The sequence below is a fragment of the Coregonus clupeaformis genome, chromosome 25, assembly GCF_020615455.1.
Source record: "Coregonus clupeaformis isolate EN_2021a chromosome 25, ASM2061545v1, whole genome shotgun sequence".
NCBI classification, from domain to species: domain Eukaryota; kingdom Metazoa; phylum Chordata; class Actinopteri; order Salmoniformes; family Salmonidae; genus Coregonus; species Coregonus clupeaformis.
The window spans coordinates 23,644,743-23,766,888 of NC_059216.1; the positions used below are offsets into that span (position 1 = coordinate 23,644,743).

Genomic DNA, 122,146 nt, shown 5'->3' on the forward strand with positions numbered 1-122,146 from the left:
ACTTAAGTACTTTACATCACTGATTTTAATGCACTTTTATGACTCAAATAAAAGTCTTCAACTATAAGGTGTTATTTTTAGCTCTCCTAGCTGTGCAGTTGAGGAAGCAAGCAGACTTGTAGTTGTTTTATTTGGAACACAGCACTGCATCCCTGCCTTTACACAATTACTGTTGTTGTTTATGCATTCCAAAAACGGCCCATTATAAATCGCAATCTCGTCAGTTGGGCATAATTTGAAAGCGTGTTCTATTGCCAACATGGTAGCTGCGTTACAAAATATGATTGTACAGTGTTAGGCTTTCACAAGGCAATTCAGAGGAGCAGATCATAATTTTGGTGTGCTTAGAATAGTCACGAATAGAGTCACGTCTTCACCGCCAAATGTCTTCACAATACCACAAACATAGGATCATTCTGTTCATAACAACACATGGTATGACGCCATGCATAAACATTGACATAGTGATCATAAACGTTGACACTGTATATTACATTAGTTTTATGATATGGAAATGTGAAGTGAACATTTGGACCAACTGGTGTTTGGCTTGCTTGTATCAAAGCATTTATTATATCCTCAACGTCTCATCCTCTTTATTTAGAGTGGTGTAAAGTAACTGGGTAAAAATACTTTGAAGTACTGCTTTTTTGGGGGTATAAGGAATTTGAGTATGAGAATGTATTACTTTTTCCACCACTGTACTTAAGTACATTTAAAACCAAATACTTTTAGACTTTTACTCAAGTAGTAGAGTACTAGGGTGTAACTAGCCTGCTGTGGTAACCACCCCCCCAGTAATTCACATTAAGACCACAAGATGTCACCAGATTATTTTCCCAACACTTTTCCTGACTGCCACTGCTCTTGCTCAACAAAAAATTTCCTCTGTGTGTAGAAAATTATATTCCAATGAAGTTAGATCTATAATTGTTTTTTAAATATGCAGGTAGGAAAGCATTAAGATAAATAATCCACTTGTTTAGAGATAAAATTGTAGATCATTTTTGAGTAAAGTAGTAATATGTTGGATGAGTGTGTTGGGGGCAACTCGCCCCCCCCCTTACTAGGGGGTAACTGGCCCATGGGGGCTAGTTACCCCTTTATGGTTATGAATGTGTTTCTACCTGTCATTTAGACAATAACTAGCCCAGTTACTCTGGTATTTTTTTTTTTTTAAACACTCATTTTCTAAATACAACATTTCATGATATAACAAAAAAAGTGTAAACTGTAGCCATTTATTTTCTCCAAATGTTGCTTTTTTGTGTCAGTAATTACACATTTTTCTTAGAGAGGCTAGTTACCCCCTAGTACCCTATTTTACTGGGTGACTTTCACTTTTACTTAAGTCGTTTTCTATTAAGGTATCATACTTTTACTAAAGTATGACAATTGGGTACTTTTTCTACCACTGTTTTACAGCATTTCCCTTACTCAGACAACAAATAATTAGCTAAAGTTGCCCAATTAGCGGAAGGGATGGGGGCAGCTTCTTTCCGGCCGCGGTTTTCAAGTTCAGAACCGCTGTCAGTCTAAACCAATACTAAGCTGTGGAGCGGAGACCTTGAGCTCTGACGTCATGTATAGCATGTTACTTTACAGCCACTGTGTTCCAATTTAGGCGCTTATCAGTGTCCAAATCTACTATTTTGAACCCGTATCCGGGTACGAGTGTAAAGAGCTACCTGTAACTATGAGATACCACATGGCACTATGTCTTGTCTCTCGCCAACAGACTAAACACGCCCAAAGAGATTTAGAGAATACCGCGTCCTGAGGACCAAAGCGGGAACATGATCCTGAATAGCCTGCCAATCGCTGTGTCATGGAAGGATAATTACCACCGTCATCCCCACCATTAAAGAGGAGAAGAACAGACAAGGAAAAATACTGATTGAATAAAGGCTGCTGTTAGCTGCAGCCATATTGATATAGCATGCAGTGAAAGGTATGCTGCTTGTTAGTGGGCAGACATTTGTGGCGTAAATGCTCATAGAGATGATTCTCCATAATGTGGAACTGTCATCTCCTCCAGTTTGGCTGGCACAATTAAATGTCCTATTAAGGACAGAGATGAGGAGCCATGGGGGAGGCATAAGCCATCACAGACAACTACATCTGTCAGTCAAAAATATATTTCCCTCAATTAACACAATTAATTATTTATAGTCCATTGACACATAAAACTGTCAATATATCAAAGTTAAATGTATTCTCTTTAAATGTGTCTTTGTATGATTGAATTTCTGAGTATCATATTATTTAGCATTGCACAGTTGTTACAATTCTCCAGCATTCCGATGTAGGATTTCAGTTTTCACTGAGTAGTCTATTTTGACTGCTCTCTGACTGCCTATGTGTGTTATGTTATCCAATAGGACACATGCTGTGCCATGGGGGGACACAGCTGTCGGATATTATATGACACTGTGTTTCAATAACCTGGCCTAGTAGTGAAAAACAGACCATAAGGGCACTTTTAGCTGTACTAAAGCTCAGTGCAGTGGGCACACACCGTCACCCTCCACCAAATTTCACACCAACCTCCATTGCTAAACATCAACACTGCTCTGTATCATGCCATGGTTTCTAAAACACACACACACACACACAGTTTCAGTCCAACTGTCCCACACTTCACACACTTGCTGTCTGTTTCAGTACAATACTCACACTGAAAAATAGGGATGGGTAATAAAGAATCGAAGGACCATGAATGTTAGAAGAAACCTTAGGTGTTGGCTTAAGGCAGGTAGTAACCACTACAGAATGTCCGGTCAGAACAAGGATGATGCGGATGTCCAGGTTGGAGAAGATGGATAACTTTATTTACTATTATGTATTGATTTATTTTTCACTCTTTATGCGGTGCGCACTGCACAGAACACCAGAAGGATTATTACTGAATTATCACAGTGAATTATTCTCATGTTTGTTTATGTGTCAATTAATCCCATAAGGGATGGGATGCCAACTGGCTATTTGACACAAAAATAAAATGTAATTCATTAATTAGTTAATTCATTCACACATCTGACCACCCCTGGAATCCAATACAGTACAGATATTAACTTGTGGTTCTGAAAAGCTGAAATAAATAAACTTAGGCTGTAGCACTGATAAGAATGACATCCCACTGGGCACAAACTGGTTAAATCAACATTGTTTCAACATAATTTGTCAACGTATTGTGACGTGGTATCTATGTGGAAAATACATTGGATTTGAAAAAAGTAATCAAACTTGTTTTAAGGGTAAAATTCCAACCACAGGATTATGTCATAGACAAACATATGTTGAATTTGTACCTTTGAAACATTAGATATTCAACGTAATATCCACTATAAGAATACAAAAAAACAATAGGCAAGGCAACACATCCTACTTGAGAGTTGATATACAGTATCTACAACTACCCCTTCAGTCTCCCATCCAGGGTTTTAACCAAGCCAAGCGCTGCTTCGCTTTGATATTTGTCACTGACTATTACCAATGTGCTATCGTGAGAATGATTGTTGAGAAATCTCCAGTTAATAGATTCACTGTTGCTATCGAAATCATTCCAAAGGAGGGTAGGTTCAACAGAGAAAATTAAATGTAACCATACTTTATCAAGCATATATCATCAATGATCCTTTTCAGGCCTATATAGCATTTGGGAAGTCATCAACAGCTATTGTTTAAATTCAGCCCAGGATTCAACTAAAAATAGACAATGAATATAGGCCTAGGGTTTCCAGCTTTGGTTGATTTCAAATGGAATCTTCAAGTTAATAATAAATGTTGAATTCACGTCTCCATCTCAACCTAAAATAGAAGTTAAAGAATAGGATTAAGCCAGTGGCTATCTAAGCAGTAGATACATCTCTTTCAAATGTTGATATTTGGTTGTGTTGTCAACCAAACACAATTCAATATTACTTTTGTAAGACAGCCTTAACATTAGGCTATTTACTGTCTTACAAACTAATGTAACAGTAGTTATTCCACCTTAAAATGAGTAACACATCCATGGCCACATTTAGAAATTACTGTAACAATAAATGTATTCTTATGTAATCATAGAAAGCGTGGATGTTCAGGGTCGCAGGACTGTGAAAATGTTCACAATTGCTATAATAATCTGCACAGAATCTCAAACGGCATTGATCACTTGCACCATGTACTTTAATGTCATGTCAATTTACTGCAATCCAGGTCATTTGGTTGTGCTATTAGATCAAGCACAGTGATAACACATTAAGGGTTATATTCAATCAGATCCGCTTTAAGCCGACATCCGCATAGCGGTTGTTTTGGCGGTGTCGGGGGTGGAACTGCATTAGAGCTGTCAAATCTACAAGCAGCACATAACTAAAGGGACATTGCCATTGGCTGCACAGAGTCGCATTAAGTGAAATCCCATGCAGCCTTGTTTACAAGTTCGAACACTGCAATGTGAGATGTAATCTACACCTCGATTAGGTTGATAGAAATCCTCATTCTTTTGTTTAATGATTTTCTATTTGAGTGTCATTATTTCTATATATAGCCTACACTTTCTTTCTGAACTTCTAAAGCGAGTGGTTTCATGACAATGATCAAAAGCAGCTGCTCACCGATTTTGTGATGAGTGTGATAGAAGGAGTCAGGCGCAGGAGGGTAATCACCGAATGCAGAGTTTATTCACCGAATGCAGAGTTTATTCCGTCATACACAAATAGCGCTGGATAGCGACAAACTAAACAGGCACAGGGGAAAATCTACCCTGGCAATAACAAGGTATGAGTAGCTCCACCGAGCTACACTACTCTCAAAATTAAACAATCACCCACAAGGACAAAGGGGGCAGAGGGAAAACTTATACACGGACTAATGAGGGGATAAGAACCAGGTGTGTGTGACTGACAAGACAAGACAAATAGAATGATGAATAATGGAGCGGCAGTGGCAGTGGCAGTGGCTAGTAAGCCGGTGACGACGAACGCCGAAGCCTGCCCGAACAAGGAGGGGAAGCAGCCTCGGCGGAAGTCATGACAGATTTGACAGCTCCAACGCAGTTACACCTTCAACACTGCCACAACATCAACTATGCGGGTGTCGGCTATCGGCGAGTAAATCAAATAAAAAAATCACATTTTATTGGACCGGGTGGTAGCCGGCTAGTAACAGTGACTAAAATCAGGGTACTGGGCGGAGGCCGGCTAGTGGTTGATATTTAACAGTCTGATGGCCTGGAGATAGAAGCTGTTTTTCAGTCTCTCGGTCCCAGCTTTGATGCACCTGTACTGTCTCCGACTTGTAGATGGTAGCGGGGTGAACAGGCCGTGGCTCGGATGACTGAGGTCCTTGATGATCTTCTTGGCCTTCCTGTGACACTGGGTGCTGTAGATGTCCTGGAGGGCAGGCAGTGTGCCCCCGGTGATGCGTTGGGCTGACAACACCACCCTCTGGAGAGCCCTGCGGGTGCGGATGGTGCAGTTTCCGTACCAGGCGGTGATGCAGCCCGACAGAGACAGGATGCTCTCAATGGTGCATCTGTAAAAGAGGGTCTTAAAGGCTCTGCATGGTCAATCCGACATCTGCTGTGGCCGTACAGCATTCACTGCGATGCGGCCTCCGCAGAAGTCAGTGCATTCATACTTCTTGCGCTTCGGGGAGCTGTTGGGGACCTGTCATGTCAATAAAACCTCAGAACAGCAAATGTATTGTGACCATAGGAGGAAGAGTAGTAGGAGGGATAACATGAAATCCAGGTCATGTGCTCCTTTGGCTGTGGTCGGGAGAGGTTGTGTTTTCTCTAGCAGGAGGTAAGCTTGGCTTCTTATATGGTGTTGAGTAAAGCTTAAACCATGTATTTAGATCGTAGGTAGGTAGTTGTAGTTAGGTATTGTAGGTAGTTTATTTAGGTAGTTATTTAGGTAGTTATTGTAGGTTTCCGTAGGTAATTATTGTAGGTAAGTATTGTTTACGGCGGAGCCCGGCGGAGCCCGGCGAAGCACGAGGCTAGCTAGCTAGCGGGTAGCTACTGGTAACGTTTAGCAACGGTGGAGAGTTGTTTCCAATGTTATTTCACGCTTAAGAGTACCTGTAATTAAGCCAGCTAGCTACCTACCATTCAGCCGTTTTTCTAACCTCATTATCTGAGCCATCAACGTTAGGTAGTTAGTAGCTACTGTACTTAATTACACCTACTGATTGCAGAAGACAAATGTTAGCTGGCGTCGGGTAAGTTTGGCGTTATACATAGCTTGGGCTTTGTCGAGTAAGGCTTAATTATGTATTTAGATTGTAGTTAGGTATTGTAGATAGGCCGCGTACGAAGCTAGCTAGCTAGCCGTTTTTTTCAAACAAAGTCAACACAGTAGCCATTGTTAGCTAGCCAACACGACCAGCTAACTGTACTGCAGTAGCTAAATACAATATATTTGTGCTAGCTAGCCAACGTTTAATTTTTGCTGCGTTATGAAAGGAACTAGACACGGACACGAATTATCTGTTTAGTGTGTTAACACACTATTGGTAGTTTGTTGTAACCAAGTATTGGTGCTAAACTGTGTGTTATTGGATGCTAGCATGCTAGTTAGCTATGGCGTCATAGTTAGGCATCGTGGGCTGTTGTGGGTAGTTATTGTAGGTTAGCATTGTTTTCGGCGGTGCCGGTGTAGCACCAAGCTAGCTAGCTAGCCGTTTTTCAAACAAAGTCAACACAGTAGCCATTGCTAGCTAGCCAACACGACCAGCTAACTGTACTGTAGTAGCTAAATACAATATACTTGTGCTAGCTAGCCAACGTTTAATTATTGCTGCGTTACGAAAGGAACTAGACACGGACACGAATTATCTGTTTAGTGTGTTAACACACTATTGGTAGTTTGTTGTAACCAAGTATTGGTGCTAAACTGTGTGTTATTGGATGCTAGCATGCTAGTTAGCTATGGTGTCATAGTTAGGCATCGTGGGCTGTTGTGGGTAGTTATTGTAGGTTAGCATTGTTTTCGGCGGTGCCGGGTGTAGCACGAAGCTAGCTAGCTAGCCGTTTTTCGAACTGAGTCAACACAGTAGCCATTGTGTGCTGTACTGTGGCAGCTAAATACAATTTATTTGTGCTAGCTAGCCAACGTTTAATTATTGCTGCGTTATGAAAGGAACTAGACACGGACACGAATTATCTGTTTAGTGTGTTAACACACTATTGGTGGTTTGTTGTGACCAAGTGTTGGTGCTAAACTGTGTGTTATTGGATGCTAGCATGCTAGTTAGCTATGGTGTCATAGTTAGCTAGCTGAATAAAGTGGGTTGAGTCTATTCCTTGAAACATTGAACCGCTGTGGTTCACAACAATTCTGATTTCTAAAGGTGGAAGTTGGGAGAGTTTTTGTTCGGGTGGTTCAGTGAAACAATTATAGTTTCTGAGGTGGAAGTTTTGGTGAGGGAGGCCCTGCTCTCTCCTCTCCCAGATGTTTAGTTCATTTCATTCCGATCTCCTCTGCATTATTGTAGCCATTTGCTACAGCCTGTCAACTATGCCTCTGCCTATCCCTGTTCTCTCCTCTCTGCACAGGCTACACAAACGCCTCACACCGCGTGGCTGCTGCCTCTCTAACCTGGTGGTCCCTGCACGCACCCCACACCTGGAGTTCCAGGTCTCAGGCAGCCTCTGGAACTGCCGTTCTGCTGCCAACAAAGCTGACTTCATCCCAGCCTATGCTAACCTCCAGTCCCTCGACTTCCTGGCGCTGACGGAAACATGGATTACCACTGAAAACACTGCTACTCCTACTGCTCTCTCCTCGTCTGACCATGTGTTCTCGCATACCCCGAGAGCATCTGGTCAGAGGGGTGGTGGCACAGGAATCCTCATCTCTCCCAAGTGGACATTCTCAATTTTTCCCCTAACCCATCTGTCTATCTCCTCATTTGAATTCCATGCTGTCACAGTCACTAGCCCATTTAAGCTTAATATCCTTGTCATCTATCGCCCTCCAGGTTCCCTTGGAGAGTTCATCAATGAGCTTGACGCCTTGATAAGTTCCTTTCCTGAGGATGGCTCACCCTCACAGTTTTGGGGGATTTCAACCTCCCTACGTCCACATTTGACTCATTTCTCTCTGCCTCCTTCTTTCCACTCCTCTCCTCTTTTGACCTCACCCTCTCACCGTCCCCCCTACTCACAAGGCAGGCAATACGCTTGACCTCATCTTTACTAGATGCTGCTCTTCTACTAATCTCACTGCAACTCCCCTCCATGTCTCCGACCACTACTTTGTTTCCTTTTCTCTCTCGCTCTCCTCCAACACTACTCACTCTGCCCCTACACAGATGGTAATGCGCCGCCGCAACCTTTGCTCTCTCTCTCCCACTACTCTCTCCTCTTCCATCCTATCATCTCTTCCCTCTGCTCAATCCTTCTCCCTCCAATCTCCTGATTCTGCCTCCTCAACCCTCCTCTCCTCCCTTTCTGCATCCTTTGACTCTCTGTGTCCCCTATCCTCCCCGGCCGGCTCGGTCCTCCCCCTCCAGCTCCGTGGCTTGATGACTCATTGCGAGCTCACAGAACAGAGCTCCGGGCAGCGGAGCGGAAATGGAAGAAAACTAAACTCCCTGCCGACCTGGCATCTTTTCACTCCCTCCTCTCTACATTTTCTTCATCCGTTTCTGCTGCTAAGGCCACTTTCTACCACTCTAAATTCCAAGCATCTGCCTCTAACCCTAGGAAGCTCTTTGCCACATTTTCCTCCCTGCTGAATCCTCCCCCCCCCCCTTCTTTCTCCCCTCTCTCTCCAGATAAAATCCTGCGACTTGTGACTGCAGGCCGCCCAACAACCTGCCCGCTTGACCCCATCCCCTCCTCTCTTCTCCAGACCATCTCCGGTGACCTTCTCCCCTACCTCACCTCGCTGATCAACTCATCCTTGACCGCTGGCCATGTCCCTTCCGTCTTCAAGAGAGCGAGAGTTGCACCCCTTCTCAAAAAACCAACACTCGATCCCACTGATGTCAACAACTACAGACCAGTATCCCTTCTTTCTTTTCTTTCCAAAACTATTGAGCGTGCCGTCTTTAGCCAACTCTCTTGCTATCTCTCTCAGAATGACCTTCTTGATCCAAACCAGTCAGGTTTCAGGACTGGTCATTCAACTGAGACTGCTCTTCTCTGTGTCACGGAGGCTCTCCGCACTGCTAAAGCTAACTCTCTCTCCTCTGCTCTTGTCCTTCTAGACCTGTCTGCTGCCTTTGATACTGTGAACCATCAGATCCTCCTCTCCACCCTCTCCGAGCTGGGCATCTCCGGCGCGGCTCACTCCTGGATTGCGTCCTACCTGACCGGTCGCTCCTACCAAGTGGCGTGGCGAGAAGCTGTCTCCGCACCACGTGCTCTCACCACTGGTGTCCCCCAGGGCTCAGTTCTAGGCCCTCTCCTATTCTCCCTATACACCAAGTCACTTGGCTCTGTCATATCCTCACATGGCCTCTCCTATCATTGCTACGCTGACGATACACAACTAATCTTCTCCTTTCCCCCTTCTGATAACCAGGTGGCGAATCGCATCTCTGCATGTCTGGCAGACATATCAGTATGGATGACGGATCACCACCTCAAGCTGAACCCTGGCAAGACGGAGCTGCTCTTCCTCCCGGGGAAGGACTGCCCGTTCCATGATCTCGCCATCACGGTTGACAACTCCGTTGTGTCCTCCTCCCAGAGTGCGAAGAGCCTTGGCGTGACCCTGGACAACACCCTGTCGTTCTCCGCTAACATCAAGGCGGTGACCCGATCCTGCAGGTTCATGCTCTACAACATTCGGAGAGTACGACCCTGCCTTACACAGGAAGCGGCACAGGTCCTAATCCAGGCACTTGTCATCTCCCGTCTGGATTACTGCAACTCGCTGTTGGCTGGCCTCCCTGCCTGTGCCATTAAACCCCTACAACTCATCCAGAATGCCGCAGCCCGTCTGGTGTTCAACCTTCCCAAGTTCTCTCCGTCACCCCCCTCCTCCGCACACTCCACTGGCTTCCAGTTGAAGCTCGCATCCGTTACAAGACCATGGTGCTTGCCTATGGAGCAGTGAGGGGAACGGCACCTCCGTACCTTCGGGCTCTGATCAGTCCCTACACCCAAACGAGGGCATTGCGTTCATCCACCTCTGGCCTGCTGGCTCCCCTTCCTCTGCGGAAGCATAGTTCCCGCTCAGCCCAGTCAAAACTGTTCGCTGCTCTGGCACCCCAATGGTGGAACAAGCTCCCTCACGACGCCAGGACAGCGGAGTCACTCACCACCTTCCGGAGACATTTGAAACCCCACCTCTTTAAGGAATACCTGGGATAGGATAAAGTAATCCTTCTACCCACCCCCCACAAAAAAAAAAAAAAAAGTGTAAAGTGGTTTTCCCACTGGCTATAGGGTGAATGCACCAATTTGTAAGTCGCTCTGGATAAGAGCGTCTGCTAAATGACGTAAATGTGCCCTTGAGCAAGGCACTTAACCCTAATTGCTCCTGTAAGTCGCTCTGGATAAGAGCGTCTGCTAAATGACTAAAATGTAAATGTAAAATGAAATGCTCATCAGGATGGTGAAAGCACGTTTCTGACATCTGCCCTGCTCGGGTTCTGGCTAGGTGGAATACAGCTATGACCGGAAGTGACCTCTTCGTGGCAGGTTAGGAGATCTTACGCAGCAGGTTAGGACAATTAACTTGGCAGGTTAGGAGAATTAGGTTAAGGTTAGGAAAAGGGTTAGGGTTAGCTAAAATGCTCTCCTAACTTGCTACGAAAAGTAACTTCCGGTCGTAGCTGTACTCTATCTAGTCACAACCCCTCAAGAGGGACAAACAGTAATATTGCCACTTTTTTCTTGTTTTTCAAGTGAAGCTCTTTAGGGAATATGCGAGCACGTCTAGCTGAGTTCTGCTAGAAGCAAACCGAACCTATGTATGCTGACACCTTTAAGTAAATACTAAATAGCTGACTGAAGCTGCCCATTTTCACACACGACACAGACACATTAACATAGTCTTGAACTGTGTTGTAAACTGTCTCCAGACCTCAACAACCTGTCCAGTAGTGTAGTGGTGCCTGTAGAAGGGGGTATACACTAATTTCCCCAACGGCCCACCCGGCGAAGGAATGGTGCCCTATGTGAAGACTTCTATTGCAAACAGTGACATACCCTCTGAATGACCTAAAATTATGAATCCCATATTGGTCTTTCACAGTCAGTCACAGGTTTCTGATGTAGATTTTTTTCAGGTTTTCACTGTCAATGTCACACTTTTTAAATCTAAAAACAACTAAACCGGATGTTCTAAGTCCACAACAATGCTAAAACCACATCAGGAGACCACTTTTAAGGTCTGGGAAAAATCGAAGAAATTTGCATTTTTTAGTGTAGTTACCTAGCACTGTTGTTTGGTTAGCAGTGTTTCTGTAATGCACATGAGCTGGAGTTTGCAAATTAAATTAGAATATGGCGACCAGAGTATGGGCGAGTGGGTATGTCGAAAGGAAAGTAGTGGACGTGTGGAAAGGAGTGGGTGTGTCGAAAGGAAAGTAGTGGGCGAGTGGAAAATAGTGGGTGTGTCGAAAGGAAAGTAGTGGGCGTGTGGAAAGGAGTGGGTGTGTCGAAAGCGCTCTGCTATTGTGATGCGTGATTTGAAGGAGTCAGGCGCAGGAGGGTAAATCACAGTAGCTAGCTAGCATTGTTGAATGCTCCTGGACCCGTGCCACGACTCCAGGCATGCGCTCCTCTCCTGCTGACTCCATAGCGGGTGGGTGATTCTGTGATGCTTGATTTGAAGGAGTCAGGCGCAGGAGGGTAAATCACAGTATACAGAGTTTATTCCGTAATCCATCGTAACCAGTCCAGTGCGCAAAACAGGCACATGGGGAAAATACCCCGGCAATACAAAATACTGAGCTCAACCAAGCTACTAATCCTCACAATGAACAATCACCCACAAGGACAAGGGGGCAGAGGGAACACTTAAACACGTACTAATGAGGGGAATATGAACCAGGTGTGTATAATTAACAAGACAAATGGAATGATGAGATATGGAGCGGCAGTGGCTAGAAGACCGGTGACGACGAAAACCGAAGCCTGCCCGAACAAGGAGGGGAGTCAGCTTCGGAGGAAGTCGTGACAGCTATAGGTTAGACGGTTTTGACTGAGCAGTGTTTTTTTCCTTCCGTTTCTTACCACGCATCTACCTTGCCTTGAGAGATTAGACTTCTGTTTTGAAGCCAGAGGATGAGTCTGAGTTGTATTTCACTGTTAGTTTTACACAAAAATTGTAAATGTTCAGTTATAAAACGGATGATTGTTTATTTTTTATTAAAAGTATTGATGATGGGTGTTCTCTTGCTTCGTGCGTTGTATGCGTGTGCTTACTGTGACTTTCACCCTGATATTGGCTACTCGGTAGCAACTTCCCACGCCCTTGCAGGACAGTAGTGCTTGGCAAGCGGGAGCGAAGGGAACTGTGTCCCGGAGTTGTTGCCTTTCATGCCCTCCCCACTGAGTAGTAGACTGTATGTAGGCCCTATGTATCAAGGTGACATCTAGATGGTTATCAATATTAGTTATTTATTGTACAGGCTGCTATCCTACTTGAAATAAAATGATGTGAGGGAAAAAATTTGCCATGTTAGCTACTGCTGGTGACATGACCGTGATACCCATTAGGAAGAACCCTCAAGTCAGCATGGATGTCGATACAACACCGGTGCACTGGTCACCAGGTTATCGACTCGTCGTGCAGCCCAATCAGCCACACAAAACGGTCTTGAGTGGCAACAAATCTGCCCAATTAGCTGATTCGCTTTCCACACACCCACTCGCCCATACTCCAGTCACCATATTGGGCTGCAGCTACCCATACTTGAAACAAATGGCCACTGGATTTATGTAAATAATAATGATATCATTCTGCCAGGTAGGCATAGGCTACTTTGTAGCTAGTTAACATTTAACTGAGAATGTTTTGGGGAAAGCCTTTCCATCTACCAGAATACGGTTAGGCCTATCATTAGCATTGCGATATGATTCCTGTTCCTTAATTGTTTGAAACCTGGACATTTTAATCCCACCATGGAAGATGGAGGCAATTATTTAAAAAGACTTCCTCATATGCGCTCTCCTGTTCTATTGGTTTTCAAATCAACTTTATTTCATTGTCTAGCAGCCAAAGCTATTATCCTAGTCATATTAACAACCCATGGTAGTTGTTGCATCTTTAGATCTCCCCTCTTTCTAAATTTATCTCTGTCCATGAAACCGCTCGCATGTGCAGTGCGCATTTTAGAACAGTGTTTTCCTGCAAATCACATTTTGGAAGATTTTTAAGCTAAACATTCTGATCTGATCCATCAGCCTTATTTTTATTTTTTTTAATGACAGAGCGAAAACAGGTTTTAGACATGTTTTCAAATTATTTATTTTTTATATAAAACAGAAATACCTTATTTACATAAGTATTCAGACCCTTTGCTATGAGACTCAAAATTGAGCTCAGGTGCATCCTGTTTCCATTGATCATCCTTGAGATGTTTCTACAACTTGATTGGAGTCCATCTGTGGTAAATTCAATTGATTGGACATGATTTGGAAAGGCACACACCTGTCTATATAAGGTCCCACAGTTGATAGTGCATGTCAGAGCAAAAACCAAGCCATGAGGTCGAAGGAATTGTCCGTAGAGCTTCGAGACAGGATTGTGTCGAGGCACAGAACTGGGGAAGGGTACAAAAAAAATTCTGCAGCATTGAAGGTCCCCAAGAACACAGTGGCCTCCATCATTCTTAAATGGAAGAAGTTTGGAACCACTAAGACTTTTCCTAGAGCTGGCTGCCTGGCCAAACTGAGCAATCGGGGGAGAAGGGCCTTGGTCAGGGAGGTGACCAAGAACCCGATGATCACTCTGTCAGAGCTCCAGAGTTCCTCTATGGAGATGGGATAACCTTCCAGAAGGACAACCATCTCTGCAACACTCCAGCAATCAGGCCTTTATGGTAGAGTGGCCAGACGGAAGCCACTCCTCAGTAAAAGGCACATGACAGCTCGCTTGGAGTTTGCCAAAAGGCACCTAAAGGACTCTCAGACCATGAGAAACAAGATTCTCTGGTCTGATGAAACCAAGATTGAACTCTTTGGCCTGAATGCCAAGCGTCACATCTGGAGGAAACCTGGCACCATTCCTACGGTGAAGGATGGTGGTGGCAGCATCATGCTGTGGGGATGTTTTTCAGCGGCAGGGACTAGTCAGGATCGAGGGAACGATGAATGGGGCAAAGTACAGAGGGATCCTTGATGAAAACCTGCTCCAGCACGCTCAGGACCTCAGACTGGTGCGAAGGTTCACCTTCCAACAGGACAATGACCCTAAGCACACAGCCAAGACAACCCAGGAGTGGCTTCTCTGAATGTCCTTGAGTGGCCCAGCCAGAGCCCAGACTTGAACCCGATCGAACATCTCTGGAGATACCTGAAAATAGCTGTGCAGCGACGCTCCCCATCCAACCTGACAGAGCTGGAGAGGATCTGCAGAGAGGAATGGGAGAAACTCCCCAAATACAGGTGTGCCAAGCTTGTAGCATCATACCCAATAAGACTCAAGGCTGTAATCACTGCCAAAGGTGCTTCAACAAAGTACTGAGTAAAGGGTCTTTTTTATTATACATTTGTAAAAAGTTCTAAAAACCTGTTTTTGCTTGCTTTGTCATTATGGAGTATTGTGTGTAGATTGATGAGGGGGATATAAACAAAAAAATCCATTTTAGAATAAGGCTGTAATGTAACAAAATGTGAAAAAAAAGTCAAGGGGTCTAAATACTTTCCGAATACATTGTGGCGATTAAGAAGTGAGTATACACAATGCCCACAAAAAAAGTGGGTATAGGCTTATACCTGCATATACCCTCCACAACACCACTGAACCTGTCCATAAAAAATGCTTCATTTTAGAACCAGAGATAACAATATAGGACGGTCCACAGCAAGTCACCTGGAGTTACATTAGGGTTCCATCTTGTGGATATATTTTCCAACGCTCAATTCTCACGTGGACAATTACATTTACATTTACATTTTAGTCATTTAGCAGACGCTCTTATCCAGAGCGACTTACAGTTAGTGAGTGCATACATTTTCATACTGGTCCCCCGTGGGAATCGAACCCACAACCCTGGCATTGCAAGCGCCATGCTCTACCAACTGAGCTACACGGGACTATTACATTGAATGTACAAAACATTAGGAACACCTGCTCTTGCCATAACATACTATTGATGTAATTTGTAAATCCACTTCAATCAGTGTAGATGAAGGGGAGGAGACGGGTTAAAGAATGATTTTTTAGATATGGATTGTGTATGTGTGGCATTCAGAGGGTGAATGGGCAAGACAAAAGATTTAAGTGCCTTAGACCGGGGGTATGGTAGGTAGTAGGCACACGGGTTTGAGCAGAATCGCCAACTCTCACGCACTGGCCGTGAGACACGCATTTGACCCTCTTCTCACTCGCCACACCTCTTATATCTCACGCATTGAGAAGTACTACTTTATTTTCGAATTAGTTCATTGTATAGTCAGTGGGTTAACTTTTCAACTGTGCTCCAAATCGTTTTGAAATGGGAGTATCTGCGCCTTCAATTCAACATCACGAGCGGAACCTCTATCATTGTCCTGTCCTGCCACAGCACTGTGAACCGCGGCACATTGAAGCATATGATTGGTCTAGTTATGTAAGGAGTCAAGGGTATTGGATGCGCATTTTAAAGAAACGCCCCTCAAGACTAGAGTCGAGCTAAATGGAGAGAGAGGACGTTCTCTGTTGAGTTTATAAATCTGTAAAAAAAAAGAGCAGTAGGGTAGCGCTGTTTTATGTACAATGTTGTTTCCTCGTTTGGCATTTAGGCTGTGACAACGAAAAGGCAGCAGACGTAGGCCTACAGTATGTTTTAGTAGGGATGTTTGGTAGGATGACCTGATTTGTAACTATGAAAATAATTTTGTCAAACAGATTGTGAACCCAAAACTGTGCTTGTCAGCAAGAACACTACTGTTATTCCCCACACTTATTTTATTATTCCACTTCTTCACAATTGTGCCAGTGTAAATACATATTTGAAATCTAATATGCATACTTTTGTCTTTGAAAATGAATAATGTTAGGCAATGTATTGTTGCAGCCATTTATGCCAAGTTTTGAATAAGTCATAAAAATAAGCATGGGATATTAAATGCTCCAGGCCTCAAATATAATGTGACATTTTAGTATTGTGCACATGCTAGGCAGAGATGGTAGGGGGACTCAACTCATAAACACATAATGTTTTGTCTATGTAGAGTAAGAGGATGGCAAGGATCTTCAACTAGTAGGCATAAACCACCTGAAAATTAATTGTTATAATAAGTACATTTTGTTGTTATAAAACCCAGCACTTAGGAATTATAGATCAGGGGTGGCCAACCCTCCTGGAGAGGAAGCAGGATTTTCTTCCAGCCCTATTTTAAAGAGATAGTTCACCCAAATTACTAAATGTTTGTGTCCTTACCTTGAAAGCAGTCTATGGACAAGGAGAATGCAGTCTATGATTTGGTTACCCACTGCCATCAACTATTAATATGAGTATTTCCTTTGCAGAACCTTGGTGTAGTGGTAACACTCCCAGGCACGTGTTGCATACAACTTTCACCTGAGAACAGGAACCAATCCCTGCTTCCAACCTTCCCACTGTTTCTCCCATTTTCCTGTCTCCCCATCTCATTTCATTACTGTCTGAATGAAATGTCAAACCACCTAAAAAATATGTTTAAATATTAGCATACTTTAAATTGAATTCCCAAAAAATCTCAAAGTATTAGTCGTCAACCTTTGAGTGTTAATTTAATGTCCAAAGCATCCTGGATACACCTATTTTTTGAATTTTCCACTCTGGTCATAGGCCTAAGGCCATGTCGAAATACTGTATGTAGAATTGCAGGGAATTAGCTTTAAAACAGTAAAATGTTCCTGGGGGTTGTGCCAGGGGGCAACGAAATTAAGATAGAAAATCACACTCCAATGCTTTCTTTCTACAAAAGTTGGCAGCCCTGGGTTTGAGTGTGTCAAGAACTGCAACGCTGCTGGGTTTTTCACGCTCAACAGTTTCCAATGTGTATCAAGAATGGTCTACCACCCAAAGGACACCCAGCCAACTTGACACAACTGTGAGAAGCATTGGAGTCAACATGAGCCAGCATCCCTGTGTAATGCTTTCGACACCTTGTAGAGTCCATGGCCCCACAAATTGAGGCTGTTCTGAGGACAAAATGGGGTGCAGCTCAATATTAGGAAGGGGTTCCTAATGTTTTCTACACTCAGGCCATATTAATATGTCATGTCAACAATTTCCTTAGCCTACAATCCTGGTTGACATTCTATTGAGTCCAATCCGATTTGATTTGAATTGATTTTTTTTTTTGGAATGTTAATCCTGTGTTAACATTCTCAAAATCTATAATAGGCTATTCTACTGATATAATTCCATGATAAAAACTAAAAGCTTTAGTGCAACAATCTTGTATTGCAGATCTATCTTCCCAGCACACAACACAGGCCTAAATTGTTGCATTGACAGCACGGATTGATTATTGCCGCGCAAAGAATAATTATATTTTATTTTGTCTCGGGAAATGGGCTTTGAATAGGCATCGGTAGGGCTTATCTTCTGTCCCGTACAGACTGTAACGGTATAGTTGTGGAAACCAATGACTGGGCTAATGAATAGAGCTGAATTACCCTACAGTCTCCCGGGGAGACGGACAAGTAAACAATAGAGAGCTGAGTCTACAAAAGCAGTAGTGATTGGGGGCACATCCGCACTCTGTTCTAAAATTCATACAATTTGTCTTTGCAAAGTTAGAATGGATACGAAAGGCAACAAACGCGCAACTTCAGCAGGCTACCGATTGCCAGACCGACCTAACGTCGCTTTGATATCACAGTCCTCCGTCTCTGTGTACAAACTTCCGCCGGACAGGACTCGAACCCCCGGCGGCGGAGAGAGTCCTTGGCAGACCCCCTTGTCTCGCGACCCAGTCAAACAGGATCAAGTGTGGCGCGAGTTCGTGCGCGCAGAGAGGAATGGAGTGAAAGAATGGTAATGGCTGCTTTTAGAATGCACAGCATGAATTATTTCCCTCCTTATCGTTTTTTACCTGTCTATCTTTAGTGCACATTTCATACAGGTAGCCCAATCTGAATCCGAAATCTTCACTGTTGTTTAATAGGAATTTAATTCCAATTCATGATACAGCCTATCTTTTCCATTTATTCTTGAAGAAATAAACATATAAATGCTGACAATGTTATTTGGTACCCAATGAAATGTAGGCCTATCATTAGGGAGGTAGGCCTGAGGCCCATGACACAACTGCGTTTTAGGAGTATAGACCAATGACTGTATATGAATGGACAACGCCATCGATCACGTGACACCATTTCATTCCTTTGTGAAGACTCAATAGCGCATTGAAGCCAAATCTGCTAACCTTATGTCTAACCTTAAATTGAGACCAAAAAAGCACATTTTTGTTTTGTTGAATTTTTACGATTCAGGCAATTTTGACTTTGTGGCTGTGCTATCTAGTGGAAACCCCCAAATAAAGTAGGTTAAAATGGTGTCTCATGGAGACATAACATGGTCATATAACATGTGCAGACTATTCCAGGAAGTGATGTTGCAGGCTAGCTCAGTGCTGCACCCTCTCATTGAGTAACTCAATTTGAAGGCTGACCTGGGTACTGCAGGCTGCCATTGGCAACTATATAAATTATCCTTATAACTTCTTCTGGGTGCGATTTTAAAATAATCGGTTCAAGGACATACATCTGGTGTATTAGAAGGAATTATTGGTACTATGATTGTCTTCGGAATTTTTATTTATTTACACGAAGATTGACATTATTCCATCCACTATAATGGTGGATCCTGTTTTCTGCTAACAATGCCTGCAGTACCGCGGTCGGCCTTGAGCTTCCGTGGTTTCAATGAAAGGGGGCAGTCGTGGTATAGGCAACCAAATAGGCCTACAATCATATAATTGTGTTTTGATCAACAGGCAGAAGAATTGGAGTTTTCTCAAGAACTATGATCAGCTGGTAAATAATTTGCCAATTTATTATCTTGTTAAATAGTCCACTGTTTTCTTTTAACACAATCTCTTGTTGATATCAATGCTGCATGATCCTGATCTGAAGTTGGTATGACCCTAAACGTTGTGCCCACTTGTCCACACAGGGTAACCACAGAGCAGAGAGACCTTTACCAAACTATGTGCCAGTGTTTTCTGACCATCTCCCCAACACCACCAACCAGATGTTTGGGAGTCGTGTGTGCACACCACTGGGTAGGGAGCTGATGAGAATGGATAAGCTGTTAATTGGAAGCTATAGCAAGTGCAAGCAGGGTCCAGATATGCAGCCTTGCTAGCATCAGCAGGAAATAAGACTCATCCAAGAATGCCCACTATCAATCTCGCCTTCCAAAAGAGTGCATATCAGTTCCGTTTTAAAGGTGTAGCTCATGTTCATGTAGCTAGTGATGGCTAATATGTTCCTTGAATTGAGGTTTTACTCATTCTTTGGATGCTTGCTTTACATTAGCAGCAACATTTTCAAGAAATCAATTGTAACTAATAACTGCTCATGTGTTTGACCAGTGAAGAGTTTACAAATTGCCAATAGATGTAGTCTAGACTCTACGTAGCTCAGAAAATGATGCCATTTTTGCTACATTTCTGTTATATTTCTCAATAAAGAAGTACTGTATATTGTACTATGGATATTATTGTGTGAACTAACTGAAGCATAGCCTATTCAATGATACACAAAAAAGTGAATAATTTCAAGCTCATGGGAACTCGTTCAGTTGAAGTTGACCTCAGAATTTATCATAGCGAGTCATTGGCATTTGCCATATGTTGTGTAGATCATCCAGCTATGTGCCTCAACCACAAAATAATGCATAGGCAATATTAATAATGAAATTAGATGGTGCTATTTTCCCCATTTATTTGAAATTAAGGCATAATGATGAACACATCAAAGCTATATGAACATGATGAAATGACGGAGAGAGGGATATGCTTGAGTCTTTTAATTACAGTTGAAGTCGGAAGTTTACATACACTTAGGTTGGAGTCATTAAAACTAGTTTTTCAACCACTCCACAAATTTCTTGTTAACAAACTATCGTTTTGGCAAAATGACAAGTAATTTTTCCAACAATTGTTTACAGACAGATTATTTCACTTATAATTCACTGTATCACAATTCCAGTGGGTCAGACGTTTACATACACTAAGTTGACTGTGCCTTTAAACAGCTTGGAAAATTCCAGAAAACGATGTCATGGCTTTAGAAGCTTCTGATAGGCTAATTGACATCATTTGAGTCAATTGGAGGTGTACCTGTAGATGTATTTCAAGGCCTACCTTCAAACTCAGTGTAGACCTAAACTAATTGTAGACCTCCACAAGTCTGGTTCATCCTTGGGAATAATTTCCAAACGCCTGAAGGTACCACGTTCATCTGTACAAACAATAGTATGCAAGTATAAACACCATGGGACCACGCAGCCGTCATACCGCTCAGGAAGGAGACGCATTCTGTCTCCTAGAGATGAACGTACTTTGGTGCTAAAAGTGCAAATCAATGCCAGAACAACAGCAAAGGACCTTGTGAAGATGCTGGAGGAAACAGGTACAAATGTATCTATATCCACAGTAAAACTAGTACTATATCGACATAACCTGAAAGGCCGCTCAGCAAGGAAGAAGCCACTGCTCCAAAACCGCCATAAAAAAGCCAGACTACAGTTTGCAACTGCACATGGGGACAAAGATCGTACTTTTTGGAGAAATGTCCTCTGGTCTGATTAAACAAAAATAGAACTGTTTGGCCATAATGACCATTGTTATGTTTGGCCGAAAAAGGGATCAGCTTGCAAGCCGAAGAACACCATCCCAACCGTGAAGCACGGGGGTGGCAGCGTCATTCTGTGGGGGTGCTTTGCTGCAGGAGGGACTGGTGCACTTCACAAAATAGATGGCGTCATGAGGAAGGAAAATTATGTGGATATATTGAAGCAACATCTCAAGACATCAGTCAGGAAGTTAAAGCTTGGTCGCAAATGGGTCTTCCAAATGGACAATGACCCCAAGCATACTTCCAAAGTTGTGGCAAAATGGCTTAAGGACAACAAAGTCAAGGTATTGGAGTGGCCATCACAAAGCCCTGACCTCAATCCAATAGAACATTTGTGGGCAGAACTGAAAAAGCGTGTGCGAGCAAGGAGGCCTACAAACCTGACTCAGTTACACCAGCTCTGTCAGGAGGAATGGGTCAAAATTCACCTAACTTATTGTGGGAAGCTTGTGGAAGGCTACCCAAAACGTTTGACCCAAGTTAAACAATTTAAAGGCAATGCTACCAAATACTAATTGAGTGTATGTAAACTTCTGACCCACTGGGAATGTGATGAAAGAAATAAAAGCTGAAATAAATAATTCTCTCTACTATTATTCTGACATTTCACATTCTTAAAATAAAGTGGTTATCCTAACTGACCTAAAACAGGGAATTATTACAAGGATTAAATGTCAGGAATTGTGAAAAACTGAGTTTAAATGAATTTGGCTAAGGTATATGTAAACTTCCGATTTCAACTGTAAGAACGCCTTCGACTATCGGCAAATAATATTTTTCTTTGCTAAATATTTTTCTTATTCTTTGAAAATGCAGAAAAATCCCCTTATAAAGAAATCCACTCTGGGAAAATTGCCTGTGGGAGAAAAATACAAAAAGTTAACATCACTGTTACTTCAGCCATATGCTACTGTAAAGTAAAGGCATAGTTAATGAAATTGATACATTTAGGAAGGATTGTTCAGAATCATACCTCAATAGGATAGAATGCCAAGGGCAAGATTCTGCCAGCTATGTTGAGCAGACTCAAATGGCACAGCCATAGGCGCCATGAGGGTGGAGTGTGAGGGAGGGAGCAGTCCAGGTCCCTGGCTTGGACGCTTTGTGGTGGTCCCATCAGGGTAGAGCATCCTGGGATAATTGTCCCATAGACCTACTGTTAGTGGCGAAAATGTTAGCAGGAGATCACCACAGAGAGCAGTGATTGGCTGGTACACTCTTGGAGTTAAACCTAATGTAGTCTAAAGCAATATTCACCTGCTTTCATGGAGTAAGGATTCACACCTTTGGGGAGACTGCCAGAGTTCCATAGATCCATTAATTCCCATCGGGGGAGGTGGTGGCACAGGCTTTTGCTGTAAAACACATCAACGTATTTTACAATTCTTAGTAACATTCTCATAGTTGAAATACAATGCTCATTCACTGCTTTAAATTTAAGTGAATTTAAGTGTATACCTCAGCCTTGGGCTCAGTTTTGTCAACCCATCTGTGCATGGTTGGATCCCAGACAATCTGAGGAAGAAAATAATAACACTGTGAATCAAGCCACAGAGAAAAAGATTAATTCACAAGTGTCTCTCTATAGAATATAAATAACAGGTTCTTTACCGATTTGTCTTTATCCTCGGGTAGATGATCCTCCTTCGGATTAACCTCTTTTCCCCTCCAGAAGACCCAGCTGAGCCAGCCACCATTGTTTGGTGTGTTCTTAGCAGCAGGGGTCTCAGGCTCAGCCACTGGCCGGCTGCCAGTCTGGCTTTGAGGGTTGGCCTCGGAGTGTTCTGGCTTGGTGATGGACATCATAGCAGGATGCACAACATGTCTACTCCGGACATCTGTAATAAGTGGGAGTCAGGCCACTCTGCTCATGTCACCATATAGAACAATCACTAGCTGACAGGCAGGAGTGTCTCGCTCTGATACTCTCAACCAGACTGCCGGCAGTCACAAAGATTCTTAGAGCTTAACCTGTTTTATATAGCTAGAGGACGCATGAAAATATAACAGCCATACACTCACATGAGTAGCAGGCATTTGATCTATCACAACTAATTCTCACACTCTTACAATGGCAATTTCATTTCTTATAAGATAAGGCTTAAATTACCTCTTCTCTTGGAATAGAAATCTACAAGTGACGTATACACTCCACCATCCCATTCCCACTTTCGTCCCACCATGGGGACGATGGATGGTGGTTGTGGACGATTGTCTCCGTTCTTCACATGGACGCAGGCTTTCGGGAGGATCCCTTCCCTCTGTGCAGAGACGCTGGTCTTTGGGAAGACCCCCCCCCCCCCCTCCATGCAGTGATGGATGTTGAGATTGTCTCCCTCTGTGCAGCAATGTTGGCTTCTGGGATGAAGTATAGAGCACATACAGTCATTCAAGAAAAATCGACCACTTGCAATCTATAATGTAATTGACACCGATCCATCCCAAACATACACACTCATTTGTATGTGTACTGATACTATACATACACAATTACATTAATGTTACTATCATCATTAAAATAATCCCCATTTCAATCATCATCCTCACCATAACATCATGATTACAGACTTATTCAACAGTATCTAAGACTCATCTGACACTACCTGAGAGATAGCAGTATGCAACTCAATAAACTGCCCCTGCATGTTATTCAACTGCCCCTGCAGGTGTTTCATCGACTGCTTTACATTGTTCAGCAGGACCTGAATCTTAGCCCTAGAGGAAATCAGGTGGTTCAACAGACTGAGATGAAGAGAGAGGCTTCATGCCCATTTGACCATCTTTAGGATTCTTTCTCAAATAATACCAATCTAATTAGGAATTCCCTTTGTGCAGATGTTACTATTGTTATTTAGTAAGCCCTTACCTTGTCAGGTGCCGAGGGGATGACGGGATGTCTCCCTGCTCCAGTGAGCTCTGCTGGCATGTCTTGCTTACTGTTGGAGGAACGCGAGACAGATTAGAGGACAAAGACTTATGGTTGTTCAGCAATAAAACATTCAGCACACCATGACTGTTGAACAGTAAAACTGAAGTTAAACCTTACTCCATTGTTAGTCATTCACAGGGGACACATCCATTTCCATTGGCCATATAGGAGATTCCCGTAATTGTTAATGGCATATGGGGGATGGTCCAACCCTGGTAAAATAATAACAACAGCTAGGGTTTACTCTCTCACTTTCAGATAAAGTAATACAATCATGAGACCCGTCAGAAGTGCAGTGCTTACCTCCATGAAAATATTGGCCTCTGTTATTTTGGGCAACATTGTCACAATTTTGCCCACTATTTCCAGCTTGTGATGCACCGTCCTTAATGAAACAATCAAGTCAATATTTTGTTATACATTTCAGAGAAAGAACATGACATGACCAATTCTACATGAGACAGTGTTTCCAGATATTGCAATCTCAGGGGTCCTCATGAGTTAAGTAAAGAATTTGATGTCTGAGTACTCACAGAAAAGGTATGCATGATTCTAGATGAAGGCAGTCCTTTATGTGATGAGCATCCTATCTGGGTCAGCAATGGAATGATTGATACACAAGCCTTCAGACTACTTTATGTCTTGGGCCTTGATGATGAAACATATAAATATAATTACTATTGTGATGCATAATTGCCATGGCAATTTTGAATGTTCAGTCAATGAGCATTATGGGTAAAGGAAGTCAAATTCATGGAGTGACTGGCCAATGCGGATGTTAGACTATGAAACCCTGAGCTATATGCCAGGATGAGCCAAATAGATTATGCGTAAACGCATTGCATGCTGTGCCTGCATAAATGTCCATCCCTGCTGTGCTAGGCCAGTCAGGCCACCGGTCCAGGTCAGAATATTTGGTTGCAATTTTGGTAAACTCAAGTTCACTTAATTGATTAATTGCTAAAGAGACACGCTCAGTAAAGTGAAATCTGTTACACTGATGATATCAAATCAAACCCCACAGAACTACAATGATTCTAGAATGAACTAGATTCAATTTCTATGGCAAACCCTAACTTAGAATGAAAAGTCACAATCATATTTTGGCCACTCTGCATCACAATTTACAGTCAGTAAACAGGGTTTAACGAGGTCTTATTAGGCTAAATGTGGGAAGACAGGCCTATCATGTATTTTCTTTCTATCACATGTTCCATATGAAATGTCCTGCACCACTGAAACTACTGTATAGCCTACAGTCCTATGAGGATATGTCCGATGCAAGAATCATGGCACAGGAAAACAAACATAAACTCTACCTCAAATGATTAAAATATTTAAAATTTTTTGCACAAATGTCCTAATGTTTTATTTATTTTATATATATATATATATATATATATATATTTATATATATATATATATATATATTTATATATATATATATATATATATATATATATATATATTTTACAAAGTTTCAATTTAAAGCCACAATCTACAATATTCCTATAATCTAAAGAAATAAATATTTGTTTTGATGCGCGCGAAATCAACAACGGGAGTCAGCCTCAACAGTCTTCTGCTGGAGCTAACCGGGTAGGTTTGAATTTGTTTACAGAAAAGTTGAAGCTGAATGTATGCTCCTAATATCTGCACATTACCCTGTTAGGTTCTATTAATGTGTAATTGTTTTTTGATTGATGTATTGCATGCATGGTGTGTTAATTGTATGCTAGAAATCAAATGAATTATATGTGATGATACATAGCCTAATTGCAACGCCGGCGGATACAGTTTAGCCGACACAACATAATGCATAAATTAGTTACATTGTATTTAGCAAACCCATGACATGTAATACACTTCCTGCCAGGGCCGGTCCTTGCCGTTCTGCTGCCCTAGGGAGACAAAAAAATTGCTGCCCCCAGCAAAACGACAATAGTCCCAGTAAGCAAAATAACGTTGAAAAGACGTCGAAAATACGTATTTTCTAGACATCGAAGTTAGGTTCAATTTAGGTGCTGAATGAAAGGTGAAAATATGTATTTTAGTGTAGCCGGCGCGGTCTGCTCGTTGCCGACTACTGTGTTGTGTTCCGGTGCACTGAAGACAAGACACTGGCGTACTTGAAGGCACTTTATTGTGTATAACTCTCTCAATCTGTTCAACATCAAGGAGAGAAAATGTTCAAAACTCTACCCTCGACCAGAATCCGCCTCTCTCAGTCGAGTAGAATGCAGACTCAGTATAATCACATTCAAAAATCCAAGGAATAAAATACAACATAATTGGAAAATAAAACATCGCATCTGGTGTATATCTTATGTATGTGTCATATTGCATGTTATCTCTGCCAAAAACTCTGAGCTTTTAGCCTTTACATTAATACTGTGCAACATGACATAAACCATCTTTCAAATAGGTAATACATACAGTAATATGCACGAAGCAACATGTAATCCTTCACATTTGAGCTTTTCAGTGCCATTAAACACTAATCAATACATGAAAACATTTTAAATGAACACATATTTTTAACCTGATATAGGGAATACATACCTGTTCAACATCAAGGAGAGAAAATGTTCAAAACTCTACCCTCGACCAGAATCCGCCTAACATAAAAAAAAAAAACTGAAACGTGGGCTTCAACACAAGAGGATAGAATGACAATCGCTAACTTACAGCTAAACAAAACACGAGGTTAGCTAAGTTAGCAATTTCTCAAACTCTCAAAAATAGCTAAATTCACGACACAGCTTGATTAAATATATGTACACTCATCATATAATATACATACAAGTTACTATGTGCACTGAAACGTTTTAGTTTTAACAGGTATATCAAGTTTATATCACGCCGAAGTGAACACATACCTCTCTCAGTCGAGTAGAATGCAGACTGAGAAAAGCATGAGACAACTCCGCATATAACCAAACCAACACTCTAGAGGGCGCACTTACACAACTAACTCTCCCAATATCTGTAAACTACACGAAATGCTGAACAATACAATATTTTAGTGAAATCAACTCACAAAATAAAATAAAAAATAGAAAATGAACGGTTGCAAAAATCTGTAATTCTTTGACCTGTTACATTAGCAAAACTAAAATAGTCCCAGTAAGCAAAATGACGTTGAAAAGACGTTGTCACGCCCTGGCTCTAGGGACTCTTAAGTTGAGCCAGGGTGTGTAGAGTTTATGTTTTGTGCTTGTTGTGTCTAGTCTAGTTTTTGTATATCTATGTTGGCCAGAGTGGTTCTCAATCAGAGGCAACGAGTATCAGCTGTTGCTGGTTGTCTCTGATTGGGAACCATATTTAGTCAGGTGGTTTTCCCACAGTGTTTGTGAGATCTTGTTCCGTGTTGGTTTGTGTTTTGCACCTGTGGACGTCACGTATCGATTTGTTCGTGTATCATTTAATAAATAAGTATGTTCACCTTCCACGCTGCGCCTTGGTCCTCTATATCCGACGATCGTGACAGACGTCTAAAATACATATTACATAATAGGTTTAATTTAGGTGCTGAATGAAAGGTGAAAATACAGTGCTCAAAAAAATAAAGGGAACACTTAAACAACACATCCTAGATCTGAATGAATGAAATAATCTTATTAAATACTTTTTTCTTTACATAGTTGAATGTGCTGACAACAAAATCACACAAAAAATATCAATGGAAATCAAATTTATCAACCCATGGAGGTCTGGATTTGGAGTCACCCTCAAAATTAAAGTGGAAAACCACACTACAGGCTGATCCAGCTTTGATGTAATGTCCTTAATGTCAAAATGAGGCTCAGTAGTGTGTGTGGCCTCCACGTGCCTGTATGACCTCCCTACAACGCCTGGGCATGCTCCTTCCTGATGAGGTGGCGGATGGTCTCCTGAGGGATCTCCTCCCAGACCTGGACTAAAGCATCCGCCAACTCCTGGACAGTCTGTGGTGCAACGTGGCGTTGGTGGATGGAGCGAGACATGATGTCCCAGATGTGCTCAATTGGATTCAGGTCTGGGGAACTGGCGGGCCAGTCCATAGCATCAATGCCTTCCTCTTGCAGGAACTGCTGACACACTCCAGCCACATGAGGTCTAGCATTGTCTTGCATTAGGAGGAACCCAGGGCCAACCGCACCAGCATATGGTCTCACAAGGGGTCTGAGGATCTCATCTCGGTACCTAATGGCAGTCAGGCTACCTCTGGCGAGTACATGGAGGGCTGTGCGGCCCCCCAAAGAAATGCCACCCCACACCATGACTGACCCACCGCCAAACCGGTCATGCTGGAGGATGTTGCAGGCAGCAGCACGTTCTCCACGGCGTCTCCAGACTCTGTCACGTCTGTCACATGTGCTCAGTGTGAACCTGCTTTCATCTGTGAAGAGCACAGGGCGCCAGTGGCGAATTTGCCAATCTTGGTGTTCTCTGGCAAATGCCAAACGTCCTGCACGGTGTTGGGCTGTAAGCACAACCCCCCACCTGTGGACGTCGGGCCCTCATACCACCCTCATGGAGTCTGTTTCTGACCGTTTGAGCAGACACATGCACATTTGTGGCCTGCTGGAGGTCATTTTGCAGGGCTCTGGCAGTGCTCCTCCTGCTCCTCCTTGCACAAAGGCGGAGGTAGCGGTCCTGCTGCTGGGTTGTTACCCTCCTACGGCCTCCTCCACATCTCCTGATGTACTGGCCTGTCTCCTGGTAGCGCCTCCATGCTCTGGACACTACGCTGACAGACACAGCAAACCTTCTTGCCACAGCTCGCATTGATGTGCCATCCTGGATGAGCTGCACTACCTGAGCCACTTGTGTGGGTTGTAGACTCCGTCTCATGCTACCACTAGAGTGAAAGCACCGCCAGCATTCAAAAGTGACCAAAACATCAGCCAGGAAGCATAGGAACTGAGAAGTGGTCTGTGGTCACCACCTGCAGAACCACTTCTTTATTGGGGGTGTCTTGCTAATTGCCTATAATTTCCACCTGTTGTCTATTCCATTTGCACAACAGCATGTGAAATTTATTGTCAATCAGTGTTGTTTCCTAAGTGGACAGTTTGATTTCACAGAAGTGTGATTGACTTGGAGTTACATTGTGTTGTTTAAGTGTTCCCTTTATTTTTTTGAGCAGTGTATGTATTTTCTGAATGTTGAAAACAGGTTCATTTTCGGTTCTGAATGAAAGTTGAAAATACATATTTTCTGGACGTTGAAATCATGTTCATTTTTTGTTCTGAATGAAAGTTGAAAATGTCATTTATAGACATCTATGTTTGGTTCAGATTTGGTCCGGAACGGACCAAAAACCAAAGTCCGTGGACGTGGAAATCATGGCCGCTACAGACTGCACAAAAGAAAATGCCCAGTCTGGACAGAACCAAAAAAAGACATCCAAAAGGCATCAGCATCGGTCTATGCTTACTGAGGCATAACCTACACTGTCGCCTGAAATTGAAACGTATGAATGCCCATCCATGTAGTAGGCCCACCGTTTGTAAAACAGGCCGTTGCATTGGTTTTATTAGTCCTAATTCCTGTGACTAATCAATTTGACTATTTAAGCTCTGAATATCAGCTACCCAACTTTATCAAGAGTTATCCTGAGCCTATTTGCAATGTGCTTATGTAATGGGTTGAAAACAAAGTCACTAAGAACAGACACCCCTTTATTATATATATATATATATATATATTTAAACCAATTTGTTTATGTATTTGTCTTAATTAATCTAAATTGTATACTCTACATGCTTTAGCATTAGTAGTCCATCAGGCCAATAGATGGCACTGTTGCACTTTGGTAGTAGGAGAAACAGCAAGTTGAAAAATGTATGCACTCACTAACTGTAAGTCGCTCTGGATAAGAGCGTCTGCTAAATGACTAAAATGTAAATGTAAGTTCTGGACAAGCGCGCGCACCATTCTTCAGAATAAAGAAAGTGCCAGAACTTTGCAGACGTAAACTTGTGTCCGTTCTTTTTACTATTACAGTTATGTAACAGAACTTCCAAACGTTCTAATATCGAAAGAATATGTAATAACATGCTATTTAACAAATTTGTCAAGGTATTATCACGTTAGGAAAGGTTTGGCGTTGTTTTTGTGTCGAACTGAGTGAGAGAAGAACGTGATTTACAATAAGTGAGAGTATATGTTAGCTTGATGCTAGCTGAGGTAAAAACGATTTACAAATCACAGAGACTATGTTTACTGAATAGCTTACTTGTACTGGATTTTGTCTAGGAGATTTTATAAAGAATCCATTTGTTAGGGATTTCTGAGTTCATTTTACATGTTATTGATTTTGTGTAAAATTGTGCTCACGAGCTGGTAAACTGGCCGCCCACGCTCAGTTGTGGACTTTTAGTGCAGACAGTGCGGGTGCATGAGAGAGAGACGATTTTAAAGAGGTGCTACTATCTTAAAGCTGAATGTATTGTTGTCAGTTTTCTAAATTGGTAGCGGTATATAGAAAAACATTCAGTTATTTTGGACTTCATATATATAAGTGTTTCTATTGTATGAATGTCAAATACATTTTGGTTTTCATGTGAAATCATACAGTAAGACAAGGTTATTTGTGGAACATTCTGCTTTACGTAAAGTGCATTTATGTTGTGTAATTTAAAGTGTGCACTTGTTTGATGTGAATGTTTTTTAAAGTACGAACAAGAAAATAGACAATTGAACAAGAGAAAAAAAAATTCTTCAGAATAAAGAAAGCGCCAGAACTGTGCAGACGTAAACTTGTGTCCGTTCTTTTTACTATTACAGGCCACCTCAGCTACAGACTGAGGCCGGTAACACTTAAATAGCGGGAAATGCAGTATTTTCTTTTTCACTATGATCTGTTCGTAAAAAATCAATAGATACAAATTTGAAACCACTGATCATGACAATTTAGTCCACGGGATGAAACTCCTGGACAGTGGTTGTGAGTAGTAGCCTAATTGTCCATTTCATATTGTCCATTTTACTTTGACCTGTCCTGCTTTTAGGATATGTTGTTTGTTAACATGTCAGCGCATTTTCTATTTAATTGGGCGCCATTTAGGTTAGGCTATTTGATTGGAGAAACCTGCATAATGTAAAAAGTTTCCATCTCATTACGTTGTCATACATTTTATCTCCAGCCTGTAGGCTACAGAAAAGGCCACATACTCTTTCTACCATATCCTATCTGCTACATGATTTATGTTAGATGGTTTTTTTAACGGAATGTTCGTGGAGCGCTGCAGCGATGCGTCTCTCCAACAGCACCCTGGAGAGGCGCGCAAGATAAATATTTTGATTCCCTGGATTTGGCAAAGTCGGCACTTCTTATCACAGGGCGGCATCAGTGCTCACCTAAAAAGCCCATATGCCACTGGTTGAGAGAAATTGTCATTGTTTTGGGGAAGAATTATGTGAGGTTTTACATGTTGTTGGAGGTGCGTCTTGGTCAGTTTAGCTCAGAAAATGCCCACTCGTAAATCTGCCGCCACTTGCGGGCGCCTAATTCTGCCTAATGAGCGGGCCGGCCCTGCTTCCTAATTCTGTGGTTGACTCAAGTAAGATGAAAGTAAATACACCTTCCTCTGAAGTTCACACAAGAATGACACCAAACCATTCAATCATGATGACATGCACCATGTTGCAGTGTTGCTCTGAAATATCATTGTTGCAGGGCAAGTATTTATCAGATTAGGTTCAGCATCAGATTAAGGACAGCCCAGGGAATTAGACCTCATCCACCCAGATGGCAGTCTGGCAATTTTTTGTGACAAAAACATCAGTGTGTGTTTGCTTGTTCTAATGGACATGGAAAGGTCTATCTCTGTGAGAAAATAAATATAAAGCTGTGAAGAATATCAGTTTATCATCCTCCACGCTCAGTGGATCCTGACACTGGGCCAGAAATACACTAGTCCTAGGTAAGGAAGGAGTGATACAGCATGGGAAGGTAAAGGTCATTTACATCGAAAAGGACCCATGAGCACTAACATGTGAAGTTCATAGGAGCATATCAAATTGGGTGTCAAATCAAAGCTAAGACTATATTTTTGTGTAATGTAGGCATAGATACATTTTTCTAACATTTTCCATCTTAAATATTAAGCATAAGCAATGGCTTTGATTTATGGATAAACAGATGCAAAAGAGGTCTTAGAAAACATCTACCAGAAAAAGTATTGAAAGGTATCAGAAATACATCAAAACACAATAATGTTGATGTAAATACCCCTGTTAACTAATATCAACAAGTATATATTTAGTTTTGGAGAAATTGTTTACCTTCTGTAAGTTTAAGAAATATTGCCTTGTTCCGTTACCCACATATCTGTAAGATATATTCTAATTTCTCTCACTCATGAGGAGGAAGGATAATGAAAATTCACAGAAGTAACAAGTAATGGTAGATCTACCAATTAGTTATAGTGATTTTACTGATATCAATTTGTTTATGAATTATTAAGTGATTAAAACTTGTAATTCCGTTACCAAATTGGTAACGGAATTACCAAAAAATCTGTAATGGAATGCCTGCAACTGACTTGACTACAATGGGAAATCATAATAGTCACAAACCACAGTTGGGTCACATGTTACTGCCCTTCCTTCCACCGGCATACTATTATGTTCAGCTCATAGGCCTAACTGTTTTCTTTCACTTTCAGTTGTCTGGTGGTCAAAGCAAGAGTATTAAAACAGTCTTAGTCTGGACAACCCCTCCCTCTCTCTCTCTCTTTGCCTCTCTCTCACTCTCCATGTAATGTTACTTCTCCCAGCTCTTACTGACACATACCCATGAGCCCCCTCTATTTCCATTTACTGTAACCAGCATCCTCACCCAATGAGCACCGGCTGACACTGAACGTCTATGGACGTTGAAAAGTAGTTGAAATTTGTTCAGTCCACTCTGGCCTTAATGTTAACGTCCACATGCGGACCGGACTGGACCAAATCTGAACCTATCATAGTTTCACAAATTTGGATAGCACAGTACAGTACAGTACAGTGAGTACAGTACAATAATATACAGTATAGTATTTTTTCATGTGAAACAAACAAGAAATAAGACAAAAAAACGGAAAACTTGAGCGTGCATAACTATTCACCCCCCCAAAGTCAATACTTTGTAGTGCCTCCTTTTGCAGCAATTACAGCTGCAAGTCTCTTGGGGTATGTCTCTATAAGCTTGGAACATCTAGCCACTGGGATTGTTGCCCATTCTTCAAGGCAAAACTGCTCCAGCTCCTTGAAGTTGGATGGGTTCCGCTGGTGTACAGCAATCTTTAAGTCATCAATTCTGAGCAGTTTCCCAGTCCCTGCCGATGAAAAACATCCCCACAGCATGATGATGCCGCCACCATGCTTCACTGTGGGGATGGTGTTCCCAGGGTGATGAGAGTTGTTGGGTTTGCGCCAGACATAGCGTTTTCCTTGATGGCCAAAAAGCTCAAATTTTTGTCTCATCTGACCAGAGTACCTTCTTCCATATGTTTGGGGAGTCTCCCACATCCCTTTTGGCGAAGACCAAATGTGTTTGCTTATTTTTTTCTTTAAGCAATGGCTTTTTTTTATGGCGGTTTTGGAGCAGTGGCTTCTTCCTTGCTGAGCGGCCTTTCAGGTTATTTCGATATAGGACTCGTTTTACTGTGGATATAGATAATTTTGTACCTGTTTCCTCCAGCATCTTCACAAGGTCCTTTGCTGTTGTTCTGGGATTCCTGAGCGGTATGACGGCTGCGTGGTCCCATGGTGTTTATACTTGCATACTATTGTTTGTAAAGATGAATGTGGTACCTTCCGGCATTTGGAAATTGCTCCCAAGGATGAACCAGACTTGTGGAGGTCTACCATTTTTTTTCTGAGATCTTGGCTCACTTTTTTTGATTTTCCCATGAAGCCAAGCAAAGAGGCACTGAGTTTGAAGGTAGGCCTTGAAAAACATCCATAGGTACAGTGAGGGAAAAAAGTATTTGATCCCCTGCTGATTTTGTACGTTTGCCCACTGACAAAAACATGATTAGTCTATAATTTTAATGGGAGGTTTATTTGAACAGTGAGAGACAGAATAACAACAAAAAAATCCAGAAAAACGCATGTCAAAAATGTTATAAATTGATTTGCATTTTAATGAGGGAAATAAGTATTTGACTCCTCTGCAAAACATGACTTAATACTTGGTGGCAAAACCCTTGTTGGCAAAAACACCCCCAAAGCATAATTTTTCCACCTCCATGTTTGACGGTGGGGATGGTGTTCTTGGAGTCATAGGCAGCATTCCTCCTCCTCCAAACACGGCGAGTTGAGTTGATGGCAAAGAGCTCGATTTTGGTCTCATCTGACCACAACACTTTCACCCAGTTCTCCTCTGAATCATTCAGATGTTAATTGGCAAACTTCAGACGGGCCTGTATATGTGCTTTCTTGACCAGGGGGACCTTGCGGGCGCTGCAGGATTTCAGTCCTTCACGGCGTAGTGTGTTACCAATTATATTCTTGGTGACCATGGTCCCAGCTGCCTTGAGATCATTGACAAGATCCTCCTGTGTAGTTCTGGGCTGATTCCTCACCGTTCTCATGATCATTGCAACTCCACAAGGTGAGATCTTGCATGGAGCCCCAGGCCGAGGGAGATTGACAGTTCTTTTGTTTTTCTTCCATTTGCGAATAATCGCACCAACTGTTGTCACGTTCTCACCAAGCTGCTTGGCGATGGTCTTGTAGCCCATTCCAGCCTTGTGTAGGTCTACAATCTTGTCCCTGACATCCTTGGAGAGTTCTTTGGTCTTGGCCATGGTGGAGAGTTTGGATTCTGATTCATTGATTGCTTCTGTACCTATCATAGATGTATGTTTCACAAGTTTGGATAGCACAGTACAGTACAGTACTGTACAGTGAGTAGAGTACAGTACAATAATATACAGTAGAGTACACTACAATACAGTAGTACAGTACAATGCAGTACAGTAAAGAAAAGTAGTGTTTAGTACAGTAGAGTACAATATATATTTGTTCTGGACCATAGTCTGATTGGATCCTGAACAATTAAGCTATCGTATGAAAACACCCTATCCAAGCTCGTTATATGATACCGTCCATGATCAGTTCAAGTCTGACTGAACATTCCATCACCAGGTTTCACCTGCATGCTTCTATGGCTTACTCACTTGCATTTCCTAGGTACATTGGCTTGCAAAAGTATTCACCCCCCTTGGCATTTTTCCTATTTTGTTGCCTTACAATCTGGAATTAAAATTGATTTTTTTGGGGTTTGTATCATTGGATTTACATAACATGCCTACTACCACTTTGAAGATGCAAAATATTTTTTCATGTGAAACAAACAAGAAATAAGACAAAAAAACTGAAAACTTGAGCGTGCATAACTATTCACCCCCCAAAGTCAATACTTTGTAGAGCCACCTTTTGCAGCAATTACAGCTGCAAGTCTCTTGGGGTATGTCTCTATAAGCTTGGCACATCTAGCCACTGGGATTTTTGCCCATTCTTCAAGGCAAAACTGCTCCAGCTCCTTCAAGTTGGATGGGTTCCGCTGGTGTACAGCAATCTTTAAGTCATACCACAGATTCTCAATTGGATTGAGGTCTGGGCTTTGACTAGGCCATTCCAAGACATTTAAATGTTTCCTCTTAAACCACTCAAGTGTTGCTTTAGCAGTATGCTTAGGGTCATTGTCCTGCTGGAAGGTGAACCTCCGTCCCAGTCTCAAATCTCTGGAAGACTGAAACAGGTTTTCCTCAAGAATTTCCCTTTATTTAGCGCCATCCATCATTCCTCCAATTCTGAGCAGTTTCCCGGTCCCTGCCGATGAAAAACATCCCCACAGCATGATGATGCCGCCACCATGCTTCACTGTGGGGATGGTGTTCTTGGGGTGATGAGAGGTGTTGGGTTTGCGCCAGACATAGCGTTTTCCTTGATGGCCAAAAAGTTCAATTTTAGTCTCTTCTGACCAGAGTACCTTCTTCCATATGTTTGGGGAGTTTCCCACATGCCTTTTGGCGAACAGAAAACGTGTTCGCTTGTTTTTTTCTTTAAGCAATGGCTTTTTTTCTGGCCACTCTTCCATAAAGCCCAGCTCTGTTGAGTGGTCCTATGGACAGATACTCCAATCTCCACTGTGGAGCTTTGCAGCTCCTTCAGGGTTATCTTTGGTCTCTTGGCAGGTTTGTTGTGGTGCCATATTCTTTCCATTTTTTAATCATGGATTTAAATGGTGCTCCGTGGGATGTTCAAAGTTTCTGATATTTTTTTATAACCCAACCCTGATCAGTACTTCTCCACAACTTTGTCCCTGACCTGTTTGGAGAGCTCCTTGGTCTTCATGTTGCCGCTTGCTTGGTGGTGCCCCTTGCTTAGCTGTGTTGCAGACTCTGGGGCCTTTTAGAACAGGTGTATATATACTGAGATCATGTGACACTTAAATAAAGTCCACCTGTGTGCAATCTAACTACTTATGTGACTTCTGAAGGTAATTGGTTGCACCAGATCTTATTTAGGGGTTTCATAGAAAAGGGGGTGAATACATATGCACGCACCACTTTTCCGTTATTTATTGTTTATAATTTTTTGAAACAAGTTATTTTTTAAATTTCACTTCTCCAATTTGGCCTATTTTGTGTATGTCCATTACATGAATTCCAAATAAAAATCAATTTAAATTACAGGTTGTAATGCAACAAAATGGGAAAAACGCCAACGGGGATGAAAACTTTTGCAAGGCACTGTACCTTATTTACATAAGTATTCAGACCCTTTGCTATGAGACTCGAAATTGAGCTAAGGTGCATCCTGTTACCATTAAGCATCCTTGAGACATTTCTACAACTTGATTGGAGTCCACCTGTGGTAAATTCAGTTGATTGGACATGATTTGGAAAGGCACACACCTGTCTATATAAAGTTGACAGTGCATGTCAGAACAGAAACCAAGCCATGAGGTTGAAGGAATTGTCCATAGAGCTCCGAGACAGAATTGTGTCGAGGCACAGATCTGGGGAAGGGTACCAAAAAATGTCTGCAGCATTGAATGTCCCAAAGAACACGGTGGCCTCCATCATTCTTAAATGGAAGAAATTTGGAACCACCAAGACTCTTCCTAGAGCTGGCTGCCCGGCCAAACTGAGCAATCGGGGGAGAAGGGCCTTGGTCAGGGAGGTGACCAAGAACCCGATGGGCACTCTGGCAGAGCTCCAGAGTTCCTCTGTGGAGATGGGAGATCCTTCCAGAAGGACAACCATCTCTGCAGCACTCCACCAATCAGACCTTTATGGTAGAGTGGCCAGACAGAAGCTTGGAGTTTGCCAAAAGGCACCTAAAGAATCTCAGAAACAACATTCTCTGGTCTGATGAAACCATGATTGAACTCTTTGGCCTGAATACCAAGCGTCACATCTGGAGGAAACCTGGCACCATCCCTACGGTGAAGCATGGTGGTGGCAGCATGCTGTGGGGATGTTTTTCAGCGGCAGGGACTGGGAGACTAGTCAGGGTCGAGGGAAAGGTTAACGGAGCAAAGTACAGAGAGATCCTTGATGAAAACCTGCTCCAGAGCGCTCAGACTGGGGTGAAGGTTCACCTTCCAACAGGACAATGAGCCAAAGCACACAGCCAAGACAATGCAGGAGTGGCTTCGGGACAAGTCTCTGAATGTCTTCGAGTGGCCCAGCCAGAGCCCGGACTTGAACCTGATCGAACATCTCTGGAGAGACCTGAAAATAGCTGTGGAGCAACGCTCCCCATCCAACCTGACAGAGCTTGAAAGGATCTGCAGAGAAGAATGGGAGAAACTTCTAGCGTCATATCCAAGAAGACTCGAGGCTGTATTCTCTGCCAAAGGTGCTTCAACAAAGTACTGTGTAAAAGGTCTGAATACTTATGTAAATGTCATATTTGTTTTTTATTTTTATTTTTTATTCTGTTTTTGCTTTGTCATTATGGGGTATTGTGTGTAGATTGATGAGGAAAAAAACAAATGTAATCAATTTTAGAATAAGGCTGTAACGTAACAAAATGTGGAAAAAGTCTAGAGGTCTGAATACTTTCCGCGTGAACATTTTGGACGATAGGTAACAGACCCTTGACATGGCTTGATCAGGTTTGTGGGAGGCTGGCAACTACTCACTGTGCAGAAGTGGATCATTGACTTGGCCATGGTAAGTAGAAGACTGAGGAGAGATGTGAGAAAGAGCAGTAGGTTATTCAGACAGTCAGATGTCTTGTCCACAATGCCAGAAAGCTTATTGGGTAATTAATGAAATGATGAACAGCTTGCAAAGGACTATTATTAGAATCACATTGGTCAAATTGTTTCCACAGCCAAATATAATTAGTGTCTCTGAATGATTGAGAGCATTCATCCAATGCATTAATTCCAGGCATTGCACCAGTCAATGATGAAATAACATTGGTCTTCAGACATTATGATATAAGTTATCTTAATCAATTGCCTACCCTTCCTAACCTTTCCACCTCTTTCAGAGCCTGTGCACCTTCATCAGTGCTGGCAGTAAGTTTGCCCAGCCCCAATGCCTGTGGCAGTCCAAGGACCCAGGCCAGGTTAGCGCCCTCTCCTGGGGTATGGCCACCTACACATGTTTTGGTGAGTGAACCACCAGAACCAGATACACACTGGGCAACCATAGTGATGAAGATATAGTACGGATTGTGATATGTGTTAACAGTCTATTTCAGCAAGGATTTACACCACCAGTCTGACTACAGTAGACATGCAGGGTAAGTCTGTCCTGATATCTACATGCTATACACTACCGTTCAAAAGTTTGGGGTCACTTAGAAATGTCCTTGTTTTCGAAAGAAAATAAAAAAAATTGTCCATTAAAACAACATAAAATTGATCAGAAATACAGTGTAGACATTGTTAATGTTGTAAATGGCTATTGTAGTTTTAAAACGGCTTATTTTTAATGGAATATCTACATAGGCGTACAGAGGCCCATTATCAGCAACCATCAGTCCTGTGTTCCAATGGCACGTTGTGTTTGCTAATCCAAGTTTATCATTTTAAAAGGCTAATTGATCATTAGAAAACCCTTTTGCAATTATGTTAGCACAGCTGAAAACTGTTGTGCTGATTAAAGGAGTAATAACACTGGCCTTCTTGAGACTAGTTGAGTATCTGGAGCATCAGCAATTGTGGGTTCGATTACAGGATCAAAATGACCAGAAACAAAGAACTTTCTTCTGAAACTCGTCAGCCTATTCTTGTTCTGAGAAATGAAGGCTATTCCATGCAAGAAATTGCCAAGAAAATGAAGATCTCGTACAACGCTGTGTACTACTCCCTTCACAGAACAGCGCAAACTGGCTCTAACCAGAATAGAAAGAGGAGTGGGAGGCTCCGGTGCACAACTGAGCAAGAGGACAAATACATTAGAGTGTCTAGTTTGAGAAACAGACGCCTCACAGGTCCTCAACTGGCAGCTTCATTAAATAGTACCCGCAAAACACCAGTCTCAACGTCAACAGTGAAGAGGTGACTCTGGGATGCTGACCTTCTAGGCAGAGTTACGAAAACAAGGACATTTCTAAGTGACTCCAAACTTTTGAACGGTAGTATGTTTATGTGCATGCATTTAGCTCAGTCCCAAACCACTGCATTCATCAGGAGTCTACTGGATTTACATCATGGAATGAAATTGTCTGTGCTATTGCATGTAATTAAATAGTGTGGATTGCTGCACATGCGTTTCTGAAGTCTCTGTTCTGTCTCTCTGTGTCCACAGTTCTGGTATGATTTATTGTCATGACACTGCTGAATTCATGGGTGCTGGTTACGGTCTCTACTACAGGAGAGGGGCAAGAGAAGTGCTAAAGAAGCAAGATTGAGTCTACTACAGTCACAAACAATCCTGACAAATACAGTTGATTCTACCTTTGCTCTGTCAAACTGGACAATAGCCTGCACTTCGTCTTTCAGGTTTTTACTGGACATTGAGGCTTATTTCAACATTTCACCCAAACGTTAGGCTGAGAACTGGACAGTGCTAGTGACAAACGGACAGGTGGCAACCCAATTATCATACTGAAAAAGGAATGGGTGCTGTACTCCCATTTTCCAAAACAGTTCTGTTCTTGATGCAGTTTTTTTTTTTTTTTTTTTTTTTTTTTTTTTTTTACCTTTATTTAACCAGGTAAGCCAGTTGAGAACAAGTTCTCATTTACAACTGCGACCTGGCCAAGATAAAGCAAAGCAGTGCGATAAAAACAACAACACAGAGTTACATATGGGGTAAAACAAAACATACAGTCAAAAATACAACAGAAAAAAATATATACAGTGTGTGCAAATGTAGCAAGTTATGGAGGTAAGGCAATAAATAGGCTATAGTGCAAAATAATTACAATTAGTATTAATGTGCAAATAGAGATACTGGGGTGCAAATGAGCAAAATAAATAACAATATGGGGATGAGGTAGTTGGGTGGGCTAATTTCAGATGGGCTGTGTACAGGTGCAGTGATCGGTAAGGTGCTCTGACAACTGATGCTTAAAGTTAGTGAGGGAGATAAGAGTCTCCAGCTTCAGAGATTTTTGCAATTCGTTCCAGTCATTGGTAGCAGAGAACTGGAAGGAATGGCGGCCAAAGGAGGTGTTGGCTTTGGGGATGACCAGTGAGATATACCTGCTGGAGCGCATACTACGGGTGGGTGTTGCTATGGTGACCAATGAGCTAAGATAAGGCAGGGATTTGCCTAGCAGTGATTTATAGATGGCCTGGAGCCAGTGGGTTTGGCGACGAATATGTAGTGAGGACCAGCCAACAAGAGCGTACAGGTCACAGTGGTGGGTAGTATATGGGGCTTTGGTGACAAAACGGATGGCACTGTGATAGACTACATCCAATTTGCTGAGTAGAATGTTGGAGGCTATTTTGTAAATGACATCGCCGAAGTCAAGGATCGGTAGGATAGTCAGTTTTACGAGGGCATGTTTGGCAGCATGAGTGAAGGAGGTTTTGTTGCGAAATAGGAAGCCAATTCTAGATTTAACTTTGGATTGGAGATTCTTAATGTGAGTCTGGAAGGAGAGTTTACAGTCTAACCAGACACCTAGGTATTTGTAGTTGTCCACATACTCTAGGTCAGACTCGTCGAGAGTAGTGATTCTAGTCGGGTGGGCGGGTGCCAGCAGCGTTCGATTGAAGAGCATGCATTTAGTTTTACTAGTGTTTAAGAGCAGTTGGAGGCTACTGAAGTAGTGTTTTATGGCATTGAAGCTTGTTTGGAGGTTTGTTAACACAGTGTCCAATGAAGGGCCAGATGTATACAAAATGGTGTCGTCTGCGTAGAGGTGGATCTGAGAGTCACCAGCAGCAAGAGCGACATCATTGATATACACAGAGAAAAGAGTCGGCCCGAGAATTGAACCCTGTGGCACCCCCATAGAGACTGCCATAGGTCCAGACAACAGGCCCTCCGATTCTACACATTGAACTCTATCTGAGAAGTAGTTGGTGAACCAGGCGAGGCAGTCATTTGAGAAACCAAGGCTATTTAGTCTGCCAATAAGAATGCGGTGGTTGACAGAGTCGAAAGCCTTGGCCAGGTCGATGAAGACGGCTGCACAGTACTGTCTATTATCGTTCGCGGTTATAATATCGTTTAGGACCTTGAGCGTGGCTGAGGTGCACCCATGACCAGCTCGGAAACCGGATTGCATAGCGGAGAAGGTACGGTGGGATTCGAAATGGTCGGTGATCTGTTTGTTAACTTGGCTTTCAAAAACTTTCGAAAGGCAGGGCAGGATGGATATAGGTCTGTAACAGTTTGGATCTAGAGTGTCACCCCCTTTGAAGAGGGGGATGACCGCGGCAGCTTTCCAATCTCTGGGGATCTCAGACGTTACGAAAGAGAGGTTGAACAGGCTAGTAATAGGGGTTGCGACAATATCGGAGGCTAGTTTTAGAAAGAAAGGGTCCAGATTGTCTAGCCCAGATGATTTGTAGGGGTCCAGATTTTGCAGCTCTTTCAGAACATCAGCTGTCTGTCTGAATTTGTGTGAAGGAGAAGTGGGGGGGGCATGGGCAACTTGCAGCGAAGGGTGCAGAGCTGGTGGCCGGGGTAGTGGTATCCAGGTGGAAAGCATGGCCAGCCGTAGCAAAATGCTTGTTGAAATTCTCCATTATTGTAGATTTATCGGTGGTGATAGTGTTTCCTAGCCTCAGTGCAGTGGGCAGCTGGGAGGAGGTGCTCTTGGACTTTACAGTGTCCCAAAACTTTTTGGAGTTAGTGCTACAGGATGCAAATTTTTTATTTGATGCTAATGCAGTACGCCACAGGATGTTTTTGTGCTGGTCAAGGGCAGTCAAGTCTGAGGAGAACCAGGGGCTATATCTGTTCTTAGTTCTGTATTTTTTGAATGGTGCATGTTTATTTAAGATTGAGAGGAAATTACTTTTAAAAGAACAACCAGGCATCCGCTACTGACGGAATGAGATCTATATCCATCCAGGATACCTGGGCCAGGTCAATTAGGAAGGCCTGCTGGCTAAAGTGTTTTAGGGAGCGTTTGACAGTGATGAGGGGTGGTCGTATGACTGCGGACCCGTTACGGACGCAGGCAATAAGGCAGTGATCGCTGAGATCCTGGTTGAAGACAGCAGAGGTGTATTTAGAGGGTAAATTAGTCAGGATGATATCTATGAGGGTACCCATGTTTACGGATTTAGGGTTGTACCTGGTAGGTTCGTTGATAATTTGTGTGAGATTGAGGGCATCTAGTTTGGATTGTAGGATGGCCGGGGTGTTAAGCATATCCCAATTTAAGTCACCAAGCAGTACGAACTCTGAGGATAATTGGGGGGCAATCAATTCACATATGGTATCCAGGGCACAGCTGGGGGCTGAGGGGGGTCTGTAGCAAGCGGCAACAGTGAGAGACTTATTTCTGGAAAGGTGGATTTTTAGAAGTAGAAGCTCAAACTGTTTGGGCACAGACCTGGATAGTATGATAGAGCTCTGCAGGCTCTCTCTACAGTAGATTGCAACTCCACCCCCTTTGGCAGTTCTATCTAGACGGAAAATGTTGTAGTTGGTGATGGAAATTTCAGAATTTTTGGTGGCCTTCCTAAGCCAGGATTCAGAAACTGCTAGAACATCAGGGTTGGCGGAGTGTGCTAACGCAGTGAATAACTCAAACTTAGGAAGTAGACTTCTGATGTTAACGTGCAGAAAACCAAGGCTTTTACGGTTACAGAAGTCAACAAATGATAGCTCCTGGGGAGTAGGAGTGATACTGGGGGCTGCAGGGCCTGGGTTAGCCTCTACATCACCAGAGGAACAGAGGAGGACTAGAATAAGGATACGGCTAAAGGCTTTAAGAACTGGTCTTCTAGTGCGTTGGGTACAGAGAATAAAGGGGGCAGATTTCCGGGCGTTGTAGAAAAGATTCAGGGCATTATGTACAGACAACGATATGGAAGGATATGAGTACAGTGGAGGTAAACCTAAGCGTTGGGTAACAATGAAAGAGATAGCATCACTGGAGGCACCGATTGAGCCGGTCTCGTCGTGTATGGGGGGTGGAACAAAGGAACTATTTGAGGCAGTTTGAGAGGGACTTGGGGTTCTACAGTGAAATTGTATAATAAGAACTAACCCAAACAGCAATAGGCAAGGCATATTGACATGGGAGAGAGGCATAACGCAATCACAGGTGTTATTAGAGAGAGCTAAGACAACAACTGGTAATGGCGATAAAGTTTGGGCTGAGGATAAACAGAATAAACAGGACAGGGTACCGTGTAAAGGAACAGTCCAGCAGGCATCAGCTGTGCAGCTGAGTGATCATAAGGTCCAGTTTAGAGCAATATGTGAGTCCGAGAGCAGTTCAAATTGGTGCTTCAGCACAGCGAGCAGGAAGCACGGTTGTAGTTTGCGTGTGTTAGCGGGCCGGGGCTAGCAGATGGATCTTCGTGGTCGTCGCAACGGGAAGCCTGTTGAAACCACAGACGATTACGTCGGCAGACCAGTCGTGATGGATCGGCAGGGCTCCATGTCGACTCTAGGAGGTCCCGTCCGGTTGACAGAGAGGTAGATAGCCGGGAGATGTGCTTGACTCAAGGCTAGCTCAAGGCTGATTAGCCAACAACAACGTTCATATGGTTGCAGCTAGCTAGTTGCGATTATCCAGTCCAGTGATTCAGTGATTCCGGCAGAAAATCCGATAGGTTCTGGGTCGATAACTCGCTGTGCAGACAGTGCAGACTGGCCGATAATAGTCCAGACTAGAGCTGGCTGGTAGGTAGTGCAGGCCACGGACAATGGAGAAAAAGCCGCTAATAGCAAGTAGCTAGTTAGCTGGTTAGCTGGCTACTCCCGTCCGGTAGACAGAGGTAGATAGCCGGGGCTAGCTCAAGGCTCAAGGCTAACTGGCGCTACGGGAGCAGTGGTGATTAGCCTACAGCAACATCCATTCGGTTGCGGCTAGCTAGAACCGGTGATAAGGTCCAGTGATTCAGTTATTCCGGCAGAAAATCCAATGTTCTGGGTGAAAACCGCTAACGGTGGCTAATAGCAAGTAGCTAGTTAGCTGGCTGGCTAGTTTCAACTGGAGATTCTAGATAAAGGTGAGTAAATAATAGAATCCGTTCCACATTGAGTGAGGCGGGTTGCAGGAAAGTATATTTAGTAGAAGGATGAAAAGTGTGATAGGGAAATATATACGTAAAATAAAAAAATAAAAAAACTGGCTATTTGCATGGACACACAAGAGAACACGACCGCACTGCTACGCTATCTTGGAACTTTATCCAAGATAAGCCACATACTTGTTAAAAACATTCCATTTGACTTTGTATCTTTGATAACAGGTCAATTTGGTGCAAACTATTTTAGAGCTTTTGCCACTGTCAATTTCTTTCCCGAAGATCTGAATCAATAAACCAACCACCCTTTAAAAAGATTGTGGCCTCTACTTGTATATGCTGGTATCACAAGACTGGTGCAAATCACTTGAACGTTGACATGTTATGTGGTTATAGAAAATACAGCATACACCTCACAATGAGATAAACCAGAAGGCACATACATTTCTTTATTGTTGAACAGGTTATCATGAACTTTACTGTAGCAATATCAAACATGCAGTCTGGATGATGCGCCTTTAAATACAAAGTGGACAAGGCAGTATAAATAATACAATGTGCACTGTATGTCGTCATGTAAAATATATACTGTGTATATTTATATATATATGTATAAAACGTGCTTTTCAGAAGCTTCTTGGATAAAGGAGAGCACTCAAAGCACACCATCACTCTCCACCTGTAATATGAGCCAGATACACACAACGTGCCAAAAGAGGAGTTCTTTACAAAAATCTGAGAAAAACATTCAAAAAGCTTCTATTGCATGTTACTGTTCAATACTTTCAGCTTGTGAATACATTTGCAGAAACTTTTCCTTCTTTTTTTAAACAAAAATAAGTAAACTTTCGATTTTTCCCCTCTTGTTCACGGGAATAAAAAAAATAAAAAAATACACATTCTTACTACGGGTGCATTTACCAATGGAAAGGCATGTAGTCAACAGCACTTTGAGGCCTTAGGGGCAAAACGCAAAACACATGCAACATCACACAGAAGATTTCGAAGATGGTGGAGGTGTCCTCATCAAGTAGATTTTGAATAGAAAATAAAACAGTATCATTTCTAAGTCATACAATGCTCGTGTTTCATCTCTGGTTTGCCCAGATGTACATTCAAACAATGAAGGAGTCAAGCTATGATATTAATGCTGCATAATGGTGCACCATTGCATTCAGCTGGTGCAGTAAACATTTCCCTCTAATAATTGTCATGCTGCGTGGTAAGTACATTAAGGCAATGCCAGGGTGAAGTGCTATAAGGTCAGTGTTAGCATCTGAACTTCAGCTCTATCCACCTACCAGTTTACCATATTATTCTCCTCTTGTGGGCGTAGTGTTCTGCACTAGATACTTATGATGGCTTGTAATCGTAAACTGTATTATTAAAATGTCTTTGCCTTGCCCACGAGCATTCAGGTTGGCAGAGCACCTCAAACATCTTATCTATTGATCTCTGCTTTCCAATGAGGATTTCTGGTTAAGTGTTGTCAAGGTAAGTGCTTCAGCCCTCTCTGCTCTCACATGCCGTTTGGCGTAATTGAGGCTGCTGTTCTGTGTTGAGTGAACATCGGGATACACAAAGCCCAAAGCCAAACCCCTTCCCATGGCCTTGACATCCAACCGCCCCTCTCCTTAAGGAACCTGGAGAGAAGTTGCTCTTCATATGCACACAGACGACAGGTAGGTGTGTTGGCACATCGTTCACGGGAGACTAGCAGTTGAAGTGACTGGACATAACTGATAATTCGACACAAGTCCAAAGACTATAGGATTATCAAGGTGGAAATGGGAAGAGAAGTCTTCTGGAAGAGTGAAGTGGAATCAAAGTTGTGCAAATAGGAAATGCCAAGTGGAACATTGTTTGTTATCAGTCTTTTGATTGCGTGTTAGGAGGAAACACCCACCACCTCGATCCAGAACCACATTCCCAAGTAAGGTTAACTGGAGAAAGAGAAAAAGAGGAACAGTATTAGTTTCTCCATAGTTTCTCCAAACCAACCCACAGCTCCGCGACATTGCCTGCACCACAGCATGCATCACCCCACATAGCATGCAGCTGTCACACATACAACCACCCAGAGCCATACAACTTTGCACAATGGATTGCATATTTTATTGCAAAACGTCAAAAGTCTTTGTAAATAAACGTACAAAACATCCTTATTATAACACTTTCTCTTTTACATTAAAATGACTAGTCAAACTGAAATACACAAAAGAGGTAAGTCATGATTTGTGTCGATGGCCACTTTTGGAGTCTTCTCGTCGCATCCTGGGGGCGTGTGATCTAGGGGGACTGAGGTCAGAGGGCAAAGGTCACACAGGGTTCAGGAGGAGGCTGTAGGGTTCCTGGAAACCTAAAAGCGTTTGTAAAAATCTTATTTCCTGACATATACAACTACGGAGACTACAAGAGAACACATGCACATTTATTTTCTCAAATTCAGGTACACAAACCACCTCTTGGGCATGGCTCAAGAAAGCCAGGCAATAGATTAAAGAAATATAGAAATAAACAATATTCAGAAGGGAATATCCGAGTCCTATTCCAATACAACCAAACTCACTGCACAACACGCCTTACCAGGGATTTACCCAGGCTTTTACCCTATCTGCTCATCAGAAATCAAATGCATCATCGATATCATGTAATGCCCAATGTCAGTCCTATAGGCCAATGTCGAGCAATCTGAAAGAGGGAAGTGGTAATGAGCATGGCCCTTAAGCACAGAGTACTAGTCACATTCTTTTCACATCTAAGTATTTGATAGGTGTAAGGTTAGCCTTTTTCCCAACCACCAGAGCCCTAGCTTTACTGTCTACGTCTGGCAAGTGGTCTTACCTGCTCTTGCTGGGGGGCAGCTGTCTGCTGGGCCGTCTCATGGACTGGCTGGACTGGACCTTCATGGAGGCACGTGGCGAGGAGCGGGCAAAGTGCTCAGGGGCCGGTGGCTTCTTGGGGATCTTCTTGACCAGACGTCCCACCCACTTCTGCTGTTCCTCCTGAGACACGGCCAGCAGCAGCAGGTTCTTGGCCGTGGACACGTCATAGTTCACTGCAGTGGGACAAAGGGAAGGGTTTGTATTGTGTTTAAGAACAAAATAACTGTGCAAACATAGAAAACAGCGGTGCACACCTCAACTCCTAACCATCCCTTGATATGTCCCTGACAATGTCTTTATATGCGTCTATGTAACCCTGCTCTGCTATAAGCAACGACACCACACCCCCCACACCCCTACCTCTGCAGGGCGCGATGATCTCCTCCTTCTTGTCCATGTGGTCCTTGTGGCACTTGATGTGGCAGCGCCTGCACTCCAGGGCGGGCGGAGGCTTAAACATGTTCCACAGGGGCTTGGTGCACGCCTCACAGTTGGTGGGGAAGTGGTAGAGCGTAGGGATGAACTCGTGGCCCTTGTGGCAGATGTAGCTGGACTTCTCTCCACTGACCAGCTCCACTGGGAACTCAGGCTCCTTCTTACACTCACCCTCATTGGCATATAGAATCTGAGGAGAGAAGGAAAAGGTCATCATGGTCATTGTCAATCATCATTATCATCATCAACATTATGAACTAGCCCCATCACATGAATCGTTAAATAAATGCATGAATAAAGAGCCATGACAAGCAAGGGACCTGGAATATCCTGGGAATCTCTTTGGCGTCAGCACGGTAAACATCAGTTTGAGTGACAGGCCGCACGTGGAAGAGTTTACTGAAAAGAGAAGAAAAGGAAGAGAACAAAAACATTTTTTATGTTGAAGGTAAAAAACATTAACTACAGTTATTGAATGAAATTTTGAATTAATTCAATTCTATTTTCATGTCAAATCACCAGTCGGCAACCCATCCCTTAGGGGATTAATTGACACATAAACAAACATTACAATAATTCACTGTGATAATTCAGTGATAATTCTTCTTCCGGTGTTCTTTGCAGTGTCCATCGCATAAAGAGTGAAAAAATGTAAGATAAAAGTCAATACATAATAGTAAATAAGGTTATCCAAACAATAATTATATCCCTAGAGCAGTAAAAAATGTACATACATACATAAAGTTGAAGTTGGAAGTTTACATCCACTTAGGTTGGAGTCATTAAAACTTGTTTTTCAACCAATCCACAAATTTCTTGTTAATAAACTATAGTTTTGGCAAGTCGGTTAGGACATCTACTTTGTGCATGACACAAGTAATTTTTTCCAACAATTGTTTACAGACAGATTATTTCACTTATACAGTGGGGGGAAAAAGTATTTAGTCAGCCACCAATTGTGCAAGTTCTCCCACTTACGAAGATGAGAGAGGCCTGTAATTTTCATCATAGGTACACGTCAACTATGACAGACAAATTGAGATTTTTTTTCTTCAGAAAATCACATTGTAGGATTTTTTATTAATTTATTTGCAAATTATGGTGGAAAATAAGTATTTGGTCACCTACAAACAAGCAAGATTTCTGGCTCTCACAGACCTGTAACTTCTTCTTTAAGAGGCTCCTCTGTTCTCCACTCGTTACCTGTATTAATGGCACCTGTTTGAACTTGTTATCAGTATAAAAGACACCTGTCCACAACCTCAAACAGTCACACTCCAAACTCCACTATGGCCAAGACCAAAGAGCTGTCAAAGGACACCAGAAACCGAATTGTAGACCTGTACCAGGCTGGGAAGACTGAATCTGCAATAGGTAAGCAGCTTGGTTTGAAGAAATCAACTGTGGGAGCAATTATTAGGAAATGGAAGACATACAAGACCACTGATAATCTCCCTCGATCTGGGGCTCCACGCAAGATCTCACCCCGTGGGGTCAAAATGATCACAAGAACGGTGAGCAAAAATCCCAGAACCACACGGGGGGACCTAGTGAATGACCTGCAGAGAGCTGGGACCAAAGTAACAAAGCCTACCATCAGTAACACACTACGCCGCCAGGGACTCAAATCCTGCAGTGAAAAGACGTGTCCCCCTGCTTAAGCCAGTACATGTCCAGGCCCGTCTGAAGTTTGCTAGAGTGCATTTGGATGATCCAGAAGAGGATTGGGAGAATGTCATATGGTCAGATGAAACCAAAATAGAACTTTTTGGTAAAAACTCAACTCGTCGTGTTTGGAGGACAAAGAATGCTGAGTTGCATCCAAAGAACACCATACCTACTGTGAAGCATGGGGGTGGAAACATCATGCTTTGGGGCTGTTTTTCTGCAAAGGGACCAGGACGACTGATCCGTGTAAAGGAAAGAATGAATGGGGCCATGTATCGTGAGATTTTGAGTGAAAACCTCCTTCCATCAGCAAGGGCATTGAAGATGAAACGTGGCTGGGTCTTTCAGCATGACAATGATCCCAAACACACCGCCCGGGCAATGAAGGAGTGGCTTCGTAAGAAGCATTTCAAGGTCCTGGAGTGGCCTAGCCAGTCTCCAGATCTCAACCCCATAGAAAATCTTTGGAGGGAGTTGAAAGTCTGTGTTGCCCAGCGACAGCCCCAAAACATTACTGCTCTAGAGGAGATCTGCATGGAGGAATGGGCCAAAATACCAGCAACAGTGTGTGAAAACCTTGTGAAGACTTACAGAAAACGTTTGACCTGTATCATTGCCAACAAAGGGTATATAACAAAGTATTGAGAAACTTTTGTTATTGACCAAATACTTATTTTCCACCATAATTTGCAAATAAATTCATTAAAAATCCTACAATGTGATTTTCTGGATATTTTTTTCTCATTTTGTCTGTCATAGTTGACGTGTACCTATGATGAAAATTACAGGCCTCTCTCATCTTTTTAAGTGGGAGAACTTGCACAATTGGTGGCTGACTAAATACTTTTTTCCCCACTGTAATTCACTGTATCACAATTCCAGTGGGTCAGAGGTTTACATACACTAAGTTGACTGCACCTTTAAACAGCTTGGAAAATTCCAGAAAATGATGTCATGGCTTTAGAAGCTTCTGATAGGCTAATTGACATAATTTGAGTCAATTGGAGGTGTACCTGTAGATGTATTTCAAGGCCTACCTTCAAACTCAGTGCCTCTTTGCTTGACATCATGGGAAAATCTAAAGAAATCAGCCAAGACCTCAGAAAAATAATTGTAGACCTCCACAAGTCTGGTTCATCCTTGGGAGCAATTTCAAAACGCCTGAAGGTACCACGTTCATCTGTACAAACAATAGTATGCAAGTATAAACACCATGGGACCACGCAGCCGTCATACCTAGAGATTAACGTACTTTGTTGCGAAAAGTGCAAATCAATCCCAGAACAACAGCAAAGGACCTTGTGAAGATGCTGGATAAAAAACAGGTACAAAAGTATCTATATCCACAGTAAAACGAGTCCTATATCGACATAACCTGAAAGGCCGCTCAGCAAGGAAGAAGCCACTGCTCCAAAACCGGCATAAAAAAGACAGACTACGGTTTGCAACTGCACATTGGGACAAAGATCGTACTTTTTGGAGAAATGTCCTCTGGTCTGATTAAACAAAAATAGAACTGTTTGGCCATAATGACCATCGTTATGTTTGGAGGAAAAAGGGGGAAGCTTGCAAGCCAAAGAACACCATCACAACCGTGAAGCACGAGGGTGGCAGCATCATGCTGTGGGGGTGCTTTGCTGCAGGAGGGACTGGTGCACTTCACAAAATAGATGGCATCATGAGGAAGGAAAATGATGTGGATATATTGAAGCAACATCTCAAGACATCAGTCAGGAAGTTAAAGCTTGGTTGCAAATGGGTCTTCCAAATGGACAATGACCCCAAGCATCCTTCCAAAGTTGTGGCAAAATGGCTTAAGGACAACAAAGTCAAGGTATTGGAGTGGCAATCACAAAGCCCTGACATCAATCCTATAGAACATTTGTGGGCAGAACTGAAAAAGCGTGTGTGAGCAAGGAGGCCTACAAACCTGACTCAGTTACACCAGCTCTGTCAGGAGGAATGGGTCAAAATTCACCCAACTTATTGTGGGAAGCTTGTGGAAGGCTACCCGAAACGTTTGACCCAAGTTAAACAATTTAAAGGCAATGCTACCAAATACTAATTGAGTGTATGTAAACTTCTGACCCACTGGAAATGTGATAAAATAAATAAAAGCTGAAATAAATCATTCTCTCTGCTGTTATTCTGACATTTCACATTCTTAAAATAAAGTGGTAATCCTAACTGACCTAAAACAGGGAATTTTTCCTAGGATTAAATGTCAGGAATTGTGAAAAACTGAGTTTAAATGTATTTGGCTAAGGTGTATGTAAACTTTTGACTTCAACTGTACATACAGTACCAGCCAAAAATTTGGACACACCTACTCATTCAAGGTTTTTTTTTTTTTTTTTACTATTAATAGTGAAGATACCCAACTATGAAATAACACATATGGAATCATGTAGTAACCAAAAAAAGTGTTAAACAAATCGAAAGATATGTTATATTTGAGATTCTTCAAATAGCCACCCTTTGCCTTGATGACAGCTTTGCACACTCTTGGCATTCTCTCAACCAGCTTCATGAGTAAGTCACCTGGAATGTATTTCAATTAACAGGTGTGCCTTTAAAAAAAAGTTAATTTGTGGAATTTCTTTCCTTCTTAATGCGTTTGAGCTAATCAGTTGTGTTGTGACAAGGTAGGGGTGGTATACAGAAGATAGCCATATTTGGTAAAAGACTAAGTCCATATTATGGCAAGAACAGCTCAAATAAGCAAAGAGAAACGACAGTCCACATTACTTTAAGACATGAAGGTCAGTCAATACGGAATATGTCAAGAACTTTGAAAGTTTCTTCAAGTGCAGTCGCAAAAACCATCAAGCGCTATGATGAAACTGGCTCTCATGAGGACCGCCACAGGAAAGGAAGACCCAGAGTTACCTCTGCTGCAGAGGATAAGTTCATTATTGTTACCAGCCTCAGAAATTGCAGCCCAAATAAATGCTTCACAAAGTTCAAGTAACAGACACATCTCAACATCAACTTTCAGAGGAGACTGCGTGAATCAGGCCTTCATGGTCAAATTGCTGCAAAGAAACCACTACTAAAGGACACCAATAAGAAGAAGAGACCTGCTTGGGCCAAAAAACACGAGCAATGGACCAGTGGAAATTTGTCCTTTGGTCTGGAGTCCAAATTGGAGGTTTTTGGTTCCAACCTCCGTGTCTTTGTGAGACGTGGTGTGGGTGAACGGATGATCTCCGCATGTGTATTTCCCACCGTAAAGCATGAAGGAGGAGGTGTTATGGTGTGGGGGTGCTTTGCTGGTGACACTGTCTGTGATTTATTTAGAATTAACTAGCATGGCTACCACAGCATTCTGCAGAGATATGTCATCCCATCTGGTTTGGGCTTAGTGGGACTATAATTTGTTTCTCAACAGGACAATGACCCAACACACCTCCAGGCTGTGTAAGGGCTATTTTACCAAGAAGGAGAGTGATGAGTGCTGCATCAGATGACCTGGCCTCCACAATCCCCCGACCTCAAGCCAATTGAGATGGTTTGGGATGACCGCAAAGTGAAGGAAAAGCAGCCAACAAGTGCTCAGCATTTGTGGGAACTCCTTCAAGACTGTTGGAAAAGCATTCCAGGTGGAGCTGGTTGAGAGAATGCAAAGAGTGTGCAAAGCTGTCATCAAGGCAAAGGGTGGTTATTTGAAGAATCTGAAATATAAAATATATTTTGATTTGTTTAACACTTGTTTGGTTACTACATGATTCCATATGTGTTATTTCATAGTTTTGATGTCTTCACTATTATTCTACAATGTAGAACATAGTACAAATACAGAAAAACCCTGGAATGTGTAGGTGTGTCCAACGTTTTGACTGGTTACACATACATACACACACACACACACACACACACACACACACACACACACACACACACACACACACACACACACACACACACACACACACACACACATACATACACACATACATACATACATACCGTGAGGGAAAAATGTATTTCATCCCCTGCTGATTTTGTACGTTTGCCCACTGACAAAGAAATGATCAGTCTATAATAAAACGAAGAAACACTAAAGAACTGTCAATCTCCCTTGGCCTGGGGCTCCATGCAAGATCTCACCTCGTGGAGTTGCAATGATCATGAGAACGGTGAGGAATCAGCCCAGAACTACACGGGAGTATCTTGTCACCAAGAAAACAATTGGTAACACACTACGCCGTATAGGACTGAAATCCTGCAGCGCCCGTAAGGTCCACCTGCTCAAGAAAGCACATATACAGTCCCGTCTGAAGTTTGCCAATGAACATCTGAATGATTCAGAGGAGAACTGGGTGAAAGTGTTGTGGTCAGATGAGACCAAAATCGATCTCTTTGGCATCAACTCAACTCGCCGTGTTTGGAGGAGGATGAATGCTGCCCATGACCCCAATAACACCATCCCCACCGTCAAACATGGAGGTGGAAACATTTTGCTTTGGGGGTGTTTTTCTGCTAAAGGGATAGGACAACTTCACTGCATCAAAGGGACGATGGACGGGGCCATGTACCGTCAAATCTTGGGTGAGAACCTCCTTCCCTCAGCCAGGGCATTGAAAATGGGTTGTGGATGGGTATTCCAGCATGACAATGACCCAAAACACACGGCCAAGGCAACAAAGGAGTGGCTCAAGAAGAAGCACATTAAGGTCCTGGAGTGGCCTAGCCAGTCTCCAGACCTTAATCCCATAGAAAATCTGTGGAGGGAGCTGAAGGTTCGAGTTGCCAAACGTCAGGCTCGAAACCTTAATGACTTGGAGAAGATCTGCAAAGAGGAGTGGAACAAAATCCCTCCTGAGATGTGTGCAAACCTTGTGGCCAACTACAAGAAACGTCTGACCTCTGATTGCCAACAAGGGTTTTTCCACCAAGTGGCAATTGTGTTGTTCGTGTAAAGTCAAATACTTATTTCCCTCATTAAAATGCAAATCAATTTATAACATTTTTGACATGCGTTTTTCAGGATTTTTTTGTTGTTATTCTGTCTCTCACTGTTCAAATAAACCTACCTAATTATAGACTGATCATGTCTTTGTCAGTGGGCAAACGTACAAAATCAGCAGGGGATCAAATACTTTTTTCCCTCACTGTACATAACATATACAGATAAATAAATACAGAAAAATGAAACAGAAGGCATTTGAAGCCAGTCTGGCATAAAGAGAAGGTTCATGTGGGAGACAAGCCTCTACACAATCTATATACACACGTGCCATTTACCACACAGAAGCTAAATATCTTTATAATTTAATTATAGGTAGCCCTTTTTCTTTTATTCCAGGCTTTATCTAAATATTCCGCAAACGGAAGTACACAATGGACAAAAAACATTTTGTCCATAGTGTACATTCACTCAGGGACATAATGCCAGGGTATATCTGGTGTGCTTTCTGGAATAAGAGCAAGTGTATATCTGTATTAGCATGATGCTTTGAATTGAATTAAGAAGAGCAGGTAGATAGTCGTTACTCACTCAATATCCAGCACCATGTAGGGGTTGGATAGCTCTTTGTCCTGTTCGCTGTTATAGAACAGAATCTTCTTGCTGCTCACAACTACATACTAAAAAGAGACAAGAAACAATACCTTTAACTGTAGAACACCAACAATATTAACTACAGAATGTTTGATCAGTAAAGCCAGGTTGTAAATCTTTTCTTCACCTTTCTCTCCCATCCAAACTTCTTGGTGTTGTTCCTCACAGGCAGCGAGAGCCATCCCGCTAGTCTCATTTCTAAGAGAGAGAAAGAGGGGTGAAACATTAAAACAGCAGGGCAATGTTGTGACAGATCTACATGCTTCACAGTTTGTACATATTCCCAGGAAACATAGCATTTTCTATTTCAATCCACAAAATAATGTAAACGGTAGATGCATCAAATGATCGCAGCACTCTGCACACATTATAGATGGACTCAACCTCAAAAACATAAGGTTTAATGGTTTATGTTTCTGCTCCAGAGAGGTTATCCTTCATGATGGACAAAATATCAATCAAATCAAATTAATCAATAAATGTATAAATCACGCAAATCATCAGAGTAATCAGTAGCCTATTATAGTGAGTCTGTACTCATACTGGCAACTGGACAACACAAGTCAAAAACAATCAGATGCCAAAGACAAAAGGAAAGATAGGTGGCACTCCAGGACAAGACAGTCCAAGTCACCAAAAATAACCAAAAGTCAATATAAAACATACATACGAGGTACAAGGCTATGTGAACAGGACTGCATGTACATAGTGTTTGAACACACATAAATGGGTCCTCCTTACCTGCGTAGGCATCGTCCGTGTCAAAGTCTGGTCCACTGCTGAGGCTGGCTGATTCTAGGGAGGAGACGTTGGCGGAGCTGAGGAGGTTATGTAGCTGCTCTATGTCACTGTCCTTACTGTCCAGGGCCATCTGCAGCTCGATGCGTACCTGACTCTCATCTGCTATTTGCTATTTGACACAAACAGGGGCAAAGGAAACATACATTTGAAATGTCTGTATATTGTTAGTTTGAAGCCCCTGTTAACTTTGTTGATCTCTCTTGGTGTGACTGACCACCTGAATGTCGTTAATCTCCCTCTAGTAATAAATAATGGTGCTGTACAGGTGGTTGTGTGATGGTTAGTATAAGGTTGTGGTTATGTTGTGGTTTGACTGACCGCCTGCATGTCGTTGATCTCTCTTTGGTACTTGATGATGGTGGAGTTGAGTTTCTCCTTCTCCGACCTCAGCTCCAGCTGCAGCTTCCTGTTCTCCTTCTCCTTCCTCCGCACATCAGTGTCGTTGCCGCGCCGACTGCCTGCTGCACGTACCTCCTTCCTGTTCATGATCTCCGCCAGCTTGTTCACAGCCTGAGACACACACAAGACAATAAATATTCATGATGAGCATAAAAACAATAGACAAAAACAAGTGTCTTCAACACGATTTCCTTGCTACGCAACATTGTAAAGCTAGGAAGAAATTATATTAAATCAGCCTACCTGGGTCTTTAGTGTTCTCTCTGACTGGAGCTGCTTCTCAAACGTGAGCTTCATCTGGCTCATATGCTGCTCGTCATCCTTGGACGTTTGCAGCTCTGAACACATCACAAATAGAAGAATAGAATGTTAAAATCTAATGTTGAACAGAAATAGTTATTAGGCTTTTTACCAACCACATACACATGCACACGTACACAGGCTGGAGGCAGAAACTTACCTTCAAGTGTCTCCTTGAGTTTGTTGTTGAGCTCCTCCTTCTCATTGGCTAAGTTGGCCACATCGCTAGTGAGGGTTCGGTTGGCCTCCTCCAGCTGGGCAGGAAAGAGCAGACAAAAAGTGAGACAAATCCAATTTGATAGTATTCAGCTGCAGCAAGCATTCTCAGGGCCCAGCAGGTGTCACCTCAGAGTCAGACTCACAGATCTATTGGTTACAATACTCAATTCCGTTGTTGTTCACTCCTGGTCCTAGCTATAGTCCCAGCCCAATACTAGCTGATTAAGCGTATCAAGTTCTTGATGATTATTCGATCAGTTGAATTCTGTGTTTTCTAAAGCACTAAGCTAGGACAAAAGCCCATGCCCAATGCAGCCCCCGCGGCCCTCCAGAAACAGAAGAACAAGAGCTGACTAACCGAGCCAATGGTAATGTCCTTCTCGACCAGCTCCTGCTTGTGGCGGGCCATCATCTCCTTGAGCTCCAGCTCCTTCATAATTTTCTCCTTCTCCAGGTCTGAGTACTGCTCCTCAGCGATGGAGCGAGCCAGCTGCTCCGAGTCTGCCTTGGTCAGTGTGATCTCCAGCTGCGCCGCCAGGGAGTCCCTGAGGGGTCACAGGTCAAGCATGTCACATTATGTAGCATTGAACATGGGTGTTGGTTGTGTTATTTTTTGTGTTGTTCGTGTAAATAAATCAATAACGATGTATATTACAAGAACTCCGTAAGGAGGAAGAAAGCTTGAACCAGACCCTAAAGAAGCCCATCCTCTTCTGGATCTCTGGGCAGATGTTTATAAGTTAGCAGGACTGGAGTTGTAGACTAGAGTGTCAGTAAACAGTGCAGGGCCAGGCCACTTCCTTGTACTCACCTCTCCTCTTGTAACTCCTGAAGTGATTGCTGCATATCCTTGTAGAGCTTGCTCTTCTCTTCGCATTCCTCCTTCAACTCCCGCACCTGGGTCTTATACAGCGTCTGGGCAACACAAAAATATGAGCAATCACAAATTCAATGCAATAAAGTATACACAGGGTCCAAGTTATCTCAAGTTAGGATTCCTCGCTCAAAGACGATCAAATGAAGTGTTATAGCTGCAGCAGACTTACCGAAAAATACTGCTCAGCCTCTAGCTGGTCCTGAAGTTCCTTCATTTGGCCGTCCGAGTCCTGCCTTTCTCTGTGGACACAAACGCAAATTAATCCTTTCAGTTTATTGTTTTATTGTGTTGACATTTTCTCTCAGCATTATTATTTGCAAAAAATTAAAAAGTAAAACATAAAACAAGGAGAAAAATATGCTGACTTACTTGCGTAGCTCCTGGTTTTGTTTCTCCAGGCTGCGTTTGATTTCCAGCAGGTGGTTAGCCTCCTGTTTCAGCTGCTTCTCGGAGGTCTTCAGGGTGTTGAGCTGCTGGTTCTGGACCTTCAGGTCATTCTGGGTCAGACTGCGCTTCTGGGTCTCCTGCTCGATCTTCAGAGTCAGGTTCTTCACCTCCTCGGTGAGCCTCTCCTTGTGCCTGCGGAGCTCGTCCAGTTTCTGTAGGGACTGCTTGTAGTCACAATCCAGCATGCTGCTGTGTTTCTCCAGCTCCAACATCCTGTTCTCCACACGCAGCTTGGACGCCCTCTCCTCCTGCAGCTTCTGCTCCATGTCTGGGGGAAGGGGAGAGAGGGAGAAGAGTGATTTAATTATTTGGATTTGACCCTGCTGACCACAGTCTAGTTTATTTACCGAAGACTGATTCCTGTTCTTTGTCATACCTGATAACTCAGGAAGGGCCTTACCCTTCATGGCCTCAGACTTGGCACCCTCGATCGACTCGATCTTGCTCTTGTCTGCGAGCCGTGCCTTGGTGGCTTTGTGCGACGCCTCCTCCTGCTCCAGCCCCTGCTGCAACACCTTCAGCTTGTACGTCATGTCTATCTCCTTGTTGTTCTTCTCCTACGGGAGAGTAGAAGAGAGAGACAAGGTTAGAAAGTGAGAGTGCATAAAATAGAGAGAGTAAGAGTATAAGAAAGTGTGGAAGTTTACCTTCTCCAGGTCAGTGAGTTTCTCCTGTAGTTGTCTCTTCTCTGATTCTGCTTTGGATAGGGCCTGTCTCACCTGCCGAACCTCATCCTCCAGCCCTGAGATTCGCCCTACAGAGACAAAGAAATGTCACCAAAGGCTAAATCATGAATAAACACACAGTCTCTCGCACACAAACACAATCCCCACTCACCCTGCATGTCTGCAATGGTCTCGGAGCCCTGGCTGTGCTCTCTCCTCTCAGCCTCTAGTGCTGCCTGCAGCCCGATACACTCCTTCTCCAGAGTGAGTTTGGAGCGCTCCAGCAGGCAGCACTTGTCCTGCAGCTCTCTGCCCCCGGCCTCCAGAGCCTGCAGCTGCTTGCCTGCCTCCGTCTGGGCCTTCCTTAGCCGCGTAGCCGCCTCCTGCTCCGCACGCAGCAGAGCATTGGCCTCGTCCAGCTGGAGAAATATGGACAACACGTCACTTACACACACTTTAGTAATGTGCATTCCAATCACAAATATAAACACATGCACATAAACACACAGGCTAGCACTTAAACACAGTTATTTTATAAAAAACAAACACACACCTGTCTTTGTAAGTGAATGTTCTTCTCGTTGGATATGTGCGAGTTCTGATTTCTTTTCTTCATATCGTCCAGCTGGTCTCGTAGGCTGTTGACTGCAGATCACATCACAAGTTAGATATGAAAGTATACTGTGTGTGTGTGTGTGTGTGTGTGTGTGTGTGTGTGTGTGTGTGTTCAGCCAGCGGTCTCACCCTCGTTCTCCAGGCAGCGTTTCCGGTCGGCCTCGCTTTCTGCCTTGCGGTGGCTCTCCACGGTCTTGTGCTGCAGTAGAGCCTTCTCTCTCTCCAGCTGCCTTAGACTCGACTCCAGAGCCTTCCTGCTACTCATCTGTCAATGCACCGCCACAAAGGTCAGTGTTGGAAGGGCACAACTAATTATTTATTGGTTTAAATTTTTATCAGTTATGTGCTATAGTTGTATGCTATATTGCTACTGTAGCGCCAAAGTTCTCACCTCTTCATCAAGTTCTTTGGAGATTTTCTCCAGACGACTGGTGGAGGTTCTACAGGAAGAGAACAGAGCAGTGGATGTCACTATTCTCAGCGCCGCATATCACAAACAACATGACTAACTCACATAGCAAGTAGTAGTAGAAGGTGTATTGTGTGTGTATGAGGCCAGGGCATGCCGTGTCTACCTGCACTTGTGCTCCAGCTCATCTTTGGTCTGCATCTCATTATTGAGCTGCTCTTCCAGCTGGTGGAGTTTCTTCTGTAGCTTGGCCGACTTGAGGAAGAGGGGAAGGAGGAGGCGTCGCAACTGTTACAATACACTTCACCTGGATTCTGCTCTAAAACTATAGTGTATCATTTTTCCACAATTTAACCTTGTTTTTTCAAAGCCATAAACAAGTGAAATCAATACCGAAGAGCTATGATTAAAGAGAAAGAGAACGCTTAACATCACAATATCCTGCAACAGATAAGAAATCCATTTAACTCGCTCGGCAAAACAATTTCAGTCAGCACAAAAGTCAATGAGCTGACAGCTTTCACGGGATTAGCTTGTTGTTTAGCTACTGAAGCAAAGCCTCGTAAGTGTTTCAGTATCGCTAAGAACCTGACAAATTATTGTGTACAACTCTTGAGCCAAACAAAGGAATTATATTGTTATGACCTGTTATGACATTGTTATTTTAGCGTTGCGTTAGATTCATATGCACAAAATATAATTACATAACTTACAGTGCCTTGCAAAAGTATTCATCCCCCTTGGTGTTTTTCCTATTTTGTTTGCATTACAACTTGTAATTTAAATGGATTTTCATTTGGATTTCATGTAATGAACATACACAAAATAGTCCAAATTGGTGAAGTGAGATGAAAAAAAAAACTTGTTTAAAAAAATTTACAATTAAAAATAACGGAAAAGTGGTGTGTGCATCTGTATTCACCCAATTTGCTATAAAGCCCCTAAATAAGATCTGGTGAAACCAATTAACTTCAGAAGTCACATAATTAGTTAAATAAAGTCCACCTGTGTGCAATCTAAGTGTCACATGATCTGTCACATGATCTCAGTATATATACACCTGTTCTGAAAGACCCCAGAGTCTTCAACAAAGTTGTGGAGAAGTACAGATCAGGGTTGGGTTATAAAAAAATATAGAACTTTGAACATCCCACAGAGCACCATTAAATCCATGATTAAAAAATGGAAAGAATATGGCACCACAACAAACCTGCCAAGAGAGGGCCGCCCAACAAAACTCACAGACCAGGCAAGGAGGGCATTAATCAGAGAGGCAACAAAGAGACCAAAGATAACCCTGAAGGAGATGCAAAGCTCCACAGAGGAGATTGGAATATCTGTCCATAGGAACACTTTAAGCCGTACACTCCACAGAGTTGGGCTTCACGGAAGAGTGGCCAGAAAAAAGCCATTGCTTAAAGAAAAAAACTAAGTAAACACGTTTGGTGTTCGCCAAAAGCCATTTGGGAGACTCCTCAAACATATGGTAGAAGGTACTCTGGTCAGATGACACTAAAATTGAGCTTTTTGGCCATCAAGGAAAACGCTATGTCTGGCGTAAACCCAACACCTCTCATCACCCCGAGAACACCATCCCCACAGTGAAGCATGGTGGTAGCAGCTTCATGCTGTGGGGATGTTTTTAATCGGCAGAGACTGGGAAACTGCTCAGAATTGAAGGAATAATGGATGGCGCTAAATACAGGGAAATTCTTGAGGAAAACCTGTTTCAGTCTCCCAGAGATTTGAGACTGGGACGGAGGTTCACCTTCCAGCAAGACATTGACCCTAAGCATACTCATAAAGCAACACTTGAGTGGTTTAAGGGGAAACATTTAGTCAAAGCCCAGACCTCAATCCAATTCACAATCTGTGGTATGACTTAAAGATTGCTGTACACCAGCAGAACCCATCCAACTTGAAGGAGCTGGAGCAGTTTTGCCTTTAAGAATGGGCAAAACTCCCAGTGGCTAGATGTGCCAAGCTTATAGAGACATACCCCAAGAGACGTGCAGCTGTAATTGCTGCAAAAGATGGCTCTACAAAGTATTTTCTGTTTTTTTTTGGTCTTATTTCTTGTACGTTTCACACACAAAACATATTTTGCATCTTCAAATTGGTAGGCATGTTGTGTAAATCAAATGGTACAAATCTCCCAAAATCAATTTTAGGTTGTAAGGCAACAAAATAGGAAAAATGCCAAGGGGGGTGAATACTTTCGCAAGCCACTGTACCTAGGAAATGCAAGTGAGTAAGCCATGGAAGCATGCAGGTGAAACCTGGTGATGGAATGTTCAGTCAGACTTGAACTGATCATGGACGGTATCATATAACGGGCTTGGACAGAACAAATATATACTGTACTCTACTGTACTAAACACTACTTTTCTTTACTGTACTGTACTACTGTATTGGTTCTCTGATATTATGAGTGAGATATCTCATGTGGGGGATTCGCTAGGATCGCCTACTCTCGGATGAACATATCAAAAGCGTCTGTTGGAGACAGACAAGTAGAGTGGCGAATGAGGTGAGCCCCTCACCTTCCTTAAAAGGAGCCACTATCCCATTTAATGAGATATGTCCCAAGAACAGTGCCCAATAGGTCAACTCCTCCGTAGGAGAGGCAGTGTTTCCTATGGAAAAATGTATAGCAGAGGGGGGACCCATCACCCATTCAACTCTGTTTTGAGGGTCCAGGGACCCACCCTGGACAATTTCTATGTATAAAGGATGGAGAAGCTCCATTCTGGTGACTTTTTAAAAGGACATTAAACTCCAAAATGAATGAAAATAAAATTATGCTGACACCATCTAAAATAGAATTTCCACCTCCAGAAATGAGCCCAATAACATATTGGTAAAATTATTTGCTAAAAATATTTGTACATATTGGACCATGCATATAGCTTATGCATGGTTCATATTATCAGGTATGCTATTAGCAATAACAATTATCACTTGTAGCCCAGCTGAAACAGCATAGTGGCTTTAAATAAATAGGCTGAAGCATGGGGTTGTCTATCTGCATTTACCCTATTGGGCTAATCATTAGCCAGATCCCAAATGTGATATTTAACTAGTTAGCATCCTATTAATAAATGTTGTGTCCCCCCCAAAAAATCTATATAATATAGGCCTACCTGTTAGGGTAACCCGCCACCCCCCCCCCCCAACACTTTCCCTGGTTGCCATTACTGTTGCTCAAATAAAAATGTGATCTGTCTCATCACAATTTTTTTAATCACTCCCCCCAAATAATTGAGGTAGGGTGATGTTTTACCTCAAGTTACCCTACAATTGACCCGTGTTACATTTAGCCCCACTCTCCCCTATGCACTCACATGCTTAACCATGCTGCAAAAAAAACAAAAAAAATACAGGTTTAAAATGGTACAGTTCATTAATATTTAGAAGTTGAGAAATAAATAAAGTAGGAATAGAAAGACGATTGCAAGAATTGTTGTGCTGCTTGTCAAAATGCTAGTTTCCCATAGGCTCCAAGGTGCACACTTCAAGGTGTGCCAATGGGAAAAAGTTGACCCGGGCCAAAGATGGATGTGCGCATTAACCTGAAAAACCCCTGGGCAGACTGCGGGCGCGAATTGTGGAACGCTAAGGGCAGTAGTAAAGAGAAAGATGGAGGAATATTACACCTCCATGCTTTTCAGCGGCTAGTAGATTCTGTGAAAGGATCTTAAGCACAATAGACACTTCCCCCGGACCAGCTAAAGGCTTAGAGACTGGGCGTAAGCGACATGCCACCCTTAGAGACTGCACAACAGTTACGGATAAACTGTATCACTGTCGGGGCCTTGGCAGGTCAAGAAAGCGGCTAAAGGACCTTAACAACGATTAACCTTCTCTCCGTCCAAAAAATGCAAGGAGCGTAGGACCATGGAAAATAGAGTGTAGGAATGAACAACTTGTTTAGTCACACCACTTCTGCAAGAAAAAAGCAACAACTGTAAAACAGAGCATATATAAGGGTCTGGGACTCTTTTTCAAGGGTCGCGGTCCTGTCTCTTTTGTTTAGTTTTACTGCTGCGAAACTTGGAGAGGGGAAGGAGTAGTAAACGTTAAACCTGAAGAGCGAAAGTAAGGCAGAGAGCAGTAGGCCTTGCACACTATCCTCCTAAGACGCCCTAGGTTGTCCGGCCCTTCTTATCTCCCTTAGGAGGGTTAGAGAGGCAAATCTTTGTTGCGGCTGCAGCGTAAGACTGCTTCTTTACAGGTTTGGCCTGGTTCAGGGGCCTAGTCTGAGTCTTGGCAGACTGCTGCGTCACCAGGGACCTCAGTCCCCCAAGGACAGCTTGTTACCCCCTACTAGCAGTGAGGCTGGGGCGAGATGCAGGAACCAACGGGCTGCCACGGGCTTCGCCTTCATTCTTGTGCATGTCACACTTCTGCCACATGGCGGCAACAGCAGGCCCGAACAACTCCTTGGGTGTCACTGGGGCATCCAGTAGGTCTTTAGTAACACGATACGAGGGGCTGAGTTGGTCAGCCAGTGACGGCTCCACCGTGAAGTTAGCTAGTTAGCAGTAAACGTGGCCGTGGCTAGCTCAGTGCTAGCTGAAGGCAACCGTGTGGGGGCAGAGTTAGCCTTCAGATAGTGTGCTCCTGCGACTGAAGGAAGTGAAGCAACCTACCAACGGAGACAGAAGTAGAAAAGTAATTTCTACACAAAACTAAAACCTTCCGGTCAGTACTCAACCTCTCGAGACCTACGCTCAGCAGCGATATCCTTCACGGTTCACTTGTGAGCGGTTAAGCAGGAAAACTGGCATCCAGTCGATCTGAGCACTAGTGAGTAATGTTAATGCTCTTCGTGATGAAGAGAAGCGAGAATAATCAGAGGGTGGGGGAGTGGCTCCTTTTAAGGAACGTGAGGGGCTCACCTCATTCACCACTCTACCTGTGTCTCCAACAGACGCTTTTGATTGGTTCTTCCGAGAGTAGGTGATCCTAGCGAATCCTTCACATGTGATATCAAAACAAATAATTGAAAGAGAACTAAAGGTATAGGACAGGCAGTAGGTACCCACCTCTCCTTTCAAGGCTGTTGAGTTCACGGTCACAACTGTAGAGTTATTCACACCGCTTAGTAACCTGGAGGAAACACATTGGTGTTTGATGAAGAACTAACAGCTCATACACATACACACATGAATACTTCTTAACATAATCAAAGCTTGTGTGAAACTTAGCCATCCACTACACAGGAGTTACTAAGTTAAAAATACTGTCCATGATGAGGAAGGATTGTAATAGTAAGACATGAAGCCTTACTGGTCCTCCTTGAAGTATGTGAAGCCGACGAAAGGAAGCTGGTTTCCCACAAAGGCCTTAGGAGTAGGGAAGGTCTCCACGTCACCCTTGTCATCTTCTATCTCATCAAAGTTGCTAGTGTCAATGTCACTGCTCAACTCTGGAACCACAGGAGCCGCCGCTAAACAGTATAATGAGAGGGGAGGTGGGAGGGAGAGAAATAAATAAATATTGATATTATTTATGTAATTTCTAGGTAACCATATGTAATATGTTTTCTATTGTACAGAATTATCAAATTTGTATGCTCAAATAAATAAATAAAATGTACTTGGCTGTACGGCAGAGACACCTACTGTTTCTGATGCTGTCGAAGTTCCACTGGTCATTCTTGAAAAAGGGGTGTCGTTTGATCTCCTCCACCCCATTGCGTCCCAGTCGCACCTCCCTAAACACCAAATAAAGGGCCATAGACTTACAGTGAGGGAAAAAAGTATTTGATCCCCTGCTGATTTTGTACGTTTGCCCACTGACAAAGAAATGTTCAGTCTATAATTTTAATGGTAGGTTTATTTGAACAGTGAGAGACAGAATAACAACAAAAAAATCCAGAAGAACGCATGTCAAAAATGTTATAAATTGATTTGCATTTTAATGAGGGATGTAAGTATTTGACCCCTCTGCAAAACATGACTTAGTACTTGGTGGCAAAACCCTTGTTGGCAATCAGAGGTCAGACGTTTCTTGTAGTTGGCCACCAGGTTTGCACACATCTCAGGAGGGATTTTGTCCCACTCCTCTTTGCAGATCTTCTCCAAGTCATTAAGGTTTCGAGGCTGACGTTTGGCAACTCGAACCTTCAGCTCCCTCCACAGATTTTCTATGGGATTAAGGTCTGGAGACTGGCTAGGCCACTCCAGGACCTTAATGTGCTTCTTCTTGAGCCACTCCTTTGTTGCCTTGGCCGTGTGTTTTGGGTCATTGTCATGCTGGAATACCCATCCACAACCCATTTTCAATGCCCTGGCTGAGGGAAGGAGGTTCTCACCCAAGATTTGACGGTACATGGCCCCGTCCATCGTCCCTTTGATGCAGTGAAGTTGTCCTGTCCCCTTAGCAGAAAAACACCCCCAAAGCATAATGTTTCCACCTCCATGTTTGACGGTGGGAATGGTGTTCTTGGGGTCATAGGCAGCATTCCTCCTCCTCCAAACACGGCAAGTTGAGTTGATGCCAAAGAGTTCGATTTTGGTCTCATCTGACCACAACACTTTCACCCAGTTCTCCTCTGAATCATTCAGATGTTCATTGGCAAACTTCAAACGGGCCTGTATATGTGCTTACTTGAGCAGGGGGACCTTGCGGGCGCTGCAGGATTTCAGTCCTTCACGGCGTAGTGTGTTACAAATTGTTTTCTAGGTTACTATGGTCCCAGCTGCCTTGAGATCATTGACAAGATCCTCCCGTGTAGTTCTGGGCTGATTCCTCACCGTTCTCATGATCATTGCAACTCCAAGAGGTGAGATCTTGCATGGAGCCCCAGGCCGAGGGAGATTGACAGTTCTTTTGTGTTTCTTCCATTTGCGAATAATCGCACCAACTGTTGTCACCTTCTCACCAAGCTGCTTGGCGATGGTCTTGTAGCCCATTCCAGCCTTATGTAGGTCTACAATCTTGTCCCTGACATCCTTGGAGAGCTCTTTGGTCTTGGCCATGGTGGAGAGTTTGGAATCTGATTGATTGATTGCTTCTGTGGACAGGTGTCTTTTATACAGGTAACACACTGAGATTAGGAGCACTCCCTTTAAGAGTGTGCTCCTAATCTCAGCTCGTTACCTGTATAAAAAACACCTGGGAGCCAGAAATCTTTCTGATTGAGAGGGGGTCAAATACTTATTTCCGTCATTAAAATGCAAATCAATTTATAACATTTTTTACATGCCTTTTTCTGGATTTTTTTGTTGTTATTCTGTCTCTCACTGTTCAAATAAACCTACCATTACAATTATAGACTGATCAAATAAAATAAAATAAAATTTTATTGGTCACATGCGCCGAATACAACAGGTGCAGACGTTACAGTGAAATGCTTACTTACAGCCCTTAACCAACAGTGCATTTATTTTAAACAAAAAAAGTAAGAATAAAACAACAACAAAAAAAAGTGTTGAGAAAAAAAGAGCAGAAGTAAAATAAAGTGACAGTAGGGAGGCTATATATACAGGGGAGTACCGTTGCAGAGTCAATGTGCGGGGGCACCGGCTAGTTGAGGTAGTTGAGGTAATATGTACATGTGGGTAGAGTTAAAGTGACTATGCATAAATACTTAACAGAGTAGCAGCAGCGTAAAAAGGATGGGGTGGGGGGGCAGTGCAAATAGTCCGGGTAGCCATGATTAGCTGTTCAGGAGTCTTATGGCTTGGGGGTAGAAGCTGTTGAGAAGTCTTTTGGACCTAGACTTGGCACTCCGGTACCGCTTGCCGTCGGTAGCAGAGAGAACAGTCTATGACTAGGGTGGCTGGAGTCTTTGACAATTTTGAGGGCCTTCCTCTGACACCGCCTGGTATAGAGGTCCTGGATGGCAGGAAGCTTTGCCCCAGTGATGTACTGGGCCGTACGCACTACCCTCTGTAGTGCCTTGCGGTCAGAGGCCAAGCAGTTGCCATACCAGGCGGTGATGCAACCAGTCAGGATGCTCTCGATGGTGCAGCTGTAGAATTTTTTTGAGGATCTGAGGACCCATGCCAAATCTTTTTAGTCTCCTGAGGGGGAATAGGCTTTGTCGTGCCCTCTTCACGACTGTCTTGGTGTGTTTGGACCATGATAGTTCGTTGGTGATGTGGACACCAAGGAACTTGAAGCTCTCAACCTGTTCCACTACAGCCCCGTCAATGAGAATGGGGGCGTGCTCAGTCCTCTTTTTTTTCCTGTAGTCCACAATCATCTCCTTTGTCTTGGTCACGTTGAGGGAGAGGTTGTTGTCCTGGCACCACACGGCCAGATCTCTGACCTCCTCCCTATAGGCTGTCTCATCGTTGTCGGTGATCAGGCCTACCACTGTTGTGTCGTCGGCAAACTTAATGATGGTGTTGGAGTCGTGCCTGGCCATGCAGTCATAGGTGAACAGAGAGTACAGGAGGGGACTGAGTACGCACCCCTGAGGGGCCCCCATGTTGAGGATCAGTGTGGCAGATGTGTTGTTACCTACCCTTACCACCTGGGGGCGGCCCGTCAGGAAGTCCAGGATCCAGTTGCAGAGGGAGGTGTTTAGTCCCAGGATCCTTAGCTTAGTGATGAGCTTAGAGGGCACTATGGTGTTGAATGCTGAGCTGTGGTCAATGAATAGCATTCTCACGTAGGTGTTCCTCTTGTCCAGGTGGGAAAGGGCAGTGTGGAGTGCGATAGAGATTGCATCATCTGTGGATCTGTTGGGGCGGTATGCAAATTGGAGTGGGTCTAGGGTTTCTGGGATTATGCTGTTGATGTGAGCCATGACCAGTCTTTCAAAGCACTTCATGGCTACAGACGTCAGTGCTACGGGTCGGTAGTCATTTAGGCAGGTTATCTTAGAGTTCTTGGGCACGGGGACTATGGTGGTCTGCTTGAAACATGTTGGTATTACAGACTCAGTCAGGGACATGTTGAAAATGTCAGTGAAGACACTTGCCAGTTGGTCAGCACATGCTCGGAGTACACGTCCTGGTAATCCGTCTGGCCCTGCGGCCTTGTGAATGTTGACCTGCTTAAAAGTCTTACTCACATCGGCTACGGAGAGCGTGATCACATAGTCATCCGGAACAGCTGGTGCTCTCATGCATGCTTCAGTGTTGCTTGCCTCGAGCGAGCATAGAAGTGGTTTAGCTCGTCTGGTAGGCTTGTGTCACTGGGCAGCTCGCGGCTGTGCTTCCCTTTGTAGTCTGTAATAGTTTTCGAGCCCTGCCACATCCGGACGAGCATCAGAGCCAGTGTAGTATGATTCAATCTTAGACCTGTATTGACTCTTTGCCTGTTTGATGGTTCGTCGGAGGTCATAGCGGGATTTCTTATAAGCGTCCGGGTTAGAGTCCCGTTCCTTGAAAGCGGCAGCTCTACCCTTTAGCTCAGTGCGGATGTTTCCTGTAATCCATGGCTTCTGGTTGGGGTATGTACGTACAGTCACTGTGGGGACGACATCATCGATGCACTTATTGATGAAGCCAGTGACTGATGTGGTGTACTCCTCAATGCTGTCTGAAGAATCCCGGAACATGTTCCAGTCTGTGCTAGCAAAACAGTCCTGTAGCTTAGCATCTGCGTCATCTGACCACTTTTTTTATTAACCGAATCACTGGTGCTTCCTGCTTCAGTTTTTGCTTATAAGCAGGAATCAGGAGGATAGAGTTATGGTCAGATTTGCCAAATGGAGGGCGAGGGAGAGCTTTGTATGCGTCTCTGTGTGTGGAGTAAAGGTGGTCTAGAGTTTTTTTCCCTCTGGTTGCACATTTAACATGCTGGTAGAAATTAGGTAGAACGGATTTAAGTTTCCCTGCATTAAAGTCCCCGGCCACTAGGAGCGCTGCATCTGGATGAGCGTTTTCCTGTTGATTAATGGCCTTGTACAACTCATTCAGTGCAATCTTAATGCCAGCATTGGTTTGTGGTGGTAAATAGACAGCTATGAAAAATATAGATGAAAACTCTCTTGGTAAATAGTGTGGTCTACAGCTTATCATAAGATACTCTACCTCAGGCGAGCAAAACCTCGAGACTTCCTTAGTATTTGATTTTGTGCACCAGCTGTTGTTTACAAATATACACAGACCGCCACCCCTTGTCTTACCAGAGTCAGACGTTCTGTCCTGCCGATGTAGCGTATAGCCTGCTAGCTGAATGTTATCATTGTTGTCGTTCAGCCACGACTCCGTGAAACATAAGATATTACAGTTTTTAATGTCCCGTTGGTAGGATAACCGTAATCTTAAATCGTCCATTTTATTCTCAAAAGCTTGAACGTTGGCTAATAGGATTGATGGAAGAGGCAGTTTACTCGCTCGCCGTCGGATCCTTACAAGGCACCGGATCTGCGTCCGCGATATCTCCGTCTCTTCCTCACGCGAATGACGGGGATCTGGGCCTTGTCGGGTGTCTGTATGATATCCTTCGCGGCCGCCTCGTTGAAGAAAAAATCTTCGTCCAATGCGAGGTGAGTAATCGCTGTCCTGATATCCAGAAGCTCTTTTTGGTTATAAGAGACGATGGCAGAAACATTATGTACAAAATAAATTACAAATAACGCGGAAAAACACACATAATAGTACAATTGGTTAGAGGGCTGTAAAACAGCAGCCATCTTCTCCGGCGCTGTTCAACATCAAATTTCCTTGTCAGTGGGCAAACGTACAAAATCAGCAGGGGATCAAATACTTTTTTCCCTCACTGTATGTTAGTGGTCAGGGAGAAAGCTGGGATAGTTCAGCCTGAATATAGTCTGGACAACTACAAAAATTACATTGCAAACTGTAACTTTAAGTTTAAATCTGTAACTGTGGTTAATTTTTTTTTTTAAATAATTGTTACCTGTCTGTCAGGAAGGCACAGATTAGGTTTTTGGCATCTTTGGAGATCTCTACGTCATCTGGAAAGTTGAGGGAATTCTTGTGGTCCATGATCTTGCTGTATGTTCCAACAAGGGAGTCGGCATAGAATGGTGTGTCACCTAATGGGAACATAGCACAGAAATAGTTACAATATGTTTACTTATAAGCAATTTGCTTACAAGTTCTCCAATATCTTTTTATAGGCAGACTTGATTATCTCAGTTCTAGATAAACCATCCAGTAAAAGGCTTTCCTTCAGTTAGTGTAAACTAAGATTCTGAGTCATTATTTTTGTGACAAACAAAGAGCGGGAACATGAACACCAAGGTGTTAGACAACACCAACTCACCGACTAGCATCTCGAAGATGAAGACACCTACAGACCACCAGTCACACTCCCGTCCGTAGTAACCATCTCCACCCTGCGACTTTAGAACCTCAGGAGAGATGTAGTCTGGAGTGCCAACCGCTGTGTCACAGTGCACCATCCCAGTCTGTAACCAGTCAATCCTTCAGTTAGATACACTTTCTCAAGCAAATCAAGTATGAATCCTCAAGTATATACAGTTCAGTTTTAATAAGCGCTTATCAGATAAGTGTTAACTTAAAGCACAGCGAGACACAAGATATTCCGCTGGAAGTATTGTGAGTAATGCTCTCTTTAGCACACTGCACAGCTGGAACAAGGGGAAAATGTTATCCTCACAGAGTCCATCTTCATGCAGGTTCCGAAGTCGGCCAGTTTGAGGTGTCCGTGGCGGTCCAGGAGCATGTTGTCAGGCTTGACGTCGCGGTGGATGAAGCCCAGGGAGTGGATGGCATCCAATGCCATGACCACCTCGGCCGTGTAGAACCTGGCCCACTTCTCAGGCACATCGTAAGTACTGGTGAGGTTCACCAGGTCCCCTCCAGGCATGTATTCCATCACCATGTACAGGTAGCGGTCGTCTTGGAAGGCACAGCACAACTAGACATAGACCAGAAAGCAAAGACAATACAAGTTACAGGGTTATCTTCCATCAAACTATTCTGGTTTGATATGGTTTGTGCAGATTGTTTTAAAATATGTTTTTGTCTTGTCTTGTTATGCAATATATTATACACTCAGTAGCCAGTTTATTAAGTACACCAACCCGTTCACGAAATTGGTTTGCTCCTACAGACAGTGAGTCACGTGGCATGCTATATAAAGCAGGCAGACAGGCAACAAGGTATTAAGTTACTGTTCGATTTAACGTGGGCAAAACGAGTGACCTATGCGACTTAGTGTGGTATAATCGTCGGTGTCAGGCGCGCCGGTTCCAGTATCTCATAAACGGCCGGCCTCCTGGGCTTTTTACGCACGACAGTGTCTAGGGTTTACAGAGAAAGGTGCGACAAACAAAAAACATCCAGACAGTGGCAGTCCTGTGGGCAAAAACAGCAAGTTCATGAGAAGTCGCAGAACAACAGTGGTGTGCAGAACGGCATCTCGGAACACACAACTCATCGGTCCTTGTCATGGATGGGCTATTGCAGCAGACGACCACACCGGGTTCCACTCCTATCAGCTAAAAACAAGAAGAAGCAGCTCCAGTGGGCACGCGATCACCAACACTGGACAACTAAGGAGTGGAAAAACATTTCCTGATCCGACGAATCCCGGTTGAGTGTATAGGTGTGTGTGTCATGTCTTACTTGTACGACCCAGGGACTGTTGGCGAAGGCCATAATATCCCTCTCCTCCCAGAAGAAGGCTGAGTCGGAGCGTTTGATCATCTCAAACTTGCTCAGCAGCTTCATGGCGTACACTTTCTGAGAGGCTTTGTGTCGAACCTGGGGAAAACAAAGGAATTAAAGAGACAGAAAGAGAGATGGAAAAAGAGACAGAGGGAGAGTCAAAACTAAGTGGTGTACTGAATACGCAGGTGCTTAACATCTCGATGAAATACAAAAGTAAATAAATCTCACCAGCTGAACCTCCCCAAAGGCCCCTCTGCCGATCACTTTCACCCTGTCAAAGTCTTCAGACTTCATCTGAAACTCCCGTATGTGCCCCATCACCTTCTCATCTGCGTGGAGAAGAGATGATTCAGCCATCCACACACACATTCACAATTACTATTATCAAACATACTTACATCTGTTTAAAAAGGTTTCTACGTTTTTGTTTTTCCGTAGGGCAGGGTAGTCTAGATCTAGAACGAAGGCATTGATAGAATCCTGAAATAGAGAAAGAAAACTCATTCATTGGAAAAGATAAACCAACATAAAACATGCAATCAAGCAAAGTGAATGTGGGAGTGTTACTTTTGGGGTGCAATTAGACTTTTTACCCAAAACAATGAGGACATTTAAGTGCCACAAAAATTGGGTATAACATATGTGTCCATTTCAATTCATTTAATTCAGGAATTGGGCATAGAATATGATCTAATAAAAAATGCCATAACTTTGAAGTGAAATCGATATAACTCATAACAAGCATAAAACGCAGAGCAAGTAGGGCAGTGGACTTGTCAGCTGTCATTCTCTGACACCAACAAGTTATATCGATTTGTGCCAAGAATAACATTACAACCATTATAACATTAATCTTCATATGTGCCAAGAATAACATTACAACCATTATAACATTCATCTTCATATGTGCCAAGAATAACATTACAACAGACCTTCCTATAACCTTTCAGATCCTATGTGTGTCTCTCCCCGCACCCCTTCTACATAAGTCAGCGTACACTGTACAGCTTGATGCCAGCTGTTTCATCATCTCCACTCCACTTCCCAATAAAGGACGTACCTCACACAGAACTACTATTTGAGGAGAAAAAGCACACAGACATGCTTTCTGACACAAACAGACACACGTTCACGCTCACACACACACACAGCTCATCTCCCCTTAGAGCTCAGCAATACAGGAAATGATCCACCCCGCCCAGCACTCAGAAGATAATTTCACTGTGTCATAAAGCCGGTCCCTCAGTGTGCAAGTCATTTCCTCTGTAGAGAGAGACAAATCTACGCAGCCCGCCTATCCCTACTCAATGGGCAGTGAGTAAAAGAGTTAAGCTAAACTTTATAAATAGTGGACTGTAGAAGTTGTGAACTATTTACCTGCCATTTATTTAGAAATATCACTGTAAAATGGCTGATTGGTCATTACCACACACTTCATTTTGGTTTCTTTGGGTTCACTGGAAAAAAAGCATGCGTAATGTACAATTACAAAAAGCACCTGCATTTGTGTTGATGCCTGTGAAGTAGCCTACAGGTACCAGGAAGACCTGTTACTTCACAGACGTCAACATAAGATTAGATTATTACCACATATTTTCCTATGAAATACCTTCCCATAAATACCTTTTGAAACAACACTGTAAGATAAAGTCTCATCCTTCCTGGGGAAAAAAGCAACCTACTTCCCAGAGCATCTTCTCAGGTACAGAGCAGAACCCTGACTGCTCACACAACATGTCAATCATGCATTACTGGACAGCCATTGGACAAGAGCCATCCATGCCCCTCCCCCATGGCAAAAACAACAATAAATACTTTGAGTCTGAATGTTCATTCCATGCGTGTTTGTGGGCAACACCCTGGGAGATTAAGAACCCTTCTTTCAGACTTCCCTGTATGCCTGTGTGTGTGTGTGTCAAGTGGGCCAGTGTGTGCCTGTCTGTGTGTGTGTGTGTGTCTGCCCATGTGTCCTACAGTTATTGGGGGCTGGGGGGATGGAAACTATACACACAGAGCTGCAGGGCATTAGAAAAAATGCCATGAAAATTACACACAGAGGAATAGGGTAGAAACAAAAATAGGACCCTAACGTAAACACCCAGCACTTCCCTAAATCTAAATCTAGGACCATCGTACACGCGAGTAACATACTGAATTCCTTCATTTCCACACATCTTTACAACTCCTAGAGATAGTGTCTTGGAAACTACAGAGCCATAGATAAGTCTATCTATCAATCATTTTATGAATAGGTATGAACTCATCAGACAGGGATGCTAAACCAGGGACACTGACCGACCCACTGCTGCTATCTTATCAGTTCTCCATTATCTGTCTGAACTATATCTGAAGTACAGTGAAAAAACGCTGCTCGCAAGTACACTGCAAACCTGCCAATGTACTGGTTGCATTGCAACGTCTTAGAAACATGATTCAGTGGGAGACGCAGTGAGGCCAAAGTTGATAACAGCCAACACAAGTCAATCTCTACTAAAATACAACACAATCAATTGTATCATCTAACAAAATGTAAGCACACCAGCTTGTAGAAGAATACAATATATTCATGTCAAGCTTGAAAATGGTGGAAGGAGAAGCTGAGAGAAATGGATGAAAATAAATACTACAAAAAACAATAGTTTGTTGGCAGCAGTTGCACACTAGCAAGCAATAGTCTGTCCAAGTTTTAATTTCATTAGGGGATAGTGGGGTAAGTTGAGCCATTTTTTACATTCAGCATCACTCCGTCAAGGGAAATAACTGTCACACCCTGATCTGTTTCACCTGTCTTTGTGATTGTCTCCACCCCCCTCCAGGTGTCGCCCATCTTCCCCATTATCCCCAGTGTATTTATACCTGTGTTCTCTGTTTGTTTTGTTTCGTCAAGCCTACCAGTGGTTTCCCCCCCTTGCTCAAGTTCCTGTTTTCTAGTTTTTACCATTCTGCCTGCCCTGAGCCTGCCGTTCTGTACCTTGTCACACCACCCTGGATTATTGACCTCTGCCTGCCGTTCTGTACCTTTTGGACTCTGATCTGGATTACTGACCTCTGCCTGCCCTTGACCTGTTGTTTGCCTGCCCCGTTTTGTTACTTCGACACTGTCTGCATCTGGGTCTTCTCCTGAAACGTGATAATATCCATACGCACAAAAAGCTTATTTCTCTAAAATGTTGTGCACAGATTTGTTTACATCCCTGTTAGTGAGCATTTCCCCTTTGCCAAGATAATCCATCCAACTGACAGGTGTGGCATATCAAGAAGCTGATTAAACGGCATGATCATTACACAGGTGCACCTTGTGCTGGGGACAATAAAAGGCCACTTTAAAATGTGCAGTTGTGTCACACAACACAATGCCACAGATGTCTCAAGTTGAGGGAGCGTGCATTGGCATGCTGACTGCAGGAATGTCCACCAGAGCTGTTGCCAGATAATTGAATGTTCAGTTCTCTACCACGTCGCTTTGGAGAATTTGGCAGTATGTCCAACCGGCCTCACAACCGCAGACCACGAGTAATCATGCCAGCCCAGGACTTCCACATCCGGCTTCTTCACCTGCGGGATTGTCTGAAACCAGCCACCTGGACAGCTGATAAAACGGTGGGTTTGCACAACTGAAGAAATTCGGCACAAACTGTCAGAAAGTCTCAGGGAAGCTAATCTGCGTGCTCATTGTCCTAACCGGGGTCTTGACCTGACTGCAGTTCGACGTCGTAACAGACTTCAGTGGGCAAATGCTCACCTTCGATGGCCACTGGCATGCTGGAGAAGTGTGCACTTCACAGATTAATCCCGGTTTCAACTGTACCGGGCAGATGGCGTCATGTGGGTGAGCGGTTTGCTGATGTTAACGTTGTGAACAGAGTGCCCCATGGTGGAGGTGGGTTTATGGTATGGGCAGACATAAGCTACGGACAATGGACACAATAGTGGTCCTCTGTAGCTCAGCTGGTAGAGCACAGCGCTTGTAACGCCAAGGTAGTGGGTTCGATCCCCGGGACCACCCATACACAAAAATGTATGCACGCATGACTAAGTCGCTTTGGATAAAAGCGTCTGCTAAATGGCATATTATTATTATTATTGTATTTCATCCGCCGCCATCACCTCATGTTTCAGAAATATGATATGATAATGCACGGCCCCATGTCGCAAGGATCTGTACACAATTCCTGGAAGCTGAAAATGTCCCAGTTCTTCCGTGGCCTGCATACTCACCAGACATGTCACCCATTGAGCATGTTTGGGATGCTCTGGATCGACGTGTAAAACAGCAGGTTCCAGTTCCCATCAATATCCAGCAACTTCGCACAGCCATTGAAAAGGAGTGGGACAACATTCCACAGGCCACAATCAACAGCCTGATCAACTCTATGCAAACGAGAAGTGTTTCGCTGCATGAGGCAAATTATGGTCACACCAGATACTGACTGGTTTTCTGATCCACACCCCTACCATTTTTTAAAGGTATCTGTGACCAACAGACGCATATCTGTATTCCCAGTCATGTGAAATCCATAGATTAGGGCATAATTTATTTATTTTAATTGACAGATTTCCTTCTATGAACTGTAACTCGCTAAAATCTTTTAAATTGTTGCATGTTGCTTTTATTTATTTTCAGTGTATTACCAGTTACCATTACCTTTTTAAAACCATGTCTATCTTTATTGCCCAAACAATTCAACAATCACAATCGCTTATTTCTCTTTTAATCATATTTTAACACAGGCTTAACACCTTACAAAAACTTTGTACTTAAAAATGTAAAAACTTCACATAGGCCAAGCCCTGTTGTTACCTCATATCCCAGCAATAATGCCTTGCATTAAGCCTGGGAAGAAAACACTTCAATTTGCTCAATTTGACATTGGCTCAACTTACCCAAAGGCAAACATTTTGACAATATTAGCCCACACACCTATAAGGATGCACTTCCATGCTAGGTTTAGGACCTCATATTGAAGCTTAGAGACCCCAACTGATGTGTATAACACAAATTCCTTTGACTTGGTGAAAATCAGTTTATTGGACCTAACTTACTTACCACTTTTTCCATGTGGTTTATTCCTTCACTAAATAATTGGTCAAATGATTAATTTTGTGTATGGTTTTCTAGAAACAAGATTGGCATAACTTACCCCACTCTCCCCTATCGGTATTTTCTTTGTGTGACTTCCCTGTCACAAGGAAAGGCAAAAAATCATTGAAGGGAAAAAAGTTTCATTTTCTGATTCAACTAGTTTATTATTATTTACATTTTAGTCATTTAGCAGACGCTCTTATCCAGAGCGACTTACAGGAGCAATTAGGGTTAAGTGCCTTGCTCAAGGGCACATCGACAGATCTTTCACCTAGTCGGCTCGGGGATTAGAACCAGCGACCTTTCGGTTACTGGCACAACGCTCTTAACCACTAAGCTACCTGCCGCCCCCGCATTATGAGTATTGCAGTTTATTATTATGATCTATTTCATATGAAACCTTTATTTATTCAGGCATATTAATTGAGAACAAATTCTCATTAGTTAAACCAATAGCAACAGACCTGACTCCAACAGCGAACCTCCTCTCCATTTCCCAAACCCTCCTCCCTATCTCCGATCCCATCTCCAGGCATGCGAAACAGAAAACAACAGCCTTTGGACTTTAAAAGGCTTGAGTAAAAAGCTAATGTTTTGATCAAATTCCAGACGTTTAAAAATAGTTGCTTGGAGAAGTGGAGCCAGAGCCCATGCGAAGTGAGGGGTATGCCAGGCAGAGCCCATAACTCCAAAATACTCGAACAGCCAGAGTCTCACAAATGGCAAGATCCCCATGTCGTACTGTGACCCATGGAGGGAAACAGACGAGCACCACGTCTGTGTTTTGTCTAACTGCTGATGGATGATGGATGTCTTGCCTGATATGTTGAACAGATGTGCTGGACGTCAGATAAATGGAACATGAGCAAAATGAACCCATAGATGTGTTTTGGACTTATTCATCAAGTATATTATGTATTTTTCCATAGGTGATTTAACTAAGGATAATAATGTACATAGCGTTGGTGTGATGATGGCTCACTGCTTTGTATGAAGGAGTGTGTATGTGTTTATGGGAGCGTGTGCATGCACAGCATTTCTGTGTCTATGTGGGAAGCTGTCTCTGCCCAGGAGGTGGTCATGAAGAGGTGATGCTTGAAGTCAGATGGATAGAACAGTAAACGAGTAGGCCGAACGCATCTCCAAAGTCCCTTCTCCTCCCATCGCTGACATGTTGTCATGCATAAAAATAGAGTTCCCCCCCACACACACACAGTAATACATGATATCACATTCACAGAATTCTCCCACACAGGTCTGTTAGCAGTGCTAAGTGAGGTGTTTCACCACCAAATGAAATCATGCTTGCTTTAGCTAGAGACCTAGGTGCTTCCGAACCAAACACTGTTGGCATTTTCCACTATGAGTAGCCAGCATTCATTCAGAATGAAGCACGGAGATCCACCTGTAAAGGACTAAGTCTACTGGGCCATTGCATTTCAAATCTGACAGATGGACTGAAGGACTGAAACTTTAGCTACACCGAACAAGGCAAAAACATTTATCCAAGTCTAACTTCTTCCAGTCGTAAGCTTAGCCCCTTGGCCTACGATTACAGCATACACTTCCTCTACATTTGCATGACCAGTGCAAACTAGCTAACATTCTTACAACATTCTGCATTCTGCCCAGGAGCTGGGACTTCCGCGGCTAACGGAGAGAATGGAGGAGGAGGAATAGGGGAGGAGAGGGAGAGGCTGTCTCAAGAGAGGAGGTGTGCAGGGTTGTTTTGCACAACTTGGCCCTGGCCACCATCACACCGCCATATATGGCAGTGTTTCTCCCCACTGGCACATCGCACCCAGTGCTGCTAGTGAGCAGAGCGGTCACATTTAGAGACAAATCGGACAGAAAATATGCCTCCTCCGAGTCAGAGCACAGTTGGAGCAGAGCAGAAGTTCCATGGAAGACTGAATTTCCCCCACGACTGGAGACAGAGAAACAGAGACAGAGACAGAGACAGAGACAGAGACAGAGAGAGAGAGAGAGAGACAGAGAGAGAGAGAGAGAGAGTCTGAGTGTGCAAAGAAACTGTAGGCAAAGAAGAAGAAGAAGGGAACAGGACAGAGAAAGGGGGAGAGGAGAGTCAAAAGAGAAATGAATGTGGAAACAAATGCAAGTGCAGAGATTAAACCTGGTCCTCAGATCATGAGAAGTGGATGAATATTTTACGCCACTTACAGGCAATTGCAGAAGTTTAACTTCATTTTAGCGATCTGCTGGGGTAAGAGCCTCCAACTTCTGTGCTTTGCAACGGCTTCACTGCGTTGTCGGCCCCAGGATAACACTCTACCATTAATCTTGGACAAAGTACACAAACGTCAACACATCAATTCAAACAATGTTTCTCCTATCCGCAGAAACATCCTTATTATCAGTCAGTAAAGTCATCCTCTTGTTAGCACTAACCATAACATGGCGCTACAGCAGAGAGAAGGGAGAATGGCAGTCTGCTACTAAACATTTACCCAATCAATTATCCAAATCTATTCTCAACACCCAAACAAAGCCCATTGATGATAATACTCCTCCAGATGGCACCGCCTATGCCAGCCAATGCTAAACTCAGACCATACAAAAGTACAGATCCAGAAATCAACGGTGCCATTCTCATGAGTGTGGTTCCATTCAAATTAACCCACAGATATAAATAATCAAAACAGGCAGGCAACTAATACTAACACAGAGTTAGTGGCACTGGCAGTGTTAATGAATACATACAAACAGTATATGGACTTTCTAGGGCATCCATATGTTTTGACAAGAATTAGATGAAACTTCCAATAGTGCCTGACTCACAGCACCAGAGAGCAGTTTGATAGACTAGAGTAACCAATGCACTTTGACACATTTCATTGAGATGTTATGAGGGTTCAGCTTGATGTCAATCGTTTTTTAGTCTCTCTCGGCAGACTCAGAGTGCTCCACAGCGACTGTGAGAAGAGACTAATCATTTATATAATTCCATCATTTGCAAGTTGTCACTCACAGTGGAAGCTGGAAATTGAAGCTGTGTCGAGTCTGGCTGTCACATTTGAGACTTGTGAGAATTGAAAAAAATAGTTGTATGTCATATCAGGACAATTCCATGGTAATGGAACTGCGCTGAGACTCAAGATTTTTCACTTAAAATGTATGCCAAACAAAAACCATTGATTTCAAAGATTAACAAACCATTACCAAACTCTATGCACGTGTACTATTTTTAAAAATGTACACTTAACATTTTACAAAAACATTTACAGGAAGAACAGGCAGATGCAAAGTTTGGCAACAGAATTTCAGTAAAATCTCCCTCAGTTTGTGTCCGTCCTTTTTTCCAAAACTCTTAAATATCTGCTCCGAATTAAGATTAAACTATGTCTGCAGAAAGAATGGGGTGTCAGGTATGACATGACACATTGACTTTGAAAAAATCTATTTTGGTTATTAAACTACAGTAAGTGAAGTGGATTTACACCCAGTAACGGAATTGCAAGAAAAACATGACCAACGGAAAAACAAGACCAAATCTGAACCAATCATACACGTCTACAGTGGGGCAAACAAGTATTTAGTCAGCCACCAATTGTGCAAGTTATCCCACTTAAAAAGATGAGAGAGGCCTGTAATTTTCATCATAGGTACACGTCAACTATGACAGACAAATTGAGAAAAAAAATTCCAGAAAATCACATTGTAGGACTTTTAATGAATTTATTTGCAAATTATGGTGGAAAATAAGTATTTGGTCACCTACAAACAAGCAAGATTTCTGGCTCTCACAGACCTGTAACTTCTTCTTTAAGAGGCTCCTCTGTCCTCCACTCGTTACCTGTATTAATGGCACCTGTTTGAACTTGTTATCAGTATAAAAGACACCTGTCCACAACCTCAAACAGTCACACTCCAAACTCCACTATGGCCAAGACCAAAGAGCTGTCAAAGGACACCAGAAACAAAATTGTAGACCTGCACCAGGCTGGGAAGACTGAATCTGCAATAGGTAAGCAGCTTGGTTTGACGAAATCAACTGTGGGAGCAATTATTAGGAAATGGAAGACATACATGACCACTGATAATCTCCCTCGATCTGGGGCTCCACGCAAGATCTCACCCCGTGGGGTCAAAATGATCACAAGAACGGTGAGCAAAAATCCCAGAACCACACGGGGGGACCTAGTGAATGACCTGCAGAGAGCTGGGACCAAAGTAACAAAGCCTACCATCAGTAACACACTACGCCGCCAGGGACTCAAATCCTGCAGTGCCAGACGTGTCCCCCCTGCTTAAGCCAGTACATGTCCAGGCCCGTCTGAAGTTTGCTAGAGTGCATTTGGATGATCCAGAAGAGGATTGGGAGAATGTCATATGGTCAGATGAAACCAAAATATAACTTTTTGGTAAAAACTCAACTCGTCGTGTTTGGAGGACAAAGAATGCTGAGTTGCATCCAAAGAACACCATACCTACTGTGAAGCATGGGGGTGGAAACATCATGCTTTGGGGCTGTTTTTCTGCAAAGGGACCAGGACGACTGATCCGTGTAAAGGAAAGAATGAATGGGGCCATGTATCATGAGATTTTGAGTGAAAACCTCCTTCCATCAGCAAGGGCATTGAAGATGAAACGTGGCTGGGTCTTTCAGCATGACAATGATCCCAAACACACCTCCCGGGCAACGAAGGAGTGGCTTCGTAAGAAGCATTTCAAGGTCCTGGAGTGGCCTAGCCAGTCTCCAGATCTCAACCCCATAGAAAATCTTTGGAGGGAGTTGAAAGTCCGTGTTGCCCAGCGACAGCCCCAAAACATCACTGCTCTAGAGGAGATCTGCATGGAGGAATGGGCCAAAATACCAGCAACAGTGTGTGAAAACCTTGAAGACTTACAGAACATGTTTGACCTGTGCCTCAGTGCCAACAAAGGGTATATAACAAAGTATTGAGAAACTTTTGTTTTTGACCAAATACTTATTTTCCACCATAATTTGCAAATAAATTCATTTAAAATCCTACAATGTGATTTTCTGGATTTTTTTCCCTCATTTTGTCTGTCATAGTTGACGTGTACCTATGATGATAATTACAGGCCTCTCATCTTTTTAAGTGGGAGAACTTGCACAATTGGTGGCTGACTAAATACTTTTTTTCCCCACTGTATGTTTCACAAGTTTGGACATCAAAGTACAGCTCAGTAGAGTACAGTACAGCACAGAACAGTAGAGTACAGTCAAGTACAGTATAGTACAGTATTTTTATTTAACCTCTATTTAAACTAGGCAAGTCAGTTAAGAACAAATTCTTATTTACAATGACGGACGACCCCCAGCCTCCCCTAACTCGGACGACGCTGGGCCAATTGTGCGCCACCCTATGGGACTCCCGATCATTGCCGGTTGTTATACAGCCCGGGATTGAAACAGGGTCTGTAGTGACACCTCTAGCACTGAGATGCAGTGCCTTAGACCGCTGCAGCACTCGGGAGTACATTATAGTGTACTCAACTCTAGGTGTGCGCTACTGTGTACTGTATTATATGCTTCTTCTCTTTACTGTACTGAACTCTACATTACTGAACTATACTCTGCTTTTCTTTCCTGTACTGAACTCCACTGTACTGAACTATACTCTTCTTTTATTTACTGTAGTGCGCTGTCCAAACTTGTAGCCAATTCAATAACAGAAATTCTATTACTAATATTTCAGAAATTACTTAATAACTCAAACAAAATTGATATCAGTAAAAACACTAATTGATAGGTCTATCTTTACTTGTTACTTCTGTGAACTTGTATTATCCTCCCTCCTCATGAGGGAGAGAAATTAGAAAATATCTTAAAGGTATGTGGGTTTTTGGTAATGGAATTTCAAGGCACAAGGCAATGTTTTTCTTTTTTTTTAACTTACAGAAGGCAGAATAATTTCTCCCAAACTAAATATTTGTTGATATTAGTTGGCAGGGGTCTTCACTTCAACATTATTGTGTTTTGATGTATTACTAATACCTTTCAATACTTTTTCTGGATGTTTTCTAAGACCCGGTTTCCATCTGTTTGACAAGAAATCAAAGCCTTTGCTTATTCCTAATTTTTAGGATGGCAAATGCTTGACAAATGTATATATACACATTTTAATAATACTTTTTCTTTACTCTTAGCTTTCATTTGACATGTTCCAACGAACTTCACATGTTGGTGCTCATGGGTCCTTTTACATGGAAATGACCATCAGCTGTCTATTCTGGCTGCAATAATGACACCAATGGTTATCTAACAATTATGTATACAGTGGGTATCATAAGTATTCACCCCCCCTGGATTTGTTCACATTTTGTTGTGTTACAAAATGGAATTGAAATAGATCTAATTGTGATTTTTTTGTCAATGATCTACACAAAATACTCCATAATGTTTACAAATTAATACAAATTCAATAACTAAAATATAGTCATTGCATAAGTATTCACCCCCTTTGTTTAGGCAAGCCTAAATTAGTTCAGGAGTAAAATGTGGCTTTAAAAAAAATCACAAAATAATGGACTCACTGTGTGAAATAATAGGGATTGACATTATCTTTTAATGACTACCATTTCCTCTGTCCCCCCTCAGTCAGGTATTGAGTTTCAATCACATATTCAACTACAAAGACCAGGGAGATTTTTGAAAGCCTTAAAGAAGGCCAGTGATTATTAGATGGGTAACAATAACAAATCAGACATTGAATATATCTTTAAGCATGGTCAAGTTAATAATTATACTGTGGATGATGTATTAAACCAGCCAGACACATCAAAGATACAGTCGTCCTTCTGAAATGAGCTGCAGGACAGGAAGGAAACTGCTGAGGGATGTCACCATGAGGCCAATGGTGATTTTAAAACAGCTACAGAGTTCATTGGCTGTGATGGGAGAAAACTGAAGATGGATGAACATTGTAGTTACTCCACAATAATGACCTAAATGACAGTGAAAATAACAATATACAGTGGGGAAAAAAAGTATTTAGTCAGCCACCAATTGTGCAAGTTCTCCAACTTAAAAAGATGAGAGAGGCCTGTAATTTTCATCATAGGTACACGTCAACTATGACAGACAAATCGATAATTTTTTTTCCAGAAAATCAATTGTAGGATTTTTTATGAATTTATTTGCAAATTATGGTGGAAAATAAGTATTTGGTCACCTACAAACAAGCAAGATTTCTGGCTCTCACAGACCTGTAACTTCTTCTTTAAGAGGCTCCTCTGTCCTCCACTCGTTACCTGTATTAATGGCACCTGTTTGAACTTGTTATCAGTATAAAAGACACCTGTCCACAACCTCAAACAGTCACACTCCAAACTCCACTATGGCCAAGACCAAAGAGCTGTCAAAGGACACCAGAAACAAAATTGTAGACCTGCACCAGGCTGGGAAGACTGAATCTGCAATAGGTAAGCAGCTTGTTTTGAAGAAATCAACTGTGGGAGCAATTATTAGGAAATGGAAGACATACAAGACCACTGATAATCTCCCTCGATCTGGGGCTCCACGCAAGATCTCACCCCGTGGGGTCAAAATGATCACAAGAACGGTGAGCAAAAATCCCAGAACCACACGGGGGGACCTAGTGAATGACCTGCAGAGAGCTGGGACCAAAGTAACAAAGCCTACCATCAGTAACACACTACGCCGCCAGGGACTCAAATCCTGCAGTGCCAGACGTGTCCCCCTGCTTAAGCCAGTACATGTCCAGGCCCGTCTGAAGTTTGCTAGAGTGCATTTGGATGATCCAGAAGAGGATTGGGAGAATGTCATATGGTCAGATGAAACCAAAATAGAACTTTTTTGGTAAAAACTCAACTCGTTGTGTTTGGAGGACAAAGAATGCTGAGTTGCATCCAAAGAACACCATACCTACTGTGAAGCATGGGGGTGGAAACATCATGCTTTGGGGCTGTTTTTCTGCAAAGGGACCAGGACGACTGATCCGTGTAAAGGAAAGAATGAATGGGGCCATGTATTGTGAGATTTTGAGTGAAAACCTCCTTCCATCAGCAAGGGCATTGAAGATGAAACGTGGCTGGGTCTTTCAGCATGACAATGATCCCAAACACACCGCCCGGGCAACGAAGGAGTGGCTTCGTAAGAAGCATTTCAAGGTCCTGGAGTGGCCTAGCCAGTCTCCAGATCTCAACCCAATAGAAAATCTTTGGAGGGAGTTGAAAGTCTGTGTTGCCCAGCGACAGCCCCAAAACATCACTGCTCTAGAGGAGATCTGCATGGAGGAATGGGCCAAAATACCAGCAACAGTGTGTGAAAACCTTGTGAAGACTTAAAGAAAACGTTTGACCTGTGTCATTGCCAACAAAGGGTATATAACAAAGTATTGAGAAACTTTTGTTATTGACCAAATACTTATTTTCCACCATAATTTGCAAATAAATTCATTAAAAATCCTACAATGTGATTTTCTGGATTTTTTTTCTCATTTTGTCTGTCATAGTTGACGTGTACCTATGATGAAAATTACAGGCCTCTCTCATCTTTTTAAGTGGGAGAACTTGCACAATTGGTGGCTGACTAAATACTTTTTTTCCCCACTGTAAATATACAGAATATATATTCCAAAACATGCATCCTGTATGCAACAAGGCACTACATTTATACTGCAAGAAAACACAGCAAAGGAATACACTTTTTGACCTAAATTCAAAGCGTTATGTATGGGGCAAATCCAACACAACACATCACTGAGTAACTGCCTCCTTATTTTCAAGCATGGTGGTGGCTGCATCATGGTATGGGTATGCTTGACATCGGCAAAGACCGGGGAGTTTTTCAGGACAAAAAGAAACGGGATGGAGCTAAGCACAGGCAAAATCCTAGAGGAAAGCCTGCTTCAGTCTGCTTTACACCAGACACAGGGAGAGGAATTCACCTATCAGCAGGAAAATAACCTACAACAGAAGGCCAAATCTACACCGGAGTTGCTTACCAAGAAGACAGTGAATGATCCTGAGTGGCCAAGTTAAAGTTTTGACTGAAGTCTGCTTGAAAATCTATGGCAAGAGTTGAAAATTGCTTTCTAGCCATGACCCCCAACAACTTGACAGCGCTTGAAGAATTTTGAAAAGAATAAGGTACAAATATTGCGCTATCCAGGTGTGCAAAGCTCTTGAAAGACTTACCCAAGAAGAATCACAGCTGTAATTGCTTCCAAAGGTGTTTCAAATATGTATTGATTCGGGGGGTGTTTCATTTTTTATATTTAAACAAAAACTGACATTTTGACATAGAGTATTTTGTGTAGATCGTTGACCAAAAAAAGAAACAATTAAATCAATTTTAATCCCAATTTGTAACACAATAAAATGTGAAGAAATCCAAGGTAGGTGAATACTTATGATAGCCACTGTAGGTGCATATACCCAGCAACAAACAAATGAAACAATCATATAAATGTTCCTTTGACAACAATGAAACAGAATAGATATGTTACTGGTGTGAATATGGCTTTGAAACTCAAATCAAATATTCATTTTGAGCCAGTGCGAGAGAGGAGAGGTGCAGTTAGATAAAGAGAAAAGTGAAAGGGGAAAGTGCAGCAATTCAGAGGGACTTTGAGCCCCATATATAGCTCCAACTATTTACTCAATGAGGTCATTTCCTTGAGGACAGTGAAAAGGCTGCAATCAAGTGTGCATAGTTAGGCCTATCTCAAGAAATGCCCTCTCTTTAATGCTGCTAGCCCCAAGCAGCCGTTATGGCGTTCAGGTTTCATGTTTTAATGTCACGTGCACAAGTACAGTGGCTGATGCTGGAGACTGAAAACAGTTACCCAGTCAGCACGGGTGCTCTGCCAAATAAAGGGGATCAGTGGGGCTGGCGCCTGGGGAAAAATATTGCCATCAGTGATGTTTTGCTTCAAGCCTCCATGATACAGTATAATGTATCTAAGCTGATACAGAGCACTCCTGAAATTAAAAGGGTGTGCCCTGGGATTATATTAGATAGCAGTATAGGAGAAGGAGCATCAGAATACAGGAATGTTACTTTACTACACAGTTTTGCTGGTGAAAGTGACTATCAACTGAGCTGACGTTGCAAAATATGACAACTGGGCAGGAATTTTCACACTAGCCAGCAATGTACTCAGCTCATGAAATATCTCAAGCACAATTTTTATTGAAATAGTACAAATATATAGCTAATCAAAGTTCAAAATGTCATTTGAACACTATAAAACACTAAGTGCATTCCATCCAATAAAGAAAAATAAGTAACATTAATGGATCAATTTGAAAGTGCCAGAGGGAGAGGAGAAAACCAGCCAACACTGCAGATCAGATCCTGTTGACCGGCCTGAGTTACACACCCCTGAACATGTAGTGAACACACCCCACTCTTTCAGCTGCCTGTTTAAAGCAGGCCATCTGATCCAGTTCACATTCTGAGATGGCAGAATGAATGCCATCTCATTCCTGAAGCTTTCCAGGATACCTAAGTCAGCATGCTGCAGTACCAGACAGGTCAGCAATAGTTGTCCCAAACTACAGTCTACACACTCCTCCTGATATGAGTTCCCTCCTATCCTTCCTAATTGGATAAAGCGCACACTCCATTTAGTTGAATCACAATTCACTATTACCAATTCAAATACATTCTATTTAATTGCTTTGAAACACTGCATTCTTCAGTCTATTACACACATTAAACACATTCAAGTCAAGAGTCCTTCAGTCATTCATAAGATTCACACTGCTCAGTTGTGTAGTGAAACCTTGGCGGTTAACTGACAGATCCCAGGCTGCATTCCACTGAGTGTAGGCCTAATTTCAAGTGGTAGTCAGTCCTACACTGCATCAGATCACATCAGGGATGGCCCTGGGATAAGAAATCCCCTTTGAAGAGCAGCTTGACATTCCTGAAACACCCCAGGGACATGGAGCTAAACAAGGGACATGTTTTCGGCCTATTCTCTATTTTAGACTATTATCTCATATGTACCTAGTGCAAAATAAGAAGCGTACAGGAAGAAAAACGTTTACAGGAAGTAAGGATATAAAAAGGGCCAGGCATTGTTCTGCTGAGGCAACAAGTGCCTTATCCAGGATAATTATACATAAGCAGCTGTTATAGGTGTTAATGGATGTCGATGACTAAGTATGTGTGTGTGTGTGTTCATAATTTACCATTAGGCAATGTTTTTAAAGTGAACAATGGAGGGTATATCGGGAGAGGTCTGAATGTGAGAGCATGTAGAAACAGGTCTGACTGCATTAATGCAATGCCTGATGCTTGCCTCTGTGCCTTCTTCATAGCAGGCAATAACAGAAAGCGAGAGGAGGCCAAAAGTGTCTTGGGAGGATATTGCCTGTTCAATCCTACGCACTCTTCCCACTCAACTTCAGTCTAGAACAGTCATCAAGCTTTGATATCTATCTCCTACTCATTCCCAGGAAATAAACACTTTTCAGCTGAGGATTCAGTCACTGCATATAAACTATATCCATTATGCACTTTTAACAGATGGATTCTTAATTCAACTGGCACTGAAGAAGTTTCAGAAACTGCTTGACATTTTGAATAGTGTCTGAGGGAGCTTCACCAGGAAACACTTCAAATCCTAAATGTGTAAATCATGAGTGTTTATGATCTTGGTGTGGCTATTTCAGTCTATTAGGCTATCACAATAGTTTTATGCAGAATGTTTTCAGGCCCTTAAACAGATGACAGTCCTCTCGACATTCCACAGCAGTGAGTAGGCCGGTTCTGGGTAAACGCTCCTAAATAATTCACTTATTATCCTTTTAAACAGTTGGCTTGGGGTGAGAACCCAGTCCTCTCTTTGGCAGTTACTACAACGTATCTGTTTGTAGACAAGCGCGTGTGTAACATGCCATTGGTACCCGTCTGGTGCCAAGCAGGACAGTGTGGCGCATATCCCATACAAGTCAGTGGGCCAATCCCTTGCCAGGCGGGAGATCGCTCAAGGATTTGACCGGAAGAAACGTTTCCATAGAAGTAGCCTAATCTACAGGGATATGCACATTTTCCACTAATCCGCATAATCTTCAAACATATTTAATGCAGTTAGCCTACAGCTATAGCTGTGTTGTCTTCTGCATCAGACGCCCTCATATGTCACTAGAAAACATATGGTTAATCTATTTTCAACCCTTATACCCTTACATAGGCCTATGTTCCCTGGAATCCCGACGTTGAATTGCATTGAATTCTACGTCAGGCAGAAATGAACGTTTAACAAAAAGTACAAGCATATAATCATTATATTTTAGCATTATGTTGTCACCTATAATAGCATCATATGTAGCCTATGCTGCGACAATGTGAAGCCTATATGCTAATATTCCTGATTCAATCTAAAATATAGTGCAACAGGCCTATACTTTCTCAAGTAAATGTTGACCTGAATCATGAAAGGCTTGGTGGTGAGGAAGTTAGCTAAACCTTACCCAACACCGTGCAGCCAGCGAATGATAGGATTTGGCTACAATGCCGACATCTGCAACATCAATATTGATACATATATTGGTTAAATGGCGTTAGAAGTCTACTGCTACGATGTATCATGTTGGTTGCTTCAAAGTGCGCGAAGGGAAAACAGAATGAGCCCTATTAATAATTAATAAAATATTAGCAGACTTACGAGTAAACTTTCCAAGTTTATCGCAGATCTTGGATCTTTGATCATGGCCTCCAGCTTTTTCAACCGGTTTTCCATCCTTCTCTCTGCACCAAGTGACATTTTAGCGATTGATTAATGCCCGTTTCTTTTACATATAAGACGAGCCTTATGAGAACTGTTTGAGTTTACATGGGGAAAAGTCTTTTTGTTCTTGGGCAATGGCCGTGGCCTAGCAGCCTCCGACTCGCCTCCTTCTATAATCGCCTCGGAATTGCAGTGTCCACAGTGTAGAAAAAAAGTATAATCCACCGTAAACAGAGAAGCGCAGCTCCGCCAACTAGTCCGGTGATTTAGTTGAACGCAAATCAATATACAAATTTATAGTACCATATTCCATATGACTGTTCTCTGTGATCCACACGGCGATTAAGTTAGAATTTTAAGAAGATTCAGCAACAGGGCGTTTTCTTTGCCCCCCCTCCCCTTCTCTTTTTAGGCGCTCCGAAGTGCTTTGCTTAAATTTCAAAAATGTGTTTCCAAAACAGTCGGAAGTGTTTCAAATCCAACATTTGAAACACTCAAATGACATGGATTTTGTAATTGCATCACTGTCACAGGCAAATTGACAGAGTATGACGTTCTCCAAAATAGCTTGAGCGATGAACAGTTTAAAATCGTTCTATAATCAGCTCTTCTATGCACTACAGAACTATTTCGGTATTTATCCCTGCATGCCGAAAAACGAAGGGTTGTCGGAATGTCTAAATGCAGTTAGCCACGGTGGATTCCTCGTACATACTCCACTTCCAGAGCTAGGTCTCTCCTCCCGCCTCTGACATCAACATGCAGACACAGCCGCCTCATTTACCCATAAGCCGTCTCTGTCTCCTCAAATCTAGCTGCTATTCAATGTGGGAAGCTGCACCATGATGAAAAACAGAGGTATGTGATGACTACTCTCCTAAAGTTTTACAAATACATTCTTCACACTCAGTAAAGATTAATCTGATTGACACATTCTTTCCACTATTTAACAGCACATAGCCCCCCCCCCCCCATCTCTTGATATTGTTATGATAGTAACGTTTTTATGGCTGTGTGCAATGATCATGAAGGTGTGCAACAAGTAGGCTACTTCCAGATGATATCATAGCTGCAAGTTAATAGATGTCAGAATATTAGTTATTGGATTTGGCTTTGGATAAAAGCGTCTGCTAAATGGCATATTATTATTATTATTATTAAATATAACATCTGGCCTCCCTGCAGCGCCATCCCACTTCTGACACCAGTGTAGCGATTTGGGGGGCTAGCCCGACTGGGACTTGAACAGGCGTCCCTCCAACTGTCCCTGCGACTATCAATCGAACACATTACAACAAGACGTTTGAACCGCTTGACGGGTTGTCAGGTGTTGTACTAGGGTAGCTACAATTCTATGTGTAATTGGTCAGCATCACACTAGTAGACATACTGTAGGCCTACACATACTACAATGTGCTGTTGCTTATGGTCGTCCATCCATGTCGATGATGATATTGCTCCCAGTAATTATAATCTATGTGTGGTGTTTTTTTTGGTGCATTGCGTTTATGCCAATGCATGTAGCTGTGCAGGCCGATGTGAAACCCCCATGGTTTGCTACAGGAGGGGCTGATGGATTTAGCAATGGGAAGGGGGAGCCTTGCTGGTGGGCTATTAGGGTGGGTAGTGCACAGTGAGGAAAGAGCCATAGGATGGCGCAATAAACCAGCAGATGGCACCTACTGTACATACCTGCAGTACAGTATCAATATGACACTGTGGTTGCACCAGTCTCTATGCTGTATAGGCTGGTGCAGACTTTTTGCTGATTGCCACCACAAGTGTTCTGTGATGCACAGTGAATGAATATTTTAGTGTTTATGCTCCAAGGTGAGAGAAGGAATGAATGTGTGTGTGTGTGTGAGTGTCTGCGGTTAAATGGATATTGACAAAGATGAAACAGGTTGGTGTGTGCCTCTATTTATTAGTCTCCATAAGCAATTCACTGAATAAAGCAAATACTGTTACAGCACAAAATGATTATTTTCAAAGCAATCTAGGCAACAAGTTATAGTAACAACTTCATAATAAAAAGACAACAGTTATATCAATTTCTTGCAGTTTTCTTCACTTTAATTAAATAATACTATAAAATGTACACAAAGGTTGAGAATTCACCACTAGATAAAACATAGAAGGGGAAGGAGGATGTTTGGGACAAGTACGAGTTGTTGGTGCTGTAGGAATAAGGGTCCTTTAGCAAAATGTGAGGGTTGGGTTTATACAAGTCACAGAAAAGCTGATCATCTACACATCAACACTAGCAACATAACAAATTAGTTTTTTGTCCATTTTATTTTGTACAAAGTGGGGAGTCTTACAAGCGAGCATCATCATCTGCACTGTAGAGTACACAAGTGAGAGTTAAGGCAGATTTTCTGTTCACGTTTGAAAAGTGACATGAGAAATGTCATGTTTTTGTTTAGTTTAGTATTTCTACTCTCTATCAAGATCTTGAATAGGAAGTTGTCATTGCATATCTTAGGCTGTTGACCTAGCCTGTTTTATTCCATTAAATGGGTGCTGGATTTTCGCTTTTATTCCTCATCTCTCCCCGATGAAATAGACAGATGAAGTTATTTCCACTTCATTCCTGTAAGTAACATTTGCAAGACTGACGATGCTGACACTGGAGGGGTGAATTGGCCTTTCGGTCACAACGATGAAGGCGATAGTAAGGTGTGTGTGGTGTTGTCGGTGTGTTAGTGTGAGGAGGACTATGCGTCAGGGCCACTATGCGTCAAATGTCTGTGGAAGAGCTGGAAGGCGGCTCTGCTTGAAAAAATCATAATTGTGAGTATTTTCAGTTCCACTGTGTTGGCAGCAAAGAATATCTACCCTGACACCTAGTGGCAATTCTTAGCTTCACACAGTTATTTTTTACTGAGATGCCCCCAGTCCAACAGACAACGACAGCAATGGTCTGTCGGCTGAGATCAGTTGAACACACGCATGCACACACAGACCCACACACACATTTCTGCTGTCAGACAGAAGCCCGACCTGTTTCATTGTCTCAGTTTCAACTGTCTTCCACAAATTTCAAGAACCGCAGACACTAAAAGTTTCCAGTTTCAAGGCTATATTTGTCCAAGTATCTCTGGTTCGCGTTACATATGGTGGTGAGGTCAAGTAAAAGTGAATGAATGAATGGAAATTATTCCTCATTATCTCTGTTTCTTATGTGATCTCTAATTCTGGTTGAAATCATTGAGGATTAGTCAATGCAAAAGTGAATTGTTTGTAAATTAACTGCTACTCTTTGAGTGTGCAGTAGGATGACTGCAAAAGGCTAGGTTGCCGAGTCTAGAAATGTATTTATTTAAGATATATATATATATAAAATGTAAGACTGGAAATTCAAGGAAATAATTACTGTGACACAGAATCCTAGTCTTGGCACGGGACAGGCGAAGCCTAAATGCCTGACTATCAACACGCGGCAGATTGTGTTGCAGTGCTTACTCTGAGTCAACAGTCTCTAATCGGAACATTGGTCTCTGGTTCCACCTGCTTGGCATACACAGACACTGGCAAACACTACTGTCATCAGGGAGGAAGTCAAGATAGAGCAGTTGGAACAATACATGGATGGAGAGAGAATTAATCTCTAAACTTCATTTAAATTAGTGTATGTGCGTGTGTGAGAGAGTACATCATGGAGAGTGGCGAGTCGTTACTGTGTGTGTGTGCGTCTGCAAATGCACACGTGTGTGTATGCTTATGTGTGTAACTCTCCCATTTTTGTAATAAGATAATTGAGCAAATAATTGAGATCTCCCATGAAGCCATAGCATGACACCAAAACATAGCAAATAAATAGATGGCAAGAACGTTAGTGTCTACAGGCAATATAAACTCTGATGAAGGAAAATAAACACTGCCAAAATGTTATAATGCAGACAGATTAACACTTGCAAATGACAACATTTTGAACAGGGTGACGGACAGGGAAGTGAGATGATTCCCCATATCGTAATGTAAATATGACAACATCTGTGACTGATTAAAGAATTGATTAATTTGTTTCAGTAGTTTGACTTTACAAATAGTTCTAGAGTACGTTTGGACCAGTGTTTCCAGAGAATTATCTATGACTGACAATAAAATGTTAAGAGAGCCAGCTTCCCTTGTCAATGTTAAATCCTAGTGCAACATTACGACCCTGAGCACTAGTGACGAAACAATGCTAATGGCTGTGGTCTCAACTCTCGATTGACGCAATCCCTTTGTGGTGTGATAAGCAGCAGTCATATTTTTGCTTCCATGATGAAAGTCACCCCATTACCATAACATTACTGTACACATCAGAGATTTGGCTGATGATATATCATTATCATCAATATCATTACAGTATGAAAAATGTAAATACAGCCGTGATGATTAGAATTAGAATTACACATCTGATTTTGTCTGACCAGGGGCTTGCAGAGAAGCAAAATATCCTCCACTATGGCAGAGATTGCACATTGTCCACAGTTACCCACCGTCGTTTGCTGGTGAGGTCTCTACCCTGTTGTCCACAAATCAGTGTGAGGATAAACTTGAATATTCTTGTATTTTATGACCATGAAACCCACTGAAGATGAGCAGTTCAATGGTGACAAGGTCTTCTTTTATTGTGGAGATATCCCCACTGCTCCACAAGAGAAAGGTTTTGCCCCTGGCATCTCCAGGAATGGAGAGTGCTACAGTCAGAGCACAAGGATTTCACCGCTCCTCTTTTTCCTTGTTATTATTCCTCAGGCTCAGAAAATGTCTCCCTCTGATTGTTACCTTCCATCATGAGATGTCTCTTTTTGGTTACCAGTTCAAAACAAATATCCTGTCACCATCAATGGTGGGATGGGGGTTGGAGGTTAGCATTTTGTGCTGGTTGTGATCATGCAAAGGAGGGGGGCGGGTGGGGATGACTTTAGCCTGAATTTCTTGCCACATAACAATGCTACACCTTTCACTTTGGAACAGACTGGCTAAAAATGCTACCTTAGGCCTCTTCCAGCGAACACAAAACTGCTGGTAAACCTATTGGCTTAGCAATGTGGCTTATCAGTCTGACAGCAGAGGTCTGATAGAGCATTTGCTTTGGAAGGAAGGGAGAGAGGGGCAGTGTGGGCTAAAGGAATGTGTCTCAAGAGAAAATAACATGTCTGGTCTGACTGGGTTAAAGGTGAATGCCTCAAAGTCCCACATCCACTGGTCCAGGGGTTATTGGGTTCAGCCTGTGCCGAGTGGTTAAGATTAGGGTGACAAGGCTAGAATTTTGAGTGCTAGTTGGCTGGGAGAGAGGTTTGTGGAGTGAAGGAGTGAGGGGCGGATGGGGGAAGGCTAGTGTTGTCAAGAGCTTCAACAGCGTACCTCATTCTGTTGGGGAGTTACTGCCATCTGTCTGAGCTGAAATATAAAACGAGAAAGAGGATCCAGAATTAGACATGTTCGATCAGACAAAGGGAATCCCCATTCTACAGGTCTATTTTTCAACCAGACATCTCTCTCGCTCAGATCCAATAGATTTACTGCTGCATGCTTGATTAAAATAACATTAGCGTGTTATCAACCCTGACTTCAAGAGTATATCTTCCTTCATGGTGGTACATTTCTGTCAGCACCCCCTCTCAGATCAGGTCAAAAGCTACAGCAAGGGCAGTAGTGAGGGAAACATTGCAATAGACAAAAAAGGTCATTTTATGCTTGATGAATAAACATTTCTGTATATTTAAACAATATGATCAAGCATCAGTGCAATTGTATGCATCAAAATATGCTGCAAAGCTGCACAAACACAAAACACCCTTCATAGAGTTAAATCGGACATCTTCATGTTTTGAAGGCCTTTTTGAAAAACTGTCAGACTGTTTGATATTGTTGTGGTATTTACACACAAAAGCTGATATTTCCACACCACCTGTAGGGACAGGTACAGGGCAGAGATGATGGGAGGGGGACCTCTTTGGGTCCTCAGTAGGGAGCGCCATGAGACCAACCTTTTCTGCCTCATTTGTTCTGATTGCGTATTCGCAGGCACCTCCTCTTTAGCTGCGGCTCCAGCTCGGGGCTCCCTGCCCCTGCCGCCAGGGGAGCGCTGATGCTGCAGGACACGATGGCCGTCTTGTCGCTGGGCTTTGGCAGGGGCTGGATGACACAGCCAGCCTTGGGCAGCAGCAGTGCATAGGCGTGGTCGTCATCATCGTCCAGATCCATAAGGTCGCCGTTGGCTTCCAGCGTGCCTTCCCCAGTGCCCCCCTGCACTGCCTCCTCACTTGGGCCCCTCTTACCTGGTTCCCACTCTGGCACCAAGCAGCTGTTCTCCTTCAGCGTCTCCCGCTCCAGCTCGCAGTTGGCCGGCTCGCCACCGCCTCCTCCTCCTCTCTGGCCAGGGTCAGACAGAGGTGTGGGTAGCGTGCTCCGGCTGGGGCCGTCTGTGGGTTGACTGCTGCCGTTTACTATGACATCACAGGGGGCAGGTGGGCTGCAGGGCTGAGTCCGTGGGGTGCCAGGGTGATTTGTGAGCTGGTTGGTGTAGGAGTTTTGATTTGGCTGGGGGGATGGTGATGTGGCCTGGCGACAAGGCAGGAAGCTTGGCTCCAGAGAGTCACTAATGGCCTCCCTGACCTCCTGGCTCATGTCCTCTAGGCTGCTGTCCCCCTTCCTCTGCCCAGAGGCATCCAGAGGGGATGGTCCAGAAGGTGGGGGGCGGGATGAGTCCCCTTCTGGTTCCACCTTCACCAGGACACTGGGCACCACCCGCTGGATGACCTGCTGCAACCGCGACCGCCGGCCCAGAGTCAGGTCGATCACGCCCTCGGGGAGGGAGGCCGCGGTGGAGGCACTCCCCGGACTCTCAGTCTTCACAGTCAGGTCCACTATGTCAGTCCTACTCCTCTCAGAGCCAAAGCGGGCCAGAGCGTAGCCAGAGAAGCCCGGGGAGTGCACCCCGGAACTGGAGGGCCCAAACTTGTGTTCCCCTCTGGAGGAACTAGGGGAGAAGGGCCTGGGGTCCTCCCCTGATGCACAGGGAATGGGGTCGTTGTTGTTGCTGGGTTTGTCCTTGGAGGTCTTAGGGTTGAAGGGGAAGGGTATGGGGATAGGGATGGGCACCGGCAGGGGCACGATGACAGGGTAAGGGACCAGCAGGGTTGGCGGGGGCACCAGGGGGGCGAGGGAAGGCATACCAAAGTTCATCATGGGTGGCATAAGCATGGGCCCGTTTGGCATCATGTTGGAGGGGAAGGGAAAACCGGGTATATGTAGGCCTGGATGGGGTGGCATCATTCCTGGGGGGTTCCCTCCCAGGTTGGGGTTGTTGGAGGGGTGGTGGTGGGGTGAGAACTGTGTCCTGTGCATAGGGCTGGATGGGGGACCCAGGGTTCTGGGCGGTGGTGGTGGTGGTCCGATGCCAGGGATCATGGGGTTGGAAAGGGGGCTGTTGGGGCCTGGGGCGTGGGGAGGTGGGCGGAGGAAAGGCGGACGCATCTGCTGCATCATCTGGTGCTCCATGAAGAAGGGCAGGGGCACGGGCCCCTGGGGTGTCATCACCATGGGGGGGCTACCCAAGGGGACTCCCATGGGAGGGTGCAGAGAGGGGTGTGTGGGAGGGGGTAAGGTGGGGCTCTCGTGGGGTCTGGGCGTGGGGTTTTTGGCTAACGAGGAGGAAGGGGAGCAGACAGTGCCTGTCTCAGAGGGAGAGGCAGCGGTGGAGCTGGAGGGGACTGGCACAGAGGGGTTTCCCCCAGGGGAAGGCGCTTTGCGGCGTAAGTCACCCAAGGGCGTGCCCCAGGACTCGGGGGTGAGGAGCTGCGCCCCGGTGCTGCTCTCCGACTTGCCCTCCACAGGGCCGTGTCCTGGGTTACACAGGCCCCCTGGCAGCGCCGCCTGAGTCTCTTTGTAAAATATGTCCATCTTGTACTGGTTCAGGCATTTGGCACTGCAGAACTGCAGCCTCCGTTCACCAGCACCAAAGTCCAGGTACTCCTTGGTGTGGCGGATGTGTTTGCACCAGTCACACACCTGTAACACAAGACAAAATACATCATCAGGTACAATGCATTACAAACACCACACATAAGCAGTTAAAAAGTCAGCAACATTGCCCTTTTGCCATGTGGCTATTCAAACAACTTTGGTAACCAGAATGTAATCTCTCAGCCTCACACAATATCTGCAGATTAGGTACATGAAACACTGGATTGTAATTAAATTAACTGGTCAAATTCTGTTTTGTTACACCAAGTAAATAAAAGTCAATCTGCATGGCATTTTTGTATCCTTGTTAGGGAAACCCATCTGTATTTTTGTGCTTCTATTGAATAATGACACATGTATAGTCTATATATAGTGAGTGAGACAGAGAGATTGTCATACTAACTTCACACTGCTATGACCCTTGAGGTACAGGTAATGTACAACACATGGTAACATCTTGATAAATGCTTACAACTTGAGGAAAAAGTAAGTTTCAACCGGCTTTAAACGTGAGTGCAAATCTGGATGGGCGTACTTAAAGCTTTTTAATGAAATTCACATTTACACCTGCCATGGGGTTTTCACCTCTTAAACTTCCTTCATAAGGAGGAACCACTCAGATAAACATTAAGCCACCGAGCCGTGTGTGACAGTGGCCACAGGCACAGCCGCAGGACATAACATCCTCAAGTAAAAGCTTTTCCCTGTAAGGCATGATCATGGTGAATGTGGTGGGTGGGTGAGATGGACAGACGGAGACAGGTGAACAAGCTGCCAGTAGAGGACACGGAAGTGAGAGTGACAGCTGGGTGGAGTTTGACATGTTCTGGTGAAAAATGGCTGTTGAGCACCACCTAGGTGGGTGCTATGATGCATCGCTATTCACTACTGATGTGCAACTTTAATATGATTTTTGGGGATATTTTTATTGCATAAAAAGACTGATTCATTAATTGACTGCATTAAAATGGAATTGACTGCATTAAAGTGGAATTGACTGCGCTTAAATGGAATGGGATTATCTAACCCTACCCTGGGGGCATTACACACATTGGGCAGGGCAGGGGAGCAGCCTGGCACAGCTTGTCAACACTCTGTGGGATGCCAGGCCCTTGTGATTCCAGGATCTTTTTCACTTGCTACAAAAGTTTCCAAAATGTTCACTGTGCATGTTCAATCATCATGTGGCCGTTCGTTTCCAAACGGTTAGTTTCATTAGTGTACCTGAGATAATGAACATGACCCTGGTGAGTGGATGACAATGGGTGGGCCAGGGAGATGGGGCACAGCCCGGCACACAACTCACTCTGCCAGCTCAGAGGGACGTGACAGCGACTCACTGAAGATAATTAAAGCATTAATCAGCTGTCAGACCCCTCAACGACGTCCATCCATCACACACACCATAATCCCCCTTGTTGAATGCTAATAAATTATGGGATGCTACTGGAAGATGATTAGGTTCGGCTCACAGACATACATGTACTGTATGATCCTACGCATTTGATTTTTCAGCGCTCACATATATGCCTGCCACACTTGAGTCAAAAGTAGATTCGAACAAGCACGCAGACACACACACGTCATGACAACTGGAATGGTCATGGATCCCTCATAATTCTGCATGAAGAGTAACATGCCACTCTTGTGTCATCCTCCTCTGAACCCTGGCCTGATTCATTGATTTGTCACTCTAATACTTTAAGATCTTCCATAAAGTACTTAGATCTCAGTTGATAGGTCACCCTGATTCATTCACTCTTCTTTTATCTCTCTTTTCCATCCCTTCCCCGTCTCTCAATTTACAGGTCACTCATGTCAAAGAGATGGACAAATCAGTCAATGACAATCTTGTCCATAATGGGATTTTAATGTTAAACAGAGCTCTCCTCCATCACTAGATGTCAGTCAAATGGCCACTGTTGGAAAGGCTGTCATAATGTAGACATGACCATCAGAGACCATTTCTGTAGTGCTCTGTACTGTTGTAGTGGCGCAGCATTACAGGACCAAAGACTAGTGTTCCATATATTGTCAGCCTGGTTTCATAGACTAGACGTAACAAAAATCCGGGACACTCAGATTAGTATGATATGTTACGTTTGGTATGGGTACATAAGACAGAAAGTTACTTAAGGTTGCGTGTTTGAATCTCATCACGGACAACTTTAGCATTTTAGCTAATTAGAAACTTTGCAACTACTTACTTTTTTTCTCTCTAATTTGCAACTACTTAGCATGTTAGCTAACCCTTCCCTAACCTTAACCCTATAACCTAAATCCCAACCCTAACCCTAACTTTAACCCCTAGCCTAGCTAACGTTAGCCACCTAGCTAAGGTTAGCATTAGCCACCTAGCTAACGTTAGCCACAACAAATTGGAAATCGTAACATATCATACGTATTGCAAATTCAAAAGATATTATACAAATTGTAATTTGTAACATATCACATGAATTGTAATTCGTAATATATACTAATTGTAATTCATAATATATCATACGAAATGGATGATGGATATCCACAAATTAATGTTACGTCTACCCCTGAGTCCAGGTTGATACTGTAGCTTGGTACTCTTACATGTGAGTGATCAATAGTCAGCCCTTTAGCCTTGATATCAGTAGTCTTCTTTTAAACTGTCCATTTGGAACGCAATGAGCCATAACTAAAAAAGTTTGAAAAGTGCTCTGAGAGTTGGGTTCAATGATGGTAAACCTGGATAATTTAAATTATAAATGTGTTTACATTTTCTTGGGCTAAAAAAGAAGACAGATGGAGAGCAATTAACGACTTTCTGCACTGTGAGTGAAATGACTTTCTGCACTGTGAGTGAAATTTCACTGTGCATTACCCTAATGAGATATTTTTTTTCTCTCTCTCTACTCACTTCCTCTCCTGCACAAAGATGTTTGCAGTTTAATGTAATTATGGTCATTTATTTCAACCACGGCCATCGCTCTGGCTCAGTTTAACCATTTGCTTTGCTGTAGGTAATGACCTAGCTACCTATCAACAGCACACGGACATCATGGGGCCATTCATTTTGTTCTTGAAAAATAATTATTGAACGGACCTGTTACACGATTTCAATCTTGTTTCTAGCGCTACTTGTCTCGAATTTACGGTTCATAATAATATGGTGTAATTAATTAAAGAGTAATTAATAGATAATTATTATGTAGTTACCACTTTGCCATGGCATTGTTTTAAGTACTTGTAATCTTGTAATACTGATTTATAGTTTGTCTAGTGAATTTAGTTTAGAAAACCTGTTCATCTCACTAACCGTCTGGTTAAACACTTATCAAACTGATCAGCAAGGGAACAGATTGTGATACTGTGTGTGATAGTATCCGTTTGAGGAACAATATCTGATGGGGGGGGGGAGGGAGTATTATTCGGGACAGTATATTATGGGGACCAGTATCTGCTGGGGGAACAATATCTGGATCATGATGATCTTATGAAGCCTGCAAAACAAAGTGGGTATATTCCATCAAAAATCATTTAAATGCATTAATTGAACCAGACACGATTCAAATAGAAAATGGCCAATGTTGTCGAGTTAAACGTCACATGTGAATCGTATGTCCAATTCTATTACTGGATTGAAATGTATTGAAATGTCATCAAGCCCAAAATGGTCAAGATAAAATTGGCAGAAAATTCCGCATTATGGATCTATGAAGAGAGAACACAACATCTGAATCTAACACAATGCAGAATGAAAATGAGAAAATAAAACAATTTGAATGAAAAAAGTATGTGATTCACTTTAAATCAACGTAAAAATAATAATATATATAACTAAAGGCTAACAGCACATTCTCTAAAAACAAACATCTTTACATTATTCAACACATCAAACAGTCATGAATATCAAAATATGTCATTACATTTCTAGCCATCAAAAACTTAAACTCTGTCTTTGTTAAACGTTTTAGTCCTTACAAGCACATCGCTGTTTGTCTTGAAGACAAGCCTGGGCGTATCCTTAGAATAGCTGTGCTGGGGTAATTTCTCACCACGGCCGTCTTCGTCTCTCGCCTGAGGGGAGAAACAACGGCCTCTTTTTACGAACGGACAAAATAAACAGGTGGACAGAAAAGAAGAAGGGAAAACAACAACAAACTTATGAATGGAAAGACACTGACAAAATGGTGAGCATGCATTGGGTTGTGGAATCATATGCAGGTTCTCATCATCATAAAAGAAAGCCATGTGGAAAGTGTGTGTGTGTGTAGTAACTATAGTTAATTGTTCACATTGACAGCTGAAGAGCCTAGATGTTATATTGGCTTTATCATTATGAACTGTGAAAGAGGGAATTCTATGCGATTGCACATTAATCTAAACACTGTTATCCGGGGAGTAAACGCTGCATTAATCATATTTAAAGACTTCCAAGGAAAAACAACTGTTTAACAATATCACAAGCAATGTCCCAGAAATAAAGATTAAAGGAAAGAGGATATGGGATTTAAAAATCCACCAGCACCACTGAGTTGATGGGATGCTCTCTCTTTTTACTTTGGCACTAGACACTGTACAGTCAAATCGATAAGCATTGAAATTTACACACACACACACACACACACACACACACACACAGATGTGTCATTGTGTCATTATCCAGTCTCCATTTTGTGCTGTGACCCTCTGGCCCTGTGCCAATTCATTTACATATAGTGCTAATGAGGTGCTGGCACAGTGAACAAGGCATGAGGGGCACGCACACACACACACACACACAGAGAGAGGGAGAGAGAGAGCGAAGGAGAGAGAGAGATCAACCAGCACCAGACACAGTGTTTGGGTGAAAGTACAGTCATACAATCGGGACACCACGTCCTTTACTGGGAATCAGGCACAACAGTGTTGTATGACGAGACTGAGAGTATAAAGGAAAACTAACTGGTGATAAACCCAGACATGGGCTACGAAAGTGCCTACCCGCCATGGGTAAAACATTTGTCCATCCAGAGAAGTCAAGCTGCCTTTTGAAACAACTTTCCTTCCAAAAAATCATAGAATCATTGCATTTGCCATCATTTCTAATCATTGGTTGCTGTTGCAGTGATTTTGGGTGACGATGTCCCACTCTCCACTTTTTGGATGGAAAGCTGTTTCAAAAGTTACTCTTCCTTTTGGCTATTAGATATTTACTTTACGCAAATATTACCACACCTTATTCCCCTGGAAAATTCAGTAACACTTGTTAACACAGAAGAGATGTAATGTAAAGAGATGTGATGTCTTATTGTTGGCAACACCATGGCAACTAAATACAGTTGCAGTCGGGCTAAAGTGTCTGGTGCAAACATGGCATCACAGTTCTACACCACCGGTATCTGTGCCCATTGGTGACTAAAATGCCCAGAGGCATTGGCACACCAGCTGTCGCTGTGCAAGCCTCCATCTGGGCATCTGTGCCTGCCCAGGTGTGTGTGCGTTTCACCTGCCAAGAGGTGTGTTTCCCAAAAGGTATGCCCTCACAAATATATACACACACATACCCGTGGTCCCGTGTAGCTCAGTTGGTAGAGCATGACGCTTGCAATGCCAGGGTTGTGGGTTCGATTCCCACAGGGGGCCAGTATGATGAAAATAATAATAAATAAATAAAATGTATGCACTCACTGTAAGTCGCTTTGGATAAGAGCGTCTGCTAAATGACTCAAATGTAAATACCCACAACAACAAGAAACAGACAATCATAGAGACGTCCCATCACACACTCACACATAATCAAACACATCTAGCACAACTTTCCACCCACCTGGGACAACACACATCTTTGGGACAACCCCCTCCTTCTGTCCTCTCATTAGATTACCCAGCTAACAGGAAATGTTCCTTGAACATTCTCTTCTTGTTCCCGTTTGGTTGTGGGATAACAAGCTTTTTTATACTAGTCAAGTAACTTATGTACTGTACTGCTGTTGTAAAAGTGATCTTCATGTCATATTACAATGTTCTAGGATGTCAGTGTTTATTTATCTGGCTAACAGCTAAATAATGAAAACATTTATTCTGTCGGTAGGTGCGCTGATTGGTCCATCCAAACCTCTATGTTGTGATTTCTAATGATCATCAACCTTAAAAAAAATATATTTTTAAATCCAGAAGCTATCTAGCTGGGATAGTTAGACTTTCAGAGGACGAGAGAGCATGATATGACCATATCTGTGTAGTGCAAGTTCAAGCTCCAGTTTCTTCCCGCAAACTCCTCTCTAAGTTTCCTCCTTTCCCTTTTTTGGTATTAATCGCTGTCAGCTATGAAATAATCACCTACCTCACTATGCTCTCCTGCTGCGACATGGGGGCCTATAGGTTCCCTTGCCAGGACTGAATCACAATGTGGACTGGTAATACACTTAATCAAACACACACACACACACAAACATCTTAATCAGTGTGTCTTCCTAAAGTAAATGCCAGAGCAGTGCAGGCAACCGCCAGCCTGTGTATAAAGATTTGTGTCTGTTTGAGGTGATGTGACAATACTGGGGTGACGTAAAGAAGCACTTGCCTGGAGGGACCTCGGAGACAAAGACAGAGATGGAATTTTACAGGTCTCTAGAGGTGTATGGAAAGATTCCTGAGCCATGAAAAAAAAGAGGCGTATTGCACAGAAATGGGCTGTAAAATACAAGCTAGGGTCTCTTCACTTGGACTTTACCCTCTCTAGTGCTTTTACATGATGTGATGGGAGGGCTGAGCGAGAGTGTGTGTGTGTGTGTGTCTGTCTATCTTGAATGTCTATGTGAAATAAACCAGACTAGTCATTAGATGAGCTCAAAACTGGATCAAAACTCATCTTCCCCCAACCACCCCATCATATGTCTGAATGTTGGTATTATTCCTGGTGCACTGGATGGATGGTGTTGTGCAGTGGCAATGGAAGAAACTGAATCCTACCCACCCGCGCTCGCCATAAGAGGAGATTGGGTTACGCGGACGAGGCAGCTGTAGATATTTAGCGAAACACGATGCGTCTCCACTGCCCACCCCATGCCACCTTACTCACTATGTCCTTGCTCCCCTTTCAGACACAAACAGACATGATACATTTTCAGCCATGCCATTTTTTTTGTTGGAAAAACTGGAGGGTTTGGAGTTGTGGCCAATCTTGTGGGTGCATGAAAAAATAAACATGTGGATATCACTTACACAAATGGCCTGCATGAATGTAAGAGTGTGAGACATAATATAGAATCTGCGCCACCTCAGCAGACAAGGCCTTTCTGTGCTCTAGCCATGTCTGTTTTCCTAATGTGGGAATTATGTCCCTGGATAGCTCTTCACTTTGGTCCTTACTCACTGAAATGCAATATCTCTTCAGTTGTGGTTTTATTTATATATCTACATACAGCACTCATAGAAGTGTCAAATAAACTTAGATTTTAGTGTGAACTTTCACTTTACAACTAGCAATACTTAAACCTAGGAGAAACGACAGCAGGTACAAGGCAACTCATGCTATGAAAATAGATAGTGTGAACAGAAAAAAACTGGATTCACGTACAGCATCTTAAATTATCAGACATATGTATACTTCCATTTCAACAGCCGGTAGCATACAGCGCTATGCTAAGTGATTATGTTTGGATGAAAAAAGGGAAAGGAATAAAGACATGAATAAAAACATATCATACTTACACTGTAATTCCTTACATATCCAAGCTTAGGTATAAGAAAGAAAGCAGAATGTTTAACTTCAGAAATCAGGACAAATTAAAACACTATTTAACTTAATGGACTGTCTGTCTTTGGAAAGATAATATATACTGATAATTGGAACCAATGCATGTTTGAAAGTCAACTGATCTGCATAGGGTATGAGGGTTTAAATGACTGAAACCGTGTTTCTGCATGTTCAATGATGAAACCACAAGCTAAGGATTGATATTGGCTTCGTGTTAATCTACTACAATGGGTACTCAGAAGCGAAAGGCCAAAACTCAGGAGCGAAATATCCAAAGTACCTATGCTTTTGGGCTCCTCACCCAGCCATCTAGTGGAGATACTGTACAAAGCTGAAAGCTGGTCACTACAATTCCTAAGGATTGACAAGTGTCCTACGGCATCTTAATCTGAGAAATCAGGAAGAGTGGATGTAGGGAGGAAATGATGTCAGTACATGTATGTATCACATGGTCTTGTGTGCACTTGCATATTTGGTTTATTAATGTGATAGGAGTGTTAAGAAGGAGTTTACCTTGTTTCTCTTGAAGTAGGCTCTGCGGCAGGCGGCAAAGCACTTCTCACTGCAAAAGCTCTTCAGCTCAGTGCCCATGTTGAGGGAATAGCGTTTGACGCCAACCTTCTGACACCACGCGCACATGATCTGGACGTTAGACACATCCTCGTCTGGGAGACCACAAACACAAAACAGACACAATGTGAGGATAACGGGATAACAATCCAGCCAAACTCCCACCCCCTCCCACCCTAAACAATCTGACAGCCACCTGTCAAGTCTCATCGTGTGAATGATCCCACCAACAATGCATCCTGACAGTATTCCCCTTCCAGGCAAAAGAGGACAGTGCTTCCCACCCCAAGGGTTTTTTGCTGCAGTCATGAAGGCAGTTCGAGACATTCTAACCAGACAGAGATGCCCTAAGGAATCTCTGTGGACAAAAATTGGTTGGAAATTTTAAAACTCTTCAGCTGAAGTCTACCTAATTAAATTGCAGAGGGCTTCATTGGAGATTCATTAGAACATGGAAACTAAACACCCTCCATGACATCAAATGGGTCTCTCATCTTAAACAATGGTTGCTGGGTAATTGACATTGGTTTTTTAGCCCCTCAGTGTTGTACTATGTGGAGAGACTTCTTCCTGTGAGACTCACAATTATCACATTATGACTAAGTGTGTGCAAAGGTGAAAATGTTTTTGCCCATTAGTCTTTCACCTCCGCTCACTCCCTTATCACACCGTGGTGGGTACTGGGAAGGTTTTTTTTCCCCTCTTGTTAAGCTTAATGGATCTATAGTGCAAATCTGTTTTAAAGGAAATACATTTTCAATTAAGGGGAATAACTCCCGGGAGGCCCAACAATAGCACCGTGGCCACAGCATGCATATTTTATGCTCCTTTATGCTCCTGCTGCATGGCCCATATTGAGAGCTCTCTGTAGAGGCAGGTGTGATAGATAGAAGAGCTCCAGTGAAAAATATTGATTTCTTCTTTCTACAAAATATTCCTGGGGAAGTTCCCCCTCTACATACCTCAATTATTGTATCGTTTTAGAAAATCTATGTTCAAAAGTCCCATGGTAACCTGGCAGTAATGAAATAAAATATTTGGCAACAACAAACAAGTTGAAGTGTGGCAGGTAGCCTAGCGGTTAAGAGCGTTGGGCCAGTAACCGAAAGGTCACTAGTTCGACTTCCAGAGATGACTAGGTGAAAAACTGTCTGTGCCCTTGAGTAAGGCACTTAACCCTAATTGCTCCAGTAATTCACTCTGGATAAGAGCGTCTGAAAAGGTCACTTGAGGTGGTATGTTTTGCGTTCAGATATTTCTAGCCTTTTTCTCGGCTCTCGTTATGCGTTTCCTTAAACAACTCACATCTGCTCGGAGAGAGCCTTGTACTGTAATTATGCAGCGCCCATATTAAATACCTCTATCATCCAGTGTACCTGCACCTCAAAAGCCCCTCTGTTGCTCTTGCAGGGCATATGAATAATTCAAAAGGGGTACAAGTTGGATGGGCGGTGGGAGGGGGAGTGGGGGAGGTTGGTGTTGAGCTGTGAGAGAGGGACCATACCATCTGTTTTTCCCCCTGTGCTGTGTGAGGTTGTGTGAGGCTGTGAGGATGCCTCTAGGGTGATGCCATGGCACTCTCCTCTGATGAGCCTCTGGAGTATAACGCAACACTTGTGGTTCAATGAAGCCCTCTGTCCATGTACAGTTGAAGTCGGAAGTTTACATACACTTAGGTTGGAGTCATTAAAACTCGTTTTTCAACCACTACACACATTTCTTGTTAACAAACTATAGTTTGGCAAGTCGGTTAGGACATCTACTTTGTGCATGACATAAGTCATTTTTCCAACAATTGTTTACAGACAGATTATTTCACTTATAATTCACTGTATCACAATTCCAGTGGGTCAGAAGTTTACATACACTAAGTTGACTGTGCCTTTAAACAGCTTGGAAAATTCCAGAAAATGATGTAATGGCTTTAGAAGCTTCTGATAGGCTAATTGACATAATTTGAGTCAATTGGAGGTGTACCTGTGGATGTATTTCAAGACCTACCTTCAAACTCAGTGCCTCTTTGCTTGACATTATGGGAAAATCAAAATAAATCAGCCAAGACCTCAGAAAGAAAATTGTATACCTCCACAAGTCTGGTTCATCCTTGGGAGCAATTTCCAAACGCCTGAAGGTACCACATTCATCTGTACAAACAATAGTACGCAAGTATAAACACCATGGGACCACGCAGCCGTCATACCGCTCAGGAAGGAGACGCGTTCTGTCTCCTAGAGATGAATGTACTTTGGTGCGAAAAGTGCAAATCAATCCCAGAACAACAGCAAAGGACCTTGTGAAGATGCTGGAGGAAACAGGTACAAAAGTATCTATATCCACAGTAAAACGAGTCCTATATCGAAATAACCTGAAAGGCCGCTCAGCAAGGAAGAAGCCACTGCTCCAAAACCGGCATAAAAAAGACAGACTACGGTTTGCAACTGCACATGGGGACAAAGATCGTACTTTTTGGAGAAATGTCCTCTGGTCTGATGAAACAAAAATAGAACTGTTTGGCCATAATGACCATTGTTATGTTGGGAGGAAAAAGGGGGTTGCTTGCAAGCCGAAGAACACCATCCCAACCATGAAGCACGGGGGTGGCAGCATCATGCTGTTGGGGTGCTTTGCTGCAGGAGGGACTGGTGCACTTCACAAAATAGATGGCATCATGAGGAAGGAAAATTATGTGGATATATTGAAGCAACATCTCAAGACATCAGTCAGGGGTCTTCCAAATGGACAATGACACCAAGCATACTTCCAAAGTTGTGGCAAAATGGCTTAAGGACAACAAAGTCAAGGTATTGGAGTGGCCATCACAAAGCCCTGACCTCAATCCTATAGAAAATGTGTTGGCAGAACTGAAATAGCGTGTGCGAGCAAGGAGGCCTACAAACCTGACTCAGTTACACCAGCTCTGTCAGGAGGAATGGGCCAAAATTCACCCAACTTATTGTTGGAAGCTTGTGGGAGGCTACCCGAAACGTTTGACCCAAGTTAAACAATTTAAAGGCAATGCTACCAAATACTAATTGAGTGTATGTAAACTTCTGACCCACTGGGAATGTGATGAAATAAATAAAAGCTGAAATAAATCACTCTCTACTATTATTCTGACATTTCACATTCTTAAAATAAAGTGGTGATCCTAACTGACCTAAGACAGGGAATTTTTACTAGGATTAAATGTCAGGAATTGTGAAAAACTGAGTTTAAATGTATTTGGCTAAGGTGTATGTAAACTTCAGACTTCAACTGTACATTTCCACTGAGAGTTGACCAGGTGATACTGACACTTAAACAGTTGTAGGAGGAGAACCGGGGTGTGTGTGTATGTATTTACGGACCATTGTTCCTCATTTATCAAGCGATTGTAAAACTGACCGTGGATTTAAGCACTGAAATGGCAGTGATTCATTAGATTCGTATACCAATGTTTTGTAAATTTCGTATTAGATTGTAGGATACATTCCGATAGTCCTTAAAGTGCAAGCTTAAACACATACAGTATGTTTATGTTGTTTTTAGGTGTGTGTGAGGTGTTTTACCTGCTGGTGGCTTGATCATGGGGGGTAGGATCAGTGGAACTATGATGGGAATGTTCCCATGCTCCCTGGTGCTGGGTGTGGAGGTGGAAGGGGTGGTGGAGGACTCTGTCACTCCGTTCCTCGATGTCGGTGTAGAGTGGGAGCTATTGGCTTGGTTTGGGGATACATCACTGTTCTCCCCCGATCCTCCTGGGAGTTTTGGCAGAGAGTTTTCTGAGGGAGACAAAAGTTGGTCTTTCTTGACTTACTGTATGTAAACCGATGGAAATGGACATCATTGATCAGTTCAGCAGTGCAGCTCTGAAAGATTTGCAGAATAGTTTTTGTTCCAAACTGTAAACATTGTTGTGGTGTGTACAGGAATCCAAACAAATTTGCTTTTGACGCAAGATGGGTGTCCTTTTTGTTACCTTGGATACCCGGTTAGCAGCTTTGATTTGATAAGGCCCTATGCTTGCTCAATACCTGACGTGAATTTCTCAAATTGTATCCAACATTATAATCAGGATTCACCATGTAGAGATTCCAGAGACACCTGTTTAATCACCAATAGAAAAGGAAAGTGCAGTTTCCTGCTGAAACACAACTACACCATAATGATTGGATGATGCAACTACAGCAGGTTTTGAACTGGATAGCCTGACTGAATTGCCTCATCAATCATGGTAAACTACTGCCAAGTTGCAGCAGTACTTTCCCCAGCCTCTGTCCCTGACCCTCCAGAGGGAGTTTTCAACTCAGCACAGACAGTAAATGTCACATTTTACATCACTTGTATTACCACTTGCAAAACCTTATTTTTTAGATTAAGAAGTATGCTCCTGTGCACAGAAAATAGCCTTTTCAATGAATCAACAACTGCAATGACCAGATAAATAAATATTTGTCTCCATGGTGATGCCCACCTTTCAGGACAGAGATGTGTTGTTGTGCCTCTCCATCTGGGTAGTTCCGTATGTCGATGTTGTCTCTCAGGTCTACCTTGTCATAGCCATACCAGCCCAGCAGCTCATTCATGGTGTTCTCCGCAAAACTCTGCAAGACAAGAGACACAATATTTGCCATTAGGATTAACAAGCATGAACCCAGTTTCACTATTACATCACAGTGTAATGAGGGGTGCAATGAGGGATAAAAGGGTTTGGTTGCATATGAACAAGGTTTCCCACCCCCGAAAACACACAATAAAGGAAATGCAGTATTATATGCTTGTTATATGAAATGGGAATGGGTTGCTCCAATTTCCTGAAACCATAACACAATAATGCTTACTATATTCCCAGTAGCAATTATTCACTGATGGCAGAATCCTAACTAGAGATATGTGCACACATACTGTATCAGGACAACTTGACAGTTGACTTATCCCAGACTGTGCTGGTAAATTGAGGCCTTGATCAAACTAATCTAATAGTTATTTCATAGCTTTTTACAGTTGATTTCCAAAAGCAATCCAGATGAGTAGCATGTTACAGTCCACAAATAGTCTATAATGATCACAGCACAACAATTCCACATTGTCTACGTATCATACATTATACAAAATTCCCAACCCATCAAACCTTGACTGAGCACTACCACAGTTTTATTTTCATTGCACTTCCACTGCAAATCTACACAGGCAGTAATATCCAATCAACCCCACCTCACATCCTTACATGTAAGGAGCACAATAGTGTTATTCTATCAAGACAGAACCCTCAGCCCCTCATACATTAAACCTGAAAATCTCAGACACTCTCATAGTAGCACCAGAACTGTATGTAGAGAGAGTTTGGTCATGTTGTAATGCTAACAGTTCAATTAGCTATCTAATTAGTGAATGTTAGGCTACCCAGGAAACATTAATATAGCTGCCATAGAATTATGTGATGTTATATAAATGACATAAATACAGCCTTTTGCCTTAAATTTCAATGGACAATCTCTCTCTCTCTCTCTCTCTCTCTCTCTCTCTCTCTCTCGATATATATATATATATGGCTCAGAGTAGCACTGTTATCTGGCACGGACAAAGGGGCTCACCATGGAGTAGGGCGGGTTGCCATGGAGATCACCCGCCTTGCCTGCCCATGGGTGGGCCCGCTCAGCCCGAACCTGATGAGACACGAGTCATTTCATTACATTCTGGCATTGAACTGTCAATCAAATAGTACTCAATCAAGCATTTAATTGTCAATTACAGGCTGCCCTGTCAATACCATTGGATCAGGGAAGTAATTTCATTACATGAAAGCGTAGTCAACATCAGTTATAACATCAGCTCGGAATCAAAAACTGCAGACGTGGAATCACAAGGCATGAAATACAAGTAACATTTAGCCAAAGAAAAAAGGCAATGTTTTAAAAATACAAGCACTGATAAACGTATATCTTACACCAAGAACAGACTGAGACAATACTAGGCTAGCTGCTTCACATGCCGATCATGTATATATTCATATCACATCTACTATATTGTTGTCAAATCAATAATCATTTTGTTTTTTTATGACATTTGTAATCTGTGCCCCAACCGATGAATTGCTTTTCAAAAGTTGCCTACACATCCATTGATATTACTGCAAGTCTTTAGCAGGAATGACCGGCCCCTTAAGTGAGGTTATTCATTACAATCAGTTGGTCCAACACATTCGTCCAGGGTGAGGTGAGTTACCCCAACATCAATTCGGAGTGCAGCTGCACGAGACCCGATGGTAATGCCTGTGGTAACTTTGAATATCCCTATGGGGCTAGTTAGGAACCATCCGTAAATTACACAATGTACATGGGACAATATGTTCAAATTCCAATAGCTCCAAATTTCTATGACTTAAAAACCTCAAACCAACTATAAATCATAGAAATTCATATACAAATCTTGAAAGCATTTAATGAGAAAACTAAAAGGTGTGCAACATGAAAATGTTGTCTCATTTACATTGTGTAATTTATTGACGGTTCCTAACTAGCCCCGAAGCTATTCAAAGTCAAACCAACTTTGCCACGGTCGCACACCAGCCAGCTGAAGCTAATTGTCTAAATAATTTGGCTAACTCTTCCCACCTGCGAACACACACAAGCGACAACCCATGTTTGAATCCAGTCATGGCCACTAGCATTTCTTAATGCAGGGTTTCCCAAACTCGATCCTGGGCCCCCACTGGGTGCATATTTCGGTTTTTGCCCTAGCACTACACAGCTGATTCAAATAACCAACTCCTCATCAAGCTTTGATTATTTGAATCAGCTGTGTAGTGCTAGGGCAAAAAACAAAATGTGCGCCCAGGGGTGGGGGCCCAGGACCGAGTTTACGAAACCCTGTCTTAATATACCAAATCTAAAATGAGGCAAAATCAGCCGCCCTTTAAATTTTTTTTTGCCTTTCTGCCCCTCTAGAGCAGTTTAATAATCCAGTCACTAGGTGTCACTAAGGAAGCTGTGAGGCATATCCACCACTTCGCTGAGACTTCTTAGTCACCACACTCACAACAACATAACATGAAAAGACACAATGTCTGAGTTTCATCACCATTCGATATCAATACTTATGGAGCTCAAAACATATAAACACATCAATAGTTAGTGAAAACAAAATCTAAGACATCATGACATCAAACACAAAAGGCCAACTGAAGTTTGCCTGAGACAGGTTCAATGAAAGAGTTTGTGGTCACTACTATTGTCTTGGTTCCGTTCTGCTGCGCTACTTCTTTCAACAACTTCTGAGGTTTTTGCATGTTACAGAAGAACATTGACTCTTGCTTGCCCATTGACTAAGTGCTTGTTTGACCCAGATGTGACTGGATCACATTACTCAAACTAAATGAAAGGGTATAATGCCAGCAACCGTCATCTGTCTGCCTCTCTCCATCTTCAAGAAAGTTTGCCCTCATCTTTGCTCCCTGTCCCCTCTGTCACCCTGCCACTTCCAGAAAGAGGGAGTGGTAAAGAGAGTGGAACCCAATCTGTATGGCAGGTCATGAAAGCAGCACACAGGCTTGATGAGATAGGAGGCAGTGCTATGGTGCTGTCTGGACGATGACTGTCAACTGTTCATTGCAAATGTGCAAACTCTCTGGACTGGACTAAACCTCCTCTAAAGCTATCCAATTCATCACGCTTGTCCTACAGAGTGTCCTTCAACCCTGGTCCTACAGGCTTTTGTTCCAGCCCAGGACTAACACACCTGATTCAACTAACCATCAACCTCTCAATCAGTTGAATCAACAGAGATCAAAAGTGATCAATGTAGAAACAGAAGTATGAACAAACTTTATTTATACGAAATGGTCACAAAATAACACCATTCAACCCCAATCACAGCTCTGCAAAACACTGACTTGCTGCCAATGTTCAACTTTGGAACAGACAAAACTTTAGCTGTTTAGAATAATGATATTATTTTTATACAAAAGCTTGTTTCCTTCAGTTAGCAAGATGTGCTGGTAGGGGCGAGCAGCGGGAATCTGATACCTTGGACAGAAACCAGAGTAGGTCACAGTACACCATGATAAAAGTCTCATTGAGTAGGCCCTCCTTCAGACTCTCCTAGCCAAGACTCTCTCCCACTGCTCCGCTTTCATTTCCCCCTACCTTCCTTGATATTTGATCCTGTGCAGACGCTCAGGTTTCAGTTTTTACAGCTTAGGCAGCCTATTGCTGTATACATTCCTTTCTCCCCTGCTCTTACCCTGCACTATCCCCTATCCCACCAAGTATCTCCTTGATTACTTACTGTGGCTTATTTTACCATGGTGCACATTAAAGCGGCACAAGATGAAGGAAACACTGTCAGACTGTTTGAGGTATGATCTCTCACAAGGGCACATTGTGTGGTGTTTTTTGTCTTTCTTGCTTTTTCAAACAGACGAGAGAAGAGGGAGAAAACAAAGAAAGAAAAGTAGCAAAATGTTTAAAGTAGCAAACAGGCCTTCAGTTTATGGTTAAGGGAGAGAGTTATACTGTAGCATGTTTGGCAGAGAATGTTGAAGATAGTGGCTTTTGAGATAAATACTGCATCTTATTCTGAACGTGGAACTAGGGCTACTTTGTCATCTGTATCCGCTAGTCTTATTGGTCTTTGTTTAGCAGTAACAATTTTGTCACACTGTGACATACAGTGCCTTCAGAAAGTATTCACACCCGTTTACTTTTTCCACATGTTGTGTTAAAAGTCTGAAATTAAAATGGATTAAATTGAGATTTTGTGTCACTGGCCTTTACACAATACCCAATAATGTCAAAGTGGAATTATATATATTTTATTAATTAAAAATGAAAAGCTGAAATGTCTTGAATAAGTATTCAACCCTTTTGTTATGGCAAGCCTGAATAAGTTCAGGAGTAAAAATGTGCTTAACAAGTCACATAATAAGTTGCATGGAATCACTCTGTGTGCAATAATAGTGTTTAACATTATATGTGAATGACTACCTCATCTCTGTACCCCACACATACAATTACAGTATCTGTACGGTCCCTCAGTCGAGCAGTGAATTCCAAACACAGATTCACCCACAGAGACCAGGGAGGTTTTCCAATGCCTCGCAAAGAAGGGCACCTATTGGTAGATGGGTAAAAATGTAAAAAGCAGACATTGGATATCCCTTTGAGCATGGTGAAGTTATTCATTACACTTTGGATGGTGTATCAATACATCCAGTAACTACAAAGATACAGGCGTCTTTCCTAACTCAATTGCCAGAGAGGAAGGAAACATCTCAGGGATTTCACTATGAGGCCAATGTTGACTTTAAAACAGTTACAGAGTTTAATGGCTGTGATAGGAGAAAACTGAGGATGGATCAACAACATTGTAGTTACTCCACAATACTAACCTAAATGACAGAGTGAAAAGAAGAAATCCTGTACATAATAAAAATATTCCAAAACATGCATCCTGCTTGCAATAAGGCACTAAAGTAAAACTGCAAAAACAAATGGCAAAGAAATTAACTTTATGTCCTGAATACAAAGCGTTATGTTTAGGGCAAATACAACATAACACATCACTGAGTAACGCTTTTCATATTTTCAAGCTTGGTGGTGGCTGCATCATGCTATGGGTATGCTTGTCATCGGCAAGGGAGTTTTTAGGATAAAAATAAACGGAATAGAGCTAAGCACAGGCAAAATCCAAGAAGAAAACCTGGTTCAGTCTGCTTTCCAACAAACACTGGGAGACAAATTCACCTTTCAGCAGGACAATAACCTAAAACAGAAGGCCAAATATACACTGGAATTGCTTACCAAGATGACATTGAATGTTCCTGAGTGGCCTAGTTACAGTTTTGACTTAAATCAGCTTGAAAGTATATGGCAAGACTTGAAAATGGCTGTCTAACATTGTTGATCAATCAACTTTTCAGAGCTTTAATACTTTTTTAAGAATGTGCAAATATTGTACAATCCAGGTGTGCAAAGCCCTTAGAGACTTACCCAGAGAAACTCACAGTTGTAATTGTTGCCAAAGGTGATTCTAACATGTATTGACTCTGGGGTGTAAATACTTATGTAAATGAAATATTTCTGTATTTCATTTTCAATAAATTAGCTAAAATTTATAAAATCAGATTTTCACTTTGTCATTATTGTACTGTGTGTAGATGGGTGAGAGAAAAATATATATTGAATTATTTTGAATTCAGGCTGTAACACAACAAAATGTGGAATATGTCAAGGGGTATGAATACTTTCTGAAGGCACTGTAAATGGCATAAATAATAAAATCCATGAACACTTTCAGGGTCAGATTTGATTTAGTACCAGGTGCAAAGTGTAAACCTTGTTTTCCAAGATGGAATTACTGCATCTCAGACAACATAAAGTCAATTGTAATTGTTTCCCCATAAGAGTCTTGATGGTCAAGAACAGCTTGTTGACACTACAGCACATCCTATAGCTTCAAACTTGCTAGGAACGCTATTTGATCGGTCTCTAATTCTATTACCACTTCCTTGATAATCACATATCTGGAAAGGCTGACATAGAACTGGAATTCACAGCAGTAATTGAAAGATGTACATTGTACTTAATGTAGTAAAAAAAAAGAGTATGCCTGGGTGTATAGCAGCACCTGTGACTTTTGCTGTTGTCTGGCTGCCAACAGATCTGAATTGGAGCTGTTCTTCAATGTTGAAGGAGAATCAATTAATGGTATATTTGGTTATACAGGAGACATCCAGAATGCTCTCCATATGCTGATAATTATACTGTAGATGTTGCACCTTCCATGCCTTAAACTAAGCTCATTGATGAGGAGATGGAACAGAAGGATGTGGTAGCCTTGCTCTGATTAGTATTTTTTTACAACTGCTGTCAGTCAGTCACTTCAGAGAATGGATATGACAATTGAGTCATTTTCCCAACAGTGCAGACAACTTTGTCTGTCTAACACACTATGAAATTCATTAAACACTTCGACAGCATTTCATAATTTGATTGATGGAGACAAAGAAACAAAAGCACATTCACAGAATACCATTCTGTGCTAGTCAAAATAATTCCCATTTAGAATGCTTGTTGGTCCATAGCCTCCCACTGGGCACACAACGGTTGAATTGACGTTGTTTCCACGTAATTTCACGTTGATATGCCACTCAATTTGTAGAAATTAAAATGAACCAATAAATAAATATGGCATCTTAAATGCAATAGGGCTGAATGTAGCACGCATGAGACCAATATTCAAATCCAAATACTGTATTTAGCATGCCTCCACACAATTCACTGCAAGAGAAAAAGGGGTGTTTCTCTGAAACCCAGTACACACACCTCTTGGACGAGAAGAGACATGATTTACACCAAAACGTCTGTAGGCTTTCCTGAAAATCTTTGTTCATAATTCCTCTAAATAAATATATAAAAAATAAAAGAAATACTCTAACAATAGGCCCATATCTGACTTTGCTCTGGGATTTATTATGTACTGGCAATTATTTTTCTCAACCCAGGCATAGAATGTGTACAAACAATGAACCCAGAGACAAAGCAGCGATAGGTTCCCTGCATGCCATGCCCTCTTCACATCTTTCTTACTGCAAAATATTTGGATCAATACATGGCAAGCATAAGTGTACCATCGGGTAGGCTTATAATGTATGCAGAACAGTATATCGCACGATAAAGAATGTGCTCTTGTCCGGCGTCTGTAGACACACATCTGGAAGCACACCTCTAGCACTTCGGCTCGTCCACAGCTGGAAAGGACAGATATCGTTTGGCTTGAGTTCACGATGCAGTCTATAGACGATGTCTAGCGTTAATCATTTGCATTAAGTGTATTTCCTTTAATAGATATTGATAGTCTCCCAACGCTGTTTTATTTTAAATGCGTAGGCTACGCTAAGTGTTGTTTCTGCGGGAGTAGCGGTAGTAATAGTATAGTGGCACTGTTGACGCCTTGACTGACGCACTGGATTTTCCATTTACTCCAAAGGAACCATGTGGGCTAAGGAAAACCACACAAATTACAATAATGGGGTCCTAATTCTCCAGAATATGTTTTCCCATTCATTGACAAAAAGTAAATGTAGGCTACTGGTAGGCCTATGTGGAACAACAAAGACGGTGTAGCCTAGGCTGTATTATAACGCATGGCAAGACATTCTACCCTATCCATTTTTATTCAACATGCTGTGAACACTGGACTATGAATGGGTTCAATGAATTGCCAAAAATAAATATGACGTTGAACTTATTCGCTATTCGTCCAATAAATTTCATCAATGAATCAGGTCTGCTCTAAAATGTGAAAGAGGATGCGCGCTTTACGCATCCACAGATATCACGCGTTTTAATGAGTGCTCTGTTTCCATGCGTAATCACAGCCAAGTGGTCCAATATTGATCACTTACCTTCATTTCTTCGTTGATTTCCCTTTTCACGGGGTGAGCCGGTTTTCTGCTTCTTTTATTTTCGGGGGGTCTGCCCTCTTTTTCCATCTCTGCCATTTTTTATAATGGCTCTGTCAATATTTGCGGCAGGGGTAGACTGGATAAGTGCGAGGCGGGGCCGCTTTAAAGTTGCCCAACGGCTAATGTCAAGCTGGGGAACAGCCCGGGTGAAGTTGGTGATGCCGTTGAGGGCTTGCGTTGCCCTGTTAAGTCAGCCATCTTCTGCCCCTATTTTTCCACGGTCTGTGCGCAAGTTCGTGTGTGTGAGCTGCCTCTGAGTCAAATGAGAGGTTGAGTGAAAAAAAATCTAGACAGGGGGAGGAGCGTCCACTGTAACATAATATGACGCTGCTGATCAGAGCTATTTCCTCTCGATTTTCCGTAACGTTTTCATTTTGGGCCCTCCTCACCTCACACATGCAATCTTACAACCTAGTCTGGTGGGCTCTCCCACTTCATGAAGGTATTTGTGCCCTATCCTGTCTGCCACTGCTGGACAGATGTTGCTTATCTGTAGCCATTACAGATTTACAATAGAAATTGTGCAAGCCTCTGACAGGTGGGCCCAGTCAAGTTCTTGACCTCTTTGGTGTGATAGAACCATGGAGTTTAGGTAGAACTCAGTTGCAACAAAGGCAAAGCCCTAACACACTTGCATGCTCACCATGATCTTTCTATGGTGAGATGAGGCAGATGCCGGCCTACTTAACATATTAGCTCCATGACATTCCACAGGTTGTATCTACTGTAAGGTGGCTTACTTTCCTCCTGGTAGGCTATAATTGCTTTTACTATCCTCAATGCAGATGAAGGAAAGGAGAGGCATCATCATTAATCCCCAAAAGGGGAGCTCCTTGTTCTAAAAGAAAATGTCCTTGAAATAATCTCCCTGTCTAGTCTCTGTTCCTAAGCAGATAGTGTAACTCAATGAGTGCATTGTCGCATGCACACATGCACACATAGAAAGACAGACAGACACACACACACACACACACACACACACACACAGCTTGCAGTTCAATATTGTTCCATTGTAACATGTTACATGAATTGAAACATAATAATTATGTTTTTCCTGTAGAATAGTCAACACAAAACGTAATGTAGCACAGCTCCTTCCAATCTGCAATTGGTAGTTGTGTTATTACACAGGTAGGCCTATACGAGCAACTTGATATAAAGTGTATTCAACATGTTTAATGAAAGTAAACACATTTAATGAAATTATAGCTATCAGTCATATTTAACAGATGTATATTGTTTCCTAGATTCCATGCTCAATGGCTGCATTTACACAGGCAGCCCAATTCTGCTCTTTTTTTCAACAATTTTGTCTTTTGACCTATCAGATCAGCTCAATTGGGCAATAGATCAGAATTGGTCTGTCTGTGTAAAAGCAGCCAAAGATGCTCTTATTGGTGTTTTGACCAATCAGATCAGCTCTTTTGCCAATAATTGGCCAAAATATCAGAATTGGGCTGCCTGTGTAAATGCAGCCAAAGTTCTCTGAATAAGAGTGAATTTACAAATGTGCCCCATCGTGAAGAGCCCACGCTTATAGGGTTCTTAAATGTGGACTCAGCGATATGACGTAGATGTAGAAAGTGGTCTAAGGCACTGCATCGCAGTGCTAGCTGTGCCACTAGAGATCCTGGTTCGAATCCAGGCTCTGTCGTAGCCGGCCGCGACCGGGAGACCCATGGGGCGGCGCACAATTGGCCCAGCGTCGTCCAGGGTAGGGGAGGGAATGGCCGGCAGGGATGTCGCTCAGTTGGTAGAGCATGGTGTTTGCAACGCCAGGGTTGTGGGTTCGTTTCCCATGGGGGGCCAGTATGAAAAAATAAATAAAAAATGTTGTATGCACTCACTAACTGTAAGTCGCTCTGGATAAGAGCGTCTGCTAAATGACTTAAATGTAAATGTAAATGTAGATGTAGAAAGTAAACAGCATAGTGGGTCAATTTCTGCAACAACTAACAGCATTGAAGCGCGAAGCTCAACTTCTCTGCTGATTTGGTGCCCTGGCTACCATGCTGCAAACAGCATGAAGCGAACCCATGCACATGCGCAGATACTGTGTGTGACTGTGTGAGAGTCTTGCATCTCGCTCATCTCAATATCTGCAGTGCTGCTCATGGCAACGTCATTTCGCTGAGTCTACCTTTAATTAGGCTAACTTTTTCATTGGTAGCACACTGGTGCTCCCAACTTGAGAAAGTTAGGAGCACCAAACAGTATTTAGGAGCACCAGAAAAATAGATTAGGCCTAGGCCTATTCTCAATTTAATCAATTTTAAATTCAGGCTGTAGCACAACAAAATGTGGGAAAAAGTAAAGAGGTGTGAATACTTTCTGAAGGCACTGTATGTCCCTCCGTGCACCCTCTGTGACTTCTAGGAAGATTTTTACTCATTAACCACATTATTTCTCAAAGTTTTCACCATCATTGTAAAGCCCTAGTTATTTTTTTGTTGCTTTGATGAAGCCATTTCTGAAGATGATTCTTTATTTCATGTGATGAGTGATTCCTTTATGTCTGTCCCTCATTTTAAGGTCAACCCTGCTACATGAACAAGATCTTGTTTTAATATTTGGAAACTATTCCTTTTAAAATATGTTCTTTCAAAATAAACATTGAACATCTAATAGTCAAATCATAGTGTAAAAACTGGTTAGCTGGTTCTACTCTTTTTGGCCATTTTCTAGTATTTTGTGGTGGAAAACTGAGCTGGTTGAGCATAGGCCTAACTTGAAATGTTTTGACAATTTCCTTTTTTTGTTGCCTTCAATTGCCCCTCCCTGTGCACACAACAAGCTTCCATTCCCCCTGTCACAAGAGGATTTATGGCTGATTTTAGATTAAATCGTCAACCTTATTACTTTATTTGGCACTTAATATAGTTTTTTTTTTTTTACCTCTTGAGATGTGAAAACGTGTTTTTTATTAAGTTGAACATGTGCTCTGAATGACATAACGTTACAATTAGGTGAAATCAGTGTTTTTGTTGTTGAAAAGGCACCAATTGGTGCAACGACCCAAATAGGGCTAAGCACTGGTATCAACTTCCACTGTCCTCCAAGAGTTTCTGAATTCCCTCAGGTGAGGTGAAATGATAGGCTACAATGTATCGACTTTGCTCCCGGCTGATACAAATGTAACAGCCGGAGCGCACCAGATACAAACACAAATGTAACAACTATGATTCCAATTTCAAATTCTAGCCTACATGGTGGCATGTCCTCTTTGTTAGCCTACATTTATTTTCGATAATATGATATTAAAGACACTTCTTCTGAAGGATATCCAAAATCGTAAGAAAATTATAAAATGCATGTTTGTTTTTGTCAATTT

The 122,146-nt window shown here is 42.7% G+C and overlaps 4 protein-coding genes and 1 pseudogene across 14 annotated transcripts; 2 read left to right on the plus strand and 3 right to left on the minus strand.

The window, feature by feature from the left end:
* Positions 1 to 17,585: 17,585 nt before the first annotated feature.
* c25h2orf50 (chromosome 25 C2orf50 homolog) lies at positions 17,586 to 19,803 on the plus strand. Its single transcript, XM_041847019.2, has 3 exons — positions 17,586 to 18,126; positions 19,088 to 19,127; positions 19,267 to 19,803. Exons 1-3 carry the CDS (start codon positions 17,891 to 17,893, stop codon positions 19,456 to 19,458), a joined length of 468 nt encoding a protein of 155 aa, XP_041702953.1. The 5' UTR covers positions 17,586 to 17,890; the 3' UTR covers positions 19,459 to 19,803.
* Positions 19,804 to 21,635: 1,832 nt separating this feature from the next.
* LOC123481876 (protein transport protein Sec16A-like) lies at positions 21,636 to 23,897 on the minus strand. Its single transcript, XM_045207451.1, has 7 exons — positions 23,821 to 23,897; positions 23,065 to 23,312; positions 22,566 to 22,792; positions 22,413 to 22,469; positions 22,212 to 22,309; positions 21,928 to 22,110; positions 21,636 to 21,810 (listed from the first exon to the last, which is right to left on the minus strand). Exons 2-6 carry the CDS (start codon positions 23,261 to 23,263, stop codon positions 22,071 to 22,073), a joined length of 621 nt encoding a protein of 206 aa, XP_045063386.1. The 5' UTR covers positions 23,264 to 23,312; positions 23,821 to 23,897; the 3' UTR covers positions 21,636 to 21,810; positions 21,928 to 22,070.
* Positions 23,898 to 31,817: 7,920 nt separating this feature from the next.
* LOC121538911 lies at positions 31,818 to 39,741 on the plus strand (annotated as a pseudogene).
* A 5,178-nt stretch (positions 39,742 to 44,919) lies between these two features.
* On the minus strand, positions 44,920 to 90,891 carry rock2a (rho-associated, coiled-coil containing protein kinase 2a). 4 transcript variants are annotated; one of them, XM_041847933.2, is made up of 31 exons: positions 90,065 to 90,891; positions 72,751 to 72,832; positions 72,581 to 72,681; positions 72,308 to 72,445; positions 71,337 to 71,597; positions 70,980 to 71,124; positions 70,611 to 70,749; positions 65,411 to 65,502; positions 65,076 to 65,235; positions 64,832 to 64,895; positions 59,950 to 60,038; positions 59,766 to 59,814; positions 59,504 to 59,639; positions 59,313 to 59,404; positions 58,932 to 59,178; positions 58,742 to 58,848; positions 58,495 to 58,651; positions 58,017 to 58,362; positions 57,817 to 57,886; positions 57,582 to 57,685; positions 57,129 to 57,315; positions 56,712 to 56,805; positions 56,495 to 56,589; positions 56,171 to 56,362; positions 55,793 to 55,961; positions 55,179 to 55,249; positions 54,989 to 55,077; positions 48,141 to 48,219; positions 47,746 to 48,010; positions 47,345 to 47,558; positions 44,920 to 46,798 (listed from the first exon to the last, which is right to left on the minus strand). In XM_041847933.2, exons 1-31 carry the CDS (start codon positions 90,161 to 90,163, stop codon positions 46,729 to 46,731), a joined length of 4,203 nt encoding a protein of 1,400 aa, XP_041703867.1. In that variant the 5' UTR covers positions 90,164 to 90,891; the 3' UTR covers positions 44,920 to 46,728. The 4 variants fall into 4 exon arrangements, with proteins under 4 accessions (XP_041703867.1, XP_041703868.1, XP_041703866.1 ...); XM_041847934.2 differs by having other exon boundaries at positions 44,920 to 46,443; positions 58,471 to 58,651; XM_041847932.2 differs by having other exon boundaries at positions 58,471 to 58,651.
* A 1,140-nt stretch (positions 90,892 to 92,031) lies between these two features.
* Positions 92,032 to 119,076, minus strand: LOC121539437 (sine oculis-binding protein homolog A-like). 8 transcript variants are annotated; one of them, XM_045207538.1, is made up of 9 exons: positions 118,756 to 119,076; positions 111,944 to 112,015; positions 110,824 to 110,953; positions 109,919 to 110,131; positions 106,314 to 106,465; positions 105,755 to 105,778; positions 102,044 to 102,139; positions 96,403 to 98,134; positions 92,032 to 95,521 (listed from the first exon to the last, which is right to left on the minus strand). In XM_045207538.1, exons 1-9 carry the CDS (start codon positions 118,849 to 118,851, stop codon positions 95,487 to 95,489), a joined length of 2,550 nt encoding a protein of 849 aa, XP_045063473.1. In that variant the 5' UTR covers positions 118,852 to 119,076; the 3' UTR covers positions 92,032 to 95,486. The 8 variants fall into 8 exon arrangements, with proteins under 8 accessions (XP_045063473.1, XP_041703870.2, XP_045063469.1 ...); XM_041847936.2 differs by having other exon boundaries at positions 96,112 to 98,134; XM_045207534.1 differs by lacking the exon at positions 111,944 to 112,015 and having other exon boundaries at positions 96,112 to 98,134.
* Positions 119,077 to 122,146: the final 3,070 nt, after the last annotated feature.

What these genes read in the sequence shown, in the direction of transcription:
- LOC121539437 (XM_041847936.2), bottom strand. Translation starts at nt 118,851, where the DNA reads ATGGCAGAGATGGAAAAAGAGGGCAGACCCCCCGAAAATAAAAGAAGC. An exon ending in ACACATCTCTGTCCTGAAAG is followed by an intron (nt 110,132 to 110,823) that starts GTGGGCATCACC and finishes TGTCTCCCTCAG; the next exon opens with AAAACTCTCTGCCAAAACTC. An exon ending in AGACAAACAGCGATGTGCTT is followed by an intron (nt 98,135 to 102,043) that starts GTAAGGACTAAA and finishes CTTGTGTTACAG; the next exon opens with GTGTGTGACTGGTGCAAACA.
- c25h2orf50 (XM_041847019.2), top strand. Translation starts at nt 17,891, where the DNA reads ATGGATACGAAAGGCAACAAACGCGCAACTTCAGCAGGCTACCGATTG. An exon ending in AGGAATGGAGTGAAAGAATG is followed by an intron (nt 18,127 to 19,087) that starts GTAATGGCTGCT and finishes TTTGATCAACAG; the next exon opens with GCAGAAGAATTGGAGTTTTC. An exon ending in TCAAGAACTATGATCAGCTG is followed by an intron (nt 19,128 to 19,266) that starts GTAAATAATTTG and finishes TTGTCCACACAG; the next exon opens with GGTAACCACAGAGCAGAGAG.
- rock2a (XM_041847932.2), bottom strand. Translation starts at nt 90,163, where the DNA reads ATGTCACTTGGTGCAGAGAGAAGGATGGAAAACCGGTTGAAAAAGCTG. An exon ending in AGATCAACGACATGCAGGCG is followed by an intron (nt 55,962 to 56,170) that starts GTCAGTCAAACC and finishes TGTGTCAAATAG; the next exon opens with CAAATAGCAGATGAGAGTCA. An exon ending in AGATTCCCAGGATATTCCAG is followed by an intron (nt 48,011 to 48,140) that starts GTCCCTTGCTTG and finishes TTCTCTCCTCAG; the next exon opens with ATTCTATATGCCAATGAGGG.
- LOC123481876 (XM_045207451.1), bottom strand. Translation starts at nt 23,263, where the DNA reads ATGGAGGGGGGGGGGGGGGTCTTCCCAAAGACCAGCGTCTCTGCACAG. An exon ending in CCGAGGATAAAGACAAATCG is followed by an intron (nt 22,470 to 22,565) that starts GTAAAGAACCTG and finishes TTTCTTCCTCAG; the next exon opens with ATTGTCTGGGATCCAACCAT. An exon ending in TCCTTACTCCATGAAAGCAG is followed by an intron (nt 22,111 to 22,211) that starts GTGAATATTGCT and finishes CGCCACTAACAG; the next exon opens with TAGGTCTATGGGACAATTAT.